Source organism: Cydia amplana, chromosome 16 (assembly GCF_948474715.1).
Source record: "Cydia amplana chromosome 16, ilCydAmpl1.1, whole genome shotgun sequence".
Taxonomy (NCBI): domain Eukaryota; kingdom Metazoa; phylum Arthropoda; class Insecta; order Lepidoptera; family Tortricidae; genus Cydia; species Cydia amplana.
In genome coordinates this window covers 15,445,814-15,565,638 of record NC_086084.1, presented here as the reverse complement: position 1 = coordinate 15,565,638, position 119,825 = coordinate 15,445,814, and the positions used below count along the sequence as shown (strand labels likewise).

General features: G+C 38.9%; 1 protein-coding gene across 1 annotated transcript; it reads right to left on the bottom strand.

Moving 5' to 3' along the window:
• Positions 1-46,682: 46,682 nt before the first annotated feature.
• On the bottom strand, positions 46,683-107,358 carry LOC134655111 (A disintegrin and metalloproteinase with thrombospondin motifs 16-like). The gene is made up of 19 exons (XM_063510573.1): positions 107,190-107,358; positions 70,754-70,826; positions 70,321-70,529; positions 69,207-69,927; positions 68,762-68,867; positions 60,669-60,803; positions 60,234-60,340; positions 56,570-56,712; positions 55,865-56,031; positions 54,986-55,052; positions 54,310-54,424; positions 53,576-53,706; positions 52,697-52,806; positions 51,283-51,448; positions 50,332-50,443; positions 48,979-49,127; positions 47,806-47,894; positions 47,513-47,610; positions 46,683-46,931 (listed from the first exon to the last, which is right to left on the bottom strand). The coding sequence occupies exons 1-19, from the start codon at positions 107,271-107,273 to the stop codon at positions 46,801-46,803; spliced, it is 2,913 nt and encodes a 970-aa protein (XP_063366643.1). The 5' UTR covers positions 107,274-107,358; the 3' UTR covers positions 46,683-46,800.
• Positions 107,359-119,825: the final 12,467 nt, after the last annotated feature.

The following is a 119,825-nucleotide window of genomic DNA, read 5'->3' as shown; positions in this document are numbered from 1 at the left end:
ATACACGTGCGAATAGGTAATTCGCAACTCGTGTCGATTTAAAACACTCCCTTCGGTCGTGTTTTAATTTATCGCCACTCGTTTCGAATTTCCTCTTTTTCGCACTTGTATCGAAAATAACTATTTTTATATATGTATTATTAGCTAAATAGTACTGTAGGGCTAAGATGGCCGGTTCTTTATCATTTGTCACCATGGCTGTCACGTTCTAACAAATATGTAAGTGCGAAAGTGACGCATAGCATGACAGGTGATAAAAATGCGACCATGATAGCTGGTCTGAAATTTACACTATGGGTTCTGAACGTTTTGACCCAGTTTTGTTATTACAATTTTATTTTGTTAATATACAATTTGCGCTTAAAAGTGCATCAAACATATCATTAGATTAAGTGCCATGGATTTTTTTTTATAAAATAAGTACTTCATATTGTTCATATAAATAGAAAGTAAGACGCGATTATCTAATATTTAACGGCACAGGCGGCCTAGCCAAGGTGACAATCGCTATCGCTTCGCCATCGCATCGCTGTCTCTCGATCGAAGAGTGATCTAATGATATAGAATAATTATTAGTGTGATAGTGACAGTTGCGTTTCGTACGCTACGGAGCGATAGCGATTGGCATAATAATATATGTTGTCTACGGGGCCAGACCTGGGGCCAATTTTTTATTTGTTGGCTTTTACTTTTTAGGTACATACCTAGGTAGTTTTAGTTTAGTTTGTTTAGTTAGATCTTAGTTTAATTTATTTATATTAAATTAAATTAAATTAAATTCATTTATTTTAGGACCATCAGGGATCATTTTTGTTAGTACTTACGACTATGCCTTATAAAATATTGTTAGTACTATGCTCTATAAACTATACAATTTCATTTTGCAACCAATGTAAATATGATACAAATAAATAAATTAATTGAAATTAAAAAGAAATGAAATTAAATCAAAATATAATAGATAATAAAGGCTTGCGTAAATGAAAATAAATATTCGAGCGTTAAATTACAAATTAGTTAATAATGTTATAATTAATAAAATAAATAAAAAATGTCAAAATATTGATATAATGTCACTTCGATCAATTTCAATTTCTGCGCTATCTTCAGGTAGTTCGCCTCACGTTCGCGTTCGTTATATTATAGTTTTAATTTGTTTTAGGTCAAATTTTATGTCAATAAACAATAATTCTCTAGAATTTTATATTTATTGAAATAAATTTATGGCTCTGTAAAGAAATACAAAATTCCAGTTACATTATGAAAATTAGAAGCGTTATTAAATAGAAAGAACTATTTTTGAGAAAAAACAAACTGTTTTATTTCACTCCATCTATGTGCCGAAATCCTTTGAAGAATCCTTTGAGTTTATTTTGCGATTAACCTCTGGTCTCTGTATGCTGACCTAAATTTAAGTCATAATTTAGCATATTTATAGAACGATTTTTACGGTTCTGTACCCAAAGGGTAAAAACGGGACCATATTACTAATACTCCGACCCTAAGACTCCGCACGCGGGCCTGTTCACAAAATTTCACGAGAATCGGTTGAGACGTGCAACCTCTGTATTTATAGGAGAACAGCCAGACATACGAAAGCATTTTTGCGCAAGCGTAAACGCTGCGCTATGGCTGCGCTCCTGCTTCGCGCTCGCTCGGTCAAATTTTGTCTATGGGATAATAACTGACGTCACCTAGGGTTACTTGTTATGACACAACAGCAACGCCAATCATGCAATCAAACTCGTCAAAAATGTTTACACCGATCCTGTCAGAGGGCCAGTGTTTTATTAGTATTTATTATATTTGCTAGACAAGAACTAGTGGGAAAAGTTACGTCTGTTTTGGAGATGACATTGACGATATAAAGGTGATATTCGGAATATGACTGCAGTAGCGTTATTTTTGCAACGTTAGGATTTTGATAGCGTACGGCCGTACGCATTGCAAGTGTTATTTAAGTATAGGTAAGTACATCATAATTAGTCTATTACTAAGACTTCTCTGTCCGTCTGTCTGTCTGTCACCAAGCTGTTAGTATCTCATGAACCGTGATAGTCAGTTGCCGCTATAATAACAAATACTAAAACTCGCACTTGTCCGGTTATTTTTCATAGAAGTTTGACGTTTAAAATAACACTTGCTATGTGTTATGCTATCAAAATTGTTGCAGACTTTTCTTGGTCTAACTCTATAATACTTATATGATCTTATTTTTGTATTTTCCCCAGTGCAGGATTTTTAGGACTATGTAGTTGCAATGTGTCTTTAAATAAAATTGTTGTTATTTTTTAACCCCCTACGCAAAAAGAGAGGCCAGAGGGGTGTTATAAGTTTAACGTGTCTGTCTGTGTATCTGTGTATCTGTCTGTGGTATCGTAGCTCCCGAACGGATGAACCGATTTTCGTTTACTTTTTTTTGTGTCATAGATAATTTTATCCCGAGTGTTCTTAGCCATGTTTCATGAAAATCTGTTTAGCCGTTTGAAGATCATCAGCTCATATAATCTTATAGTCGGGTTGTTTTTTAAATTTTGTTTTTAATAGTAAGCTGCAATATACTCTTGTTTACTACCTACTTGGACGCGCAGTTTTCACCTTTTGTTTGTTTGGTTTGTTACCTAGATCAATACTAAGGGGAGGGGACGATACATGGGGGAACCCTATGACTAATATACATGGCTCTGGCATTTCGCATGACTCATACACGTAACAATAATTAGTGTCCGACCGAAACATGTTTTTTTGCCGAAACCGAAACCGAAACCGAATGTTCGGCTTTGGCTCTAGTTTCGGCCGAAACCGAAACCGAAACCGAAACTTTTGTAGACTTGTTAAAATCGTTGAAAAAATGTCATAAAACCGCTTTTACACACATATTATGGGGCTGTCAACACCCAATGTCCTTGAAATTGATGTTACTTAAGCAGTTTTTTATGAAAATTACTAGAGTTAGACCAAGATAATTCTGCAACGATTTTGATAAGTTGATAACACACGCAGTGCAAGTGTTATTTTAAAGGTCAAAACTTCTATGAAATTATGACGTATAAATAACACTTGCACTAGTTGCGTATGCTATCAAAATCATTGCAGAATTTTCTTGGTCTAACTCTATTCATTCACCAGTCAAGCTAACATGACTGTAGATACAGGGTCAACCAAAAACGCGAGCGCAGCGAGCGCGAAATTTTTTGTTAACAATATCGCATCGCAAGGCCGGGTACCGATCTTGACCTGGGCCTAAAAGTCCGAAGTGCCCCATTGAGGCGAACTTTCATGCGAAGTCAAAGCCGTGCTAGGCTTCAGGATAAGTAGTTGAGCACAGACTCCAATCAATGTCCATTGTATTAAAAAGCGAGACCGCAGGCCGAGCATGGCGCAGCGAGGCCAAAGGCTAAGCTGAAGTAGAGGACATGTGGAACACAAACCAATGGTAAATTGAGGTAAAAAGTGAGGCTAGTTTTCTTATTATTCTCTTGCCCATGGCCCATGCGACAGTGCTATCTCATTCACTTATAGGTATTGACAGCCTCTTAAGACTGCGTCAACCGTCCAGTGGCGCCCTCATTAGTGGAATTGTGTTTTATAATAAACCAATTAATTTCTGTGCCTAATATACATGAATCAGTATATGTAGGTATTAATATTGTTGTCCTACTTATTCCCCAACTTTTGGTCTTTGTCCGAAGTACCATTTCGTAAGTTTCGGCCCGGCCGAAAGGTTCGGCCGTTTTTTGGCCGAAACCGAAACTACAGCCGAAACATGATTTTTTGGCCGAAACTGGCCGAAACCGAAACCGAAACCGAACCTTCGGTCGGACACTAACAATAATTAAAGCCTCTTAGGAACGTAGTTACGGAAAGCATTTATATCTTAAAGTACCTATCCTTTTGAAAAAAAAAATTAAGTTGAAAAAACTTTTTGACGTTGTTTTTTAATATAAACAGAAATATGAGAAACGACTGTTTTATTTTTTATCATACAGTACACGTAACAATTTTTAACAATGTTATTTCTCGCATTCTTCAAACGTGTGCCAAAAAATTTACAGTAGGTAATTTGGGGCATTATCTATGAAAATGGACCTTATTGTCGATGGCGCTTACGCCGCACAGCGTGGCGCGGCATTGTATTTATATCGGAGCATCGTTAATAATGGCGTAAGCGCCATCGACAATAAGGTCCCTTTTCATAGATAACGTGACATTTGTTTGGATATAGTTTAAGTAAGTACCTACATAATCCATACTAAATATGCGGGTTAATTAATAAAGCAGATGGCAAAGTTGAGATCATGGGTGATTGAACCTGAACCTGAACTGTGACACCATTGCACTTATGTTTGTGAACATTCTGTTTACATATTGTTAAATTAATTTGAGTACCTTTACTTTTAATAAATAAAAAAATAATTAATGCTGAGATAAATTGCAGCTGTATGAGCGTAGAAATACTTTAATACCTATGCTTTAAGTATTATAGGTATCCCAAATTAAGAAATAAACGCAGGATTTGCTATTAAAGCTTTTTATTTCAGTTTCTCGTTTTAAAATGACAGCGTAACTTTGTGTGGGAGCGGCTTTCTGGCAGCTTGTTTAGGACGTGTAGGTAGTTGACATGATGCAGAAACATCTAATCAACCTAGATTTAAACAGAAAACAAAGACAGTATTAAATTATTAATATGACAGAACAATAGTTCACGCACTCATAAAACTTGGTCAATGCGCTTAAGTCCGTTAGATTACATTGTACATCTAAAATATGTCATAATACTATACCTTACGTAGACATAATAAGAACTATGTTGCAGTGGCTAATGTTGTCCAAAATGTGTGGGAGAGCGTTGACCTAAGTGCTAAATTTTTAATGAGTTTTAACAACGTTAAAATAAGTAGTTTTATTTTTGGTGTTCCGGTATGTAGTAAGAAACCAAATTTAATAAATATTTTTAAATAGGACTGTGTAGGTAATTATTAAAATTGGATTTATTTACTTTAAATACAAAATAAGTTAAAAATATAAGTACGATTTTTGTTTCATTTGTCAAAATTCTGCGTTGGGGGCGCCTGGCACAAACAGTGAACAAACCGCCTTGATGCATCAATGTCATATTTATTCGTAACAAATAAGCTATTGTAAAAACTGTATATGTTGTATAAGTTACCAACTCTGTACAGCTACACGCTAAGGCCGAGTACCTGGATTACTAAATGGACTGACCGTTATGGAATCAAATGGTAATGGATTCTCCCCCGTAGGGAATCCGTCTGTTACCGATAGGTCTCCCGGTACAGACATCCTTGTCATAAAATAAGTTAGGGCTAGGGAAGTAGGGACTTAGGCCAATAGGATCCCTTGCTATCGCCTCCCACCTTATTTTATGCAGTCTGTGCAGGCACATGCAACGCCTGAGTACCATTTGATTCCATATCGGTTCAGTCCATTTAGTAATCCAGCTACTCGGCCTTAGCGTGTGGCTGTACAAACTCTATGGTTTCCGTTTTGTGCAGCGACTCGGCCACAGACATCTGCGGTGACGGCAGAACATTGCATTTTAGCATACTACCATACCATTTGCAGTATACTATCATTTAGTACCTGAATTAAACACAAACAATTTAAAAAGCGACATTAAGTAAATCTCCGATACTAAACGTCACTATTCTAGTGAGGTTAGACAAAAGTTCTCGTCTCTTCACATCATCTAATGTAACATTTCCTTCTCCAATTTGTCCTAAATATGGCTATTTTTAACAGAAACTAATACGCTATATTTATAGTTCCATGGATCACAAATCACTCAACGCATTAGCCATGGCATTAGTTGCACGTTGCATCCAACCTGTCAACACCATGCATACGTGACACCCTAGATTTGGCTATTTTAGTAGGTATTAAAGCTTAAAAGTAATTTTAGTACTTATAAAAATTTGCTAGGTAGGTACCTAAAGAAAAAAATCACTGTCCCGGGCGAGGCTCGAACTCGGACTCTGGATTAGGTACCAGTTGAGTGAATTGCAAAAAACTGTAGGTAACACAATGGAATATTCACAAAAATATTCAAAAATGTAACACAATAAGTTTTTTGGCTAAAATTTAATTTTTGGTACAATCTTTTATCGCTGACTGTACTTTTCTTACTACAGACGACTAATACTCATCGAGACCATTCTAAAAACCCCTAACACAATTAGGTTGCGTTGTTTCATCACAGAGTTCCTAATGGCCACCTCCTGTCTCCATCATCAGATCAGCTCGATGGTACCATAATATTGCATTGTCACCCGACTTACATATGTATGCAAAATTTCAGCTCAGTCGGAAACCGGGAAGTGGATCAAATTTTACATGCAAGATTCCATTACTTAGTTACATAGGTACAGGTCGACCTAATAAAAGCTTGTTAAAAATGAAGGAAATGTATGTTTTTTTTGTGTTAGGTCACACAAAGGAAGCCAAAATCGACGCCGCAATATGTTTCATGCACCGCGTGTAATCATAATTATCATAATCACTTTTACAGTAAAGCAATGTTTTACTGTAAAAGTGTAAAATTCCTGTTAGCATTTGAGTTACACTACTTATATGTAGTGTTTAAAATGATAGTGCAATTATTTTTCAGATATTTTAATGTTTAAGACATTTCTGATTGTGCAGGAAACTAATTTTTTTTTGCAATCCACTCAGGAAATGCAATAACCGGTCAAATCTCATAACCGATTATATAACCACCAACAAGCATAAAAGTCATTGAAAAACATTATTTATAATTTGTTGCGCGATAAAGTAAACAATTGGAAGAAATTTCCAACGACTGTTATGGCTGTTTAGCGTGGCGGGACAAAATAACCGTTGGCATCAAAGGCCAAAGATTATCTAAAGGCAGAACCACTTAAATATCCCGTTATTGTGCGTCCTCGAGTGTGTTAGGGTGTCAGTCTGTTTGTTTGGTCGGCCTACGCGGCTAGTGGACATAGAATTCTGTGGAGACGATGTGATATAGGTACATATTACAGAATGGGTACCTGCAAATGATTAATGCATATTTTTTTACAGTACATATGGTGGTACTATCCCGAACTAGTGTGGGAAAGAGCACTTTCGGTGCGTATGTCGAAAGTTTAAAGTGCCATATGTACTGTAAAACGTTGTACGATACACGTGCGAATAGGTAGGGTAACGGCACCAGTGGCCAGCCAGGTACCAGTGGTCAGCCTTTTGAGCCGTTTATTGGTCATAAATATCTGGTATATTCGTTTAAACAAATCGCGAGTACTCAAATAGGAGCTTTGATTCATTATTGGTTAATACGTCACACGACCTGTCGTGCACCTGTGCGGTGAGGGAACGGGGGGAAGAGATATACTCGTTCATACAGGTGCTGTTTGTCGACGAGTGCAATAGTGTCATGTCCGCCATATTTTTTACTGCAAGTGGTGTTCTCTTAACAGGCAAGAAAAACTATGTTTTAATGTTAAAAGTTATTGTTTTTGTTAATGATTGGTTTATTTATTAGTTTATCTATTAAATTGCGTTATATTTGAATGAAAATATCAATATTTCACTTATAAATTGAGGGGGCTGGCCACTGGATAACACTTTTTTCCAAAGAATCCGGTGCCCAGCCCCCCACGGCTGACCTTTGGGTTATTCGTTTATTTTATTATTTTCGAGCCAATGCGACCGTTAGGACCGTTAAATTTACATTTTCAAATTTAGTTAGGCATGCCCTAGTCAATTTAAAGTAAAACCCAGTAGTCAGCCGCATTTGAAATAACGTTTTAATGCGGCTGAGCACTGGGTTTCGCGGATCCAGTACTCAGCCATTGACCTTGCTTGGTACGTCGCCGCCAAAAATATGTCCACATTTTTAAACCCTATCTCATTGAAATAAGGTTCAAAAGTGTATACATATTTTTGACGTTAACTATACATAACTATCATTTTACTTTTTCCTGGTCGGTATATGACTTTGTTTATTAATGATAATTAGATCTGCATAGACTCGATTATTTTTTACCGAATACCTACTAGGAACATAATTATATATTACCTGATTTACCTCATTAATTTTTGACGGATTAATTATTAGAAAATAAATATTGCGATTCTTAGTTTGCAAGAATAGTGTTCAGTTAATTAAGTACCTATGGCCAACAAATTTCGTGTCATAAGAATTGTATGTACCTGTAAGATTTTTTATTTATTAAATAAGTAAACAAGTAGGTAAGTAATACATATGTATATGCAAAAAAATTATAAACTAAAATTAAAAACTACAACTAACTACAATAACAATAACTAAAATAGTAATATAAAATAGATATTTGTATAACATCATTGATTTTGATATATGCAAAAAATTATAAACTAAAATTAAAAACTACAACTAACTACAAAAACGATACCAAAAATTATAAAGAAAAAATAAATATTGTAATATCGTTGATTTTGATATAAATATTAGTGATTTTGATCTAATTATATGAATAGTTTATATAGGCTGAGTACTGGGTACACAGAGGCTGCTTACTGGATTTTGGAGGCTGACTACTGGAGAAAAGTGCCACTTTTTGTTTAAACTTAATTAGAGATATTATAAAGAGGATTGTAATTTTTTTAAATATTTTGTTTTAAAACTATGATAAACAATTGATCTAACCATGTCATTTATTTAATTATCCGACTAATCCTGTAGAAATGCCGAACGTTCAAACTTAAAAAAGTCGTTATAAGGCTGACTACTGGTGCCTTTACCCTAATTCGCAACTCGTTTCGATTTTATCGCCACTCGTTTCGAATTTCCTCTTTTCCGCACTTATATCGTAAATAACTATTTCCATCGTATTTTCACGGAAACGTACGAACGTGTTTTGCTAATTCAGTCAGTCTCGGTGCAAAAAGTACTGAGGGCACTGACAATCCAACCTCTAGACTGAGCTTAGGCCAATTCTTTCATGAAACCGATGCTGCCAAAAATACGGGGGTGCGGGGGGACGAGGTGAGCGAATCCCGTGCCGTGATTGATCCGTTCAAAGACACGGACCAATCACGGCACGGGATTGACTCGAAGATGGAGTAACGCTACCGTATGTGTGGCAGAGGGGGTAGCGCGACTATGCTATGTCTAGAGGTTGGATTGTCTGTGACTGAGGGTGACTGAAGTAGCATGACAAATACGAATGTTTCCGAGAAAATACAATGGAAAACAATTATGCACTACTTCTGTATCTTATTATTAAAGATGATTTGAAACTCGAATGTGTTAGGATGTAAGTTTGTCGTCCTACTACGCGGCTGGTGGACATAGAACTCCGTGGAGATGATTTTATGTCATGTTATTAAAGATGATTTTAACTACCTATTTAAATTAAATATACCGTTATTGTGCATCCTCGAATGTCAGTTTATCGTCCTTCGTTATTTTATTGTATGAAAAATATGAAGTAATATAATTTAATTTTTAAAAGTTATTGAACAATAGTGTCACCGTTTGAGGAGTACAATCCATGTTTTAATTATTTGCTCGTGTTACTACAGGCCACACCCAGTATAATGAAAGTCTTGGAAAAATTAACTCAAATCGTTAACTTTTGTAATGTCCACAGAAACGACAACGGTTTTCTCGAACATTTTTGACCTATTAGGCCAAACGATGTCCGATCGCTCACGACTCCACTGGGCCCCTATTCGACATGTGCAACTGTCAGATTTCGCGTCATTTGAAATTCAACTGCTGAAGTTCATTTGAAGTTCATCAAGTGCTGAAGTTCATTTGGTACAAACAATAATTTAACAAAAAACAACTTTGTTTTATTATTACTTTAAGGTTTATAATGGTTTGGTTTGGTTGTCACCTAACTGTGGATTGCTAATGTCAAATTTTGACAAGTAATGATTCCAAAGGTAGACTTGGTTCTCTATGACCTTCGGCACCATCTTGGAGTTTTTGACGTGCGAAAGGGTAATTTATAGCAAAGAGTAAAACTTTTTTTTTCAGTACGTAAGTTTACATGAATTAATGACATCTTGTGAGCGATAGACCAACGAATGCGCTGTAGGCGATGCGGCGGCGAGTAGTGGAACTTACGTGACAATTTCCATCAATCAAAAAGGGACTACATTGCTGATGGTCGATAAAGGCTATTAATAATTGAATTTTAACAGCAAGAATGCCTTATTGACAAGCGATCTTTTTGTTGAACCCACACCTACACGTCAAATAATGCTTGCTCCACACATTCTCCTATAAACGCTCAAAATTGTAAAAAAATGAAACAATTTACTCATCACCTCTCTCAACTCAAGCTGCCTATTTCTAAACCACGTTAATAAACCACAAGCCTCCTGTTGGAGCTGAGATTTAAATATTTTAGGTAAATATACCCGTCTCGCTAACGGAAGCGGCACCTAAAACTAATGCGATAAGGACAAGGTGAAAAATCCTGCGTAAAAATCTCAAATATCGAGGTCGAGTACGAAACCTCCTGTTTCCTGTTTACTTTTAACTGTTTCCTCCTCCAAAACTTAACCAATCGTAACCAAATTTGGAAATCTAAATGATTATGAAATTATCTGTGTCGGACCGTTTTGCTTTTTTGGCTAATTGATATCAGTTTTGAATACCACGCCTCTCATTGCGGCATAGTCAATTAGGCCATTTTGGCCATTTTTGAAGGGCTCTAGCGCCTTAAAAAACAAAAATATCAAAAAAAGCAAAACGGTCCGACACAGATATTGACAATATTAATCTGTGTTAAAAAAATCATTGCTCTAGCTTCAAAACCCACGGAGGAAACAGTCGAGTACGTTTGTATGGAGAAATGACCACTCCTGTTGGCTCTTAACACATTTCGTAAACCACATATTCAGAAAAGTCCGTATTTTATTACTAAGTGGAACATGAATAGCTTGTATTACTTTTTTGGCATAAAAGTAATCTAAATTAGTCAAAATATTTTGACTAAATATTGCGCTACTGCTACCTACTATATAGGTACCTACTACCTTAGTAACTTGGTAACTTTGTCAGTCACCAACTATTTTGATGCTACCTACAAAGAGCATCAAAATAGTTGGTGACTGACAGGTCAGGCTTCGGTCTTGGTAAGTAATATAGTCAAATACAGTAGGTCATAAGACCTAACATTACTACCAAGACCTAAAAGTACCTATTGTTTAATATGTATCTACTCAGAGATGATTTTTAATTAAAGGAGATTAAATACATATATGTTATTCAACTACAAATAAAAAAATTAGATCTATTTCAGTTTACACATTTTTTTTCGTTTAATTTTAATAAAACATTAAAGTTTTTAAGCATTCAACTTTATTTAATTTTCTTCACTTTATTATTTTCTGATATTTAAGTAGGTATGGTGTTTCAGGTTGGTAACAGGAAATAAGAAAACCACACCTCTCCAAAAACTCTGCTGGTGATTCACATCTGTAAGTTTAAATATGAAACATGATAAAAACACTTAAATTAAAAACTTAATGTCTGGGAGACCGAGTTTTGCTCGGGAAACATATAATAACCCAAAAATGCGCGTTTTCCCAGAGATAAAACCTAGCTAGATCGATTTTGCGCCCCCGTAAACCTCCATATAGCAAATTCCATCTAAATCCGTTTAGAGCCGTTCCCGAGATCCCCGAAATGTATATACATATAAATAAATAAATAAATTTACAAGAATTGCTCGTTTAAAGGTATTAAAAACTTATAAATAAATTATTAGCCCTAAATCCTGGTAGTGAGTGTAGTGACCTACCAAGTGCGGTAGGGTGCCCTTCTGCAGGCTGCCCGCTTGCCCCGCTGGATAAGAATGCTGATCCGCATCATCAAAAGCATACAGATATAAAGCGCTTTGACAGCTCCTCATAGAGGCAACGCGCGCTAGGCCGCACGCCATAAATCTAAGCTAAAGTCTTAAATTCGAGATCATGAACATGAAATATTGTTCGCTATAATATTAAAATCATAGGTATTAGACCTATGATTTTACTATTATAGCGAAAAGTTAGCAGGAGACGGCCGTGCCGTGGTCGTGATAGGTACAGCATGCGTGGACCAGACAAGCAAACCCTGAATTATGTCCCTACCTATTTGACTATACCTTTGTTCACCATTATGTTCACCTATGTATATTTACTCTTCTTTCCAAGATAATCATCTTTTTCAAGATGTAACCCGTATAATCGGGCTGTATAATTGCCTTAATTTTTTTTACACAAAGTTGTATGTAATCTTAATTCGATAATTAATGATGTTTTACATATTTATCATATACTATTTTGCAAATTTTTCTTGGATATTTGTACGTTGTTTATTTCGATTGACGATTACTATGACAGCGTTTTTTTTTTTCTTTTCTGGCATTTACTACAGTAGCCAGTGTCATGTCGATATAAAAACACTTTAAAAATGGAAAGGTTGAGTCCTCAATACAGTGACATTATAACTCAAACAAGAACCATCCAAAGGGGGGTGGGGGGAAATTTCGTTATCTGCCTCTCTATCACTCTTGCATATACGAGCGAAATTTAATGGTGGCAGATAACGAAATTGGTATCGCGGCAGGCCCTCTTTAAACAAACCGCCTTGATTCATCAATGTTATATTTATTAGGAACAAACGTTGACTGCCGACTGTTCTATATATTATACTACTCTTTGCTGCCCACTTCTAGCGCTGGCGGTACACCGCGAAAATCAGTAAAATGCTGCAAATGGTGTTAAAGGTCTGAAAATCGGTACGATTGATCTTTAGGACATTTGAAACAATTTGACCCGAAGCGCCAACAAATAAAAAAAACGAGAGGAGTTATGACGTCATGTTTTTTTGTATGAAATAAAAAAAAATGTTTAGAAACCTATCGTGTATGGTATTAAACGAAAGGGCTTTCTGAGCCAATGCTAAAAATATATCACATAGTTACATTTCAGTCATTTTGTTTAAATTATAATAAAAATAGTTTTCAAAACATACCAAGTTTGGGCTTCTCCAGATACAATACCATAATTTTTTTTTTGTAAAATATACCTTTAATTATCCCTAATATCCTCATATCTAACCCTAATAAAGCAATTTTGAAATTATTTACATTTAGGTTTTTTTTTTTAATTTTTCAATTTTACAAAGTGTAATAATAGCCCTGCCGAATTACTCAATACGAGTAATAATGTCATTCGGGTAAAATAAGAGTATTGAAACTTGCTTTTTCTACTCCCGTACTTTTATTTGTCATTTAAAGGGTCGTGCACACACCTTTAAACCCCTAACTTATAGTTATCAACACAAGTCTTTAGTCTATTCCCCAAAAAAAATATTTGTGCATACACGCAGTATCTTTTTGGCACTTTTACGATACTTCGTGTAATCACCACTTAAAAAATATTGTATGGAATACATTGTTTCCAATCTAATTTTAATTGTCATTTCTGACAGATGAGTAAACCATATACATGTTTTGGTTAATGGTACGATTATTTTCATCTTTATAGGGCTGTATCTCCTAAACCGTGCGTCGTAGCACAAAAATAATCAAATTTTCGTTCCCCTTTGAAACTCCTAAGTAATATTTAGAAAACACAAAAAACAAAAAAATAAAGATTTTTTTTATAGGGTTGTATCTTCTAAACCGTGCGTCGTAGCGCAAAAATATTAAAATGTTCATTCCTCTGTAAGAAACCCTAATTAATATTTAAAAAAAAACACAAAAAAGAGATTAAAAAAGACAAAAAAAAAACTTTATAATGCTGTATCTCCTAAACCGTGCGTCGTAGCGCAAAAATAATCAAATTTTCGTTCCCCTTTAAGAAACCCCTAAGTAAGATTTAAAAAACACAAAAAAAGAAAAAGAAAGAAAAAAAAAGAAAAAGAGGAAGAAAAATATTTATAGGGCTGTATCTCCTAAACCGTGCGTCGTAGCGCAAAAATAATAAAATTTTCGTTCCCCTTAAGAATCCCACGCACTGAACAACCTATCACATTAGGACATGAAACAATCATCATCATCCATTTTTATTATTATTTCATTGCATTTCAAAGTAAGTGCTTGGTCGTAGAAAAAGTATTGTATGCAACGTTGTTTAACTGAGTCAAAAAATACTAGTGGCGTCTTTATTAACAATTTTCGGTTGTTGTTTGTTGTTATTGTTACTCACGCCACTCGCCTTTTTTGACCTCTCTTAAACAACAGTTGCATAAAATACTATTACATGTTCCTTTGGTAATATCTAAGCTTTAAGTAAGAAAAAGTTCTGATGAGTGGGGGGCGGAGAACTCGGGAAAGGGGGGACGTTAAAGGTGAGTTTTTTCGGTTAATTCTTTCTTAATTATTACATAGACAATTTTTACTACGACTTATAGATTCCGAGATATAAGCGACTTTCTGAAAAAAACCGTTATATATTAATTTTATGCTTTCTTTTTAAATATTTAATTGAGAGATTCATAGATCACACTATGTAAAATTGAAAAATAAAAAAAAACCTCAATGTATATAATTTCAAAATTGCTTTATTAGGGTTAGATATGAGGATATTAGGTATAAGATTAGAGGTATATTTTACAAAAAAAAATTTGCCGTATTGTATCTGGAGAAACCCAAACTTAATTGGTATGTTTTGAAAATTATTTATATTATAATAAAAAAAAAATACTGAAATGTAATGATGTGATATATGTTTGGAATCGGCTCAGAAAGCCCTTTCGTTTAATACCAAACACGATAGGTTTTTAAACAATATTTTTTTATTCCTTACAAAAAAAGATGACGTCATAACTCCTCTCGTTTTCTTTTTATTTGTTGGTGCTTCGGGTCAAATTGTTTCAAATGTTCTACAGATCAATCGTACCGATTTTCATACCTTTAACATCATTTGCAGCATTTTACTGAATTTCTCGGTGTACCGCCAGCGCTATATAGGTATACTTGGTCAACCAGATCTTGACAGTAGAAAAAGGCGGCAATTTTGAAAAATGTAGGCGCGAAGGGATATCGTCCCATGGAAGATTTGAATTTCGTGCCTTTTTTTACTGACAAGATTTGGTTGACCAGCTATATACATATTATACTACTCTTTGCCTACGCCTTTGTTTTAAACTTTTTTTTAACAAGTTTTCACAGACAATTAAAAATTTGACATAGACACATCAAGGCGGTTTGTTTACAAAGGGGCCTATCGGGAAGTGCGAAAATCGAAACTCAGCTATTTGCCTCTTTATCGCTCTAATATGCAAGAGTGATAGAGAGGTTAGATAACAAAATTTCTAATTTATGACTGTATTTTTCTTTAAATATTTTCAAATATAATTAAGTTGCGTTGTTTTATCACAAAGTTAAAAAGACTTAAAAGACCACTGTCTGTATCATCACCATCAGATCAGCTCGATGGTAACCATAAAAATATTGTATTGTCACCCATATTACATATTATGTACTTATGTAAATTTTCAGCTTCATTGAACACCCGAGAAGTGGGTCAAATCTAGACACGCGGTAGCGTGTCCAGCCAAGTTCAAAGAAAAAGGAACTGGCGACGCAGCAACCGTGTGTAATATTACACGAACCATTTCGAGCTACTTTTGACCCCTTCACAACTTGAAACCTACTTAACCTACACACATGAAATTTGGCACATGTATTCAAGTCCCTTAGCTTGTTCAAAATACACTATTTCATAAACATAGCTCAAACAGTTATTGATAAATTAACCTTTAAAAACCGGCATTTTTGTGACTGACTGACATATAGATCAAAAACCTAACCCACTTCCAGGTGACCTATAAACTTGAAATTTGGCATCAAGGTAGACTATTAGGTGTATATAGAAGGAAAAATGTGAAAATTGGAAATGATTGATATTTTGATGGAAAAAAAAAATAATTAATACTTATAGACCAAAAACCTAACCCACTTCTAGATCACTTAGAAACTTGATATTTGGCATCAAAGTCGACTATTAGGTGCATATAGAAGGAAAAATGTGAAAACTGGAAATTATTGATATTTCGATGGAAAAAAAATAATTAATACTTATAGACCAAAAACCTAACCCACTTCTAGATGACTTAGAAACTTGATATTTGGCATCAAGGTAGACTATTAGGTGCATATAGAGGGAAAAATCTGAAAACTGGAAATTATTGATATATCGATGGAAAAAAAAAATACTTATAGACCAAAAACCTAACCCACTTCTAGATTACTTAGAAACTTGATATTTGGAATGAAAGTAGACTATAAGGCGTATACAAAAGAAAAAATGTGAAACTGAAACTTTTTGACAATTAACCGCGCGTTAGCGAGGGTCTCCTTTTCAGCTTAGGCAAACTGCTTTCATGATGAATACTATAGTAATTTCTGTACAAAAAGTAATGATATCCCAACAAAAACATAAATGTGAAATGAGAGCCAAGTTCAATATTGAGAATATGTGTCGTTGTTAACTCGCCGACAAAAGAATTGAGATCTATATGGGTGCCAAGTCCTGTGCTGTGTAGAAAATCCTGAGATTATAAAGGATTTGTCTTGGCTAGTTTTTACGTATAGGCATATAGGTAATATATATTTTTCTGTTAGTTTTTCAAAAACTTGGTTTGTTGTTAAAAACTAGCCAAGACAAATCCTTTATAATTTCAGGATTTTCTACACAGCACAGAACTTGGCACCCATATAGATCTCAATTCTTTTGTCGGCGAGTCAACAACGACACGTATTCTCAATATTGAACTTGGCTCTCATTTCACATTTATGTTTTTGTTGGGATTTAATTTGCATGATTTGATTGGAACCACATTGGAACAGACAGACAACCAACGGGACAGATGAAACTAAGTAAAAGCTTGAAAAAATGTGGCTTTTTCAATTTCTATTGCAACTTCAGATGAAAACGGGGTTTCTATTGTTTCCCAGATAGTTTTAAGCCATAATGTATTGTTTGCTCGAATTTTCGTTAGTCATAATTCATTTGGTTCAGAAACGCGTCACTTTTCAGGATTGCCATAAAACAAATCTAACCTAACCTAACCTATCTATAGGATAACCTAACTAAAATCTTGAAATGTTAACGGTTTCAGTTTTATGAGTAATGATAATATGACAAACAATACATTATGACTTAAAACTTTATGGGAAACAACGGGACCCCATGAAAACGTCCTTATTGAAGCATAAGGACCCTTAATTTATGGAAAGCCACATATAACAACCAATTCGAGGCTACTAGGTGGCAAAATACGACTCAATACGAGTAGGTAGGTCAAATACACGAGAGTAAGGATTTATATTTGGCCAAATATTCTTGTGACAAAGTTATTCTTCCTCGCGTTATCTCGATTTTGCCACGGATCATGAGAACCTATTGTTCGCTTGACAATTAATCTCAAGGATTGGCGTAGGCACTAGTTTTTCCGAAAGCAACTGCCATCTGACCTTCCAACCCAGAGGGTAAACTAGGCCTTATTGGGATCTGTTAGGCTGTTAAAGTTTAAAGTTACCTACTCGTAAGTCTCGTAACACAACATATAAGTTTCACATAACAAAATTACTTACATATATATGTCGGAGCGAGACACCAGAAAGACGTATTGCAGCATTACAGTTCATAGTTAGACGCCTGTATAAAATCGATTAGCAATGTTTGGCGTATTGTTGAACTAAAATGACAGGTAGAAGGCTTTGGAACGTCAAGATGACGTAGTATCTTGAGTGAACGTAGGCACGAGCAGGCATTTTTGTCGTTATGTTGGTAGACTGGTCAGGCAGGTTTACCAACTTGAATTGGAGGCGGGAGCGGTTGGCTCCGCCGCTGGAACTGGCTTCTTTCTTCTTGATCGGACCGCGCTAGAGATCGGACGTTAGCCAAGCTCGTGCCTAATTCGCTACGTTCCTGAAGGCTTACACCTGAAGGATTATTCTGAAAGCTTATAGATTCTCACGTTGTTTAACCGTTTAGCTAAGTGTTTTATTCCAAGTGTTATTTTGATTTCTTATGTGCCATTAGAAGCTTACTTTTGTAAAATAAAGATTTGAACGGTTTCACGTGATCTTTTATTTTGATTCAAATAATTTTGGAATAGTGATTAGTTATTTTTATTATTTAGTACTCAAATAATAGTAGGCACTAGTATGGTTAATGAGTCCGAATGTTTATTTCATGCGTAGGTAGCATACCTACTATTTTGGCTGTGAAGTAATACATCTAGGTACTACCCCCACGCGCCCACCGCCGTTAGGATCATCCTTCGCCGACATCAGAAGTGGGATAGATGCGGAGTTTCATGTATTGCTTACACAGCCACCTGGGAGCGTGGTGTATTTCTGGTGACCTACATTCCATAATCTGGACACTTTGTAATGGTAAGCTCACGTGTCTAACCTTGATTGAATGGTGAGTGTAATTCATTGTTATTTGGTGAGAATTATTGTGAAATTGTGAATTATGATTGAGGCAGTCGAGCATAGCGGTCGTTACGTGACGTCATCTCTGGTATCGCCGCGTTTCTTTACAATTAATTTTTGTAATCCATTTAGATCGAGGCGATCTCGAGTTATTTTGATTTGAAATCCATATTGTTAATTAAAATCAAATATTGGCTGTCGCGACGTGATATTATTTCATCGCTCACTTGTGAATCTACCCTCAATAATTGATTTGAAAATACAATTAATTTTTAAAATCCGTTGAAATCTAAGTGATCTTAAGTTATTTTGATGTGAAATCCATATTGTTAATTAAAATCAAATATTGGCTGTCGCGACGTGATATTATTTCATCGCTCACTTGTCCATCTACCCTCAAAAAATATTTTTTTTCATAAAAATACAATGCACCGTTAGAAATTGATCCTGCTGATTTACCAATGCATAGGATTATGTAATCTTCACCCTGTAACGTTTAGTAATTAATAAAATTGCGACAAATTATTGCTCGTAATGCCGTGATAGATCACAAATCGTGCATACTATGAAAACATGAGCTACGCATATGAAAATTAATGTTACAGTGTACTACAGCCAGAGCCGAGCGAACTTGCAGACACCATTACGCCTGTGACACAGAAGCAGCTGTGCAGTATCTTCTGTGCTGGAGATTTGGAAATAAAAGGACAGGTTTCGTTCTAATTGTTTATTAGTGAATTTTATTTTGAGTGTAATGGCGAAGCATAACAGTCGGACGTAACTAATAAGCTGTCACTTTTCGTACTGGCCCATTTTACCGTGTTACTTATTTTTGGAACACGTGTTTGTTTGTTCATAGAAAGAAATAAAACGCACTCATTAAAGTTTAAATTTAATTCTGAGATTTTTGAAGTCCCGTATACATTGGAAACATGTTTTTTGTGTCCGCTACCTTGCATTTCATAAACCTTTTGAGTTTAGCCTGCATACATGATAAACCTGATACCGTGCAAATGATGATTTCAGTAACAGCCAGCTATGTTGAACCACATCGTGTCTCTCGCAATCTGCCGCAGCAACGGCAAGCGGAAAGGATTAGCCTCCGTGCTTGGGTTGGACCTCACCACCACCACCTTTGACTTGGTCGCGTGCATCATACTTTATTAAGCTGGTGAGCAGTTCCCATTTCGTTGGGATTATTTTGAGATGTTTTACTTCTGCATAGAAGTCTTGAGCGAGTTTCTGTTAAAGCTAAAGGAGAAAGCTATCTTTAGTGATTTTGATTAGTAATGTTCAGTTTCAGTTGATCAGTTGACGCTGATAGTACCAATGGTTCTAAGTAATATGATTTAAAGACCTGTTTTTATTTTCTTTTTTTTTGGAATTCACTGTTAACATTGTTTTGCTTTCGACGGACTGAAAGCTTGTACTTTCGTAGGACTGAAATTACGCCCGATGGACTGGGCACTACTGTTTTGCTTTCGATGGACTGAAGGCACGCCCGATGGACTGGGCAATACTGTGTTGCTTTCGATGGACTGAAAGTATGCCCGATGGACTGGGTATTGTTTAGTGACCGCATCAGAAGTGCCGGAGCATGTAAGAGGTGCACGTGGTCTGCTTTTTATGTGCAGAATGCTCTTTGCGAGGAGTAGCACTTACGCGGCTGAGATGGTTACTTCTGACGAGGGTCTGGTATCTGCCGAAGGACTGGCAATGCACCGAAGGACTGGTGTTGTTTTGTTAAAAATGAATTCCTGTTTATGTACTGTGTTCATATGAGTGAAATTGAAACTATCAATTCAGAATGTTATTTATTTTAAGATGTCTTACAAAAATTTAGATCACATATGACCAACTTTTTTTTAAATGCCAGATAATTTCCCTGTAAATTGATATTGACGACAATAGTAGTGATACTGTCGAGCAATGAATTAGAGCTGTTGTGTTTTTGATGTTTGGGATTGTTTTATTTTCACATAAATTTGAGAGTATTCGCCAGATGGAGGCGATGATTATTGGAGTGTACCCGTTAGATAGCGGCGATGATTACTGATGATTATTTTTATTTAGTCGTTGCTCGATGGACTATTTTGGACTTGAGAATTGAGGATTGTTAAAGTAATTTTGAACAATTATTTTTTCTGGTTTGATTGATAACAAAGTTTGATTTTAATAGTAATTTGGGTGAGAACCAAATTGTTGGTCAGGAATGACCGAGCGATGAGATACTGTGCTGTATGTTTTGTTTCAGTATCAAATGCATACACCCACACACGAGGACGTGTGTAGCGCAGGACGGCCGTGTCGGAGCGAGACACCAGAAAGACGTATTGCAGCATTACAGTTCATAGTTAGACGCCTGTATAAAATCGATTAGCAATGTTTGGCGTATTGTTGAACTAAAATGACAGGTAGAAGGCTTTGGAACGTCAAGATGACGTAGTATCTTGAGTGAACGTAGGCACGAGCAGGCATTTTTGTCGTTATGTTGGTAGACTGGTCAGGCAGGTTTACCAACTTGAATTGGAGGCGGGAGCGGTTGGCTCCGCCGCTGGAACTGGCTTCTTTCTTCTTGATCGGACCGCGCTAGAGATCGGACGTTAGCCAAGCTCGTGCCTAATTCGCTACGTTCCTGAAGGCTTACACCTGAAGGATTATTCTGAAAGCTTATAGATTCTCACGTTGTTTAACCGTTTAGCTAAGTGTTTTATTCCAAGTGTTATTTTGATTTCTTATGTGCCATTAGAAGCTTACTTTTGTAAAATAAAGATTTGAACGGTTTCACGTGATCTTTTATTTTGATTCAAATAATTTTGGAATAGTGATTAGTTATTTTTATTATTTAGTACTCAAATAATAGTAGGCACTAGTATGGTTAATGAGTCCGAATGTTTATTTCATGCGTAGGTAGCATACCTACTATTTTGGCTGTGAAGTAATACATCTAGGTACTACCCCCACGCGCCCACCGCCGTTAGGATCATCCTTCGCCGACATATATATATATATATTATATATATATATATATATATATATATATATATATTATGTACCGAAACATATTACTTTTCTAAAAAAAGGACTGAAATCTAGTGCTGCGAAGAAACGGTATTTTTGTTCGGCTTTTTTGTTGCTATTTTGGCATATGGATACATGGTAGAAGAAGTAAGTATGGAATCCTCCTCCGTTTTGCGTGGTCCGACGCACCTGGCCGGGTTTTCGCGATTTTCCGTCAATGTCTGTCAATACCTTATTTCTTACGAACACCTAAAATAATAAGTTTAAAATTAATCTCAATGTCTCCAGTTTGCTGTTCATTCAAACTGACAAAATCCAAATTTCTGAGGCAATATACAACCGCTGTCTTATATAAGCCATTAAAATTCATCATGAATAACCCCACGTTGCGTTGTTATAAATTTAATTAAATAAATAATTATTGTATTTAATTTATAACAACTAATTAGGCATAGCGTCCAATTTAGAATATGACACAGGCACTAGTTCTTACGAATTTTACCTTAATTTATTAATCAAAGGACCTGAGGTAAAAGTGAGAAGAGGTTAATAAGCAGATGCACCAGCTAGTCGCCGACGCTCCGCTTCCCCCGGGATTAGCCCTTAAGCCTGCACCTAACAGACTGGCTCATAGGGGGCTATGAGCTTGCTGTTGCGTCAATTTTCATTTTTAGAAAAAAAACTAGTCTACTAACTACTAACAACACAATAAATGCTTATTTTGCCGCATTCTTCACTATCTCTCCCTATTTCACTGCCATCTAACCCAGAGGACAAAAATATAGCTTATTGTGGCTACTGGTTACTCCGTCTTCCTCATGACTCATGATATTTTACTTCACCATAAAGTAATTGGTGTAATATCAAATGATATTTTTCACACAAGTTACAAGAAGTTCATTGCTAAGAGCCGGGGTTAGGACCCACGACGATTGGTTTAAAATTTAAACTTTATATATAATTTGTTACCTAGTAATTATACTAAATCTGTTTTCTTTTTGACATTTAGTGGTATATGTATTGCTGTATGTTTATTGTCAAGTTTTTTTTATTTCTGGACAATTGTCATATATTCGTTTTCATGATAGATCTACACCAACGCAACTGCATGTCATGTTCTTGCGGTTTATTTTTATAACGCCAAGATCGAAATTTGACTGTTAACTCCATCTTGCGTCGAGTAGGGGAATCAAAAAACTATAGAAAATAGAAATGCAGTTTACTCTATGCCATAGAATCCCCTTTTAAATGTCATAAATCCAAACATGGCGGCCATACCAATAGACAACCAAGTCTAGCGATGAAATGATTTGTTTACATGAGATTCACTGACAGGTGACACACTTTACCTATTCGACAACCCATGATTGTTCAGATTCAAATGAACTTCAACGTGCGACGTCAAAAGTGGCATGTCGAATAAGGCCCCTGGTTTCCCTGTTCCTCGCACTGTGTGTTTAAAACAGGATTATATCGTTAAAGTCCGGCCAACAATAGATTTTGTAGGCGCCGTAAATAGGCATACATAAATAAATATGCCATAACAGCACCCGTCTGTAAGGGTTGCCTTTACAATGCAATTTAATGAACTTGGTTGACATAAATACGGCTTGTTTTGTACTTTATTGAATTTGTATTACAATGTCGTGAAGTAGGATTCTGAGTGTATAATTAACAAGGAGAAGTTTACCCACATTACCCTGATTCCGTTGTTTTACTTAATGTCTATGTTACCCAAAGGGTAAAATCGGGACTACTAAGACTCCTCTAGATCGGTCTGTCTGTCTGTCCGTCTATAGACAGTTGAAATTTTCACAGATACCTACTTAATGTATTTCTGTTGCCGCTATAACAAATATACTAAAAAGTACGGAACCCTCGGTGGGTAAGTCCGACTCGCACTTGTCCGGTTTTTTTTGTGAGATATGCAATTAAATACAACAAAGGCGAACTTATCCCTGTATGGGATCTCTTCCAGTTAACCTTTGAGGAAACGAATAAAACAAAACAGAAGTAACGATGAATGACAAACAAAACAATAGTGTACAATCACTAAAGTTAATGAAATGCAAGTTTTGAATACACATTGTTACAAATAATATACATAAACATAAATAGAAATACTTAAATAAATAAAAATAAAGCGTACATATATAAATATAACCTAAATTAAATAAATAAATAAATACTCAATATATATCATAAAACAAATAGATATGAGCTCGAACCAGAAAAGTAAAGGAAACTAAAGAAGTACTAATCGAGGATTGGATTGGTGGCCGCTTTCGGATGACAGAAGCGCCTGGCGCCCGTTGGCTCGTTGGGTGGATGACATACGAAAAATCGCGGGGCACTTTTGGATGAGACTAGCACAGGACCGGGACAAGTGGCGTACACGAAGAGAGGCCTATGCTCAGCAGTGGGCGACCGAAGGCTAAAATGACTGGAGGCTGAAATGATGATGATGATGATGATGATGACATTTTGGCTGTACAATTAATGTACAATATATAATTATGTTACCACTGTGTCACCTTAGTTTATGGTATGCCTAGATTGCCTAGAGACATTTCCCCAATAATATGAGTCCTCCTGACTCCTGAATCATTAAAAAATGTATGGAATTAAGCGAGTGTGATGATTTGATGAAGTAAGATGGAAATATCTATACATAGTAATATAATCGCTTCCTCCTCATCGGGCTGCAAAACGGCAAACAAAATATATCCACGAACAAACTGTAAATCATTCAGTTGACGTGACGACGCGGAAGTGAGTCGTTGTCCAATCGCGATTTGTGAACCCCCGAATCAGCACATCCTCGCTCTTGAACGGTGACAAGTTCAAGGTCAGAACGTAGTTTGTTTATATACATACATATGCAGGTATGTATACAATTAGGTGTTTATGTGTGCGCAAAATGCAAAATAAAATAGTTAGCAAAATGTTTTCAATGCTGTATGTTTGGACCAGTATCTACTAAGCATGACTTCTATCAGCAATTATTGACTAAACGATTATTATTAACCTCGAGTTCATATTAATTTGGTTAAGCTTATAAGTTAAACTCGCTCTCTCTCCTTCGCCCTATGGAAATAAGTATTAGTTACACAACCTAAAACTGAAGGGTCACACGAGGAATTTAACTTTCAAATAAATAATACATTTCCTTAAAACCTTTTCGAAAGACTTCTAAAAGGTACTTGCTCCTTTAAGTTCGGCTGTGTCAGTCAGCGACATCTAGTGGCAGATTATGCAGATATTATTAGGACATTTTGGATTAATTATTTTTGGTAGTGTTTATGTGGTAGTAGGCGCAAAGGGTTGATCTCCCATAGAACACTTGAATATCACGCCACTTTCTACTGACAAGTTGGTTGTTTTTGGTTATATTTTATTCCCATTAAAAAATATGTGCAATTTGGACCGACAATACAAAGAAAAATACACCTCGCGTCTATGACACTGACGGATATGGACAGATGACAGCTTGACACTGACAAGACAACATTTCATTTGAAGATTTCAACGGTTTCGCGTCTAATCTTGGCGAATTTTTATTTGTTACATGATAAAAACTGTTTATTTACACAATGAACCCGCTAAACTACATAAGTGACGAAGAATTCCTGCCTTTCCTCCAAAGTTTGGAAGTAGAAAGCGACAGGAAGTCCTTCGAATGGATGTTCAACGATCCTGAACTTTCTGGTATTTTGCAGTGGCTTTACAACAGTTTGGATCACTCGAATGCTTTAACTGCTCGTGAAAAATACAGGTATAAAATACACTTACTTTATTAATTTCGCTGTAACAACCGAGATAAAGTATATTTATGTGGAAAAATGTGTAAGATTTATGAACGCTAGTAATACTTATTTTATATCGATTTTAAGGGGTTAATAATTTAAAGTTTGAATAACAAATACAGCATTTAATTATTACGATTTTATTTCCATGGGTAAGTTACATTTTATTTGACACAGGGACTAATAATATGCCAAATCAACAATGGTCGGCCAAATCAAACCCCCAAAAAAAGAAGCCAGCCAGCACAAATGTGATTTTGTGTAATGTACCTATGTACATAATACCTATGTACATAATAGATTAGAGGTAGATTATTCCATTTATTATTGAGCTTGGAATTCATTTTAATATTCATTTCATAAAGTAATAAAGTGAGACAAAATAATAATACACTTCAAATCTTACTATGAGGTAAATTATAATGTCTTCAAACAGATATGCAGAAATCGAGCAGCACCTCCTTTCTCCTGAAGACCTGGACAGCTACATATACTCACTACAGGAGGAGTTCCCGGGTCTCTGCCTACCGGGAGACCAGGAGTCGCAGCAGGCGGCCAAGATGGATGTCCAGATGCAGAATGAGAGGCTGAAGATGCTGGGGAAACATGAGGCTGTTGTTAAGGATCTTGTCAAGAAGAATGAGTGAGTTATTTGGTTTTGTTTACTTAAATTAGTTATACATCATCAGTTCAACACACTGAAGGAGGCAGTTAGCAACCTGAAGCCACTGATTGGCTTCATGGAGGATCTGCGGTGGCTTGAGTAGAGCTTGGCACATTGGTTGTCGACTTACGGAAAATGCCCAGTAAAACTAACTAACTACAACAATGGTGGGCAAACTTTCTTCATAGGGGGCCAGAAAGTTTAGGAAATTTAAGTGGGGGGCCAGAATTGTAGCCAAATTTATTTTGATTTGCGATTTATTTTTGAATCGTGGGCCAATGCCATATATAATTATTTCATAGGATCAGCGGCGGGCCAGATAAAATCCATTCGCGGGCCGGAGCTGGCTCACAGGCCGTACTTTGCCCACCACTGAACTACATCATTCTCTCCGAGCAATTATTACGGTTGGCACAACTTAAAGTCCCTTTGCATGCACGACCACAGATAAGATTTATTTATTTATTTATTTACAGCTTTATTTATTTCACACAGATAAGATAATGACTTGAATTTTGACAATCCTAAATAGGCAAAAGGGATAGTCCCATACATTAGAAAGGGACACCATGATTCGTCCCTGAATTACTGTCAAACAGAAAGTTTGTTTCTTTTATTTTACTTGCCTAAATTCTTAATCCCAATGTTTCAGCCTAGCAAAAGAGGAACTAAGCCGAGAGATCACCAAGCTAAACTCAGCGCAGCACCAGCTAGCCCAGGATGAGGCAGCATCAGCAGACGAATGCGTCTCATTGGCCGGGGAACTCGAGACGATTACTGACGGTGTCGTTGATATTATTGCCGATAGCCTCAGTTTATATGGCAGTGCACATGGGGACAAGGTTTGTTTACCATGGTCCTCCTAATCATAGCTTTTACTTAATAATAAATTTGATAAGAAAGTAAATGTTTTCCGGCCAAACATTGTCTATGGAAATATAGTTTTAAAAAGTATATGTGATAGGCCACCTCTGTGTCTCATATTCGTCTATTGCAAAACTTATCTTGTGACCTATGCATAGACTAGGAATCCTCTAGACTGAGCATAGTAACGCTACCCCCTCTGCCACTTATACGGTAGTTTTACTCCATCTTCGAGTCAATCCCGTGCCGTGATTGGTCCGTGTCTTTGAACGGACCAATCACGGCACGGGACTCGCTCACCTCGTCCCGCGCACCCCCGTATTTTTGGCAGCATCGGTTTCATGAAATAATTGCTCTAAACTCAGTCTAGAGGATTCCTAGTCTATGCACTAGTGATGGGTAGGACATCAATTTAAAATGAGTTTGTATGAGTACCTCATTTTCTAAAATGAGGTGTTACAATGTCTTACTTCAAGTGAGGTGAGGTACTAGCATATTTTCAGCGTCGACTATTCCATTAATTCCAATGGCGACAAAAATATTTAATGTATGTACATATTTATGTATTCATCACTTCCTTTATAAATAAATAAATAGTAACATTTAATTGGAGTGCAATTCTGGAGGTTAAGAATAGAACTTTTAGGAGAAAGATAATTTTAGAATCAAGTAAAATGAATAGAGGAGTGAAGTAAGACATTTTTGCGGTACGAAGTACTGCGACAAATTAACAAAATGAGTGGTACAAATGAGGTGCCTCACGAGTGAGCGACTCAACACTACTATGCACACATATTAAAATGAAACATGTATTTTTACGTTGGGGTTTTTACTTTTTACAGAAATTCTTAATCTAATTTCAGGAAATAGCAAAGAAGTTCCTCAGTTTCGGTCCATTCGAGTCATACAAGCAAGCGCAGACACTATACGCGTCTCACTTTGACTTGTATGTGTCCCGCAAGTTCAGTAAGAGACAGAACGATGCCGTCACCGATGGGGATCTACGGTGCGCTCTGATTGAGGCATCCGTTATGGGAGAGAGGTAACTATTAATTATTATAATTCGCTAAACTGTTGTATAATTAATATTTTAGTCCTCTAATTCATTGTATAATATACAGGGTCATTTTTGGACCGTTAGCCATATTGTGCGAGGTGATTAGGTAGGCTATACTGAACAACTTTTTCTATGGGACCAACTCCGAAATCACAAAAATTTTTTTGGCCGTTTTATACATTTTGGTCGAGTGGATGTCGACGTTTTCTATGGGAAGTCCAAATTTTTTTTTGGGATTTCGGCGTTGGTCCCATAGAAACAGTTGTTCGGTATGACCTACCTAATCACCTCGCACAATATGGCTAACGGTCCAAAAATCGCCCTGTATATTGATATAAATGATATAATCAAGTTTTTCACTCTCGTACCTTATTTAGGCCACTCAGCATGCTTCGTGGCCTAAACACGGTACTCGTCTGAAATGCTCCCTATTATATCGTGATTATATAAAATACTATTGTGACTGTTTCAGATTGTCCAGCGCAGCGTTGGCGTACATAGACGCTAAGACGGAGTTGGCAAGCGAACAAGCGAAATTGGCTCTAGTTGCCAACTACCAGAACGTCCATCCCAGTAGAATAGCGTAAGTATTTTAAATTATAAAACTCCCATGAGGATAACATTAAAACTATACTTGGTCAACCAGATCTTGACAGTAGAAAAAGGCGGCAAATTTGAAAAATGTAGGCGCGAAGGGATATCGTCCCATAGAAAATTTGAATTTCGCGCCTTTTTTTACTGACAAGATTTGGTTGACCAGCTATAGTTGCTCTGTGAGCTATATACCTCGCGAAAACAAACTATTTAATGATTGAACCACTTTTTGTGTAAGCTGAAATGGAAACCATTAGGGAATATTACGCGAAAGTCTGCGTAGGGGGCGCCACTCCCACAATAAGTCACAATCTAAGGGTCTACCGAAAACGAGAGAGACGATTTTTTGCTATCTAACCTCTCTATCACTCTTGCATATAAGTATTCGAGCGATGAAGAGGCAGATAGGTGAGTTTCGATTTCACGTTTCCCGGTAGGCCCTTTGTAAACAAACCGCCTTGATGTATCAATGTCATATTTTATTGTCTGTGAAAACTTGTCAAAAAAGCGGCCAAGTGCGAGTCGGACTCGCCCATGAATTATTTATGATTTATGACGTATAAAAAAAAAACTACTTACTAGATCTCGTTCAAACCAATTTTCGGTGGAAGTTTACATGGTAATGTACATCATATATTTTTTTTAGTTTTATCATTCTCTTATTTTAGAAGTTACAGGGGGGGGCGCAAAAATTTTACCACTTTGGAAGTGTCTCTCGCGCAAACTATTCAGTTTAGAAAAAAATGATATTAGAAACCTCAATATCATTTTTGAAGACCTATCCATAGATACCCCACACGTATGGGTTTGATGAAAAAAATTTTTTTTGAGTTTCAGTTCGAAGTATGGGGAACCCCAAAAATTTATTGTTTTTTTTCTATTTTTGTGTGAAAATCTTAATGCGGTTCACAGAATACATCTACTTACCAAGTTTCAACAGTATAGTTCTTATAGTTTCGGAGAAAAGTGGCTGTGACATACGGACGGACAGACAGACGGACAGACAGACAGACAGACAGACAGACATGACGAATCTATAAGGGTTCCGTTTTTTGCCATTTGGCTACGGAACCCTAAAAACAGTTTAAGGTACAGTATGTGTAAGTTACTCTATGGCAGTCTATGGTATACTTAAGTCACTAGTGCTGCATTCTGGCGGCAAAATATTGCAGTAATACTCCCTATTGTTTTATATTAAATTAAAGGAAAAATTATCCACTTCCGGCAGGACTTGAACCTGCGACCGTTGCAATCCGTGCATCGCTCTTAACCAACTGAGCTACAGCATAGTAATAGGGTCCCGTTTTTACCCTGTAAGTACGGAACCCTAATAAAACAATTTACTTAGTTGTCTTTCACCTTTTAGTGTTTCTTCCTCTCTCATTTTCTCAAAAGTTAGCTGGAAGGGATCTCTATTAGGGATAAGTTCGCCTTTGTACATATACTTACATCTTTTACTCTGTTATTTCTGTTTTGTGTAAACTTGTTTAAGTGCAATAAAGTGACATAACATACATACATACAACTAGTTTTAAGCCATAATGTATTGTTTGCCCGAATTTTCGTTAGTCATAATTCATTTGGTTCAGAGACGCGTCACTTTTCAGGATTGCCATAAAACAAACCTAACCTAACCTATCTATAGGATAACCTAACGAAAATCCTGAAATGTTAACGGTTTCAGTTTTATGACTAATGATAATATGACAAACAATTCATTATGACTTAAAACTTTATGGGAAACAACGGGACCCCACAACTCTATTGTTTCAGACATTTATCGCTAGAAGAGCAAGCAGTCTTAGACCTAGAACAAGAAGAGCCTATCCTGGATCAACAGATACAAAATGCAGTCAAGGAGTTTGTTGAAGGACGAACCAGATTAGCGGCCGAGACCACTGCGAGGTCTGCCTTAGCTGTCAGAGAGTAAGTAAATAGTCTAAGTCTAAACAAGGCTCGGTTACACTCGCAGAACTTTTAAATCTTTAAATTTAATCAATACTAGTTCTGTCTTGTTCGGTGTTTCTTACAGCTAATTATTTAAATGTTTTATTAACCATAGAATCATAGAGAAAGTTATACATGGGCACAATTAAGAGCCAACAGGAGTGGTCATTTCTCCATACAAACTTACTCGACTGTTTCCTCCGTGGGTTTTGAAGCTAGAGCAATGATTTTTTCAACACAAATTAATATTGTCAATATCTGTGTCGGACCGTTTTGTTTTTTTTGATATTTTTGTTTTTTAAGGCGCTAGAGCCCTTCAAAAATGGCCAAAATGGCCTAATTGACTATGCCGCAATGAGAGGCGTGCTATTCAAAACTGACATCAATTAGTCAAAAAAGCAAAACGGTCCGACACAGATAATGTCGTAATCATTTAGATTTCCAAATTTGGTTACGATTGGTTAAGTTTTGGAGGAGGAAACAGTCGAGTACGAAACCTCGATTTTTGATATTTTTACGCAGGATTTTTCGCCTTGTCCTTATCGCACTAGTTTTAGGAGCCGCTTCCGTTAGCGAGACGGGTATATTTACCTAAAATATTTAAATCTTAGCTCCTGTTGGCTCTTAACTGTGCACCTTTAACGGCCGTTTAGCAATCGTTACAAAACTGACGGTCAATGTCAAATCCCATACATTTATTCAGGAATGTAACGGTTAGACGTTACTTAAACACGACTTAAGTAGCGCTTTAAAGTGCAAGTTAAAATGAAAATGCCCATAAAATACATTCAAAACCAAATAAAGTTGACTATTGCGTGTTACCTAAAATTGTTATAACGGTCAAAATTAAGAAGCCATTTTATTTGACAGACGTATCCACTCGGACCTGAGCCACCTCCTCGACGTGTCGCAGCAGGCCTTGTGTCTCGACCGGACATTGTACTACTGTCTGCGCGCGGCTTTGCGTAACGTTCAGGAGTTTTTGCAACTAACTAGTCAACTAAAAGAATATTATACATCTGAAAGTGCCGCGGCTGCTGATAGGATCGTAAGTACCTATGTAAAACTTTACTCTGCCAAATATTGGGAACTAAATTAACCTCCTAAGGCCCAAGGTCCTACCTATAGTGCATATTCAGTTCGATGTAATTTAAACCATGTTCAATTGGAACAGAGTCGCTTTTGCTTTGTTTCCTTCTATTTTCAATCAACGCAAAATCAACTCTATTCCCTACATTTTAGGTTCAAATTTCAGTGGAAAATATTGAATGTTTCGTTTGTATGGCTGGGTCTTAGGAGTTAAAACAACTTCTTGACGTTTTTTAGAATTTACATTTGGTATAATTATGATCCTTATGAAAGACTGGTGACAATACAATATTATTTATTATTATTACATATTTATAGAACTGTAACTATAACCAGGCGTGGCTCACTCCGCGATTTCGTCTCGTCGCTACAAGTACACGCGGCCCACACCAATTTTGGTGTCTACCTATAGTGGTTGCCGCGCACCGCCACGGAACGGACGCTCGCGCTTGCGCCACCTAGCGGTCATATCTGTCGTAATAGACGCGTTTTGTTAGAGTGAATCTTCTGTACCTAGTACTATTATTCATTCTGTGCTATAACATTTTACCAATATTCATGTAATCGAACCACAGTGGAACCTCGATAACTCGGACCTTGTTAAGGCGAAGTTCACGCACGACATAAAATATTATTATTTATTTAAACTTTATTGCACAAAATACAAATAAAATGTACAAATGGCGGACTTAATGCCTAAAGGCATTCTCTACCAGTCAACCATAGGGCTAAACAGAGATGTAATAAAAATGGTGCGAGAAGAAAAGTAAGAGAATTTAATTAGGAACTATTGCGAACAACTGAAAAACATAATAAACTACATATACAATACACAGATAAAAATAATAAAATATATACAATGAATATACTACTACATGATTCTCACATACATATTAATATATTACGATGGATACTACCTACTCATATTCTTATTTTATATTATCTAATACCTTTAAATGAGCAATTCTTGTTTATTTATTTATTTATATATATATTTCGGGGATCTCGGAAACGGCTCTAACGATTTCGTTGAAATTTGGTATATAGGGGTTTTCGGGGGCGAAAAATCGATCTAGCTAGGTCTTATCGCTGGAAAAACGCGCATTTCCGAGTTATTATATGTTTTCCGAGCCACCCAGATATTTATCTTAATTCCAGAAATCGATGAACGAGATCTGCTTCGAGCAGGAATGCTGCGAGCGCCGCCTCGACTCCTCAGACCAACTCGTAGACGCCCTCTGTACTATCCTCAACGTCAAGTGCAATGATGCCTTACTGCTGAATAAGAACTATTGTGAACTGAGAGCGGATACCGTCGCCTTAAGAGACGCTGTGTATGAAGGATATGAGAGTAGGGAGCAAACGTGTGTTAACTTGTAAGTACAAGTCTAATTATTTTCTAGGGTCTACTCACTATCTAGAATCGATCTAGATTGTTAGAAAATGACTGCCATCAATGAGGTCACCCTTTCAAAACAGAAAAACTAAGCATTATTGGGATTACTCCGGTTCTCACGATGAATTCCTTGTTAATGGGGTTGGCAACTGTCAAAGGTTTGCATAGATGGCGCCATCATAACTTGCCCCTTTTTCAATGAGATTTGGCTCAAAGGGCTGGCATCCAGGGCATTAAAAAAACAAAAATATGACACAATGCTAGGGATTGACAGGGCAAGCTATGATGGCGCCATCTGCTCAATACTTCGACCGGACAACCCCATTAGTTATCACACAGATATCTTTGTGTTAATCGCCTAAAAATTAGTCTTCAAACTCTTAGACGCCCTCTGTACTATCCTCAACGTCAAGTGCAATGATGCCTTACTGCTGAATAAGAACTATTGTGAACTGAGGGCGGATACCGTCGCCTTAAGAGACGCTGTGTATGAAGGATATGAGAGTAGGGAGCAAACGTGTGTTAACTTGTAAGTACAAATCAAATTCTTTTGTAGGGTCTATATCTAGAATTGGTCTAGATTCTAGACTGTTACCATTTTAATTTGGAACATAGTTGCATTTTTTTTGTTTGCATTTAAATTGTATTTTTTTTTACTTATTTTCTCGTAATGCATGTTAATTATAAGATGTAATTTTTTTTTTAAAAGATGTGCCCCCGCCGAGTTTGTTGCCGGTCCCATATTGGGATACCCGCCTCCAATTGAGGGGGGACTTAAATCTTCTCGGGGCAGAGGTTGGAGCCGGTGTAGCTTTATTTGACGTTCATAAGCGCATTGTAATTATGCCTACTTGATTAAACTATCTTTTATCTTATCTTATCTTCTCAGCGCGATGATTTCCTATTTCCTAAATTAATTAATGTACTCTTACGGTAGATGTCGCTATAGCCTCCCTATGTCTCATATATGGTGGAAATATTCGCTGTATTGGGTACGGTCTTGGTAGCTCAGATGGCAGAGCACTCTACTAGTTACCCAGTGGTCGTGGGTTCAAGTCCCACCCAAGACAGTAAATTAGTCCTTTTTTATTCATTTTGCCTGTACATAATGATGAATTTTGTATTTTTTTCAGCCATAAAGCTACCTTACCACTTCGCAACTACATCTGGGACGGCTGCACCAAGCTGCCCAACTGCTGGGACACCTCAGTGGCGGCCATGACACACAACTTGCAGCAGACGATGGAACAGGCCGAGAGGAAAGTGGCCGAGGCCAGCGGGGGTTTCTCCTCTGTCAAGGTAAAACAAGCCTTGTTTACATGTAGATAGAGCTCACAGTACTGGAGCAAGCTCCCAACTGCTAGAATACCTCAGTGGCCGCCATGACACACAACTTGCAGCAGACGATGGAACAGGCCGAGAGGAAAGTGGCCGAGGCCAGCGGGGTCTCCTCTGTCAAGGTAAAACGAGCCTTGTTTACATGTAGATAGAGCTCACTATAACAGTACTGGAGCAAGCTCCCAACTGCTAGAATACCTCAGTGGCCGCCATGACACAACTTGCAGCAGACTATGGAACAGGCCGAGAGGAAAGTGGCCGAAGCCAGCGGGGGTTTCTCCTCTGTCAAGGTAAAACGAGCCTTGTTTACATGTAGATAGAGCTCACTATAACAGTACTGGAGCAAGCTCCCAACTGCTGGAACACCTCAGTGGCGGCCATGACACACAACTTGCAGCAGACGATGGAACGGGCCGAGAGGAAAGTGGCCAAGGCCAGCGGGGGCTTCTCCTCTGTCAAGGTAAAACGAGCCTTGTTTACATGTAGATAGAGCTCACTATAACTACACTGCACCAAGCTGCCCAACTGCTGGAACACCTCAGTGGCGGCCATGACACACAACTTGCAGCAGACGATGGAACAGGCCGAGAGGAAAGTGGCCGAGGCCAGCGGCGGTTTCTCCTCTGTCAAGGTAAAACGAGCCTTGTTTACATGTAGATAGAGCTCACTATAACAGTACTGGAGCGAGCTCCCAACTGCTGGAACACCTCAGTGGCCGCCATGACACACAACTTGCAGCAGACGATGGAACAGGCCGAGAGGAAAGTGGCCGAGGCCAGCGGGGGTTTCTCCTCTGTCAAGGTAAAACGAGCCTTGTTTACATGTAGATAGAGCTCACTATAACAGTACTGGAGCGAGCTCCCAACTGCTGGAACACCTCAGTGGCCGCCATGACACACAACTTGCAGCAGACTATGGAACAGGCCGAGAGGAAAGTGGCCGAGGCCAGCGGGGGTTTCTCCTCTGTCAAGGTAAAACGAGCCTTGTTTACATGTAGATAGTGCTCACTATAACAGTACTGGAGCAAGCTCCCAACTGCTGGAACACCTCAGTGGCGGCCATGACACACAACTTGCAGCAGACGATGGAACAGGCCGAGAGGAAAGTGGCCAAGGCCAGCGGGGGCTTCTCCTCTGTCAAGGTAAAACGAGCCTTGTATACATGTAGATAGAGCTCACTATAACAGTACTGGAGCGAGCTCCCAACTGCTGGAACACCTCAGTGGCCGCCATGACACACAACTTGCAGCAGACGATGGAACAGGCCGAGAGGAAAGTGGCCGAGGCCAGCGGGGGTTTCTCCTCTGTCAAGGTAAAACGAGCCTTGTTTACATGTAGATAGAGCTCACTATAACAGTACTGGAGCGAGCTCCCAACTGCTGGAACACCTCAGTGGCCGCCATGACACACAACTTGCAGCAGACGATGGAACAGGCCGAGAGGAAAGTGGCCGAGGCCAGCGGGGGTTTCTCCTCTGTCAAGGTAAAACGAGCCTTGTTTACATGTAGATAGAGCTCACTATAACAGTACTGGAGCAAGCTCCCAACTGCTGGAACACCTCAGTGGCGGCCATGACACACAACTTGCAGCAGACGATGGAACAGGCCGAGAGGAAAGTGGCCAAGGCCAGCGGGGGCTTCTCCTCTGTCAAGGTAAAACGAGCCTTGTTTACATGTAGATAGAGCTCACTATAACTACACTGCACCAAGCTGCCCAACTGCTGGAACACCTCAGTGGCGGCCATGACACACAACTTGCAGCAGACGATGGAACAGGCCGAGAGGAAAGTGGCCGAGGCCAGCGGGGGTTTCTCCTCTGTCAAGGTAAAACAAGCCTTGTTTACATGTAGATAGAGCTCACAGTACTGGAGCAAGCTCCCAACTGCTAGAATACCTCAGTGGCCGCCATGACACACAACTTGCAGCAGACGATGGAACAGGCCGAGAGGAAAGTGGCCGAGGCCAGCGGGGGTTTCTCCTCTGTCAAGGTAAAACAAGCCTTGTTTACATGTAGATAGAGCTCACAGTACTGGAGCAAGCTCCCAACTGCTAGAATACCTCAGTGGCCGCCATGACACACAACTTGCAGCAGACGATGGAACAGGCCGAGAGGAAAGTGGCCGAGGCCAGCGGGGTTTCTCTGTCAAGGTAAAACGAGCCTTGTTTACATGTACATAGAGCTCACTATAACAATACTGGAGTAAGCTCCCAACTGCTGGGACACCTCAGTGGCGGCCATGACACACAACTTGCAGCAGACGATGGAACAGGCCGAGAGGAAAGTGGCCGAGGCCAGCGGGGGTTTCTCCTCTGTCAAGGTAAAACAAGCCTTGTTTACATGTAGATAGAGCTCACAGTACTGGAGCAAGCTCCCAACTGCTAGAATACCTCAGTGGCCGCCATGACACACAACTTGCAGCAGACGATGGAACAGGCCGAGAGGAAAGTGGCCGAGGCCAGCGGGGTTTCTCTGTCAAGGTAAAACGAGCCTTGTTTACATGTACATAGAGCTCACTATAACAATACTGGAGTAAGCTCCCAACTGCTGGGACACCTCAGTGGCGGCCATGACACACAACTTGCAGCAGACGATGGAACAGGCCGAGAGGAAAGTGGCCGAGGCCAGCGGGGGTTTCTCCTCTGTCAAGGTAAAACAAGCCTTGTTTACATGTAGATAGAGCTCACAGTACTGGAGCAAGCTCCCAACTGCTAGAATACCTCAGTGGCCGCCATGACACACAACTTGCAGCAGACGATGGAACAGGCCGAGAGGAAAGTGGCCGAGGCCAGCGGGGTTTCTCTGTCAAGGTAAAACGAGCCTTGTTTACATGTACATAGAGCTCACTATAACAATACTGGAGTAAGCTCCCAACTGCTGGGACACCTCAGTGGCGGCCATGACACACAACTTGCAGCAGACGATGGAACAGGCCGAGAGGAAAGTGGCCGAGGCCAACCGGGGCTTCTCTGTCAAGGTAAAACGAGCCTTGTTTACATGTAGATAGAGCTCACTATAACAGTACTGGAGCAAGCTCCCAACTGCTGGAACACCTCAGTGGCCGCCATGACACACAACTTGCAGCAGACGATGGAACAGGCCGAGAGGAAAGTGGCCGAGGCCAGCGGCGGTTTCTCCTCTGTCAAGGTAAAACAAGCCTTGTTTACATGTAGATAGAGCTCACTATAACAGTACTGGAGCAAGCTCCCAACTGCTGGAACACCTCAGTGGCGGCCATGACACACAACTTGCAGCAGACGATGGAACAGGCCGAGAGGAAAGTGGCCGAGGCCAGCGGGGGTTTCTCCTCTGTCAAGGTAAAACAAGCCTTGTTTACATGTAGATAGAGCTCACTATAACAGTACTGGAGCGAGCTCCCAACTGCTGGAACACCTCAGTGGCCGCCATGACACACAACTTGCAGCAGACTATGGAACAGGCCGAGAGGAAAGTGGCCGAGGCCAGCGGGGGTTTCTCCTCTGTCAAGGTAAAACGAGCCTTGTTTACATGTAGATAGTGCTCACTATAACAGTACTGGAGCAAGCTCCCAACTGCTGGAACACCTCAGTGGCGGCCATGACACACAACTTGCAGCAGACGATGGAACAGGCCGAGAGGAAAGTGGCCAAGGCCAGCGGGGGCTTCTCCTCTGTCAAGGTAAAACGAGCCTTGTTTACATGTAGATAGAGCTCACTATAACAGTACTGGAGCGAGCTCCCAACTGCTGGAACACCTCAGTGGCCGCCATGACACACAACTTGCAGCAGACGATGGAACAGGCCGAGAGGAAAGTGGCCGAGGCCAGCGGGGGTTTCTCCTCTGTCAAGGTAAAACGAGCCTTGTTTACATGTAGATAGAGCTCACTATAACAGTACTGGAGCGAGCTCCCAACTGCTGGAACACCTCAGTGGCCGCCATGACACACAACTTGCAGCAGACGATGGAACAGGCCGAGAGGAAAGTGGCCGAGGCCAGCGGGGGTTTCTCCTCTGTCAAGGTAAAACGAGCCTTGTTTACATGTAGATAGAGCTCACTATAACAGTACTGGAGCAAGCTCCCAACTGCTGGAACACCTCAGTGGCGGCCATGACACACAACTTGCAGCAGACGATGGAACAGGCCGAGAGGAAAGTGGCCAAGGCCAGCGGGGGCTTCTCCTCTGTCAAGGTAAAACGAGCCTTGTTTACATGTAGATAGAGCTCACTATAACTACACTGCACCAAGCTGCCCAACTGCTGGAACACCTCAGTGGCGGCCATGACACACAACTTGCAGCAGACGATGGAACAGGCCGAGAGGAAAGTGGCCGAGGCCAGCGGGGGTTTCTCCTCTGTCAAGGTAAAACAAGCCTTGTTTACATGTAGATAGAGCTCACAGTACTGGAGCAAGCTCCCAACTGCTAGAATACCTCAGTGGCCGCCATGACACACAACTTGCAGCAGACGATGGAACAGGCCGAGAGGAAAGTGGCCGAGGCCAGCGGGGGTTTCTCCTCTGTCAAGGTAAAACAAGCCTTGTTTACATGTAGATAGAGCTCACAGTACTGGAGCAAGCTCCCAACTGCTAGAATACCTCAGTGGCCGCCATGACACACAACTTGCAGCAGACGATGGAACAGGCCGAGAGGAAAGTGGCCGAGGCCAGCGGGGTTTCTCTGTCAAGGTAAAACGAGCCTTGTTTACATGTACATAGAGCTCACTATAACAATACTGGAGTAAGCTCCCAACTGCTGGGACACCTCAGTGGCGGCCATGACACACAACTTGCAGCAGACGATGGAACAGGCCGAGAGGAAAGTGGCCGAGGCCAGCGGGGGTTTCTCCTCTGTCAAGGTAAAACAAGCCTTGTTTACATGTAGATAGAGCTCACAGTACTGGAGCAAGCTCCCAACTGCTAGAATACCTCAGTGGCCGCCATGACACACAACTTGCAGCAGACGATGGAACAGGCCGAGAGGAAAGTGGCCGAGGCCAGCGGGGTTTCTCTGTCAAGGTAAAACGAGCCTTGTTTACATGTACATAGAGCTCACTATAACAATACTGGAGTAAGCTCCCAACTGCTGGGACACCTCAGTGGCGGCCATGACACACAACTTGCAGCAGACGATGGAACAGGCCGAGAGGAAAGTGGCCGAGGCCAGCGGGGGTTTCTCCTCTGTCAAGGTAAAACAAGCCTTGTTTACATGTAGATAGAGCTCACAGTACTGGAGCAAGCTCCCAACTGCTAGAATACCTCAGTGGCCGCCATGACACACAACTTGCAGCAGACGATGGAACAGGCCGAGAGGAAAGTGGCCGAGGCCAGCGGGGTTTCTCTGTCAAGGTAAAACGAGCCTTGTTTACATGTACATAGAGCTCACTATAACAATACTGGAGTAAGCTCCCAACTGCTGGGACACCTCAGTGGCGGCCATGACACACAACTTGCAGCAGACGATGGAACAGGCCGAGAGGAAAGTGGCCGAGGCCAACCGGGGCTTCTCTGTCAAGGTAAAACGAGCCTTGTTTACATGTAGATAGAGCTCACTATAACAGTACTGGAGCAAGCTCCCAACTGCTGGAACACCTCAGTGGCCGCCATGACACACAACTTGCAGCAGACGATGGAACAGGCCGAGAGGAAAGTGGCCGAGGCCAGCGGCGGTTTCTCCTCTGTCAAGGTAAAACAAGCCTTGTTTACATGTAGATAGAGCTCACTATAACAGTACTGGAGCAAGCTCCCAACTGCTGGAACACCTCAGTGGCGGCCATGACACACAACTTGCAGCAGACGATGGAACAGGCCGAGAGGAAAGTGGCCGAGGCCAGCGGGGGTTTCTCCTCTGTCAAGGTAAAACAAGCCTTGTTTACATGTAGATAGAGCTCACAGTACTGGAGCAAGCTCCCAACTGCTAGAATACCTCAGTGGCCGCCATGACACACAACTTGCAGCAGACGATGGAACAGGCCGAGAGGAAAGTGGCCGAGGCCAGCGGGGGTTTCTCCTCTGTCAAGGTAAAACAAGCCTTGTTTACATGTAGATAGAGCTCACAGTACTGGAGCAAGCTCCCAACTGCTAGAATACCTCAGTGGCCGCCATGACACACAACTTGCAGCAGACGGTGGAACAGGCCGAGAGGAAAGTGGCCGAGGCCAGCGGGGGTTTCTCCTCTGTCAAGGTAAAACAAGCCTTGTTTACATGTAGATAGAGCTCACTATAACAGTACTGGAGCAAGCTCCCAACTGCTGGAAACGTCAGTGGCGGCCATGACACACAACTTGCAGCAGACGATGGAACAGGCCGAGAGGAAAGTGGCCGAGGCCAGCGGGGACTTTTCTTCTGTCAAAGTATTTTTTTGTCTATTTTCTTGAATTACTTCTAAATTGTTTATCCTAAAATTATAGAAAAATATATTTGTTTTCATTTGATATGTAACACGATATAGTTTGAAAAACTTTTTTTTTTTTAGTTTCTTTGGGGAGTAACCAACAGTGGCCTCCATGTTTAAAATTCATAATTTCAACTTAATTGGTCCAGTAGTTTCGGAGGCTGTGACAGACGGACAGACAGACAGACGCATGAGTGATCCTATAAGGGTTCCGTTTTTTCCTTTTGAGGTACGGAACCCTAAAAAGGAATCTTCAAAAAAGACATATTTATCTTAAAATCTATTTGTTATTTTCAGAATGGCGACAAGCAGGGTCTTCGTAAGCTGTGGCAGTACTTTTTAACCGACCAGAATAAGTTGGCAGCGGCGATGCGAGCGGCGCAAACTAGAAGCTTCTGTTAGTACTTACCTTTGTTAAGCTTTGGTTTCCTCCGAAAGCAGTGCCGTCATATAGCGGGCAAAAGCTAGTATATAGTATTGGCTACTACAACTACTACGCCATACAAATACTACGACATCCATATTTAGCCGTATTATTTAGTATGGAGACGGCCACTATATGACGGCACCGCTATCCTAGGAAAACCGATCTTTACTTTCTGTTATATTCAGGTCTTACTGTCTGTTAGCAGTAGCAGTAGCCATATTATACAGGGTGGCGCATTTAGATCGGTCAGTATGGGAAAATCTGAAACTATAAGACATACGACGATCTCTTCTTAGGAACCATGTCATCGATTTTAGTAACAAGAAAAACTGCATTCATACATTTAAATATTTTTTATGTAAAATGTATTGAAAAAAATGGTGGCCATTTCGAAAACATACTAAAATAAATTAAAGGATATGAAAACAATGCATTTTATTCATTTCAGACATCATGTTTCATAGTAACATTTACTGCTTAAGACCTACACAATCGATATCTAAATAGAAATAATTTTAGATTTTTTTTTTCAAAACGTCCGGGTTCGATTCCCGAGCTGAGTACACATTTTTTTTAAATGTATGAATACAGTTTTTCTTGTTACTAAAATCGATGACATGGTTCCTAAGAAGAGATCGTCGTATGTCTTATAGTTTCAGATTTTCCCATACTGACCGATCTGAATGCGCCACCCTGTATACTAGCCTTTGCCCGCGACTTCTTCTGCGTGGAGTTAGTAATTTGGGTAGCTTATTTTTTATCCAATCTGCTTTTTATCGATTCCACATACAAACTTCCATTCCCCTTTTCACTCCCTTAAAGGGTGATTTCTGGGATAAAACTATTATCTCGTTCCCAGGGACTCAAACTATCTCCATACCAAATTACAACTAAATCAGTTCAGCGGTTTAAGCGTGAAGAGGTAACAGACAGACAGACAGACACACTTTCGCATTTATAATATTAGTATGTATTGCCAAGCGTGTACCGTGGAATGTAGATTTAGATAGTTTCAAGCACTCGGCACTGTGTGAATGAATATGTCAAATCAAATGCCCACAAAAAATTAATCAAGAATATACAAACAAACCAGGTCATAGGCAAACAAATCAGATCGACGGGAATAAATAAACATCATCATCATCATGAAATCATTATGAAATAAATAAACTAAACTAAACTATATGCGCTATAGTTCGTTTTTTAGGGTTCCGTAGCCAAATGGCAAAAAACGGAACCCTTATAGATTCGTCATGTCTGTCTGTCCGTCTGTCCGTCTGTCTGTCCGTCCGTATGTCACAGCCACTTTTCTCCGAAACTATAAGAACTATACTGTTGAAACTTGGTAAGTAGATGTATTCTGTGAACCGCATTAAGATTTTCACACAAAAATAGAAAAAAAAAACAATAAATTTTTGGGGTTCCCCATACTTCGAACTGAAACTCAATTTTTTTTTTCATCAAACCCATACGTGTGGGGTATCTATGGATAGGTCTTCAAAAATGATATTGAGGTTTCTAATATCATTTTTTTCTAAACTGAATAGTTTGCGCGAGAGACACTTCCAAAGTGGTAAAATGTGTGTCCCCCCCCCTGTAACTTCTAAAATAAGAGAATGATAAAACTAAAAAAAATATATGATGTACATTACCATGTAAACTTCCACCGAAAATTGGTTTGAACGAGATCTAGTAAGTAGTTTTTTTTAAACGTCATAAATCGCCTAAATACGGAACCCTTCATGGGCGAGTCCGACTCGCACTTGGCCGCTTTTTTAGCATTAGAAATAAGGTAAACAATCTTGATGTGTCTTTTAATTGGAAAACACATTTTAAAAATAAGTTACGGTAAATATGTAACAATTATGAATCTAATACGATCTTTTATAGTCTTCTGCTTTCATAAGTAATAGTTATTGATTTTTAAAAAGTGTTTTTCAATTAAAAGACATGTCAAAATCGCTTACCTTCTTTCAAGTTCTTTCTAATGCTAAAAAAAACGAACTATAGTATACGTAAAGATGGGTGGGCGAAAAAGTATAAATAACAGTGGCGGTAGCACGGTCGCATTTTTATCGCTTGTCACCATGCCTGTCACGTTCTAACAAGTATTTAAATGCGAAAGAGACGGTCATAGTGACAGCCGATACAAATGGAACTATGCTGCGCCCGCAGCTTTTTCTAGGCATTAGAAGATACATAATAAACTTATTTCGTTAAATTAAGACTGAACTAATATTTTAAAGAAATTATGTCGACGCGGTGCTTATCAAAATAATTATAATCCACGCAAATTTGTAACAAAATGGGTATAATTTTATGACTGATATAAATAAATGTGAAACCAAGTATTGAGTATAAAAAGACATTTGTTTTCGTAAATTATGTTTAATTTAAATAACTAAGTAACAGTATAAAAATCTAAAATAAATACTAATTTTGATCACATATTGTTTTTATATTTACAAAATGGTATCTTACACTAGAATGTATGTATACTAAAACGAGGCAGTCAGACATAATATCTAAAACTGGTAAAATAAGTTCAATACTTATCTAAAAATTAACGGACTATCTGTACTTTAACTTTAAGTCTGTACTTCAATCTGTACTTTAAGTTTAAGTTTACACAAAGCGTAAAGTAGGGCAAAATATTGTAGTCCCAAACAGAAGCTGAAGTAGTCGCCATCAGATATATCGGAGCGGCCGAGGTGCTCAAAAATATCTGAACACGACTAACGCCTTGACAATAGAGGCGTGTTCAGATATTTGTGAGCACCTTGGCCGCTCCGATATATATGATGGCGATTGTACAAACAGCGACACTCTTAACTGTCCATCGGTGGACCTTATGCCTTTTGTAATAAGGTTCACGAACTGTCGGTTAACAGCATAAGACTAGGAATCCTGTAGACGGAGTTTAGAGCAATTATTTCATGAAGCCGATGCTGCCAAAAATACGGGGGTGCGGGGGACGAGGTGAGCGAGTCCCGTGCCGTGATTGGTCCGTTCAAAGACACGGACGTCACACAAAGACACTTTGACTCGAAAATGGAGTAAAACTACCGTATATTTGTGGCAGAGGGGGTAGCGCTACTATGCTCAGTCTAGAGGATGTCTTTTCTGTGGTTAACAGTGTGGACGTAGCAGTATGGGGTAACTAGGTTGCCAAGGCTTACAGTGAAGGTTTTTGCGTTACTTTACGCGTATTTGTATTCCTTCGTTTATATTATGGGAACACCCAAATATTCCGAAATATGTTTTTCCGACTTTCATAACCTCGATTTTCATAATCCCGATTTTTTATATGTCCGAAATATCGAAATTACGACTTTGAAAACCACGAAAGAAGAAAACCACGACTGTGTTATTTCCGAATACTTAAAATCCGATTTTCATATGGACGAAAGCTTAAAGTTCCGATTTAGAAAAAATCCGAAAATATTTTTTCCGAATTTGTCTATTCCGAAAAATCATTGACCGATCGGAAATAAAGTAATTCGGTATTCAGAAATTCGATCTTTTGTAAACTCGGAATAATGAAATTCGTGATTTTCAAAATAAGACTTAAACGCACTTTTTTAAGTCTAACTAACCATAATCCGAATCGGAGTACCCCACTATCCACGTGGTCCTGTCTGTCCTACCCCTAGAGTGTATGTAAAAAGCCGGAGGAGCGGAGGGGAATCAGCCCTCGCCCGCCGTAGCAAAGCCCGGCGAAGAGGCTGCTAATGCCCGTAGCGCCGGAGCAGATGCTCCGTAGATGCCCGTAGCGTCCAACAAAAAAACTTTTGCCTAGGTTAGGTTAGAACTGCAACCCCACGAAAACAAACTGTTACCAGAAAAGTGGGTTAGGTTAGGTTAGAACTGCGACCTCACGAAAACAAACTGTTGCCAGAAAAGTGGGTTAGGTTAGGTTAAAACTGCGTCCCCCAAGAAAACGAACTGTTGTCTGAAAAGTGGGTTAGGTTAGAACTGCAACCCCCAAGAAAACGAACTGTTGCCAGAAAAGTGGGTTAGGTTAGGTTAAAACTGCGTCCCCCGAGAAAACGAACTGTTGTCTGAAAAGTGTGTTAGGTTAGGTTAGAACTGCAACCCCCAAGAAAACGAACTGTTGCCAGAAAAGTGGGTTAGGTTAGGTTAGAACTGCGACCCCACGAAAACAAACTGTTGCCTTAAAGGTGGGTTAGGTTAGGTTAGAACTGCGACCCCCAAGAAAACGAACTGTTGCCAGAAAAGTGGGTTAGGTTAGGTTAGAACTGCGACCCCACGAAAACAAACTGTTGGTCGCCGAAGGCGACCAGCAAGCCGAAGCTGCGTAGGCGAGCATTTATTGTGCCTGCGCTTTGATACGCAAGGGCGAAGGGGCTGCTTTGCCCGTAGCGCCGGAGCAGATGCGGAGCACGAATCGATAAATTCGGAATTAAAAAAATAGGGATATTTAAAATAGGAGTCACGTGGAATCGGAATTAAAATTTTCGGAATAATGGCATTTCGGAATTCGTGATTTCAAAAATCGTAAATGTTAAATTCGGTGTTTATCACTATCGGGATTTTTATATTCGGAATTATGTGGTTCGGAATTTAAAAAAATCGTCTTTTTTGCTATTCGGAAATATACACTTTCGTGATTTTCATCGTTCGTAATTACGACAGTCGGAATTTTGATGGGTCGAGCATTTAAAAAACGGAATAATAAAATTCGATATTCTAAAATTCGGCATAATATATTTCGGAATTATGTTATGTATCCCTTATATTATATCTCTGAATGTTGAGTTCAGTTGTTTCTTTTTGAAGTGAAAACTTCTTTAGCGGCGCTGTGCACTTTTTGTGATGGGGAAAAAATGACAAACTCGTAACAGGTGTCACGTGACCGTAAGACGGACACGTGACCTGATCGAAAAACTGTTACTTCAATGTCATTGAGTTTTTCTTTATTGATTTAAATGCCATCTAGTGAGTTTCGTCATCGTCATCTCTAACTGGTATTAATATAACTCGAGTACTAACAGTGATGTGCTTAGGGGTTTCAAGTAATGCGACGAAATAACGCTAGATGGCGTTGACCTCAATTATAATAATGCTGCAGACATTTTGCAATAGTGATTGAGTTTTCACTTCTGCCGGCACTCCCTGAGTGCAACCCGTTGTTTTTTTTGTATAACATTATTATAAAATTATAGTGTCGGCACATTGGGAACAATAACGACCAATTTAAGCAACTAATCGCCGATGTCGGGCAAAAGAACATGTGTTTAGTATTATTACTTATTTTGTGATATTTCTGAGGTTAACCAACCTACAGTCAGTCTCAGGTAGGTCTTGGCAGTGTCCGTATCATTGTTGATGTCCGTATCGGATCCGTATTATTTGGTATCTGGCAGTGATTCGTCAGTGTTCTGTCAGTGATCAGTCCCAGGTAGGTAGTAGTGGTTTCCGTATCATGGCGTCTTCCGGTGCGATATGTATCGGATTGTTGAGCACCGTATCGGATCCATACTGCTTGGTATCTGTCAGTGATTCGTCAGTGTTCTGTCAGTGATCAGTCCCAGGTAGGTAGTAGTGGTTTCCGTATCATGGCGTCTTCCGGTGCGATATGTATCGGATTGTTGAGCACCGTATCGGATCCGTACTGCTTGGTATCTGTCAGTGATTCGTCAGTATTCTGTCAGTGATCAGTCCCAGGTAGGTACTAGGTAGTAGTGGTTTCCGTATCATGGCATCTTCCGGCGTGATATGTATCGGATTGTTGAGCACCGTATCGGATCCGTACTGCTTGGTATCTGGCAGTGATTCGTCAGTGTTCTATCAGTGATCAGTCCCAGGTAGGTCGCGGTGGCTTTCCTATCATAGTGTCTTCCGGCGCGATGTGAATAGGGTTGTTGAAGTCCACCTCGATGGTGTCCGGTATCGGGTCGTAGTAGATTACGTGCTCGTTGTGGTTTTCTGTAAAAATGTTGGAATTGGTTGATAAAACAGAGCTAATTTTTATACGGTAAGCTTAAGTAAACCTAAACTTTTATCAAACGATTCCCTGTGATATAAACGAATGTCGATCTCCCATTTTCCTTCGGAAAGATGGAAAATTTCCAATATACTGTTATGGGTTTAAGAGCGCTGGTGGCCTAGCGGTGCGACTTGCAATCCGTAGGTCGCGGGTTCGAACCCCGGCTCGTACCAATGAGTTTTTCGGAACTTATGTACGAAATATCATTTGATATTTACCAGTCGCTTTTCGGTGAAGGAAAACATCGTGAGGAAACCGGACTAATCCCAATACGGGCCTAGTTAACCCTCTGGGTTGGAAGGTCAGATGGCAGTCGCTTTCGTAAAAACTAGTGCCCACGCCAATTACTGGGATTAGTTGCCAAGCGGACCGCAGGCTCCCATGAGCCGTGGCAAAATGCCGGGACAACGCGAGGAAGATGATACTGTTATGGGTTTAAAAATAGCATCCTGTATGTGAACACACTGTTTAGGACATGACTAACAAATATCACAAATAATAATATAAGTATAATACTCACGAGTCAAATTCAATCTAGCAATGATATCGTCCAAATGATGTTGTTCCAACGTCGCAGTTAAAGTACCGCGCGCCCGCAAGCTCCTCCTATCACGCTCCCTGTCGGATCCGTGCCGTTGAGTGTCGGATCCGTGCCGTTGAGTGTCGGATCCGTGCCGAGTGTCGGATCCGTGCCGTTGAGTGTCGGATCCGTGCTGTTGAGTGTCGGATCCGTGCCGTTGAGTGTCGGATCCGTGCCGTTGAGTTTCGAATCGGTACGTATTAGAGCCTGTCGTGTCGCGACGGTGACGGGACGAGCGCGACACGGACACGGTGGCGTTACGGTTGAGGAGGGGGAGCGTGAATACTGTTTCGGAGAGCGGTGTGTTGTCGGGGCCGAATTCCTGAAAATGACAAGAATAACCATAATAATCATCAATTTGCATTAAAGAGGATGGATGCGTTGCAAAGTGGTTAGTTGACAATGGAATATTAGGGTTCCGTACCCAAAGGGTAAAAACGGGACCCTATTACTAAGACTCCGCTGTCCATCCGTCCGTCCGTCCGTCTGTCACCAGGCTGTATCTCACGAACCGTGATAGCTAGACAGTTGAAATTTTCACAGATGATGTATTTCTGTTGCCGCTATAACAACAAATACTAAAAACAGAATAAAATAAAGATTTGAGTGGGGCTCCCATACAACAAACGTGATTTTTGACCGAAGTTAAGCAACGTCGGGCGGGGTCAGTACTTGGATGGGTGACCGCTTTTTTGCTTGTTTTTTTTGCTTGTTTTGCTCTATTTTTTGTTGATGGTGCGGAACCCTCCGTGCGCGAGTCCGACTCGCACTTGGCCGCTTTTTTTTAGGTTAGTTAGCTACGTCAGCCATCTTCGGGCGCACGAGCGCCGAGCAAACTAGGAGTTGGAGTGGTCGCCATGGCCGAAATCGGCCGGAAGGATCATCATCATCAGTTTTTAGGGGTGTAGTTGAATCCGCTTGGAAGGTATTTAAATGCATGATGCACAAATGCATGATGATAAACAAATATTATAGGAAATTCTTACACAGATTGACTAAGTCCCACAGTAAGCTCAAGAAGGCTCAGACGACGATGTATATAATATACAAACACATAAATAGTAATAAATACATAGAAAACACCCAAGACTCAAGAACAAATATCTGTGCTCATCACACAAATAAATGCCCTTACCGGGATTCGAACCCAGGACCGCGGCCTCACAGGCAGTCACTACCCAGTCGTCAAAATAAAAACAAGTGTTAAATTATTTTTCCCACACGACGTCATTAACCTGTCGAATCCCACGATATGACGTCACCATAAGCGTTCTGGCTCATATATGAGCCGTGGGAGCTGACAGATTAATGGAAACCAGCTCGTTTTTAAGTAGATATGCGTTCTTAGTAAGTTATCAATTACTTATCGGACACCATAAGACTTACCAGACACTATAAAGACTTACCAGACACTTCCCGCTGACGCAGTAAGACGCATTGTTCTTCCCACAAGACGTCCCTAGTGGGAACCAGCCTTCATGTCCATTCACTAAGTAGAAGCGGTGTGATACGCGCTCATCTTGGCACGCTATTCGACAGGGCCGATCGGGGTCCTCTGTAAATAAATAAATAAATATTATAGGACACTTTACACTAATTGACTAAGCCCCACAGTAAGCTCAAGAAGGCTTGTGTTGTAGGTACTCAGACAAAGATATAATATAATATACAAATACTTAAATACATAGAAAACAACCATGACTCAGGAACAAATACCTGTGCTCATCACACAAATAAATGCCCTTACTGGGATTCGAACCCAGGACCGCGGCTTCACAGGCAGGGTCACTACCCACTAGGCCAGACCGGTCGTATAACATGGTTGATATACTTAGCAGGTATTTAACAGTAACAGACCGCATAGCATGACTTGTGTTGTCCACGACTCCATATTTGAAACACTGATTGAAACTTTTACGATTTTACCACATTATTAAATTGTACAGCGGGATATAATCGAGTATTTAAGTTTTAAGATTTACCTCCGACGTTTCGAGGACGGCGTTGTCCCCGTGGTCTCGGAGAAGACTGGCTAAAGTTGTTTCGCGCGGCTAGAAGATAATATGTTGATGTCAACTTTAGCCAGTCTTCTCCGAGACCATGGGGACAATGCCGATCTCGAAACGTCGGAGGTAAATCTTAATACTTACATACGCGATTAAGTCCCGTTGTACAATTTAATAATCCATATTTGAAGTCGTGCGCGACAACGCGTTACACAATTAGAACAGTAGATTTGCTTCTGTAGGTATAGTTTTATTTACACTGAAATCGGGAATTCTCAGTTCCTGTCATCACAGAATAAATAATAGTACTAAAGTCTATTTTTTTATTCTGTAGACTGAAATGACAGTTAATAGTATGAAATGACATTTCATGTTCATACTATTAACTGTCATTTCAGTCTACGGAATAAAAAAATAGGCTTTAGGTAGGTACAGAAGATTGGCTCACTCCGCGATTTCCATTTCCAGTTTTAATCTTTTGGACGCCAATGACCGATATATACGCACCGCAGGTCCAACGCCAAAGACGTATTAATCGGTCATAGACCACAGAGCAACATAGACCTAGGTGCATATGCATAAAGTTCAATTTCAGTTTTGACACTTCGGTGACGTGGCGTCTGAGAGACAGCTTTTGTGTTTGACACGGCGTCGAAAATGTTAATAGATAGAGTGATTCAAGAGGAAGGTTTATGTATAATTTGTTAACCCGTGCGAAGCCGGGGCGGGTCGCTAGTGCAGAATATAACTAACCAAGTGCTGGTGATATCTGCATGCCCAAGCCTGACAGTCTTCTGACTCTCTCCTTGTACTTTGTGCAGACCATGGTCGCGTACTGGTATGGTGACTTTCTTTGGGTGCATCCCTGGAACAAAAGGCGTATGAAATTCTGCTTGGTTTGAGGGTTAAGCTACCTATATCATTAAATTTAGGCGCTACTTATATAATAGAAGCGCTGGTGGCCTAGCGGCAAGAGCGTACGACTTGCAATCCGGAGGTCTCTGGTTCAAATCCCGGCTCGTACCAATGAGTTTTTCGGAACTTATGTACCTACGAAATATCATTTGATATTTACCAGTCGCATTTCGGTGAAGGAAAACATCGTGAGGAAACCGGACTAATCCCAAGGCCTAGTTTACCCTCTGAGTTGAAAGGTCAGATGGCAGTCGCTTTCGTAAAAACTAGTGCCTACGCCAATTCTTAGGGTTAGTTGTCAAGCGGAGCCCAGGCTCCCATGAGCCGTGGGGAAATGCCGGGATAACGCGAGAAAGATGATGATTACCCCGGAAGTCGGCTATCGGGAACTAGTTTGAATCTTTCTTGCACGGTTTTACATACACCAAAGAGAATTTAGTATAGAGGTGGATTGTCAAAGTAAATTTTGTAGCTACAGTAAATTTACTGCCATCTGTCGACACATGATTAAAACTTTTAGATCACCATTTGACTTTGATCCTTATTCTTTCACTGATATGTGTTAAATTTGTTAAATATCAAAAAGTGGCGCCATCTACACGAGTATAGGCCAAAGGTGTGGCGCCATACCTGACCATACCTTTGGCCTATACTGTGGCTGCAAAATTTACTTTGACAATACGCCTCTATTTCAAATTCTCTTTACTTACACTAAAACCTTGCCTGTCGTTTGCTCCACCCACGGCGCGTCACCATGTTGATGACGTGTTAAAACTACTGGGTGTTTACCAAGTCAGCCCTAGCGCTGTCCGGACGGCAGAGCTGTATGCTGGTGGATCGAGCAGCTCGGACCAATCTGACACCAGTTCCTGGAGCAATGCAGTGGTAGTGGCAACCGCTGGACGGGCGCCATTGAGAACCCACTGCGCGGCGCCATGTTGATGATGTTTTCGATCTAAAAATAAGAGGGTCAAATTCAGCATTATACCAATACAATAGTTATGAATGTCAGTCTTGTCAGTCAGATTTCGGAGAAATTGACTTATAGGCGGATTAGACTCTCGCGCGAGCCACGAGACGAGCCGCGAGCCGCGCCACGAGACGCGAGTCCACCGCTTACACTCGCGTTCGGCTTGTCATTCGGTTATAAACCTTATGCCGTGCCGTTAGTGTTTAAATTATATTAGCTCGACGAGCTTGCGAGCCACGAGACGAGCCGCGAGCCCACCGCTTACACTCGCGTCTCGTGGCGCGGCTCGCGGCTCGTCTCGTGGCTCGCGCGAGAGTCTAATCCGCCTATTATAGTTATGACTCCTGAGGATTCACTAATTTGGACATGTCAACATGACAGCGAATGGTGACGAAGGAGTAAGTTAAGTTAAAGGGCTAGGAATCGACAAGGCGTTCAAAACTGCTGGACTCTGTTACTTCCCATTAGTCAGGTCATAAGCTGCCACAGTTGTGCTAAAAAAAGTTTTGTACAGTTGGTCAAACCAATTTGTCAGTCAGTGAACCAGGAAAACCATACTCTTCCTTTTCTTTTGGGTTTAGTATAAGACAAAGATAGTATGATTCTCTCAGTCTGTTTGAAATGAGACGGTTCTTTGACAAACTATATGAACAAGTAGAACTCGGCGCCGTCGACTGGACAGAAACGGCTTTGGACAGAGTAACATGGCGGTCTTTGGTGTCGGAGGCCAAGATCCACTTCGGGTGGTTGCGCCACAACAGTAAGTAACCCATGGTGCGACCATGCCATGCCATGCTTATGCAGTTTTAGTTTCGCACGTCGCCGCTGGCGCTAGCAGCTGCAGGCAAGCGTTGACGCATGGTATGGTCGCGTTCATAATTTTATGTCTATTATAAATTTTTGTCTATGTTTATGTTTTTCTTTTCTTTTCGTTTTCATGTATAAATTTTTGTATTCTCTGTTTTCTTAATTACATCTTCTGTGTATCTTTTGCAAATGTTTTAATATGTATCTTTTTGTGTTATCTGTCGTGGCATCACCGAATGGGTCCTACGGAAGACCAGCGCTGGCTTTATAGCTAGCATTATGCTGAGTTGGGTCCATTTCGTGATGCACACTTATTGTTCTCTTCTGTTCTTGCTGTTGTTGTCTGTACATGTTCGTACATGTTTTGTGAACGTCACGAATAAAAATCTTTTATCTTTTATCTTTATCTTTAAGTAAGTTACGTACGATGATGTGGACTGTTGGGGGGCGGCGGTTTGTAGTTGAAGCGCCTCCCATTCGCAATCTCCTGGACGAAGGGAGAACTCCGTGTCGGCGTTCGCGTTGCAGGTGAATTTCTACAAAGGAATTGGTCGAGTTGATAACTTGATACCTTGGAGGATACAACCAAATGGAGACGCCTTGTCTGTAATTTTCTGTACAAAACAGTCTGCCGATTTTTGCGGGGAGGGGCACGTCAAATATTGGTATACGTAACGTAAAAATAGCCATGTCAGATAAACGTCAGTCCATAGATTCCATAGATTGGTCATAGAGTTTGGACAGAGGCGAACGCCTGTTAATGGGTACTCCGTTTGGTTATATCCTCCAAGGTTGATACAGATGATAGGGTCATAAAGAAATGATCTTGGAAGATGTCAATTTCGAGTGAGTAAATAGTGATGTGGGGCATGTGGGAGCAACTAGATGAAGACGTGGCTACGAAGCAGTGTTGGCCGAAAGTTAATGCAAATTGAAAATGCTGGCCATTAACCATTATAAATTGAATCGTAAACTATAATCGTCCGATACGGTTTAAGGTTCAATTTATAATGGTTAATGGCCAACATTTTCAATTCGCATTAACTTTCGGCCAACACTGCTACGAAGGACGCAGTGAATCATGTATGGTGCAACGTACATTATATTGCTGACTAGCGACCCGCCCCGGCTTCGCACGGGATAACAAATTATACATAAACCTTCCTCTTGAATCACTATCTATTTTAAAAAAACGCATCAATATCCGTTGCGTTGTTTTAAAGATCTTGGCACACATAGGGACAGACAGAGGGAAGCGACTTTGTTTTATACTGTGTAGTGATATTTTAAAGTTAAGTAAGTTACCTGACAAACTCCTGAAATACAAAACATCGGTGACATAGTAGAGCACGCGGTTCCGTCTGGCAGGGTCCAGCCGCGGGATTTGTAGCCTCCGCCGCGCGTGTCGCACCAAACTGCGCAAGCGCTGCTGACATCTGAAAATAATGGAATAACGATCATTAGGCATTATCTATGAAAAGGGACCTTATTGTCGATGGCGCTTACGCCGCACAGCGTCAGGCAGCATTGTATTTGTATCGGAGCATCGTTAATAATGGCGTAAGCGCCATCGACAATAAGGTCCCTTTTCATAGATAACGTCACATTTAATGTTGTGGGTTTGTAGATTTGTTTGTCAGCTCAAGACCATTGACATCCCTATGCTGCAGGTCATTATTGATTTGGCCATTTGACATAAAATGATACCGGTCAAATAATTTACCCTCTTATTCATAAAACTTTACGGGCCTGATTTAGTTAAATTATGTTCTATCCCTTTCTTACAAATACATAAGTCAAAATGACGGATACGGACAAACGATTATTAGTCAACACATTCAGTGCAGAAAACCCAACTATCGGTTTATGATTTCGTTCCCAGGCCGAACGACCGGGTCGGAATTGTGGTACTACAGCTTTATATGAAGAAATTTTTGTGGCCTGGCGCGGATGTCTTGTTTGACTGGGTGGCAATTAATGTGTTAATTGATGTTTGTATCACGTTTATGAATAAAGGGGATAGTCTGTGTTTGAACTACCTTCCGTATCTATCCTCTGTAGACCAGTTCCAATGAGGTCAGGGTCCACTTCTCTGGCCCGCCGGCAGATCTGGTCTGCGAACTCCCTCACTGTCATCGGAGGCACGTTGTGGCACTGCAGAAGAACATACACTTAAGAGCATTAAAAACGGCTTCAGGTTGATTGAAGTCGAGAGCTAGTCGCCTAGCGGTAAGTGCGGCTTGCAAAGTTCAAATGAGTTCGTTGGAACTTATGTAGGTAGGTACTTACCATCACGCTCCGCGATTGTTTTGTCATTTAGGGTCCTATCTAAATTGGTTGTTCAATACTTGCGCTATGGAATGTCCAATTAGCTAGGACCCTAAATGGCTTAACATTCCCGTGTGGTGACTGAACGAAGTAGACCTATATATGATATTTAGCAAACGCTTTTCGGTGAAGCAATCCATCGTGAAGATACTGTATTTATACCAATTCCCAATAGAGCTTTAGGCTGGAAAGTTTTGGCAGTCGGTTTCGTAATAAATAGACATCCGTTGCGAAAAGCTGAATCGAGGTTCCCTTATGATTCAACGGGGAAAGACCCAAGAGAAGGAAAAAGGTTGTATGAATATTTAGTAGATGATAGTGTCAAAAATATTGCAAGCCAAGATTAGTTAAAAGGTTGGGTTCCCTAAATAGTTCAATGATACTGACCTGCTGTGCGTGACAAGATTGGTATTTTTTATCATGTCCGGAGCAAAAGCTGTTCCCGTTGTCATGCCTGAAACAGAAATCATTGATTTAATATTATCCAATTATCAGAAGACGTCCATCATTACATTGATTTAAACTTTCACGATTTTTACACATTATTAAATTGTACAACGGGACTTAATCGCGTATCTAAGTTTTAAGATTTACCTCCGACGTTTCGAGGACGGCGTTGTCCCCGTGGTCTCGGAGAAGACTGGCTTAAGTTGACATCAGCATCTTCTAACCGCGCGAGTTTTTCGAACTTAGATACGCGATTAAGTCCCGTTGTACAATTTAATAACGTCCATCATAATTTTGGTCAATTCTGAATAGTTTAGGTACTCAACATTTTTTGGAACTGTTACATGCTCTAGGGACTACAACACTAAACTTGTTCTAAAAAGATTAGCAAATGTACCTCATCTCACCTAGTAGGAAGTGGTGATAGAGCTTAAGATGTACTTCAATGAGACTTAGATCATCTCGATCAGGCAATACAGGTGACGGGAGTCGCGGGAGCAAATTGCATTCCTTACCATCTTGCACTAGAAATGACTAGGCAAATCGATTTGTGCCAAAGCAGCGTCTGTTGGCGACGGCGACGCCTGTAGCCGCCGGGGCATTGGAGTCCCGTACAGGCGGAAGCCAGCCAGCCAGTTGGACCAACGGATGGATGGGTCAGTGGATAGATAATGGAGCCTACCTTGGTCGCTGGCAGCGCCTGTTGGCGACGGCGACGCCTGTAGCCGCCGGGGCATTGGAGTCCCGTGCAGGCGGAAGCACGCTCCGACCATTTAGACCAACGGATGGATGGGTCAGTGGATAGATAATGGAGCCTACCTTGGTCGCTGGCAGCGCCTGTTGGCGACGGCGACGCCTGTAGCCGCCGGGGCATGCGAATCTGTAAGCAGGCAGGCTGAAGCACACTCCGACCAGGCCGACCAGCGCGTCCATTGACCGCGGCGGGGCACGCCGGCACGCTCTACGCACTCTCCACCGCGGCAGTACTGAAAACAATATTGGTTAAATGTTAGAGTTAGACCAAGACGATTTTGATAGCACACGCGTGCAAGTGTTATTTTAAACGTCAAACTTCTATGAAATTATGACGTATCAATAACGCTTGCACTGCGTGTGCTATCAATTTCAATTTCTTTATTGTGAGTTATATGTAGGTAATACAGATGTTCTAAAATACTTAATGTCCATTATAACCTGCCTTTAAGGCGTACAATATTCAAAATCGTTGCAGACTTTTCTTGGTCTATGTAACTGTAAGAGGTCTACGCCGAAGTTTACGCAGTGGCGTCCGAAAATTGTCAAAATATGTATATGGAAACAGCATCGTTCTACAGGGTGGCTAAAAAATAACTGCATTCCCGTTGCCAGGTTTTGGGATTATACTGAGCAACATGTACTATAGGACCAACCACGAAATCGCTGCTCGCTCGCTGTTCGCTGCTGCTAACCTAACCTAACCTACCATAACGTTTAATAATAAAACCGTTTAAAGAAAAATTGAATGAAACTATTTAAAAATCTTACCATATCTTCTCCACACTTAGTCCCCTCCAAAGCGGGATGTGAGGTCCAGGTATACCGCTCCCGTTGACAATGCAGGTCTCTGCAGATATCCTCCAAACTTTGGGCTCCGGAGTGGCGGCTGCCGCGGCCGTACTTTAACATGCCTGAGAACAGAATACACATGTTATCTCTTCTCAGTCGGATACTCTTGTCAGAGCAGTCGTGGTCATTGAGGTCGTTGTACGGCCTTTTTCGTTGATTACCGCCGTGTTTCTCTATTAATTGCATGCACAGATGCACACACACATGTTATATGAAGTCCATTTAATTGAAATGGTCCTGTAATCATCATCATCTATTGTTCTCCCGGAATTTTGCCACTTCGCTTGGGGAGCCTCATGAGGTCCGCTGGGCAATTGTATCCCATGAATTTAAACAGGCACTTTTTACAAACAGTTTTTACAATTGCGACTGCATTTAACCTTTCAACGTGGAAGATTAAGCTGGAATTAGTCTAGTTTCTTCACGATGTTTTCGTTTACCGAAAGGCGATTGGTAAATATTGAACGATCCTAAGTATTTTGTAGGTTAGGTACGTTCAAGTTCAAATACCTATACCTACTTTATTCATCTAGGCCTAGCAACAAACACATATATTATGATTTTTTATGAATAGTAACGTATTACCACGTGTACACCTTTCAAGAAACTGACTGGTATACGAACCGGGGTTCGAACTCGCGACCTTCATCCACGCTTCAACCTTTTTTTGGCCTTGCCGTAATCGAGTAAAAAGAAAAAATATTACGTAATACAAATACAAATAATTTACAAATAATTTTATTGAGAAAAGTATAGTACAGTGGTTGCTCTTAAAGACTAATAATTTATAAAGACAAGTGATTTACAAATGCCTGAACTAGGATTCCCTGTGTTTCAGGCAGCAAAGGACAATATTAATTATTTATTACTTATTCACTTAATTATAAACTATAGGTATGGTACACAATATAAGTCTTATTACCTAAACAAAAAGTGGATTCTTAAGTTCCATTAAATATCAGAGTACAGTAGGTAATCATTTTACGACTATTAGTAAGTTCTCTGTATCATCGTGCGTCATCTATTGAAGGGCGTTGCTATTAAGACGTGTCTTATTGGTGTTAAGTAAAATTGCTTGCTGGACATTTTTGGTCAGGTACAGCATACTATTTTCTGCATCAGCAGAATTATAAACGGGGCCAAAGTCAATATTGCGTAAATCATCTCCAAGTTTGTTTATATTTAAACAGCGGCGAACATGATGTTTGCAGGTTTCCACATCGCATGCTTTAGACTCTGATACAGAGAAACTATCTAGGTCAGAAAATATGCTATTGTTCATAGGTAGTTAAACTAATGAAAGTGAATGAAGTGCTATAAAAGTATGTGAAAAGTTAGCGCTCCTAGGCGCCTTCATAATCTATAGAGTTTAAATACCTTTTTTTCGGCCATTTTTCTAGCTGGGCAGTCGGCTTCGCCTGTTTGGTGGTTGCATGGTTTCTTGTAGTACGAGCATGTTGCACATTTTGGTGCTTCGTCCTTTTTTGTGCATTCCTTAAATGAGTGACCCGCTTCGCCGCAGTGGCCGCAGATGTGAGTCTCCATTTTGCAGGTCTTCGCTGCATGATTGTAAAGCTGACATTTGAAACAGCGCGTAACCAAGGTGAAATCCCTAACAGGGCACGATGACCAGTTTACAAAAACTCTGACGTTCGTAATTAAGGCCTTGCGTATCGCTCCAGAAACTTCAATTATATAATTACAGGTCTCGGCGTCCTTTTTTCCGGATTTGTGACTGAGCTTAGTGGAAGCCATAAATTTTTCGAGCGACCAATCTTGTAATTTATCGGCTAAGTTTTGATGGAATATGCACTTGAGGACTTCAGGTTCCTGCATGTCCGCGGGAACTCCAATGACTACAATTCTGGGCTTGCGTTTTTGTGGCTCGTCAACGGTGAGTCCAGAGGTCATAAGCTGCGCCGATTGCTTGAGTTTTATTACGTCTTCTTTTGAGTCAGTGCTTATCACTACGCCGCCGTTTTTGATCTTGCGCAACCCTCTCACGTGCAGCTTCATTTCTTCGGGCCGGATAATCTTTTGAACGAGAGATTTTGTCTCCTCACTCGATTTCAACTTGTCAACCGGATAGATTGCGACTGAGCTAATGTTAGACGGTTGAACGTACCTCGTTCCATTTTTCTTCAGGGCGTCGGCAAACGACACAGGTCCCGAAACTTGTCGGCTGGATTCCTCAATTGACTCCTTTAGTTCTTGGATGCGTTGTACGAGGTCCATTTTTTCCTGATGCGCTTGGCGAGACTGATATGCTTGGACTGCGTGGCTTTTTAGGGATTGGTATTCAATAGCCATTTGTGAGGCTAAGTGGCTCACGTTGCGACACAAGTTGTTAATTCTGATCTTCTGGTCAGTGTTAAGTTTACCTTCTGCAGATGTAGAGCATACGTCGTGGAGGTTCAGTTCGATCTTTTTCAGCCAGGTCTGGATGTCACTCGTGGGAAATACCTTCGGGGGCTCTTCTTCCTGCTGCATGTTTGCTGGTGCGGGCCCGGGCGGGCCGGGCTGCGGCGTGGGCGTTGAGGGCGGGCTGCGACGTGTTAGTCCACTCCGATTAAATGGACTATTCTCCGACATTTTTCGCTTACACTTGTTTACTACACTTATACATTATACTGTAGCCGTAGGTCGGGGTAGATGACTAATGACCCAGATAATGCACGATTGGAAATGCAGACAATCACGAAATTATGCACGTGAATAATTAATTATTTTAATAAACACGTCCGATCTCATTGACGGCTCTTGTTTCCAAATTGTAATGTTACGTGGTCGAAGAAAATAAATTAGCAACGCATTTAATCGAATTATATTTAGTAAATTTCATAGTTGGATTTGACAACCACTTTCATGCTATTGCGTAAAGTAATGTAGCGACTAATCAATTAGATTTACAATTACGAACGGCCGTTTATAGCTTATCTAGGTCTAAGTTTTTTACTAGATTTTGGCGAAAATATATTTCAAGAAAAGTACAGGGAATCGACATAGCTTTTTTGTAGGCGCTGCGAGATTTCCGATTGTGACTCTTATATATTTATTTTTAACTTATTCACACAAATGTGTGTTTGGTGGACAACTTATCTGTCAAAAACAAATGTACTGTACCTACAGATGTACATGTATGGCTAGTTAATGTATTTGATCCCATAAAAAACATTTAATTATTACAAAAAAACAGAATACATATCCCACAAGCCTGTTGAAGAAGACAGTCTCTACGTTTCGAGCGATTTTTAACAGCGTTGAAAACTTGGAGTTTTAAAAGATGCCAGAACAAAGCATAAAAATTTATAATCTAAGATTTGAACAAAAAAACATTGCCATGCGGCAAATGTGGCTGTTATAAGATGACTTCAAAAGTAGCTCATAGCAAATAAGTTACCGAGATGGTAACTTTCTAACCCCTTTATTCATAAACGCGCTACAAACCTCAATTAGCTAACAATCCTTTGTCCTTATCTGTCATTTTGACTTATGTATTTGTAAGAAAGGGATAAAACATGATTTAACTAAATCAGGCCCGTAAAGATATATGAAAAAAAAAAGGGGGTAAAGTAAAACTTACATTGCTGGTCAGCGTCGAATCTTTCCCCCGGTAATATGCCTTCGGCACTGTGGTCCAGCTGTCCAGCCGAGTTGCCATGGTCGAGGAGGCAACGGGACTGCACGGTGCTGGAATAAAAAAACAATTTTGGTCAATTGACAATGCATGTACTTGTAATACTTGCCTGCCAGGGATCTACACAGGGGCCTATTATCAGAGCTGTTTTTGAAAAATCGTAGAATACGTATAAAAAAAAATCCCAATAAATTCAGAATATCTTTTTGAAGTTTAAAAAAAAATCTAAGATTTATCAAGTTTGAAGTGTGAATCCGAAGCAGATAGTAAAGAATAATGACACAAAATATTTTGCAAAATATAGGTACAGTCGGAAAATGTGTCAGTTAAAGTAGATAGTAGATGGCGCTCGTTTTGTGGTAACTGAAGTGTCGAACTTACTCCAGGAACTTCTGCAGGTAGTTTTTGCTGCACTGTGACCAAGTAATCTTGCCGCTGCCCAGCGTTGGGCTCATGATGTAGGCGCTGGGATCGCAGCCGTTGTCTGCTAGTGGACCATCGTGACGCATTCCAAGACTGAAATCATAATAACACAACTCTAAATTTGCTATTGATTACTTTGCCCCACATGTGAATAAAATGAAACTTTGTTATCAGTTTTTGAACAATGAAGTAAAGCCTTTACCAGTTGATGTGGTGAAAAGCATATTTAGTAGGGCCCTGAATTTTGGGTGCGGCTATGGACAGATAGAGCGCATGGCCGGCATTCAACAGAACTTAAATTTACTGTCTGTTTCTTTCTCTATCCTTTTTCGCTTCTTAGCCTAGGGTCTGCTTTCAGATACCTACTTTATATTCCACTACTCAAGTACTCACGGCCTTTACGGCCCCCTTTTGCGACATCATTGGCAGCTCCTCTTAGTTTTTTTTGCTTTAGAAATAATTAGGTAAGCGATCTTGACATGTCTTTTTATTAAAAATCACCATTGAAAAATAAGTCACAGCAAATATGTTAGAATTATAAATCATTAACTATACAATATTTTACATTCTTTTGCTTTCATAAGTAATATAAACTATTTTTTTAAAGCGTTTTTTAATAAAAAGACACGTCAAGATTGTTTAGCTTCTTTCTAATGCTACAAAAAACGAACTATAGTGTAGGTACAACTAGAGATGGGCGCCGGCGGGTAAATACCGGGAAAATACCCAAAACTACCCAATCTACCCGATATTTACCCGTATCTACCCAAATTGTTGGGTATTTAAAATTTGTTCGTATAATTGAAGAAATTCATTATATAAATAAGATATATCAATATTATTATCGTATAAATATGAAAATAAGTTAAAATAAAGTACACAAATCACAATCACACAACTTTTTTGTACACAATTAATGTAATTTTTTTTCGACGAGTGCATTTTGTTCACAGATTTGTGTAATTTGTGTTGTAGGAATGTTAATTTAATTAAGCTATTGTATACCGTATTATTTACATTTCTTTGTTAATTTGTGTACCTATTATTATTTTATGTATTTATATTTTTCCTTTTTTTTTCATTTATTTTTATTTTACCTACCATTTTTAAATTATTTTCATAATTTGGTTTTGATATTTCTACATTTTATTTAATACAGTAATTTTATCGTTAGGTATATGGCCAAATTTGATTTACTGAAACCGGTTTGGATGAAATTTTGTCTGTATCTAGATTGTTTGAAAACAATATGATCCAGTAGGTGGCACTGCTATAGGTATATAGCCAATTAGATATGAGCGCCGATAGGCATTTAGCCGGCGGCGGCGCGCCGGTCAAAATTGATCGGCGGCGGCGGCGAAATGGCGGCCTGGCCTTGAAACACCTTCGAATAATGAAAAAAGAATTCAAACCAAAATTTTACTGAATAAACATGTCTTTGCTGTAAGAAAGTCATGAAATAAATGCATCTTTTATTTTCAAGGATAATTTATTGAATAATGGTACGAAAAAAGCGGCCAAGTGCGAGTCGGACTCGCTCATGAAGGGTTCCGTATTTAGGCGATTTATGACGTATAAAAAAAAACTACTTACTAGATTTCGTTCATCATATATTTTTTTTAGTTTTATCATTCTCTTATTTTAGAAGTTACAGGGGGGGGGGGGACACACATTTTACCACTTTGGAAGTGTCTCTCGCGCAAACTATTCAGTTTAGAAAAAAATGATATTAGAAACCTCAATATCATTTTTGAAGACCTATCCATAGATACCCCACACGTATGGGTTTGATGAAAAAAAAATTTTGGAGTTTCAGTTCGAAGTATGGGGAACCCCAAAAATTTATTGTTTTTTTTTTCTATTTTTGTGTGAAAATCTTAATGCGGTTCACAGAATACATCTACTTACCAAGTTTCAACAGTATAGTTCTTATAGTTTCGGAGAAAAGTGGCTGTGACATACGGACGGACAGACAGACGGACAGACGGACAGACGGACAGACGGACAGACGGACAGACAGACAGACAGACATGACGAATCTATAAGGGTTCCGTTTTTTGCCATTTGGCTACGGAACCCTAAAAAATGATATCGTATAAACTGTGGATAAGCGGTATCGCGCGGCATCAGAGGCGGTCTTAATCTTGGCGAGGCTCTCCGGAAGATCTTAGCGAGGCCCTTATCTTTTGTGCAGTGTGCTAGTTAAAAATTGCGGATTGACTGTATCAAGGAAACGTCTTGTCGACAGTCCAAAGAAAATCGAGATCCGTCATTAACCAATATCGATTCAACAAAACCGATTTATGTCAAAAAGTGAGGCCCAACGCCGAGCTCCATGTAACACCGAAGACTTGATTTCGACGCCTCCCAATGCGAGGCCAGAGGATGAGCTGCAGGTAAGCATACAGCTAAGAATCGAACGCCAAGTGTAAGCTTGGCTGACGGCAGAACGCCTGGAGCGCCGATTGCGGCGCGCTTCTGTGCGAGGCCGAGCTGCAAGAGAGCAGAGCGAGGGCGCAGGCCGATAAAGACTGAAGCCATAGTGTTAAAGATCTGGAGCTTTCCTGCGGGCGCATTCGTGCGACGCCAAAGGCCGAGCTGCAATGGAGCTAAGATCGGATAAGGACCAATGCTCAAGCGTTTTAAAACAGGCCGAAAGTTGAGCTCCAAACAGGGCCAAAAATTTGCAGGTTCAGATAGCGGCTTAATTCCATGCGAGCGATGCAAGGCCAAAGATTGAGCTGCGAGAGAGCAAAGCTTGAAATTTGAACAGTGGCCAAGTTTAATTGAGACCCGATTCCGACGCTCTTCCATGCGAAGCCAACGGCCGGACATTTGGACGTGGAAACGCTTAATATCTCAAAACTAACCCCATTTTATACCTTTTAAAGACGTTTAACCATGCTTGCAATGGTTAAATTTGCGGTAAATGTAAATGACTGACGGCGCCGCCGCCGCCGACAAAATTTTGTCGGCCGCGGCGGCGCGAAAGTTTTGTCGGCGGCGGCGGCGCGCCGGCGCGGCGCTCATATCTGTAGCCAATAGTGTTTTCAAACAATCCAGGTACCGGTTGAAATATATGCACAAAATTTCATCCAAATCGGTTTCATTAAATAAAATTAGGTGATATACCGACAGCAGCGCCACCTACCGGGTCCAATAGTTTTTTCAAACAATCCAGGTATTCGTTGAAATATAGATATACACAAAATTTCACTCAATCGGTTTCAGTAAATCGAATTTGGCTATATACCGATAGCAGCGCCACCTACCGGGTTCATTTGTTTTTCCCAACCCTTCAGGAGCCCATAGAAATATACACACAAAATTTCATCCCAATCGTTCCAGCCGTTTAAGAGGAGTAGAGTGACAAACACACGTATTGTAGAATGTATGTATTAAGATATTAAACATTTGACAAATTCCTTAGTCAATACAAATATTATACATTTTTTCTACTCCAGCACTTAAATGTGTCAATTAAATGACTGACAGTGATATCTAAAGCAATGTCATTTGAATGCTTTGTCTATAGGCTCATAAGATGACTGCTAGCAGTCATCTTATGAGTATAATACAACTGCTTTATTTTTTTTAAAGATACAAGTTCCGATCATCTTGATTGAAAGAGGTATGTTTTCATTTACAATAATAACTCTTTTTTTTTTTAAATAATAACTCTTTTTTTTTTAAATAATAACTCAATTTTTTTTTAAATAATAACTCAATTTTTTTTAAATAATAACTCTTTTTTTTAATAATAACTCTTTTTTTTTAATAATAACTTTTTTTTTTTTTTTTTTTTTTTTTTTTTTTTTTTTTTTTTTTTTTTTTTTTTGCTGCAGCTGTCATAGAAAAAGTAATGTATGCAACAGCTCATAATTGGTTCTTAAAATTCTCGGGTCTTTTTTTACAAAACTCGACTACGTCTCGTTTTGTAACTTCGACCCTTGAATTTTAAGAACCCTTATTATATCACTGTTGCATAAACTACTATTATAGAACTACATGAGTATCAAAAAAACTGTTATTTATATTATCTCAATTCAATTTATTACTCCGTTTCCAACTTTTATTTATACCCACTCATTTGGGTAGAAAAGGTAAATACCGGGTAGATTGGGTAAATACCCGATAAATACCCGATATCTACCCCGGGTATTTACCCGCCGCCCATCTCTAGGTACAACCACTACCTTCCACTACCTGGTTGCTACCACTACCTTATCAAATTTCTCTTTGATTTGGAGACCACATCATCATCAATCTTCTTTGCCGTATCCGGCAATGGCGACTCCATCATCAGTTGTTGTCCCGATTCTGAAATGACGTGGCTCGCAAAACCAAACTTTGGTTTGAAGATGCGGTCACACGACGCGCAGTCGAGTTGCGGTTGTATCTACGTGTAGGCCCTCCTACACGCGCTACTACTACGCCCTCCTTAGGTCGCGTCTTCCAGGTCCCAGGTCTTCTCCCCAGAGGGGCCGAGGTTGAGGATTGGGCGGCTGCGGCTGGCTTGGTCCTCCTCAACCACGGCAACACGCAGACGTGCGTCCGCTGGAATGGGGGGTCTATAGTTGACTTATCCTTCGCGACCCCCGACCTGGCAGCGCGCGTTGCCGAGTGGCGAGTTTTGGAGGACGAAGAGACCCTCTCGGATCATTTATATATCCGCATGAGGGTCTCTCCACTGCAGAGGGCCGCGCCGACCAGTCCTCATGGCCGACGTGCAGGGAGAGGGGGGTTCCCAAGATGGTCGTTGGCCCGCCTCGACAGAGAAATGGCGGAAGAGGCCGCCATCATCGAGGCGTGGAACGCTCCCCAGGCGGCCCCAAGAGGCATCGAAGAGAGGGCCGTCCACTTCAGAAGGTCCCTGGAGACGGTTTGTGACGCTTCCATGCCCCGGGCCCGGCCTGCCCGAGGCAAAAAACAAGTCTATTGGTGGACTCCGGAGATCGCCGCCCTCCGCACGGCCTCCAATAATGCCCGGCGGGCCTACACGCGGTGCAGGAGGAGGAGGCACACCGCTGAGGAGGAGGAGCTCCTCTGCACCACATGGGCAGCGAAGAAGCGGGCCCTCCAGCAGGCCATTAAGAAGGCGAAGAATGAGGGATGGGAGGAGTTCTTGGCAACCCTCAATAGGGACCCATGGGGTCGCCCTTATAGAATGGTGCGCAATAAATTGCAGAGCGCCCCGCCCATGGAGTCCATGGACCCAGAACTCCTCCGGAGAGTGGTTGAGGGCCTGTTTCCGGAGGCACCGCACTTTGTCCCACCGGCGATGGCCCCCCCAGTAGTGGACCCAGTGGAACCTCTCGTCGTCATCCCCGTCACCGACGACGAGATAGAGTGGGCAATGGACCGGCTCAGGGGCTCACGCAAAGCGCCGGGACCGGACGGAGTGCCAGGAAAAGTGCTTTTCCTGGCACTCAAGCACCTCGGGAACCGTCTCAGATCCCTCCTGGACGATTGCCTCGAGGAGGGGCGCTTCCCGGGATGCTGGAAGGAGGGGCGATTGTGCCTACTGAGGAAGGAGGGGCGCCCACCAGACTCCCCCGCTGGCTACCGCCCCATCGTGCTGCTGGATGAGGTCGGGAAGCTTTTCGAGCGAATCCTGGCCTCCCGTATACAGCAGCACCTAGTGGAAACAGGTCCGAACTTGCATGACAGCCAGTTCGGGTTCCGTAGGGGGCGGTCCACTATAGACGCGGTGGGCGCGTTGAGGGATTTCGGGCTACTTGCGGCAGGCCAGGGGGAGGGAGTGGTGGCGGTGTCTCTGGACATCGCCAACGCGTTCGGGTCCCTCCCCTACGCGGTCATTGGGGAGGCACTCCGCTACCATGGAGTGCCTCATTATCTGAGGCGCGTCATACAGCAATACCTGACGGGGCGGGTAGTGCTCTATGAGCAGAGAGGTGTCCGGGGCGCGAGGGCCATGGTGTGTGGGGTCCCACAGGGGTCTGTCCTGGGTCCCCTCCTGTGGAACCTCGGTTACGACTGGGTGATCCGGGGGTCGCAGCTTCCACGCATGGTCACCGTATGTTATGCGGACGACACACTGGTGGCCGTACGGGGAAAGCAGCTGGAAGAGGTGCTCAGAAGGGCAGCGGTAGCGACCGAGCTCACGGTGCACCGCATAGGACTCCTGGGGCTTAGGGTCGCACTGCCGAAGACCGAGGCCATGGTCCTCGGGCGAATGAGGGCGTGGGGGCAGCTGCCGGCGGGCACTGCAGTGAGGGTGGGGGGCGAAGCTGTCCAGGTCAAGGCCCACATTAAGTACTTGGGCCTTGTCCTGGACAGAAGATGGTCCTTCGAGGAGCACTTTGCGAGACTGGCTCCTCGTCTCGTTGGTGCTGCCTCGGCTCTGGGCCGCCTACTGCCTAATCTGGGGGGGCCGAATGCCCCATGTAGGCGGCTATATGCGGGGATCGTCCGGAGCATGGCGCTCTACGGAGCGCCAATTTGGGCTGGACGACTGACGGGACGCGCGAGGGCATTGCTCCGTCGGCCACAGAGGGTGCTGGCCCAGAGGATGGTGAGGGCCTACCGCACCACCTCTCACGCAGCAGCATGCCTCCTTGCCGGCACCCCGCCTTGGGAGCTGGACGCAGGGGTGCTGGCGGACAGGTACCGGCTGAGGGCGGAAGCCAGGGGGCGTGGGGAGCTCCCAGACGCGGAGGAGGCCGAGAGGGTGATGCGGGGAGCCGCGGAGCGCCTGCGAGAGAGATGGAGGGAGGCCTTGGAGGATAGCCACTATGGAACCCGAACCATAGGGGCTATTCTCCCGATAATGGACGAGTGGGTGGATCGGGGCAAGGGGGCCCTGACATATAGGGTGACGCAGGTGGTGTCCGGACACGGCTGTTTTGGACACTACCTGCACAAAATACAGAGGGAGCCGGGGCCTCAGTGCCACGAATGTGGCGCAGCGGATGACACGGCTCAGCACACTCTGGAGGAGTGTAATCGCTGGGCCGTGGAAAGAGCTTCCCTCAGGGCAGCGACGGGGGTGGCGGACCTCTCGCTACACAGCATAATAGCGGCGATGCTGGGTAGCGAGAGGAAATGGGAAGCGGTGGCCTCCTTCTGCGAAGAGGTTATGTCGCAGAAGGAGGAGGCGGAAAGGGAGCGAGAAGCGGCTGCTGACGCGCTTCCTCTTCGACGCAGGCGGCAGGGTCGAAGGCGAAGGGCATATGCTCGCCTCGAGCCCTAGTGGGGCCGGCGGGTACCGAACCTGCATTGCACGGCCCCACACACGTCGTAAGGGTGGGGATCAAGCGTTTCTGATCCCCCCCCTGCATTGTGAGGGTGCCCTGGCGATAAGCCGGGGCTGCCGGAGGGCGCCGTGGTGGTATGATATCGATCCCAGTGTGCCCTCACGAACGGCAAAGAGGATGAAACGCCGGAGTGGGTTTAGTGGGTAGGGCCAATTTCTCCCCCCCTCTCGCCAAGAGAGGGACAAGGAGCGGCGAGTCCCACACACCGTGCGTAAATGCATTCCCACTCCGTCAAAAAAAAAAAAAAAAAAAAGGTCCCAGGTCTTCTAGGTCTTCCAGACGGGTCTCTATTGTTTCCCAAAAAGTTTTAAGTAATAATGTATTGTTTGCCCGCATGTTCGTTAGTCATAATTTATTTGGTTCAGAAACGCGTCACTTTTCAGGATTGCCATAAAACAAACCTAACCTGACCTAACCTATCTATAGAATAACCTTACGAAATTCCTGAATAGTTAACGGTTTCAGTTTTATGACTAGTGATAATATTAATTTTAATTTTTAACAAGCAGGAACGTCTGCGAACGATCCAGAGGCCGTGAGTTCAAGTCTCACCGAAGACAGTAATTTTTCCACTTTTAAATTTATTTTAAGCTTAATGATAATATGACAAACAATACATTATGAATTAAAATTTTATGGGAAAAAGGGACCCCTTTCCAGACGCTGCTTCTCAAATCGATCTATTGATGTAGATTAGCTATAGTAGACCGTCATTATTGACTTGCCTTTATCCCATATTATACACTTAGTGTTAGGTATAGGAGTAGTACTTACTTGTGTCCAATTTCATGAGCAACGACGTAGACGCTTTCAAAATGCCTTCCTTCATTGACAGTGCAACTGCTTGTGACTGTGCACATCCCAGCAACTGGTGCTAAACCTTAAATAAAGAATAGGTACAGATTTACATTTATTTCCTAAATAAAATAAAAATATTTTATAAAATCTCGATATTATGAAGGTTAATCGAAAAACTACCTCCTTAGATCTTAATAAATCTTTAGGTAGAGTATGTGCGGAAAGAGAAGAGATGTGAAATTTTTGGAATCCAATCCATTCTACGGCTCGTCTCTTTCCGCAGACTCTAATAGTTTTTGACAGCTACGAGCAGCAATGACAGTTACTCAGACATTTATTTTCTGTAGGTTTACGAATCGAGAGAGATATTTGATTTGCTAATTATTTTTTTTAAAGTCTACACTAAAATTTAAATACTTACCTACAACTTGACTGCTGACCTTCCCATTCTTACTGACTACATAAAGATCCAATCCAGTCAATATCAACGCATGATCCCAATGCAACGGATCCGTATCTCCCGGCGGGTTCTCCAGCCTCTGCCACGTACAGAAGTTACTCAAAAACCTGTCTATATCATGAGGCCTCTTCAAATTCGATGGATCCTCATGTAGAATCTCCAGTCTTTTTAAGATAAAATTTACTGGTCTACCTAATGAAGGATCATGGTATAGCAACTGTACAGCATTTATCATAGCTAGGACAAATCTGACTAACTCCCTCTCTGTATCCTTAGGAAAATTCACAGTCATATGCTTGTACAAATCTCTGTCTATAAACACAGCAGTTTCAACGAACACTGCTGGCAACACAGCCCTCTTTTGTCTTTCTGTTAGCTTCTCTGTTTTTGGGATTAGTTTGTTTATAAACGCTCCTATAGTCTTGTTTCTATGATTTAAGTCTAGTTTGAATTCCTCTAGGGGTTTTCTCGTGACTGTTTCTCTTTTTCTCCTGTGTTTTGTCCATGTTTTGGCTGGTTCAGGCTGTATTGTGTTAAGACTATCTTTTTCTATGCAAGAGTCTTCTTCGTTAGAATCTTCAGTGCGTTTGACTATGACGTGCGTTTTTGAGTCTTTATCATGGAACCTTTCTGGTAGTGGGTGAATTAAATAGTAACTATCATTGGATTTGACTACACCTCTCTGAAAAAGATTTTTTTTTGTTAAGTGTCAAAGCAAAGAAAGATAATCCGTCTTTTTTCTTCACACAACCTTTAGTACACTGAAAGCGAGGACCTACAACTATAATAATATAAAACAAAACACTAAAAGCAAATAAAACTGAATTTTTTTAGCATTGACAAGTCGAAATCTGTTTTATCAAAAATAAAATAGCCCATGGGTCGAAAATCATTAAACTATTAAACCACCATTAGTCACAGGTACTATCTTAAATTGACAATAAATTTGATGCCAATTGAGGGTAATATGTGTTAGATCTCGATTAATTAATAATGACGCATTAAGATCACCCAAGAACGGTGTCACGTCTAGCTTAAACTTTATGTTAGGTACAACGTTTGTTAAAAAACTCACCACATCATCACACACAAACAACGCAGCACTCTCACTCCTATACCAGCACTCCTCATCCTCATGCTCCACCGCCTCTGTTCCGTTCGCCCGTCTCCTCATCACGAGGAACTGAGGGTCGAGGAGGTGGTTTCGCGCCGGCGTGAGGTCCAGGTGCTGCAGGATGGGGGGTGAGCGCTTGTGGTGGTGGTGGACGATCTCGAATTGAGCATCTGTTAAATATGTTTACATTTTTTTAGACAGATAAAGGATCAGTAGGGTAGACCAAGGTGAACTGAACCATGGGGTAACAGAACCATCCTCACTAATATTAGTGTCACGCTGAACCGATTTAGACGAAATTTGGGTAGGTAAAGGTAGATACCAAATCACGAGATTATATTGATTCAGACGTATTTCTGCTTGACTTTTTCCATAAGTGTTTGGAACTTCTTACCATTGTGATTGGCACCAAATAGGAATATCTTCTCTGACTCTGTGAGATGCTCCAGTAGCTGCTGTGAGTGTTCCTGAAACAAAAAGATAAATGTTAGTACCATCCTTGACATGGTGAATAGACCCTTATTGAAAAGAGAATAAGGTCTGATCGATGGTTGAAGTAGTATTACCTTTAGTACTAACTCATTTATTAGTAGATAGAGTACGCTTGCTTGTTACTAAAGATTACGGAGCTGATATCGACAAGTTTCCAAAATGTCAAAATTTTCCAAGTGGAAAAATTCGCATTTTGTCAAACGAAATTTTCCCTTTCCAAATGTAAATATTTTTTATTATTTGTAAACTTTTTCTTAACTTACTCATATATAGATCTAGTATATAGGTAGGGAATTTAGCTTTAGCTTCAAGCCTAGGAAACATCATCCAAAGTTCCGTATATGTGTGAAGTCAAAGTTTTCAACTAATTAACCTTGCGTGTCTAATTACAAACGACTATTGTCTGTTATGAGCGACCTCGGCATAAAATTTTGACAATGGCTCTCACGCCTGGCGTCTTAGCAATGAGATCGATAAGTGATAGACTTCTGTTTATTGTCGCGTCTGTGAGCATGATGGATGTGGTTATCGCGTGATAGCGATAGAGTGGCAGATTTTAATACCGCTCGATGTAATGGTCGACTTAGAACAGCAGAAGGTACATTTATTGAGAAAGAAAACAGAAATTTGTAAAAATTTGAGGTATCAATCGGATGCTTGAGAGAATTTAATGGAAGACATTGTTTTACCCATCTGTGAAAAGGGAGTTTTATCCATCGTCGTAGGAAATCTTTGTATTATTGGAGACAGTGATCTAAACCAAAATTTTGCTATATAAATAGGTAGGTATATTATTATAAATATTGACTTAGATGTCTGTTCATTCGTTTAGTAAAAAGTAAAAACCTACTTAAGTAGTTAATTTGATTTCAACAGAGTCTAATGCATTTCCCTTCTTCAAAATATAGGTACCTACTAATTTCTAAATATAATAGTGTTTTGGAGCTTATCTTTCGCTATTCCTTTCATTCAAAATTCAACAACCTTAAATAATTATCAGGTATAATAAACAGATTAATTAACGATACCTACACTTCACTCATCTATTGATGCTGCTACTAAAAATGCTAGTCATACTACGTAATTGTATACATATTAACCTTTTCTCCAAATTTGTAAGTAGCTAGCTTTCTAGAAAAGCTGTTAAAAAGCCATTAAGTGTAATTATGTTTGACTACCGACTACTTATGGCGAAAATTGTTTAGACAATGTGTGGTCATTCCGTAAGTACTTAATTTCGCGTTGTGTGGTCATATCACATCATTTTCTAGATCATAGACATTAGGTTTGACATTATCTAGAACTTAGAACCACTCACATCGCTCGTCATCGTCATCCCGCGTTCCAAATTACTCTAGTTTCGGTAATATCCGTACCGATTAGCGGGGAAAGTACGTAATTGCCGTCTGCGTAGAGTTCAGGATGCGATCGCGACTTACGCACGAGTCGAGTACTCAATCGAACCAGCGCGGTAGCACGGTCGCATTTTTATCGCTTGTCACTATGCCCTGTCACGTTATAACGAGTAAGTGACGGACATAGTGACAAGCGATAAAAATGGAACCATGCTGCGCCCACAGTCGTTTTCCGGTACGCATATGATACACCTTTATTCTATAATATCCTATTATCCTTCTAAGGCCCACTGTCCTAATAAAATAAAATAAAATAAAATAGCCTTTTATTTCGACCTTAAATTTTTTGAATGATAGTTTTGTCACATTACTTATTGGATATTTGTCAAAATAGTCAATATTTATATACATATATGCATATTTAGTACATTAAATTTATATTTAGATTAAATTAAATTTGATTGTCATTTATGTTAGTTCATACTGTTCATAGTTGACATCGGTCGACTTGCCTCCCGGCATAGGCCTCCCCTAAACTGTCCTAATTACTGAGTACTAATTACTTCCACTCCGTCACATTTTTTAGGGACAAAAAACAAGACAACGAAAAGAATTTTGACCCAAGTAGGCTTAATACTGGGTACCTTGATTGATCAACTCTCTCTAACTCTGCTTTCGGATTTCGGAACAACTCCCCTGAACAATGAAAGTTTTGCGCGCCGGTGACTCTTGCGCAATATTGGGATCTATGGGCTAAAGATCTGTCGAGAGATAAATCATTGGAGCGCTCTTATGAATAACAAGTGCTATTAAGTAACAGTTGGAAAATAGTTTTCATTAGATTACTGTTGAGGTTAGCATAAGTTACACAATGTGAAAAGTGAAAACAACAATTAAAATCGGTATTGAGTGAAAATATGGTAATTTTAAAAACCGGCCAAGTGCGATTCGGACTCGCATTCCAAGGGTTCCGTACCGAATTACCAAGTATCACCGGCGATAAGCCAAGGGTTTCCCTATAAGTTTGCTTTTAATGAGTCCAAATCTGTGCTATAATAACTCTATGAATCTACGACGGTCTGATAGGTACTTATTACAGCGAGTTTGAAACTGGCATATTTGCTTATTTGATGCTAATACTGATAATTATTTCGGTGTGTTACATCGGTTAACTAATTTTGCCTAAATATCTAAGTTTTACCCAAGTCTAGGCTAACATTAGTCCCAAACGGTGTACATCCGATATAAAGGTGACCCCCGCTCGCCTTGGCACCGTCCATTCACGATTGGTTCCGTAGCTACAGGAACTTCACCTAGTGACCTTAAGTGATGTTTTATGGGGTTATGAAACAGGTTCAAATCCTGGTATTGCATTTATTAGGGTACTTACCTAACAGATTTTTCATCTCGAATACCTTGATCCGATTCGCCCTGTGATCCTATTCGCCTCGGTCTACCCTGCCAAACTATTAATAAAAGGGGCAAGTATAATAAACTACAAATGACATTAGAAATGAAAAAATGAAAAAAATGAAAAAATCGTTTATTGGTCACAGTGATTATTGTGTAACAAATTTAGAAAGGGTTGGGACCTCCTAGTAAGTATATCAATACTTGTGACAGGTGACCCCGCTCTTCCAGCAGCAAGTTAAGGGTATACAAACCAATAGAATACTCGTCAATTATGTAGGTACAGAAAGTAATACATTAAAACATATAATTAAACTAAAGTAACAACAGTTAACAATTCAATAATTCAATAATGTAATAATCTGAGAGTACTTTATATAGGGGTAATAATTATTTTAGTATATAGTACGAAAGTTTTGTTTTAACATTAGGAAAATAATAGGCTATGCTTTGTTACGAGTTATGTTAAATTACCTATATTAATAATGCGCGCGCGCGCGTGCGCGTGTGTGTGTGTGTGTGTGTGTGTGTGTGTGTGTGTGTGTGTGTGTGTGTGTGTGTGTGTGTGTGTGTGTGTGTGTGTGTGTGTGTGTGTGTGTGTGTGTGTGTGTGTGTATATGTGCGTGTGTGAGAGACCGTATGTTAATGATAGGTATAAGTATGTTGATCAATTATCAATAAAATTATAAAATGAATTTAATTTATATCTATTACCGAGTATTAGAATGTAATAATAACTCTGTTTGCTCATAGTTTAAATTATTTTACATTTATATGTCTGGAGTTGATAGATGGATAGTGTGGCATGAAATGTTAAAATAGCTTCTGTTTTTACAATTTTTAGTTTTACCTATTATTTAGCTATACCACCCTGCCGCACCTTGACCCCGGGGGTATGCTAATAAGCGCCACTTGCTCCACTAAACCGGCATTAACTGGTTAAACCTGGAGTTACTATAGTTACCAGTACAATTTCACACTGGGTTAACAGTTTAACGGGTTAACCCCGGGTTAGTGCGATGGTGCAAGTGGCCCTAAGTCTTGTCCTTATGCCTATTCAAGTATTCTCAATTAGGTTTTAGAAGGTTTTCCCATCCACACTGTTACCGTTGACCCCCGTTCACCTTGGCTCATGGCGTCTATTCACGATTGGTTCCGCAGCTCCGTGTATACAGAGGGTATTTGGGCACAAGGCTGTGCTTTAGGAATTGGGGCTTCCAGTCACGACAACAGGTCACAACAGAGACAAGAAAATATACAAGATCCGTGTGGGTCTCATTTTGTTTTAGATAGCGCCGTTTTTTTACTAGCTTTCAAATATTTATAAGTTCTAAACGAGAGGCACAAAATAGGGTAGAGTCTGTGCGGAAAGTCAAGAGTTGTGGAATGTAAGGGAGCCCATACATTTCACGACTCTTCTCTTTCTGCACAGACTCTATTTGACTACTAGTCAAATCAGTTTCTTTTTTCGAACTCTCAAAACGATTTTGCTACTATGAAATTTCTATGAAACACTAGCATGTGACGTCACGAACTCACGATCAAATTACCTACTCTTTATAGTTTAATGCGGGTTTTAAAAAAGAAATTGAGTGTAAAAATAACTGATGCCTTCGTTTCTCTAATAATCTTCTGGTGCTTTATTTCATGAGTGGTGTAAAATAACTTATTATAAATACAGTCAAATAGCCTATTAGAATGAAAGCAAAATAAAGGTGTATACCTAAATCTCAAGCGATATCAATTCTCTTTTAATAGGATAACAGTAATAGATGGTTATGTAAGTTACCTAACGTTTACTTAAAATACCTTTTTATACATTTTATTGTCGTTTTACATTTATACCAGTGGCCAGACGGGCTCAATTTAGCGTTTTGAAATTATACCTAAGTACCTCAAATTGCAATTAGATGACAACTTATCAAGTATTTAAATACCTTGTGGTATTAAAGCGCCATCTATAACAATGACGAAGCCACGCGGCGTAGATAAAATTTTACAAGTCTGTATATTTTCTAATCCCTGGTATACGGAGGAATGGCTGACATTTTGTCACGTGTGGTACCTAATGCAGATTTGTACCTATTATTATACGTATTCCAATCGGGAAATGTTGAACTGTCTATTTGGGATGTCTAAATACAGGTACAATCAGCAGCAGAAGTTGCTAAGCGGGCGAGGTGTTCAAAATTAACTTATTACTTAATTGTTACTAACCTGTTGAATTAATTACGTAGTAAAGATTTGGTTGTAAATGTAAATATTAGTATTTTAATCTCAATATGTGAATATGTAAAAATCTTGACTTTTGTGACTGGACTTGACTAAATATATAAATCAATAAATAAATAAATCAATCAAAATTAATCAATCAAACCATTATGGGCCATTGACGACTAATAAATAAATAAATTGAATTGAATTGAATTAACCAAGTGTGTACATATTTTTGGGATTTTATCCGTGTCGATATTTAATAAGGTATCTTGACTGTCCCTACTTACCTACTGGCTACCTACAACACAACAAAGTTGCCTTGTATCAAAAAATCAAGATAAGTTAAAAGTGTATAATTATACCTAAAGTGTAATATAGGTACTCGTATCCATAATTTACAAATGCATGCATAATTATTGCAAAAACCTGGGAAATTACAATGAAGACATTCGTAATGCACTTTGCGACGTGCAGTGTTCTAACCACAGACTACCACGCACCGACTACGCTCGTAAAGTCTTGCACTGATGAGGTGGAGTGCCTATGTAGGTAGACCCGCAAAAAATCCCGGTCTTAAGGGTCCAGCCCAGCACCAAACTACTCCGATAAATCCAGAATTATAAAAATTAAGGTTCCCGAGCAGATTGAAATATATTTGGATTCAGTCATATTAATGTGAAAATCTTATACCTTTAAACGACCAATTCTTGTATATTTATTTATTTATATATGTACCTATATATTTCGGGGATCTCGGAAATGGCTGTAACGATTTCTATGAAATTTGCTATATGGGGGTTTTCAAGGGCGAAAAATCGAACTAGCTAGGTTTTATCTCTGGGTAAACGCGCATTTTTGAGATTTTATGTTTTCCCAGCAGAGCTCGGTCTCCAAGATAGGTATTATGATTTAAAAAGCACGCCACACAAATACAGTTTAGTGTGCATGTGATCTGGTCTTATCAGACATCCGGCACTTTTGTCTGCGCACAATTATGTGCGTATGCGCTGGTGTGAGACCTAAATAAGGCTGCGTACACACCGACGCAATTTAGATCTAATTCGTCCGACCATCTGGCTCGTGGTTATCTGTCTCCTCAGCTTCCCAGTCGGGGTCTCCAGAATAGAGGGGCTACCGCGTAAACCAAATTTCGCAAATTGCGGGCATTTTTCTCTATCACGCTAATTACGCCTTCATTGGAGTAAAAGAGAAAGATCCCCGCAATTTGCGAAATTTGGTATTCGCGGTAGCCCCTCAGTATAAGTACTCGCTGGCCCCATCGGTTGTCAATCGTCATCCCTTCGACAGATATGGTCGGCCCATTCTCACTTCAGTTGCGCAATTCTTTTGGCGATTTCGGATTTTTAATTATCATGCATTTTTGAAGTCAAAACTTCTTTAGCGGCGCTGTGCACTTTTTGTGATGGGGAAAAAATGTTAAACTCGCGAGAGGTGTCACGTGACCGTAAGATGGACACGTGACCTGATCGAAAAACTGTTACTTCAATGTCATTGAGTTCCTCTTCATTGATTTAAATGCCATCTAGTGAGTTTCGCTCTAACTGGTATTAAAATAACTCGAGTACTAACAGTGATGTGCTTAGGGGTTTCAAGTAATGCGACTAAATAACGCTAGATGGCGTTAACCTCGATTATACAGACATTTTGTAATAGTGATTGAGTTTTACTTCTGCCAGCACTCCCGGAGTCCCGGAGTGCAACCCGTTGTTTTTTTGTACCGAGTTTGACCGAGTGTATCTACTCGTGTGATATGCTACGATATAACCTCGTTGGGCTAACTGCCTCGTCTCATACAATGCATAAAGACCGTAATTTGCGCGTTAAATCTTCACGCGAAATCTTCAAGGGCGAGGCAATAAAAAATAAAGCTAATTGCTTGAAAATCTAGGACTTGATGACAGCAATTAAAACTATAGTTGCATACTTCATTTAAGAGCACTTAAACTTTTTATGGTAGATATGATACAGGATGTCGTGTCGTTTGCCCCAGGGTTAACCTAAAATGTACATGTTGATTAGAATTTAACATAGTTCCGACCACAATAGGGTTGACTACTAGTCAAATCAGTTTCTTTTTTCAAACTGTCAAAACGATTTTTCTACTATGGAATTTATATGAAACACTAGCATGTGAAGTCACAGTCAAATTACCTACTCTTTATAGTTTTATACGGGCTTTAAAATAGAAATTGCGTCTAAATATAACGGCTGTCTACTTACGCGCGTTTCTCAATTATTTCATGCATAGTGTAAAATAATTTATTTTAAATACAGTCAAATACCCAATTTCCATTGTATAGGTATGTACATCTTTCGACCCCATTTATTAACCCCAATTTGATACCTTTAAGTATTCTTCTTAGACGTTGACCTTGTAAATTCGTTTTCATGCCGTACCTATGCAAATGCAAAAAAAGGCAAAAAAAAAAAAAACGTTTTGTTGTATGGGAGCCCCACTTAAATACTTATTTTATTTGGTTTTTAGTATTTTTTGTTATAGCGGCAACAGAAATACATCATCTGTGAAATTTTCAACTGTCCTGCTATCACGGTTCATGAGATACAGCCTGGTGACAGACAGACGGACAGAGGAGTAATAGGGTACCGTTTTTACCCTTCGGGTACGGGACTAAGGGTTTACAAGACAGATCTGAAATGTATGGGAAGATCCGCGGATCCGGATCCAGATCCGGATAATTTCACACATTCAGAGATGTGACTTATTTGAAATACTTGTATTTAAAATGCAAATACAAAATGCAAAATACCTATTTTCTATTTTGTATTTAAATACCTTTTGAAGAAAACTATTTTGTATTTTATTTGAAATAGTTTTTGGGACCTATTTTCTATTTTCAAAATACAAAATACTTTATAGTAGGTAATTTAGGTAGGAGTTACAATCTCTTCTGATGTTACAATCTTGGTTATCCTGGCAACTCTCTCATTCTTTAACATGGAACTGTTGAATATGTTTAGTAACGTCGCACATGACCACAAGAGTAGCGCAGTGGTTAAAAAAGAAGAATCTTGAGTGTTGCGAGGGTTTCAAGGCACGAGAGGAGAACAAACTTTTCTGCCCTGGTGAAACACAAACGTGACGTTTTCATTACACTAACGAGAGGTATTACCTATACTAGCTGTAAAACATTACATATCTAAATTAATGCTTTTAAAAATTGGCTGTTAAAAACCATCATCCATCCATCCTTCCGGTTAATATGAGCAAACAACTAGAAATTTGCACTTTAGATAGAGGGCTGATTGGCACACTGTTTTCAAAGAATAAAGAGAGTCTTTTCAACTCGGAAATTCCGAGTAATACTTTTTAATTCAGACTAGGTATTCACTATTTAGAGTACCTTTTATCGCAAAGTATTTGTATTTAAAAAAAGTATTTTGAAAATACCTATTTCGTATTTTGTATTTTAAATATAAATTCAAAAACGATTTTGTATTTTGCATTTGAAATAGTATATCAAGGAAGTATTTGCATTTTGTATTTAAATACTTTTTATAAAGTATTTTTCACATCTCTGCACACATTTCGGATCCGGATTGCATACCCTATACAGAACCCTAAAAACCGGCACAAAAATGATACATAATTATTGACCTAAACAATTGTTTGTTCTGTATCGACCATCTGTAAGCTCACTTGTTACGCGATGCATTGTTTTAGTGTGTTTATCTTTAATTGTATCTTTGGTCGACCTTGGATTTTGTATGAACCATCTTTAATGAGGGTTTTGAGGATTTTTAGGGTTCCGTACCTCAAAAAAAAAAGCAGAACCCTTATAAGACTCGTGCGTCTGTCTGTCCGTTTGTCACAGCCTATTTTCTCGTAAACTATTTACCTACTGGACCAATTATTTGGTAAACATATGCAAGTCTGTGACCCAAAGGCGGACAGTCATAAATTAATATGTCCGTTACTTTTGGTAAATTTATCCGACCGGGTCCGGGTTTTGAAGACGTTTCACTCACGTTTCGCGTCAAAAACAACATTTTTAACAATCCTGTGATGTACGGAACCTTTGGAATTAGAACGCGAGTCCGACTCGCACTTGGCCGGTTTTTTGTAACAATCAAGTTTTTTGGGGTGTCTAGATTTTCCTGTAACCATAACACAAGCCTTATTTAAGTCAAAGTCAAAATCAAAATATATTCTATTCAATGTAGGCCTAGCAACAAGCACTTATGAATCGTAACTAGTTATTACATATTATATTGTCTTAAGCTTTTATTGATGTTATTATTCCGTAATAATATAGGATTACCTATTAATTAAATGTGCAAATCAAATTTAACACTAAGAATTTCACAAAAGGATCGTCAAACATGAAAAAGATTGTATAAAAAATTCTACTCTAGAATATTTCTAGAATAAAATCTAAATAAAATAAAATAAAAACAACAAAAGAAGTACATACATTGGAATATCCATTTCCTCGTCATTAATCAAATATAGGTACCTAATAAAAGTAATAAATAATTAATCATTTTGAATCACAATTAATCCCACGTCGTTTTATCATTCATGTAGTCTTGTGTGGTATAAATACTCGTAATAAGCTTTATTATAGCTTACTGTGGGACATAGTCGATTTGTGTTAATAATGTTCTATAAATCCTATAATATGTATTTATTTATTTATACCGCCATCGATCACGCCTATTTTAACGCAGCCGAGCCACGAGTTTCAGATCATTTATTATACAGATTATACTATGCAGCCGTCTGTCAACAATGTCGGCATTAATCTCCTAAACGGGACCGATAACATCTCGTGGTAGACGCGATAGGAAATCTAGAGTAACAGGCTGTGTCAACATTTCTGTTTGCTTAGCTAATTAGTGTCAAAAAGTAACTAGGTAAATAGATAAAAGAAAGGTGCTAATTTTATGAGCTATTCCTGATTAGGTCGATTTTTTTTGTTGGCGAACTTTTTTTTTTATATTAAATATATTAAAATGGGTCACTCACGTATTTTAAGACAAAAACGCTCGACATGCTTAGAAAATAAAATACGTGAAATACGAAAAACGTGAATACGTGTTTGTTGAAATACGTGAGTGACCCGTTTTTAATATAGGTTACTTATCTAATATGTCTGTGTCTCACGGAAGTTATGTTATTTTATTTTTTTCGATAAAATTTGGTGAATGGATAGAGTCCGTACTCTATAATTATAATAAGCGCAATTTCACTGTATGTCCTATAAAGTCTTCACGTTTATTGCGAAAAAGTGTGGTATTTTCGTTACTCAGCAGAAAATTAGTAAATACATTACCGGACAAGGTTGTGACTTCATATTTATTCCACCTTTTTCAAACCAGTCAAATTATATCCAAACCGAATACAAGAAAAAAATATGATAAAAAAAATTAAAAACATTGTTAAATAATGCCTAAAATACCTAGTGCAAGCCTACTGAGATATATTATACGGTAAGTTGTATCTTAATGTAATTATATATTAAACACCGATATTTTTATCACCTAGATAACCTAAGAGCATTCAAACACTACAAATACCATAAAGTCCCACGAAACTAATGCTAACCTAGTTCCCACTCGTGGCATACTAGCGCTTATTGCTAATTGCATAAGAACGTTTTTTGCTAACTTTAATTAGAATTGTGCAAAATCGCACATATGCTTGCTTGGATTTTATAGACATATCTAAAATGGATCACGCAAATGTATGCAGTTTTATTACGTATAAACGTTTTAAATTGTATTAAGTTCCTGATTGCAAGACCCGGTTCAGAAACATTCCTCATGATTTTCATATAAATACCTATCTGGAGGCTTAGTCAAGATGACAACCGTTGATAGAAAACGGCAAACTTAAAGATTTTATGCACATAGTCACGTGACTAAAAAAAAATGATTGTCCATGTGTCAATAAAAAAATAAGATACCTCAGTGGATGGATACAGATATGCAAGGAAAATAGTTCTCGAAAATTTCAGAAAACAATGGCAGCTTTTATTTTGGAAATGAAGATTCCGGTTCCCATATGGGTATGAGAAGTGAACATGCAAGTTTTATTTTCACAATTCGCGTAGCGCAATGCGACGTCTATTAGGTATTATGTCTGTGCTCGTCGGTTGCCATAATAGTGCGCGTGCACATGCCAGTATTAATTCACGGCTTCAGACAAAGACATTGAGAAAACTTGTAACCTACTTGTAGCGATTTACTTCGACATGTTTTATATGTCTTTGTGAAATTAAGAGTTATGCAGAATTGGGTAAAATTAGACTCACAGCCATATTCGAACTTTAAGATACGTCAAATATTAGAAATCGAAACGATATGGATTGGATATGTCAGTGTCAAACAAGTGTCAAAAGTGACGTTTTTGTTTGAAGAAACGTCACTTTTAACATTTTAACAAATAACGCCCTGAATTTAATTGCACGAAAACCTATGCTATTTAAAATAGGCGATAGACAATTTATATACTTGTACTAGATATTAAATGTGATTACGACTCGCAAAACTTGTTGGCAAGCCTCGGAAATAGGTTCTAGACACAGACAAGACATCCTCCAGACTGAGCATAGTAGCGCTACCCCCTCTGCCACAAATATACGGTAGTTTTACTCCATCTTCGAGTCAAAGTGTCTTTGTGTGACGTCCGTGTCTTTGAACGGACCAATCACGGCACGGGACTCGCTCACCTCGTCCCCCGCGCCCCAGTATTTTTGGCAGCATCGGTCTCATGAAATAATTGCTCTAAACTCCGTCTAGACGATTCCTAGTCTATAGTTCTAGATAATGAATGGGTTAGAGGTAATTAAGGTGAGGCCTGTTCAGAATGTCTGTCTGTGTACGTATGGAAGCGATCCGAGCGTTATTTGTGTTACGAGTAGGTAATACATTTTATTACCTACTAGCGACCCGCCCCGGCTTCGCACGGGTAAACAAATCCACAGAATAATTAATAGTACTACACAAATCACTACATACATTGATATAGTATAAAGAACTGGATACCCAATCAGCCGCCAAAAATGGCCCCACAAAAGTGATGTCAAAACAGATCATGCATTACTTTTTCGTTTAGTCTTGTTTGAAACGCTCAAATGTGAAGTTGTCAACAATTACGAAATGTGCCGTTAAAATATGTAAAAATAACAATGATAAAACAAGGAAAAAGGATGGAATGTATTTCTTTCGGTAGTTCTTTGGATAGCATTACATAATTGATGTAATCTGGTGGTAATTTTATGGTTTTGAATAAATTAATTTGTTAGTACCAAAGAAGGGATGTTAAGGAACAAAAATCTAATGAGTGATGTGAGGTCAATATTTTTTTATATTTTTATATGGAATTCATAAGAAATAATATTATGTTTAAATTCAAGATTTCCAAGAAAACCTATGCGACGTGCAAAGTGGACTGCTATTTAATTATAGCAAGAGATAGGGGTGATGCAGTTTTAAACAAGGCAAAACGGCACTTGTGTGTTCGGCCCATTTCCCTGTTTCCGACATATACACCACCAATAAGGGCTTATATCGACTAACTGTAAATGCTAAACCTGTCGGAACACAGTGACAACCACAGGATTTTTTTTATAAAGTATAGGTAGACTAGACTTTATAAAAAAAATCCAATCAGTATCTAAATGTCCCCGTGCACCCGCGCTATGAGTAAATGTAGATCTTAAATACACAGTTATTTAATAAGTAGAATTTATTTCAAGGAAATTAGTATTTAAAGACGTATACTTACGAATTAAAAATTTAATTTGTTTGAATTTGAACCACGAATTAATTTTATTTGAGCTCCCGATTAAATTAAATTTGTTTTATTTATTACTTCAATTGGTTTTCCTGTACAGTAATACATATTAAAGTGTACCAAAGTGACTCCATTCGTTCATTATTCTCGTTTGACGTTGTTTGACGTAAATACGTTACGTTTAGTGCCATCGGACTAAATTTTTTAACAGTGTTGGTACTTATGTTTGCAAATTTGACACTTAATGCTTACGACATTAAGCTCTTTTCTGTACGAAACATTTATCTTGACTCAAAATTTACGTAAGCGTTTTTATCATCAATGCAAATGGTGCGAAACGTCATTGGGATCCACATTTCTTGACGTTTTTGTTCTGCTTTGTGTGTCTATTTCTTTTATATTAAGTCAGTGACTACATAGTATAAAACAAAGTAGCTACCCGCTGTCTGTCTGTATGTATGTATGCTTAGATCTTTAAAACTAATACGCAACGGATTTTGATGCGGTTTTTTTAATAGATAGAGTGATTCAAGAGGAAGGTTTATGTATAATTTGTTAACCCGTGCGAAGCCGGGCGGGTCGCTAGTTATATACATAAACCTACAAGTTATACATACAAAGGGACAGACAGACAGCGGGAAGCGACTCTGTTTTATGCTATGTAGTCATATAGCAAGTGCAATGAACTTATTTATTCCTAGTATAACAGGTAACAGCTGGTAATGATAGTGGAAACAACTTGACACAGCTACCTAACAATTTACCCTACCTTTAGATTTATCAGTTCGACTTGCATTTTCTCTAGAACTGGTTTATTTTCTCTATCTGGAATGCCTAGGCACTGTTTAGTCATTTTAGAATTCATTGGGATAATAAAATGAAAGTTTTTGCTAAAGTTCGAGGTTAGAAAGCGTTTTCTACTAAGTGTGCAAGCCCTTTTGTTCTAAATAAAGCGAAGAATTAGTACTTAGGTTTGCTAAAGAAACCTAATGTATTTTGAAAAGGCACCTTTCACACTAAGTACAACACGACTTTAGTTAAGAGAAGCCTGTCAAGGTAATTTTGAACACCTCGCTCGCTTAAGGGGCCCACTGATTAACAGTCCGCCGGACGGTATCGGCCTGTCAGTTGTTCGGAACTGTCAAATTTTTGTTCTAACTGACAGGCCAATACCGTCCGGCGGACTGTTAATCAGTGGGCCCCTTTAAGAGAATAAGAGCGCGTCAAGTTAATTTTGAACACATCTCCCGCTTAGTAACTTCTGCTGCTGACTGTACCAAAATGACCATAAAGTAGGTAGTAGTACCTTCACATAGTGCACTGCTAGTCATTAAATGTCAATATACTCGTAATGACATAACACTTTTCTTCGCGCTTGACAGTTCACTGCCTATTGATCAAGAAAGAGAACATGCGCCGTCACGTTACAAATAACCAAACAATTATAACTGCTTTAGACCCAGTTTTACCCTATTTACACACGCAATATCAACTTTATCACTATTCATTTAAGGTTTAAAATGTAACGGTTATTAATGCTGCCAAAAGGCAAATATGAGTGCTGCAGCAAAAGCCACAGTTTTACTAAAATTACAAATGCAAATGAGACTTTGTTTCTATGCAAATAAGGTGCAATTTTGAATAACTATAAATACTTTAAAGGGGCGTAAATGAATGCTGCAATTAACTTCAAAAGTGTTCGATGTTCAATGACCATTACGACCTATAAAGTGGTTCGACCCAAAAACATACGAATTTGAACCTGCTTCCAACGACATAAGTGACTAAATGTGGACATATTTATGAGTAAAGGTTTGCGCAAATCATGTTAGTATTTTACTGACCATAATTTTTAGTATACTTAATTTGCATACATGTAAGAAAACTCATTTGAATACGGTTTTGCAATAATACCACACAATGTGTTTGTATTCGAGTAAAAGGGGCGTGATTCTACATTGTGAAGTTAAAAGTATATAAATATTTATTTGTACAAGAGGTTTACTTTGAAACCTTACAAAAATAAATCTCGATGTGTTGTACAGTACAGTCGAAAAATTTAATTTCGGATCCATTTCGTACCTTGTCACAGTGACAATTGACAATCAATATGAAAGTCGCTAGAGACCTCACACTATTTGTCACTGTGACAAAGTACGAGTACAAAATGGGTAGAAATAGTTATTTGTACAACAAGTGATCAAAGTTTGATATTTCTTCGAGTGCTTATTTTGAGTCCCGTGCAAGCGAAAGATTCTATAATAGATTCACGAGCGTAGCGAGTGAATCTAATTTAGAATCTTGAGCGTAGTAAGGGACTCAAAAGCGCACGAGATGTAAATAACTTTGATCTCGTGTAGTACACAACATTTTTCACCTCAGCGCAGTGAGAACATACCTATTAGACAACTTGAAAAATGTAATCCTTCTTACCTGCACTCATGTTTTCTTAAGATATACAAACAATTAAGTTTAATTACCGCAATGGAACACAAAAACAAAACGTAATAATAAATTCCAGTAAAATAATATAGAAATAACAAACATTAACTGACACTTCAATCGCCAACTTTGACAACAAAAAAAATCTTTGTAAGATACGGTCCGAATTGCGGATACGTACTATTTGTCAACTATGGTAGAAATTCTTAAAAGTAAAATAATTAATTTTGCGTGATGATCTGTGTATTTTTTGAGTTCGTTATTTTAATTGTACAATAAAATACCTAAAATATAGTATTTTATCAGTTTTTATGAAATCTTAAACTTTATTTTTATTTATTAATTATTAAGAATTCATACTCGTACGTGGTTTGGAACGATGCGGTCTGAAGTTTTTCGGGGGTCTATTATAAACCGTGAATATACTGTTGAATGTCGTTTTAACTTTTTTTTGTCTGTTTCTTTTTGTGACAGTGTGAAAGGGACAGAGATAATAGAACCCAAGTATTTCGAACTTTTATTAGACCCCGCATGTTGATATGACATTTGACTATAAAGGTCAGTTGAATGTCATTTTGTCTCACTCAGTGAGCAAAATCGCATTTTGCTCACTGTTTTTAAGAACCAAAGTACCCTTGTTCGAGCTGCTGAGGTGAAAATTAAATTCTTTGACTGTAAATAAGTACAGTTCCTTAGTTCAATGTTTAATTAAATTCGAAAAAGTAGTTTAGCTAACGGAAGGATATAATCATGGTAAATCGGTAATTTAACTAGATTTATAAATGAGATTAGACTATAATTGACAGCTACCTACCGGTTTTGTTTCCTGGACAAGAAAATTAGGTTAAGGCCAATAATGGACTGCAAAGCGACTGCAATTTTGAATAATTTTACGGTTTAGACTCACTTGTTTTAAGTCACTCGCGCGACATGTTTCGGAGAGCCTAGGTCTCCTTTCTCAAACACTAACAGTGTCTTAAAATAAGTGAGTCTAAACCGTCATCGTCAAATTATTCAATGTTAGTATGTCTCACAAACAGTTTAAATTCGACGACTGCAATTTGTTTAAGAACTGCACGCCGAATGCACGCTAACTGCAACATCGGTCACTTTTCTCTGAAATTTTACTTGGATTGTGTGAATATTAAACAGAATGCTTTTTAGTATAAGGTGGCCAGTGGCCAGTGGCCAGGAATTACCCTATACGGTTAAAAAGTGCTACAGTTCGTACGAGTGGGTACACAATGCCATTCATGAATATTTCGTTCCGCCACGATGAAATGTATTGACAAAAAATATTTGCTTGCCAAATCGCTTTCGTGATACAATTGTTCTGGATATGTCAGCGTGTTGGCCTATTAGGAATTTGATAAGATATTGCGAACAAATTGAATAGGTAAGTTAAACTTATATTAGGTAACGTAACATTAGATTTAAATTTTCCCCACCTCTCTAAAAATATAGCACCTTTTTATAAGCGTTTGTTTGTAATATCGCTTTTTTATAAGGGTCTAATCTTGCAAGATAAATTTTAGACCCACTTCCCATTATTCGGTTGAGCTGAAATTTCACATAATTACATATACATACCTAAATATTATGTAAGTTGGGTGACAATGCAATATTATGGTAACATCGAGCTGATCTGATGATGGTCACAGGAGGTGCCCATATGAACTCTGTGATAAAACAACGCAACCTAATTGTGTTTGGGTTTGCTAATTGACTCGATGAGTATTAGTTGTATGTTGAAAGAAAAGGACAGTCAGCGATAAAAGCTTGTATCAAAAATGAAATTACAATAATAAATAAATATTATAAATTCTATCACATTAATATACAGACATATATTGAGGCAAATTCTCTCTACAAATTGAACAATGCCTCATAAACCTGTCACTATGAGTATCTGGTATTAAAATAATACATTACTTCCTAATAGTTGCGGTCAAAATGGTATAATAGTGCCATTACGCAGTACAGAGTACAGATGACGGAAATGGTATACCCATATCCATCACTATTTATTTCGGCGACCATGAAATTGACCGCATTATGGGTTTACTTTACAAAAGGTCTATGTTATTGGAAAAATTAGGGTGCTTACGACCTGTTGATATTGATCGAAAATAGCAGTTTGAATGCGTTTGATGTTAAATATTTTAAATTGTAGTGTGGTGTGCCATAAAAAATAATAATTGTAGAGTCAGCAAGAAAGATTATTTTGGGATTCTAGTTTGTAAAGTTAAGACCAAGATAAGTCTACAACAATTTTGATAGCACGCCGTGTAAGTGTTATTTACTTATGCGTCATAATTTTATAGAAGTTTGACTTTTAAAATAACACTTGCACTGCGTGTGCTGTCAAAATCTTTGCAGACTTTTCTTGGTCTAACTCTAGTAAGTATACCTCTTATTGTTTTTATATTTCAAAGACTATTACATACATAGGTAGGTAATATAGTTCAGTATGGTTCAGTGACATTGCCCCGAGCGAAATTATTTTTATTGAACAATGATAGATGTGTCAAGTTTTTGTTGGGGATTTCGTAATGGTTAGAATAGAACCGGTAACTGGATTGAATGTCAATAGTAAATAGTTGGGTTAAATTGTTAAATGCTCGTGACTTGAACGCATTGCTTGTTGAGCGGGGAACAAATTGAGTGAATTAATTATTTTTACAAGTACTTGTTAATTGGCTTGTAAGGTTAATCGTTTATTAGTAACTTGATACAAGTTAAAAGTTATGACATGTGTTAAGTACCTACGAGTATATGCAATTATGCACTTTTTATCTCACGACTAAAAAAATTTGGTAACAATACTGATACTATAGGTACTTTTTATTTGTCGATCGATACATTTTAGAAATCGTTTTTTGATAGGAAATAACATATTTAACCGTTTCGTTGCGTGTTGTATTTTCGAAAACTTTTGGCTGTGGCGGCGTACAATTATTTCATGACACGACAGGCGTGGCTTACGCCATATTAATATGATAACACGCCTATCGTGTAATACGCCACACGTTAAAAACATAGATGACACGCCTGTCGTGCCAACCGAAACGGTTCAGCACCTTAACATTTTTTTAAACTTTTAAGTCTCAAACCTGAACCTAAACTTACCTTAAACCTACAATTTGCGTTAGCCCCCTCTTACCTATTAGATTAGTGTCTAATAGTAATAAATAATTGTTTTAAATTGTATCATATATCAATAACAATTCATACGTAAATGTTGAAATAAGCAATTATTCATAGGCACGATTTAATTATTCTCTGTTGCAAAACTTACATGCCGAAGGTTTAGACGACGAAGAGGACTTTCGAAATTTCAATCCTCTATTATGTAATAAATAAATAAATAAATATTATAGGACATTCTTACACAGATTGACTAAGTCCCACAGTAAACTCAAGAAAGCTTGTGTTGCGGGTACTCAGACAACGGTATATATAATATACATTTTAAAATACATAAATACATAGAAAACACTCAATCTGTGCTCATCATCACACAAAAAATAAATGCCCTTACCGGGGTTTTTTTCCGGTACTTAATGCTGCAGCAGTAATGCTGCAACAGCATTGCTGCGGTCGCAACCGGAATGTTACCTATAAGATAGGTATATATAGAACAGTAGTCGTGCAACTTGGTCTTGAACGAATGTCTATCATGGAACCGAAATGCAATATCGAATGCCTTAGTCATGATCATGGCTCTCACGACTAGGGCATTTATATTTTTGATCTGTGTGATTCAGATCAATAGCGTTTAATTAATTTATTTAACTCCTTTATTTTTGTAAAATTAAATAGATTTCATTTACTAAAGGAAAAATGACCAAAGGATCCGGCCTGCACTACTGTGAGGACTAACAGAAATATTTAATTTATTTTTGGTCCTTTATTTTTGAAGAAGAGTTATAAAAATTCTAAAAAATATAGCCTCATTACTATTTTATATACTTATTTGCCGTCCAAAATCTGAAATATGATACATCATATCAAATCAAACGGTAATAGAGACCAATTAAACTTAACGGCAATTAAAATGGGCCACGTTGTATAGAATGTTCACTGCTGTTTTACTGCTCTTCCAAAGAAAAAAAAATACAACATAAAAATAATGTAATGCCTTGTGAAATGTGCATGAAGAATGCTGCCTTGAGGAAACCAATAAAATATGTATGAAATAGGCCTAACTGTCATCATGTAACTACAACGGAGGTCAAACCCAGTCAATTAGAACAATGCTTTAACGTGCTTTAACTGCAAGTGAGTAGGTCTTGTTTATTCTTTTATTATGACTGTTTAATCAACTTAAATAACCATCATAGTAGGTACCTATATTGAACAAGTTATTCGTTTATTACAGGTAATTCTTATTATAACTAATAGTCAGTCACGAATCTGAAGTTAAAGAGATCTTTTCTCGTAAAACTATGTATTAACTGGCAAATTTTTATTTCACGGTTGATAAAATAGTCTAAGAATAATTTAATACAATTACGCAAATGTAACTTATAAAATAAAGTTTAAGTCAAATATTAATTAATTAAAACTTCTTATGGCTCCTCTACACGATGGGCCAGCGCAGGCCACTCCAAGGGAAGGAGCCATACGGCAGAATAAGATAGCAATATCACTTGCTCCCTTTAACGCATAAATGCGTCCCTTGGAGTGGCCGGCGCTGGCCCATCGTGTAGAGCAGCCATTAAGTGAGTAATTAACAATATTTACTACGTAGTACGTACAAATTAGCATTTTGTAGTAGTATATTGGCATTATATTGGTATTGGCTGGCTGAAGATATCCTTTTTTTCCGTGTACGTCTATAAAAAGTATACATACCTACACCCAGTGCCGGCCCGAGCCCTTGATCAGGGTAGAGCGAAATCGGGGTTTGGCGCCCTTCGTTAAAGTTTTCAAGCGTATTTTGGGCCCCCGCCACATTCGCGTCTTTTAAAACTTTTTTTTTCTCATTTGCCTTTTTGGCGCCCCCCTTGCCATCCGCGCCTAAAGCGGCCGCTCCACTCGTTCTACCCTAGATCCGGCCCTGCTTACACCATCTTTTTACATATAAGTAAATATAATCAACACTTAATCAAATTCATCACTCCCTTCCGAGTAACATTACTTTCTGCACATGTGGTATGTATATAACCCTTTACAAGCGTGTGATGAAAACTAGATCGTCAAAACGTAGCAACTACACCATCTCTTGTATCCATTGTCGGCGCTTGCGCAAGCGCAGCAACACCTCATTGTTTGCTGTTTGTACTATTGTCTGCGCAGATAATTATTTTCGTTAGGCCAATTTAAAGTACGAGTAAGCTATCGATGTGATATGATGACAGACAGACACTGAGGTGATCAATGTTTTCATTATCATCTAGGTATTAGCCCTTTATCGCCCACTAGGCCTTTCTTATGTTACGCTACCGCTGATCCGATTTAGATGAAAAAAAGAGAATTGAGAAAGGACATAGGATAGTTTTTATCAATACAATACAATACAAATCCTCTATTGCACAACCTCAGAATAAATGTATATGGAAACACAAATAGGTAATACATGAAGACAGAGGTAAAAAACAGGCGGCCTTATCGCTAAGGAGCGATCTCTTTCAGACTCATCATCATACACCCATAAAGACCAGAAAAAGGCGCGGGCAGAAGCTAGTATCTCATACATCAGATATATGCGATAAGCATGCTACACATTCGAAGTATTTACAGCGAGAGTGCGCCTGCGACGCGCCGGTCCGCTCTTCCGCGCGATGCGTGCTGGCAGCTAGTGTAGCTACAGCTATGTTATTATCGCGAACAGTATTAAATATATCGTTTTATTATGTTTCGATGAAATTAAAAGTTGTGATAGTATTGTTTTCGCTTATTGCTTTGTTTTTTTCTTCAGTCTTCGCAATTTATTTTATTTTTATTGTATTTTCCCTGGTTGCCCTGAAAATGGCTAAGTATCTTAGTCATCGGCATATGCTTAGTAGCATCCATTTTGGTGCTAGAATGTATTAGAATGAGATGTATTTATAGGTTAAGTTTTATGTTTTACACCAAATCAAGTCTACCTATTTCTACATACTTATTTCAATTTTTAATACAAAAATATCAAATGTTATAAGTAAATGGTCTAGCGAAAACGGACGCATGTCTTTTCTAGAAAACTAAGTCACATCGGGTTATCATCGCCAAGAGGAAAAGAAAGGAAATAAAACCCCATAATTAACGAAGATATATCTTCGAGCTGAGAATCCCGCCATTGTGCAGTGCGCGTGAGTTCGAGCGTAGTGCAAAGTGCATGCAGTGTGACGACACAACTGTTCTGTACCTACCTTAAGGAAAAGCTGATGTCTCGCAGTTAAATTTTGTACAGTCGTCCTCAGATATATCGGAGCGGCCGAGGTGCTCAAAAATATCTGAACACGCACTTTAACTCCTTGACAATAGAGGCGTGTACAGATATTTGTGCGAACCTTGGTTGCTCCGATATATCTGATGGCGACTGTTCATACATATTTATAACAATAGGCGCCCGATTCAGATTGGGCAGCTTGTTATGGTTTTGATCTTATTTTAATACGACCTTGAAGATCGCTGATTGTGATTGGTGCATGCGAAAGACGTGAAAGTCGAGCGTCAGATGCGCACCAATCACTGATAGGGTCGTGTCAAAATTAGTCCAAAATCTCAAAATCATTTTTTTATGACAAAAAACTGAAGTGTATCACTTCAGAGTTCAGACTAAACCGCGCTAGTTGTTTATCATAGCTCTGTTGCTTTTGCGTTATGGAATAGTATCATGGGGAACTCAATTATACTCTGGCTGTAGAAAAAGACAGCAAATTTAATAAATGTAGGCGCGAAGACAGAGTTGATTTCTCATAGAAAATTTGAATTTCGCGCCCTTTTCCACAGACAAAGTTGGTGTGTCCGAGTACATTTTAGCGTACTTTTGCGTAACGAATTCCAAATTCAAAATGGCTGTTATGGATGTTACGCGTAGTGGGTCAGTATTTGTAATGAAGAAACTGACAGACAAGCTAGAAATATTCATAAGCATTGTGGTAAACAAATGGCCGTCAGTGACTAAAGAAAGCCAGTATGATCCAACCGCGCAAAAAATACTTCCGACGCATTGGTGCAGCCAACCGGTACAGAGCAACGATAGTATCAACGTGGGTTCCGTGCTAAGGGGGTTTTTAGTTACTTACTAGTACCTGTTTCGGTTTCGGCAGGTTTCAGTAAAAAGTCATATTCCGGCCTAAAAACTACCGAACCTTTCGACCTTCAAACTTCAACATTTATTCAGCAAATAGGCCACAGGGGCACTTTTACACGTCAACATTGAATTTACATACAAGCAAAAAAATAATAATAATACATCAACAACTATAAAATACAACTAACTGCAACTACTAAATCAAACTAACGTATTACAATTACTTAGAGATGTATGACTGCATTTTAGGGAGTGTCCGGTTGGTGTTTCTGTTTCGGCAGATTTCTGCATAAAAATCATGTTTCGGTCGAAACTGGCCGAAAAGTGAGCAAAGCCGAACTTTCGGTCTTGGAAAAAACACTAGTTTCCACGTTGGATGCGGATCTTTTATGGCTATCTAGTTGTTATACTATCTGAATGCAACAATACTTTATAGGTAGTTATGAAAGATACGAGTATTTGATAAACAATTTGCTGTGGCCTGGTATTAACTATTTTAGTTCCTCTTTATTTAATTTCTGATCGTAAGGAGCCCTAAGAAAATGAATAATAAGCATCGCCATCGCCACTGTTGCAAGTTGCAAGTGAATACTGACTGAATAATTGAATAATTGAGCAACGAAACCATTTATGGCGTTTGAAATTGGTTAATGTTACACTTACAAGTATTTGTAAACTGTATTGTGTCCGCATGAAGAAGTAATAAAAAACTTTACCCAAAGGCTAGCTTTACAATAAAACCACATAAAATTACTTGCATAAGAGGGTTTACTTAATGAAAGTTTGTTACTTTTTTTCCACTATTTTTAATAGGAATGGCATTCAACTTAACACCAACCGCTCTTCTTTCATCAACATTTAAGTAAAGCAATTACTTAAATCGATTTGCTAAAGTGTCGTAATATAACGTAATAATGTTTTCCTTTATTTTCATTTAAATTACATGAAAAACTCTCATTAAAGACTTTCTAACGCCTCTCACTAAGGAAATCTATGCAAATTGTAATCTAACTAATCTTAGCTACTATTCCGTTGCAGAGAGCACTATCCAACCAATATAAATCTAACCCTATATCCTTAATAACTATGAGTTATCAGAGACCACATAAAAATGGCTATTTGAGTTGGAGTTGCAATCCAAAGATGTAATAATAATTATACATAAGTGCTATATCTAATTATCTATTCTATACCTATGTAATAAGACTATTTAATTTATAATGTATAGCTTTAGATTCTAGAGAAACTAGGAGGCGTATTCTGATTATTATTTTGATCTGGATTTGCTAATGGATAATGATATTTATGTTCGTCTATTATCTGGTTTACGAATAAAAACTATTCTATTCTATTCTAGGTACCTATATGTCAGGGGCAAAAACAATTCATGAAGTTAGTAGAAAGATATAAGTAGATATTTTCTTACAAAATTGCTAAGAATTTTCATAACTTGTGACTTTTCCCCACGGGTTTACTGTCACCTGTCACGCAATCCAATAATATCTAGAAATCTGCGTTACTGTAGATTAGAAAACAGCCACGCATAAAGCGCGAGGTAATCGGAGTGTCAAGACTGTCAAGTGTATGGTGAATATAGACCCAGAAATCGGTAGGTACTATAAGTAACTAGCGACTCGCCCCGGCTTCGCACGGGTTATATAAAACCTTAACAAATTATGCACCTAAATCCTCAAGAATCACTCCATTTAAAGGCGAAAGCACATGAAAATCCGTTCAGTAGTTTTCGAGTTTATCGCTAACATACATACACAGAAACAGACAGACGCTGCGGGGGACTTTGTTTTATAAGGTGTAGTGATTTACTTATTTAAGTACAGTGTTTTTCGACCCTCTGCCAGATTTAACGCGGTGGATAGTATAGTATATTCCTAGGTCATACGGTCATACTAAACAACTTTTACTACGAGACCAACCCCAAATCGCAAAAATATCCGCTGATGGGTTTTTTTTTTGGGAGAATCGACATATTTTCCGCAAATTCGTGCTTGTTGTGACTGTAAGGTCTCCTAAGACCATTTTCACGTATAGCAGCACGGAATGGTAATTTAGGTAGGTAATAGGTATTAACTGCCCACAGTGTTCCAAATAAAAATTCCACCCTGTATATATATTATAGTCATTATAGACCTCGCAAAATTTGTTTTTTTTTTGACGATTAAAAAAAAACCGTAGAAGGCTGTGTAGCTGATTGACAGAAATCAGAATTCAGAAATATTTATTGTGTAAACTGTGTAGGTACAAGATCTATACTAAGTACATTTTTTTATGAGTATCAACAGTTTTACGCTTTTCGGGCATACAATTTATTTAATCTAAAACTAAGTTTTGATAAATTTTTATCTTAAACTAAAATTTAGTATAGTATAGTATAGTAGGTACATTCTATAACACACAGTTTATAATGAAAGCCGAGCAAGCGAAGGTTTCCAAGGAGAGTAAAGCGTCGCAAAGGTTTCAAATGTAAGTGCGAGCCAATTAAGAACCTACTTATCTTAACACATTTGTTACGTGACCTTATCTCAAATGAAAGTGACGCCCATGTATGCTAATTTGATACTGTATAATTTAAATTAAGGTAAGTATCTCCTTATTAACCAAGTCTGAAACTGGATAACGAGCTATTTCACAGAAGTAACTGTCACCACGTGTCTTGTTCTTGTTACCTAAGCGCCACTTGCACCATCCCACTAAGTGTCAAATTGTACTGGTAACCATGGTAACTCCAGGTTTAACCTAAGTACAGTCAGCAGCAGAAGTTTTAGTAATCGCGAATTGTTAAGGTATAGGTACATACGTAGGCACATGTAAGTTCCAAATGATTTAAATTATGAAGTCAATTTGTGACGACAGATTGCCTCTCTCAAGCAATTAGATAAAACATTACCATCAATCTCTATACGTGCCACGACGCGCCAGATCAAGTAAAATTGCTCATTCAAGCAATCTAGCGGAACCAATCGATGATAAATGCGATCAGTGATACCATCGTCTAGGGTTGCCATAACTATTTACGTCAGGATTTTCCCTGACATGTCAGGATTTTTGGTTCTTTATCAGGATTGCGGGGGTAGTTGGAAGTTTCAAGATTTTTTAGAAACCTCAACTAGGGAACCATTAAAAGTTAGCTAAAGTTGTAATTTAGCAGAGGAAATTTAAGGTTGAGGTTAAACCAGAGAGAGACAACAAATGGAACAACTACCACTTTGACCAATTTGAGGTTCTAAAATATAGGTACCTCAAAGTTTCCATGGAAAAAATAGTGTTTAAAAATAAAAAAATATTGTTTACCAATATAATGGAGGTCTAATTAAACAGACCATTAGTTGGAGAAATGATCGCCCAAAAAATGACAGGATTTTTTTTGTCCGGCGGACTTTTATCAGGATATTCAATTTATTTATATGGTAAACCCTACTCTGTCAATTGATATTTCGTAAACCTTATTGCAGAGACATAAGGTTCACCGATGGTCAGAGAAGACGTGAGTTACCAGAGTCAAGAGTTACAATTACGTTGCGTAGTGAGAATCGAGAAACGTATTACCGCAAGATAGTAATATAATATTAGAGGCACTACTACTCACGTCTATTGAATATCCTATCGTTACATGGCCGGATTGATACAATCTATAATGAATTAAGTACACGAACCTCAAAAACAACCACGCTGGCATGAAAACACGTAACTAACATAAATAAAACAAAAGTCCAATAATTTTGGTATTGTGAGGGCATCAAAGGGAATCTTAATGAATATCAAGCCTTCGGTTTTCGTCTGTCTGTCGGCGGGCTCTATCTTAATAACCAGTGTTATTTGGCTGCGGTTTTCTGTAAGGTGGAGGTACTTCCCTAGTTGGGCGCTGCTCTAGATCTGGAATGACATCCGCTGCGCTGTGCCCCATCACACTAAGGCCCACTTGCTCCATTCCACTAACCCGGGGTTAACCGGTTAAACCTGGAGTTAGGTACCATGGTTACCAGTACAATTTGACACTAGGTTAACGGTTTAACCGAGATGACATTCACAGTGCCCTCTCTTGTGGACGTAGCTTAACCTTTTGGACGCCAATGACCGATATATCCGCACCGTAGGTTCAACGCCAAAGACCGATTAATCGGTCACAGACCACAGAGCAACATAGACCTACGTGCATATGCATACAGTTCAATTTCAGTTTTGACACTTCGGTGACGTGGCGTCAGCGTGACAGCTTTTGTGTTTGACACGGCGTCGAAAAGGTTAAGGCCATACCCCCGGGTCTTTCATTGAAGGAGGTAACTCACCTACACAATTTAAATATTACTGCTTGGGTAGCCAACTGTGCTCAACCTCGCACAGTGAGATAACAGTTATCTTCGCGATTACAGCAATTTTCTTTTCAAAGCGCACTGTTGACATTTCTTGCTTGGCTGACCACAAACTTATGTTTGCCGTTCCGAAATCCACTTCCCAGCACAATCATCAACTTATTTGTATGAGTTGAGTTGAAGATGAACGGTAGATGTAAGTTTGCAATTTCTTTTATTGTTAACTTTTGTCATTTTTGTGACAGGTTAAATCGATTAAAGTTAGCTTAATGCGGATTCTAACTGTAAAAACCATCAAAAATAACTGAGAAAATGTGCATTGTCAGGAAAATTGTAAGATAATTATCAGTATTTTACGTTCTTTGAATTTCTTCGCACGGTATGGATATGATGGTCGCACGTGATACTGACTGTTGTCTCTTCAGGGTTCATCCACATATTAAGTACGTCACAGCAACTGCAGGGGTGGGGGCAACTGCATGCCAAGTGATAGTGCGTATTAACGACCTATCTTTTTCCTATGACAAGCGTGGCTCACTCCGCGATTTCATCGCTTTGCTACAGGTAGCTAAAAGTAAATCCGTTCTGCCCCAATTTTGGGGAAAGCCATAAGCCGCGCGTGGCGCTGTCGCCACCTAGCGGCCATATCTGTGCTGATCGTAACAGACGCGTTTTGTTAGAGAGTGAGTCTTCTGTACCTAGTACTATTATTTATTCTGTGCCTATGATAAAGTGTGACATGGTGGGGGCACAATGTCAATAAGTTATGTACTTTTAAGACAAGTATCACATGCATAGAGTTCGTCTAAGCTAGCTTTGTTTGCTCGAATTAAACACAACAAAGTGTCGGAATTTTATAGAATATTGACATTAATTATGACATTTCCACACTCCATCATTGCAAATGCCATGCAGAGTTAGCTTGGTCCCGCTCTGACGTTATTTTATCACGTCGATGACGTTTTCTTTTACCTAATAGGAAAATACTTACTTAGTATAAACATTAGAAATCGAATCCAAAATAAACATTATTAAAAAAAATCTTTCGTCCAGCACTTTAAAGTAAATTCTACCAGCCAACATAGGAAAAAACTTGAAATTTGCATCTAATTACTAAACTTGTGTACCATCTTTGTCGACAAATGGCAACTTTCTTATCAGTTTTAGAAGAATAAAGAGGGCCTTTACGAGCTAAATAGTGTGGTGAAAAATAATACCTAAGTATAGCTGGTCAAGCAAATCTTGACAGTAAAAAAGCCGCGAAATTCAAATTTTTTATGGGACGATATCCCTTCGCGCCTACATTTTTCAAATTTGCCCCCTTTTTCTACTGACAAGATCTGCTTGACCAGCTATAGGTACCTAACTTGTATTTACATACCTACTCTGCAGATGTTTTGAAAGATCAAGTTCGTCCAGAAGCCTGCGCAGCGTAATTGCATAAAAATACAATAAAGCGACTCGGTTGTGACCGTCCGTGCGCAGGTTGCGTGACAATTTGTGATACCTTCGCTATAATAACAAAACTTCGTAACTGCCGGGGCAGTTCATACATTCTTACGACCTTTTTAGCATTGCTGCTTGGGTTAACGTTTTGAACGACATTTTGGATAAGTACCATTTAGTTTAGGTACCTGTTTGTGATGTTTTGAATACAATTTGACCAATTTTCAGTCATCTAATAAGATGAATTAAAAAAACCCTGAGGGGCTACCGCGAAAACCGAATTTCGCAAATTGCGATGATCTTTCTCTTTTACTCCAATGAAGGCGTAATTAGAGTGACAGAGAAAAATGCCCGCATTTTGCGAACTCGATTTTCGCGGTTATAGCCCAGACTGAGCTATAAAGCGTATCTACTAATAATCGGAACAAAACTCACAACATCACCGTTGAGTAAGGTTGGCATGAAAAAAAAAAGCGGCCAAGTGCGAGTCGGACTCGCCCATGAAGGGTTCCGTATTTAGGCGATTTATGACGTATAAAAAAAAAACTACTTACTAGATCTCGTTCAAACCAATTTTCGGTGGAAGTTTACATGGTAATGTACATCATATATTTTTTTTAGTTTTATCATTCTCTTATTTTAGAAGTTACAGGGGGGGGGACACACATTTTACCACTTTGGAAGTGTCTCTCGCGCAAACTATTCAGTTTAGAAAAAAATGATATTAGAAACCTCAATATCATTTTTGAAGACCTATCCATAGATACCCCACACGTATGGGTTTGATGAAAAAAAAATTTTTGAGTTTCAGTTCGAAGTATGGGGAACCCCAAAAATTTATTGTTTTTTTTCTATTTTTGTATGAAAATCTTAATGCGGTTCACAGAATACATCTACTTACCAAGTTTCAACAGTATAGTTCTTATAGTTTCGGAGAAAAGTGGCTGTGACATACGGACGGACAGACGGACAGACGGACAGACGGACAGACAGACAGACATGACGAATCTATAAGGGTTCCGTTTTTTGCCATTTGGCTACGGAACCCTAAAAAGGTATTCTGACAAAAGTCCTGACATCACCCTAAAAATCCAGACAGTTTCTGGACGGCTGACACGATTTATCAATGATATATCATAGGAGTTTTGTGTTTCACTCAGGAGCAAAGTTTCTTTAACCCTCGTATTTAGAAACCGTCGCAACGCTAAATGTTCCCTGGTTATATTTTGAAATATTTCGCTTGCTCAAATATCAATCGAACACGAGGGGTTAAACAATTACTTTGCTCCCTTGTAAAACCAGTAACTATTACAAAGCTTTTCTCTCTGTGGGTTTCTTTTCTACCTAAATATATATTTTTCACCCCAGCAGCTCGAACAAGGGTACTTTGCTACTTAAAAACAGTGAGCAAAATCGCATTTTGCTCACGGAGTGAGACAAAATGAGCAAAATGCGATTTTGCTCACTCAGTGAGCAAAGTGCAATTTTGCTCACTGTTTTTAAGTAGCAAAGTAGGTACCCTTGTTCGAGCTGCTGAGGTGAAAACTTAATTGTTGGTATATCAGTATATCTTAAGAAAACATGAGTGAATAGAGATAAGTGATGAAGAAGGAATACATTTTTCGGGTTCTCTAATATGTTCTCACTGCTGAGGTGAAAAGTTTTGTGAACTACACGAGATCAAAGTTATTTACATCTCGTGCGCTTTTGAGTCCCTTACTACGCTCAAGATTCTAAATTAGATTCACTCGCTACGCTCGTGAATCTAGTATAGAATCTTTCGCTTGCACGGGACTCAAAATAAGCACTCGAAGAAATATCAAACTTTGATCTCTTGTTGTACAAATAACTATTTTATCTTTGCAATCTTAAATTTTAATCTGAAGTTTGCTCAATGCTTGATTTTCTAGTGGTTTCACTTTAAGGTTATAATTATGGCAAGGCCGCAGCTATCTAGATGGCTTTCGCCACTATGCTCAGTCCATAGAATAGGAATCCTCTAGACGGAGTTTAGAGCAATTATTTCATGAAACCGATGCTGCCAAAAATACTGGGGTGCGGGGGACGAGGTGAGCGAGTCCCGTGCCGTGATTGATCCGTTCAAAGACACGGACGAATCACGGCACGGGATTCTGACACTTTGTCTCGAAGATGGAGTAAAACTACCGTCGTATATAGTGGCAGAGGGGGTAGCGTTACTATGCTCAGTCTAGAGGATGTCTTGTCTGTGGCTCAGTCAGATGGGAAGCCATAGCTTGCCTCATATTCAGTGGCATGGAAACTTAATTAATACTCTGCCATTGAGTTATTAGTACTAATATCTGGGAGACCGGAAGACATATAAAAAGTCAAAAATGCGCTTTTTCTCAGAGATAAGACCTAGCTAGAACGATTTTTCGCCCCCGAAAACCTATATAGCAAATTTCATCAAAATCGTTAAAGCCGTTTCCGAGATCCCCGTAATATATATATGTACAAAAATTTCTCGTTTAAAGGTAGAAGAATATCTGGGAGACCATATAAAAAGTAAAAAATGCACATTTTTCCAGAGATATAAGCTAGATCGATTTTTCGCCGCCGAAAACCTCTATATAGCTAATTTCATCAAAGTCGTTAGAGCCATTTCCGAGATCCCCGAAATATATATATCTACAAAAATTGCTCTTTTAAAGGTAGAAGAATATCTGGGAGACCGAGCTTTGCTCGGAAAACATATAAAAACTCAAAAATGCGCGTCTTCCCAGAGATAAGACCTAGCTAGATCGATTTTTCGCCCCTGAAAACCCCCATATAGTAAATTTCATATGCATATTTTATTTTTACTCCACCTCGAATTAACAAAGCGTACTAATTTTTTAGGCACTTTAAAAATATTTGTAATCTTAGCTGTATTAAAAAAAAGTTTTAAGATAAGTTTTAAGTATAATTAACATACTTACTGTTAATGGTGCGACTGTAGAATTTAAGCATATTAGCAAAAGGTCGGAATGGTTATTTATAGAAAAAAGCTACATGTCATTTTTTTTTCGAATGTCTCTCCGCGAGACAAATAAAATAAAGGTGACATTCGGATGTCAACTGCCGCTGCATTAGGTACAGATGTCATAGAATTAGAATAGACAAGAACAACTGTCAATCTTCAAAAGTGCGACCAAAAATGAAATGCAAGTGTGTGCGTAAATTGTCTATGTGAGATCAAAAATAGTGATGTCATGTTACAACATATTAATAATCTGTCGGTGTTTGATTGCTTTATCGACTACTTTTTCAAATGTATTATTTTAAACGTTAAAATTCTACGACATTATGATGTATAAAATAAACTAGAGATGCCCCGAGGCCCCCGAGTAGTGGTTTTGGCCGAATAACGAATACCGAATATTCGGCCCCTCTCTCGGCCGAATACCGAATATTCGGCATGACATGCGAACATTTTGAGTCACAATTATTATGAAACCTGATCGCTAACAAAGCTCAACGTTAGATGACCTTAGCTAAGATATATTTTTGGTGAAAAGCATTAATGAATAGAGTCAAACAAAACAGACTCATGATAAAAATGAAATGTTTTTTAATCAAGAAATGCTCAAAAAAGGGTCCTCGTATTTACCAACTTTCCAAGAACACATTATAAATATTCCTACATAGTTTTTGGTTATTTTTATTGTGCAATTTTTCTTTTTAAGTAGGTGCAACAGATATTCCGTATTCGGCCGAATAGTAGGCAACATTCGGCCCAATACCGAATATTCGGCAAAGTGGCCGAATAGGCCGAATACCGAATAGTTGCCGAATATTCGCGGCATCTCTAAAAATAACACCTGCCCTAGTAGCACGGTCGCATTTTTATCGTTTATCACCATGTCTGTCACGTTCTAACAAGTATGTAAATGCGAAAGTGACGGGCATAGTGATAGTCGATAAAAATGGAACCGTGCTGAGCCCGCTGCACTGCGTGCGCTATCAAAATCGTTACAGCCTTATCTTAGTCTAACTCTTACTGTGTTGGAAAGTGAAGTTTAAATTTACTGCTAAACATCTGCACCTTCAAAATGGTATAACAATCGTTATTATTTGAAGTCGGTTATAAAGGTTAATATCTTAATTATGTCTTGTGAAGAAATGATTACATAGCTATTAATATACCGACAAGTTATCGATACTGTCATCTGAATATTTTGTCAAGCCCTAGCGTAAAGTAACAGTTTATGTTTTTACACAATATATTTTAAATTATTGAGTAATATGATAAAATATTAGCACACAAAGGAAGAAAAACTTATAATCAACTGTATAAACCGGCTTCTTACACTTTTTATGCTGTTAATTTGACAAAATATCGTTAAGAAAATTTCGCTCGGAATATCATTCTTCCTCTGAAATGAGTATTTGCTAGGTTTATTTGGCCCCGTGACACTGAAATCCGGTACACTACAAGACACTATCTTCATTGTATTACTTTATCAAATAGTTTTCTTCCGAATTTGTGTATATTTTTCAAATTGAAAATTACGGTGATACGCTCTTGGCCGTCCGCGGCCGTCGTCAAACTCAAAAATGGTCACGTTTTCTCATTTGTAGTCTAACTCTTTCGCACTCATGCGATGTTCATATACGTGATGGCTTCCCTTTCGCACACTTCAGCTGTCTGTCAAGCTCGAGCACGAAAATGACAAGTCTGTGACAGATGTAGTGCATAATTGTTTTCCATCGTACTTTCTCGGAAACGGTCGTATTTGTCATGCTGCTTCAGTCAAGCTCAGTACTTTTTGTACCGAGACTGACTGAAATAGCAAGACACGTTCGGACGTTTCAGTTAAAATACGATGGAAAATAATTATGCACTACAAAGTGTACTGTCGCGGCCTTGCGAGGGCGCTGTTTGAATTTTACACGCCTTAGAGCAGCGGTTCCTAACCTGGGGGTAATTACCCCCGTGGGGGTAAAACTGGTATTTTACGGGGGTAATAAGCTAACCTAATTTAACAATACAACAAACGTATACGTTTTATTTTTTATTACCATTGGGCGGGGGGGTAAAATCAGGTTCCCTAATAGTTAGTCATAGGGGTGACCGGACTGAAAAGGTTAGGAACCACTGCCTTAGAGAATCCCAAAAATGCCTGTCAGTTAAGGGGCCCACTGATTACTAGTCCGCCGGACGATATTGGCCTGTCAGTTAGAACAAAAAGTTGACAGTTCCGAACAACTGACAGGCCGATATCGTCCGGCGGACTGGTAATCAGAGGGCCTACCGCGAACCACGTTCGACGTGTTGCCTCCCTGTCACACTTACGTACGAATTCACAAGTGCGACAGAGAGGCAACACGTTGAACGTGGTTCGCGGTAGGCCCTCAGTGGGCCCCTTTAAACGCAAAAGGTTCCGAACAACTGACAGGCTGATATCGTCCGGCGAACTGATAATCTGTGGGCCCCTTTAGATGCCATGAATACTCTTTCAACCACGGCCTAGGCCTTGGTCCTTCAGTTTTTGCATAAACATTAAAATAATGAAGCCTGCAGTAAAATGGCGGACAATTTAGCGAACCAGTCATAGTTGTCATGAAGATTGGTCTTCATGACGTGACTGTAATAACCAAGCTATTGTAGTTTATGGTCAACTTTAATGCAGCGTTTTGAGCTAATGTCTAATGTATCTATTCGTTCGTACTTAGTTCGTTGATATAGCTTAATGCGTAAAATAATAAATTTTTTCTACTCCAGCACTTAAATGTGTCAATTAAATGACTGACAGTGATATCTAAAGCAATGTCATTTGAATGCTTTGTCTATAGGCTCATAAGATGACTGCTAGCAGTCATCTTATGAGTATAATACAGCTGCTTTATTTTTTTAAAGATACAAGTTCCGATCATCTTGATTGAAAGAGGTATGTTTTCATTTACAATAATAACTCTTTTTTTTTAAATAATAACTCTTTTTTTTTAATAATAACTCTTTTTTTTTAATAATAACTCTTTTTTTTTAATAATAACTCTTTTTTTTTTAATAATAACTTTTTTTTTTTTTTTTTTTTTTTTTTTTTTTTTTTTTTTTTTTTTTTTTTTTTTTTTTTGGCTGCAGCTGTCATAGAAAAAGTAATGTATGCAACAGCTCATAATTGGTTCTTAAAATTCTCGGGTCTTTTTTTACAAAACTCGACTACGTCTCGTTTTGTAACTTCGACCCTTGAATTTTAAGAACCCTTATTATATCACTGTTGCATAAACTACTATAGATATATCGGCTAAAAAAGCATAAACCCTCCAGATATAACATTTACATCCTATATTAAATACGGTTGGTAAGTATACCCTGACAAGCCAGCTTTGTCAGTAGAAAAATGCAACAGAAAAAAACCGACCAAGTGCGAGTCGGACTCGCGCACGGAGGGTTCCGCACCATCAACAAAAAATAGAGCAAAACAAGCAAAAAAACGGTCACCCATCCAAGTACTGACCCCGCCCGACGTTGCTTAACTTCGGTCAAAAATCACGTTGTTGTATGGGAGCCCCACTTAAAAAATCCTTATTTTATTCTGTTTTTAGTATTTGTTGTTATGGCGGCGGTGTTGTAACAGAAATACATCATCTGTGAAAATTTCAACTGTCTATATAGCTATCACGTTTCGTCAGATACAGCCTGGTGACAGACGGACGGACGGACAGCGGAGTCTTAGTAATAGGGTCCCGTTTTTACCCTTTGGGTACGGAACCCTAAAAATGAACATGCAAAGGTTGGATTTCCCACACAAATTTTAAATTTCTCGATTTATGTCATTTATGACAATGTTGGCTTGCCATTGTAATTTAGTATTTTAGATTTTAGTAAATTACAGTTCTTGTTTTGAACTGCCTACGGGTCGGCAGTAATATAAATAAATATGTACATTCCCGGAAGTTATTTAGATAGATCAAATATATAAGTACCTACCTGTGGCTGTTTTAAATTCAATCAATGTACTTTTTATGTATGTATTTTCTTTCGGCTGACTTTTCTTCGTATAAATGCCGTCCTTTCAGATATAATGTTGCACCTATTGAAGAACCCAAATTACATAACCCTTACGAACAAAGGGCAAAATTGTGCCCGTAAGTAATATGAGGTCAATCGCCTATCTGATCTTCTAAAGAGATCTTTCCTGCTTTCGGTTTCATAACTAATTTATTTGATTGTTTCCTCTTGGATACTAGGCATTCAAAAGTAAGTGCCGAAAGTAATAGTTTAACTTTGATCTTTATTCACATATAGTTGTTATAAACTTAAAGGTCAATTTATAGTGGATTGGAGACTCTTGAGTGGGTTGCTCGGTGGGCGTTAGGTGAGTCAGTAATAGTATCTAGACTATCTAGATTACAGGGTAGGCGTTGCAAATTTTTAACAATTATTTCAATCGCAAAATAAGGGACACCTTTTTGGCCCACTGTGTATAAAAGACATTTTGTACATTTGTCATTTGTACAACGACATTATCTAATTCTTTTGTTCGACTGGTGAATGGACTTCCACTTGTTTTTTTGTCAATTTTTTAAACCGCATTACCTACTTTTGAACGATAGTGCACAAAATCTAGATTCTCGTAATAGATAAGAAAGGCATCATTGTTCAGTCGTTTGTGGTCAGTTATGATTTAGGTTTCGTGTCGATTTGGAGATTTTATTAGTTTTTTGCGGTTGAGAATCGGTGTTTCCATTATTTATGAAAATCTATGTTTTGTTTTTTACTTTTTAGTGATGTAATACTTACTTACCTTAATTTGACAAAGATGTTTTTTTGTGACAATCGCCTATATCACCTATAATTTTGAATAATAATGATGTGTAGGTATACAATAAATAATAAAAGATAATAAAGTGGGTATTAGAAGTGTATGAGTTAACAGGTGTTTTTTTTTTGCGAAATCTATTTCAGCATTAGGTAATATTTCTCCAAAAAATACTTACCTATAGTTTGTCACAGGCTCACAGGACTGTCTCATTTCAAACATAGACAGAGAAAATCATACTTTTTTTGTCTTACACTAGTACTAGTACCGAAAAGTCAACGAAAAGTCAAAGATCAGTATAGTTTTCTTTGTTCTTATGTAAATAAATTCGATTATTTTATATCCACTTACATTATCACCAAACAGCTGTTCACTGTGGACATCCAAAACTGAAGACAGTACCGCCGCCAAAAACACTCTCTTCCAACACACCATATTTACAAAAAATATAACAACTTTTCATTAAACAACACCTCACATTTTGTCATTCGTGGCTAAAAAAGCTAGTATCAAACATTAAAAAAATAAAAGTCATTCATGCCTATGAAATTCGAAGTTTAAAAACGCCTCATGGTTTGCCGCGCATTTTTGACAGTTGATTTTTTTACGCGGTGTGGCGCGCGGCAGTTCGCGAGGTTTGGCGCGCGCGACTGCTGGTGCGGTGCCGGTGATCGCAGCTGATTTGTATCGCGGATTAGAATGGATAGGGATGTGGGCTATCGATAAGTGCGCTACAATTTAGGGTAAATCAAAAATGCAGTAGTAGTTTTTTTATGATTACATATATGTATATGTACTTATATTGAACATTAAGTAGTTTAAATTATTGGGACTTAACGTATGCAGACTTACAAATATACCTACATTGTTTTACCTTCGACCAGTGCACATCTATTCTGAGGGGCTACTAAAATGACAATCATACCTACATCGAAAAACGCCACACACGCAAATTAATGAAAATTACATCATGATTCATGGATTGTATTTGAATGAAATAATAAATGTAAAGAAAAATAATAATAATCCGAAGCAATCCAAAATAAATAGATCGCATTTTAGTAGGTAGGTATACCTACCTGTAGTCAAAACATCGATATATTTATATCGACCCTTAGCCACATCATAGCAACTTTCGCACCGCATTGCCCTCCAAGTGTCGCTTTGTAGTTTGTATGTGACTTGTATAGCTCCTTCAAAAGCTACCGTTATAAGCTTTAGGCCCGAGATACACTTGTAAGTTTTACTTACGTAGGTAGGGACAAAGCTATACTACAGAGTGAGAGATGAAGATCGTTATCTCATTCTAACAAATAGCTTTGCTACTTACGTAAGTAAAACTTACAAGTGTATCTCGGGCCTTAGTCACAGAGCTTTCGAAGTTTTTTGAGCCTCAGCTTATATGGAAAAAAGTTTGCTGTGTAGAGTCGTGAAATGTATGGGATCCAATACATTATACGACTCTCCTCTTTCCGCACAGACTCTAACTTATGACAAAAGTGGCCTAAGAGCTAGTTCCTAAAGTGGTACCTAATACATAGTATACCACTCTTCGGTCACTTTTGCAGCTTTTACTCAATGATCTTTGATAACTATACCTATCGAAGTCTGACCAAAGCTCAAAAATGATTCAACGTATATTGCGTACCTAATGTAAATGTACAAGTAGGTACAGTCGACGTCAAAGAGAAATTTACAGCCAAAGTAACAAAAAAATGTTTACACGACCTAAATGCTATGACAATAAAGTCGTGTAAATATTTTTTTGTAACGTTAGTCGTAAAGATCTCTTTGACGTCGACTGTACAACTCTTATTGGAATATTAGAAATACAATTTGGAATGTATGTAGGTACATATAGCTGGTCAAGCAAATCTTGTCAGTAAAATAAGGCGCGAAATTCAAATTTTTTATGGTACGATATCCCTTCGCGCCTACATTTTTCAAATTTTCCGCCTTTTTCTACTGACAAGATCTGCTTGACCAGCTTTACATGATTCGCGTAACCTTATAACCTAGTACCTATTTAAAGATTTTTAAAGTTCATTTTTTTATGTGCTTTTAATATTTAAATTTTCGCACGAAGTCCTCAAGTTAAATTCAGTGGCTGACTATACGTGGCTGACTTTCCAAATAAACAGTTTTTTTATACCTACTAAACGTTATTTTTTCCATTATTTTTCCCTGTATTGTGGTAGTGGCTGGTTAACGCTCGTCATTTGTTTCAGTGGGTATATACGTAGATATCATATGTTGACCCCTGTCACTTTCATCTCATAACTACTGACCCAGCAGCCCAGTTGCCCACAATTAATGAACGCCATTACTTTTAATTATTACGAGCTATAACAAAAGAATAACGGTGTACATGGTCCGATGAGTCGGACAGTGTGTATAGGTCTTTATCAATTAATTAGGCAGATTTTTGTACATTATAAATAGCGACCCGCCCCGGTTTCGCACGGGTTACACCGTCAGTTACACCTACGAGTAAACCTTCAAGAATCACTCTATGGGTGAAAACCGCATGAAATCCGTTCAGTAGTTTTTGAGTTTATAGCGAACATACATACACACAGACAGACGCGGCGGGGGACTTTGTTTATAAAGTGTAGTGATTGAATTTGAACTGTCGTGAAGTCATACTAAATACTAAAGTAGAGTCCAGACGAGGGGGGCAAATCGACCGATTTGATCAGGAAAATAATTGGCGCCAATCTCATCTAGAGTCCACCCGTACACAAATTTAATCACCAATTTGCATTCCATAGATACTAACTTCGAAAATTGGCATTTTTGTGTCCGCACCTGCTGAGTTGATCGGGGAATCAAATTGGCGTTTGCGTCCGCACGGCCTGATTCGATCGGACAATTTCATCAGATTGGCGAAAAATAAGACTAAGTTTAAATCAAGCATTTAAGTAACTCGCGCGACAAGTTTGATCTGTTGCCATATAAATGAGAATAATAGCGCCCTCTTGACAATTATCATAATATATATTCCTGGTCAGGCTTTAACATAGACGGACATTAAAATAACCAGTCAAATTACAACGCAAATTCTATTACATTCATGCCTGACACCACAATACCACGTTTGATCACAATTGACTCTTTGCATTTGTTCTTTTTCTTCGTATCAATGTTCCAAATACATGTGATTGACCCTTTCTTTCCCTGTTTAGCAACAATAGGTGCCTGACAGGCCATCTGTATACAGTAGTGTTGGACTTTTGGTTAACTCGAGTCCTTAATTGCTTTAAGACTCGACTAAATTTATCAGACTAATAATTAAGTCGAAACTTAATGAGTTCTTTTCAACTCGTTAGAGACTCGAATAGTATGTAAAGACCTGATAAATCTTGTCGAGGCAGAGAAGCCGGTGTAGCTTTATTTGACGTTCATAAGCGCATTGTAATATGCCTACTTGAATAAACTATCTTTATCTTATCTTGGGTCATTTGAGTCCTTTTCAGAGAATGCCCAGTTTTTTGATCAAAAAACCTAAACAAAAATTTACATAAAAACCATAAAATAACGCCAATTTTTTTGACTGTTAATTAAGATGAAACCTACAAAATTGTTGAGGGAGTCTTAGAGGCTTGAGAACTTTAGTTGAGCTTAAAAAACTCAAGAAACGACTCTACTCGAGACTTAAAAGACTCGGAAGTTTTTGAAGTGCAGAGTCATGTAAAAACGAGTCAAGTTTATCAAGTTTAGACTCAAAAGACTCGAGTTACTACCAACACTAGTATAGAGTACTGTAATCTGTATAGAGAAAGGCACAATGCAGACATATGGCGCGCCAAGTGACATATCGAACCAGATCTGAACTGTACGGAGAACAGGAAAGGTGACAGGAAGGTAGAGACTTCATTGCTTTTACATTATTTTACAGATCTGAATAGCCACAGAATGACAAGGCCGGAAATATAGATAGAGACAATACCTAAGCACATAAAATACAATTTACCTACATGAATAATAATTAAAATCACTTTGGTTTTTAATTACAGGCAATTTTGGATTTGTGGACATGAACATAAAAGCTTAAAAAGTTACCAAGACATATAAATAAAAAAATATTTATCTTCAAAAGTACCTATTTCCAATGGCCTGTATTACCTATGTATTTGTATGGATTAGATAAGTATTTAATAGATATAAAAAGTTCGTGGCGACTTCACGCACTTTTAACATTAAGTATCCTAAAAAGAGCTAAACTGAAAGGTAACACAATGTCAATGCCCTTTATTTTATAAATTCAATGCACAGTGCACAGTTTATAGTACACAGATATCAAAAACTCGTGATTCTCAAAACTCCACCCATCGTTGTTAGAGACAAACCAAAGAAAGTCTGCAGCGCTAGATTAAAAGTAGTTTTTAAAAATCAGTATGCGACAACACCACAGAAAATGGATTAAATAGTCTTGATACTTGTGAAATTTCTACCATATTTACCGTCTATGAAAAAATTAAGCTGTATGCACAGCTTAATTTTTATGGTAAAATAAATTTCATTCCAACAATAGATGTCACTATTAATATGTAGACATATACTAATATTGATAAATAATATTGGGAGAATGTGACATTTGGCTTCATCAAAATTAATAAGCTTTTGTAATATCCGCGACGGCGGTAAATAGGTACAGAGGGCCTACCGCGAACACCGAAGTTCTCAATATGCGAGCATCTTTCTCTTTTACTCCCATTAAGGCGTAATTAGATTGACAGAGAAATTGCCCGCAATTTGCGAACTAGTTTTCGGAAAAACGAAATAAACCATTAAAACAATAAACATATATTAAAAATTAATTTTAGCTTTAACTAGTAGGTACCCATGCCGTGAGCATAAGCATGGAGGTTGTGGGTTCGAGCTCAAAACCCGGCTAGTACCAATGAGTTTCTCGAAATGTTAGAGGAAGTTCATAAGTATGCCTATACCTATTAGGTGTGTTCAATTTGCTGTGAAACCTTAGTCTAAACCAATATTATATTATCTAAGTAGGTACATATGGTGAAGTATTAAGATGTTTCATTCCACTTACCCGTCATCAACTCCAAATTTTGTAAACATTGTCGTTTTTCAGCTTGAATCGCCTCGTGCTGACTTTTTACAAGTGTAAAATTATTCGTCATGCGGAAAAGTAACTCCCGCACGCCGGTTTTGTAAGGTTTCACCATGTTTATTCCGTTCATCACAAAACACAATGAATATTTAAACGATTTTGACAAACACATACCATAGTGCATGACGTTTACTGACTGCTTAAAAAACATTGCCATATGTAGTTTTTTAATTCGATGTCAAATTATTGCGCTGCAGACTTTCTTTGGTTTGTCTCTATGTGCATAAGCCAACAAAAGAAAAATTATAATGTAAACTATGGACCCGCCCTGGCTTTGCACGGGTTAACAATTAAATTATACATAAACCGTCCTCTTGAATCACTATCAAATCGCATCAAAATCCGTTGCGTAGTTTTAAAGTCCTAAGCATACTTACATAGGGACAGACAGCGGGAAGCGACTTTGTTTTATACTATGTAGTGAAATGGCATGTTTGTTGAATCTTAAGGGGCCCACTGATTACCACTGTCCGCCGGACGATATCGGCCTGTCAGTTGTTCGGAGCTGTCAACTTTTTGTTCTAACTGACAGGTCGATATCGTCCGGCGGACTGTTAATCAGTGGTCCCCATTAGGCCAAACCCGGCTCTGTCCTTTGGGTACTAAATAAATAGAAACGGTCGAAGCCACTCCACGCGTTCGCTGTTCTAATCCGAGAGAGCTGAATCGAAGCGGAACTCGCATTTTCACTGCGCTCATTAGCATCGCCATTAAACGAGGAGCCGACACACTGAAACACTGCATTCATTACATCTGCCTAAACAGCCTAAACTTGAAAGATTTTAAGAAACTGTGGAATTACAAACCGGCCAAGTGCGAGTCGGACTCGCGCACGGAGGCTTCCGCACCATCAACAAAAAATAGAGCAAAACAAGCAAAAAAACCGGCCAAGTGCGAGTCGGACTCGCGCACGGAGGGTTCCGCACCATCAACAAAAAATAGAGCAAAACAAGCAAAAAGACGGTCACCCATCCAAGTACTGACCCCGCCCGACGTTGCTTAACGTCGGTCAAAAATCACGTTTGTTGTATGGGAGCCCCACTTAAATCTTTATTTTATTCTGTTTTTAGTATTTGTTGTTATAGCAGCAACACTAGCAACAGAAATACATCATCTGTGAAAATTTCAACTGTCTAGCTATCACGGTTCGTGAGATACAGCCTGGTGACAGACGGATGGACGGACGGACGGACGGACGGACGGACGGACGGACGGACAGACGGACGGACGGACGGACGGACGGACAGACGGACGGACGGACGGACGGACGGACGGACAGCGGAGTCTTAGTAATAGGGTTTTTACCCTTTGGGTACGGAACCCTAAAAAACAAGCAAAAAACCGGCCAAGTGCGAGTCGGACTCGCGCACGGAGGGTTCCGCACCATCAACAAAAAATAGAGCAAAACAAGCAAAAAACGGTCACCCATCCAAGTACTGACCCCGCCCGACGTTGCTTAACTTCGGTCAAAAATCACGTTTGTTGTATGGGAGTCCCACTTAAATCTTTATTTTATTCTGTTTTTAGTATTTGTTGTTATAGCGGCAACAGAAATACATCATCTGTGAAAATTTCAACTGTCTAGCTATCACGGTTCGTGAGATACAGCCTGGTGACAGACGGACGGACGGACGGACGGACAGCGGAGTCTTAGGGACTTAGTAATAGGGTCCCGTTTTACCCTTTGGGTACGGAACCCTAAAAACCGGACAAGTACAGTCACATGTTTTTATTTATGACCCATTTTTGGTACCTTGTCACAGTGACAATAGCATGAGGTCTCTATTAGCGGGTTTCACTGTGACAAGGTACAAAAATGGGTCATAAATTAAAACATGTGACTGTACGAGTCAGAATCGCCCACTGAGGGTTCCGTACTTTATGTTATAGCGCCAACAGAAATACATCGTCTGTATTTAATTACACAAACGGGTCTACCGCGATATAGTTTCATTGTTTTTACCTTAAATTCCGACGTTACAGCTGAGTTGAGTTGAGTTGTTGAGTCTTTCCGTGACTCAACTCAGGGCAACTTCGGCAGGGCAAGATCTTTACTTGTCATCTCAGACCAAAAACTATAATTAATCGAAAATAAAATCAAGTTGATTCTCAATTTGTTCAAAAATGTCGTAAACCTTCATTTTATACTAATAATTACCTATCGATGCACACTGTTAATGCAGAAATCTCGTCTTGATCGTCATTTATTTAAATACTTTTCCATGTTCGTAATTTAATAATGATGACCTTAACATGTTTTTATATGGATTAGTAGATATAAAGTTGATACTATGTGCCGTTTTCAACGTAAAGGCGGGCTTCCACCAGTGTGCGGCACAAGCATTTTTGTAGGTACTGAATATTCTTGTGCGATAATTGTGCCGCAAAGGGCCCGGCCACATGTCAGCGGTGCGGCGCCGCAAAGCGGTGCGCGGCGCCGCGCGCGGTGCCGCAAAGCGGTGAGTTTCGCCGCGCGCGGTGCCGCCGAGCGGCGTGCGGCGCCGCAGATTTCTGCGGTGCCGCGCCGGTATTTTCTTTTGAAATGATTTGCATCTTCATTCATTATACGAAGATATGGGTTCAGCCAAAACTTTCTTTTCAATTGTTTTTTTATTTCTGCGCCTTCTTAATAGCGCTGGCAGTACACCGAGAAATTCATTAAAATGCTGCAAATGATGTTAAAGGTATGAAAATCGGTACGATTGATCTTTAGGACATTTGAAACAATTTGACCCGAAGCATAAAAAAAAACGAGATGAGTTATCTTTTTTTTGTATGGAATTTAAAAAAAACTGTTTTGAAACCTATCGTGTGTGGTATTAAACGAAAGGGCTTTCTGAGCCGATTACAAAAATATCATATAATTACATTTCAGTCATTTTTTTTAATTATAATAAAAATAATTTTCAAAACATACCAAATTTGGGCTTCTCCAGATAAAATACCGTTCAATATTTTTTTGTAAAATATACCTCAAATTATACCTAATATCCTCATATCTAACCCTAAGAAAACAATTTTGAAAATAATTACATGAAGTTTTTTTTTAATGTTTCAATTTTACAAAGTGTGATCTATGAATCTCTCAATTAAGTATTTAAATAGAAAGCATAAAATTAATATAAGTATAACGGTTTTTCCAGAAAGTCGCTTATATCTATAAGTAACTGAAAAAACTCACCTTTAACCATAATAATTTGAAATAAATGAAAAATAAAAATTTGCTATTTAATTTTTTTCGGAATAAATGCCAAAATTTTCCTTATTTTAATATATACACAAAAAATAAAAATTTCATAAAATAGCCCTACTATTCCTCATTATAAAAAGTATACACATGAAATATTTATTTCTAAAAAATGTGAAGAAAAAAAATAAAATGTAGACTACTTTCGACCACAAGCTCACCGAATAGTATACAACGATGTATGTTACAGCTATTAGAATTACGGCGTTTGATTACGATGAGATTCCTTTTAGGATAATGAGTCCTTAGAAGCCTTAGATCATTTTAGGAAGGAGAGCCACTTTGATTTTACAATGACAATGATTTAACATGACAAAAAAAATAATTTCAGCTGACCCCTTTCAACCCCCAAATTTTCCCCTAAAATAATAAGTAAGCGGTTTTGACTTATTAATAATATTAGTGATGGTAATTGCTATAAGTGTTCCAAATTTTAGATATCTTCTTCAAACGGTTTCAGAGAAAAACACATTTAACTGATTTGCAAGGCCGATGTGATCCCATAAGTGTACCGCGAACAAAGTTTGTGCGGTACACTAAAAAATTGAAAATTTTACAAATATTTTTCATTCAACAAAAATAATACTTTAAACAAGTGGAATCATATAGGACATATATGTAGGTAAACAAACCAAAAGTATACAGCTAAGACACGCGACCCGGCCACCGCGCCCCGCGCCCCACGGCCGGATGGTCAGCGACACCTTCTGCTAGCTCATGAGGCCCTGGTACTTGCTCTTAGTTAAATTACAATTTTGGATAGTTTTTTTTTCTCGATTTTGGCCACAGTAGCCTATGGAGACTAACAAGCAACGCTAAGCGGTGTTCGTAGTCTATGGATCTTGCTATATTACGGGTGTCACATGCGCGTTTCTGACTTCTGAAGGAATTTTATTGTTTCTACTATAGAACCTAATGAATATTTTGTAAATTGGCAGCAATGCACTTAGTACTCATCTGTCAGAGATGACAATTAAAATTAGGTTGGCAACAATGTATTTCATACAATATTTTTTAAGTAGTGATTACACGAAGTATCGTAAAAGTACCAAAAAGATACTGCGTGTATGCACAAATACTTTTTTGGGGAATAGACTAAAGACTTGTCTTGACAACTATAACATAGGGGTTTAAAGGTGTGTGTACGACCTTTTAAATGACAAATAAAGGTACGGGAGTAGAAAAAATTAAAACAAATATACTAAATGTAAATATTTTCAAAATTGCTTTATTAGAATTAGATATGATGATATTAGGTATAATTTGAGGTATATTTAACAAAAGAGAAACCCAAACTTGGTATGTTTTGAAAAATATTTTTATTATAATTTTAAAAAAATTACTCAAATGTAATGATGTGATATATTTTTGGAATCGGCTCAGAAGCCCTTTCGTTTAATACTACACACGATAGGTTTCTAAACAATTTTTTTTTAAATTTCATACAAAAAAAAGATGACGTCATAACTCCGTAGCCAAATGGCAAAAAACGGAACCCTTATAGATTCGTCATGTCCGTCTGTCTGTCTGTCTGTCTTTCTGTTTGTCCGTCCGTATGTCACAGCCACTTTTCTCCAAAACTATAAGAACTATGCTATTGAAACTTGGTAAGTAGATGTATTCTGTGAACCGCATTAAGATTTTCACACAAAAATAGAAAAAAAACAATAAATTTTGGGGGTTCCCCATACTTAGAACTGAAACTCAAAAAAATGTTTTTCATCAAACCCATACGTGTGGGGTATCTATGGATAGGCCTTCAAAAATAATGATATTGAGGTTTCTAATATCATTTTTTTCTAAACTGAATAGTTTGCGCGAGAGACACTTCCAAAGTGGTAAAATGTGTGTGTCCCCCCCCCCCTGTAACTTCTAAAATAACAGAATGATAAAACTAAAAAAAATATATGATGTACATTACCATGTAAACTTCCACCGAAAATTGGTTTGAACGAGATCTAGTAAGTAGTTTTTTTTAATACGTTTTAAATCGCCTAAATACGGAACCCTTCATGGGCGAGTCCGACTCGCACTTGGCCGCTTTTTTTATTTGTTGGTGCTTCGGGTCAAATTGTTTCAAATGTCCTAAAGATCAATCGTACCGATTTTCATACCTTTAACACCATTTGCAGCGTTTTTCGGCGAACCGCTATCGCTATAACAACAGCAAGTGCAGAACACGTGTGAAGGGATCCATGTCTGATTAAACAACTGGTAGTCGAATTTTATTCTTTACTATACAACGTGGCATCGCACGCGGCGCCGCACGCCGCTTGGCGGCACCGCGCGCGGCGAAACGCACCGCTTTGCGGCACCGCGCGCGGCGCCGCGCACCGCAAAATTTTGCGTTGCGGCGGGCGTCGCCGCAGATTTCTGCGGTGCCGCGCCGCGCGGCGGCGGCGGCGCCGCACCGCTGACATGTGGCCGGGCCCAAAGTGTCGCACTCTGGTGGGATCCAGCGTTAAAGGTAACGCAGTATTTTTTAACCTTTACGGCTACCACGAGTTGATAATTGACGTTTACGCTAGCGACTGCGTGAACTTAATCGCATTCCATCTCGCTTGCATTGATATATTGGTGCGATAAGTATACTCAGCAGTCTCTAGGGCCTTTTCCAGAATCAGTTAGAGATAGAAAATATAACATGTCCTCCCACCTAGGGCCCATTTTTCGAACGATATTAGACTAATATTTTTAGTGTTGCTCTGTTGCTATGGAAACTCATATGATTTGACAGTTAGTGGACTAATAATATTAGTCTAATTATTAGTAAAATGATTCGTATATTTTAGACATTTGTATTTTTGTTTGTTTTTTGATGGTTTTTATTGACATTTGTATATATTAGGTACTAAGCTGTTTTGACATTTTTAATATATTTAGTACTTTTTAATTTAGTGTAGGTAAAGTCATGTGTTTTTTAATTTTAATTTTATTTTGTATTGGTATATTTTGACATGTGTTTTTGACATTACATATATTGAATTGAATTGAATAAGTACCTTTCGAGAAATGGACTTCTGGATTCCTGGTGGGATCCAGCGTTAAAGGTAACGCAGTATTTTTTAACCTTTACGGCTACCACGAGTTGATAATTGACGTTTACGCTAGCGACTGCGTGAACTTAATCGCATTCCATCTCGCTTGCATTGATATATTGGTGCGATAAGTATACTCAGCAGTCTCTAGGGCCTTTTCCAGAATCAGTTAGAGATAGAAAATATAACATGTCCTCCCACCTAGGGCCCATTTTTCGAACGATATTAGACTAATATTTTTAGTGTTGCTCTGTTGCTATGGAAACTCATATGATTTGACAGTTAGTGGACTAATAATATTAGTCTAATTATTAGTAAAATGATTCGTATATTTTAGACATTTGTATTTTTGTTTGTTTTTTGATGGTTTTTATTGACATTTGTATATATTAGGTACTAAGCTGTTTTGACATTTTTAATATATTTAGTACTTTTTAATTTAGTGTAGGTAAAGTCATGTGTTTTTTAATTTTAATTTTATTTTGTATTGGTATATTTTGACATGTGTTTTTGACATTACATATATTGAATTGAATTGAATAAGTACCTTTCGAGAAATGGACTTCTGGATTAACTGTCACAGTTACTGTCCCAGTAGGTACCTACCTACATGTCATCATTAAACTTAATACGCCATAAGCATAGAGGTAACAGCAACCAGCAACAGTAAGCAGGGCAAGGTGTCATATATCGGGTAAATATTAGACTATCGAGTATTGAGACGTTTACCTTATTTTTCAAAACATTAATTCTCAAGTATTTTAATTTGGAAGCATGTCTAGGTAAAATTTCTAATATCATGTGGCGCATGCGCATATATACATAACACAAATCATCTTGCGTTACCAATGTAACAATTACATCTTTCGAGATGACTTTCAAACTTAGAAAATACTTTCCCCGTCAAGTGAGCAAAGTTCGGTGCGTTACGAATACTAATATGGTGATTGCTGGCGGCAGTGCTGCTCTGAATTTGTTACGCGATTTGTATATTCCGGTGCGCATGCGCATACCGTGTCGTGTGAAAGTGTTTTATTATTATCATGGAAACTATTGAATCTGTGTACAGTCAGCAGCAGATGTTGCTAAGCGGGCGAGTTGTTCAAAATTACCTTGACGCGCTCTTATTCTCTTACCAATAATATTTTTTAATACCTCGCTCGCTTAGCAACTATTGCTGCTGGTTGTACCTATAGCCAGTCATACAGATGTGCGTTTGTAAGTTTGGGAAGCTTGTCAGAAATTTCAGCAAAAATTTACAGGAAATTAATGTAAAATATTTAATGGTAATTCAATAATTTCATAGGGGTTGCTCCCCATGTCCCTTAGTTCATATAATCTTAAAAATATAAGATTAGTACTAAGTAATGATGACATAAAGCTTTATTATAAATATCTAATAACTATTGAAACATTTCAAAATATAAAATAACCTAAAACATTTTAATGGGCTACGGTAATTGTTTACCTTCAGGCGATTTGTCTGCTTGTTGGCGTCAAATATCTTTAAAAAATACTTGTCATGTTAAAACAATACAGTATTTTCCTCGCAACTGAAAACTTTTACA

Coding starts and splice junctions, on each gene's coding strand:
- LOC134655111 (XM_063510573.1), bottom strand. CDS start 107,273: ATGGTGTGTTGGAAGAGAGTGTTTTTGGCGGCGGTACTGTCTTCAGTT. Junction 69,928..70,320: donor TGTTTGTGTGTGATGATGTG/GTGAGTTTTTTA, acceptor AATCTTTTTCAG/AGAGGTGTAGTCAAATCCAA. Junction 49,128..50,331: donor GCAGATATCACCAGCACTTG/GTTAGTTATATT, acceptor ATTTATTTACAG/AGGACCCCGATCGGCCCTGT.